This window comes from Mustela nigripes, chromosome 12, assembly GCF_022355385.1.
Source record: "Mustela nigripes isolate SB6536 chromosome 12, MUSNIG.SB6536, whole genome shotgun sequence".
NCBI classification, from domain to species: domain Eukaryota; kingdom Metazoa; phylum Chordata; class Mammalia; order Carnivora; family Mustelidae; genus Mustela; species Mustela nigripes.
This window is the reverse complement of record NC_081568.1, coordinates 34,505,428-34,649,606: the sequence shown is the minus strand read 5'-3', so window position 1 is coordinate 34,649,606 and position 144,179 is coordinate 34,505,428. Positions and strand designations below refer to the sequence as shown.

The 144,179-nt window shown below is 37.0% G+C and overlaps 1 protein-coding gene across 1 annotated transcript; it reads left to right on the top strand.

Annotated features, from left to right (window-relative positions):
• Positions 1-40,357: 40,357 nt before the first annotated feature.
• FGF10 (fibroblast growth factor 10) lies at positions 40,358-128,478 on the top strand. Its single transcript, XM_059417094.1, has 3 exons — positions 40,358-41,404; positions 123,279-123,382; positions 126,808-128,478. The coding sequence occupies exons 1-3, from the start codon at positions 41,053-41,055 to the stop codon at positions 127,003-127,005; spliced, it is 654 nt and encodes a 217-aa protein (XP_059273077.1). The 5' UTR covers positions 40,358-41,052; the 3' UTR covers positions 127,006-128,478.
• The last annotated feature ends 15,701 nt before the right edge of the window (positions 128,479-144,179 follow it).

Here is a 144,179-nt window from a genome sequence, read left to right as displayed (position 1 = left end):
GGACCATGGTTAGCACATAATAAATGTCATCTATCATCATCACCATCATCATTATCACTAGCTGCAGCAGCCTTATTTAAAGCTAGGCCTTTTTCTAATGAGAATTTCATTAGAAAGTTTATTGTCCCTATGGTTACTCCTCTGGTTAGAAGTCTGGTCTCTGGCTGGATGGACTCCTCTATGGCATTATAGAAGGAACATCACCCCTTCTGGAAGAACCTGGCCCAAAATGTTTCCTTGAAAAGCAATGTCTCCCTTCTATGTTTGTTCATCCTTCCTTACCAACTCTACTTAACAATCAGTCTTCTCGTGATTGTTGATTACCATAGTGACTGTATTGCCTGGCCCCTCCATTTTTCCTTTCATCCTAAAAGCCTATTGGAAAGGTCATTGTCTTAGCTGCTTTTAATCAGACTACATCAACTGAAAATAGAGAATGATTGTACAAACTGTCTTTTACAGTCCAGATCTGTTTGACACAGAATAGCATGTTTTACACTATGTTCATTATTTAACAGTTATATTAGAACTCCCTATTGTCTATTGCTTGAACAGACCCAAATTAATAGACCTAGATTAAATGTTTACTATATTTTATGGCTTAAAATATCTAGTATATTAAACTAGGTAATGTTCTTTCTGTACACACAATATCTCTCAAGTTCTCTTGTGCCAGTGTTGTATTGATAAGTATAATTAACATAAAACTCTTCTTAGCAACATTAATCTGTGGTTGTTTTATGAAGTTGCTAAAATCACCCTCCCCCACATTGTCAAAATTGCCCTCCTAAGTCACCTTGCATAATGGTTAAATATGTAAGACTTTTCTTTTGGGCTTTCTTGATGAGATCATGTTCCAAATGTGCCAGAAACTGATGTTTGATTCTCTCCTTGCTAGCTTCTGGAATCCAGGGATAGTGACACACCCTCAACTGGCCAACTACACTTAAATTTTACTTACCCTTTAATTTGTTTCACATAAAATTTTTTTTTGCAATGAATATTCAAATATATGTAAATAAATATTTTTTAATAGACTTTTTAAAAAAGATTTTATTTATTTCACAGAGAGAGACACAATGAGACAGGAACAGAAGCAGGGAGAGTTGGAGGGGGGGAAGCAGGTGCCCCACTGAGCAGGGAGCCTGATGTGGGGCTCGAGTCCAGGACCCTGGGATCATGACCTGAGCAGAGGGCAGAAGCGTAATGATGGAGCCACCCAGGCTCCCCATAAATAAATACTTTAATAAATCATATTTCAATGCTAATAAATTTATTTTAATAAAAATATGTAACTGCATCTCTTACCTCAGTGGCTCTCATCTGTGACTGGGCAGCTTTTGCTGAATCCTTCCTAGGAAGTGAATGGAAATTTTTGTGGTTGGAAATATATTTTTTATATAAGCTTTATAAAACATGCTGATGTTTAGCCATAAGATTCTTCCCATTTCATACTAATTAAAAAATAATTCAACAAACTAGTAATATTGTCTTATTACACATTGAAAATAATAATCAAGATAATAAAAGTAAATAATAAAACCAAAATCTAAATGATAAAAAGGCATATACCAGTTATATGATATCCTAGCATATCATCTTATAATTGGGAACACCTTGTTCTTGGAAAATCTTGGCTTTTGGTGAGAAATGGTGGAATGGTAATGGGAAACTGCCTGTGGTACTCTTCAAAATACCCTCTACATGAACAACATTAGCATTCTTTCCTCTTCAAATGCTATTTTCTTTCTTTTCTTTCTTTCTTTCTTTCTTTCTTTCTTTCTTTCTTTCTTTCTTTCTTTTTGTTGGTGTAAGTATCCTACTTGATGTTGATGAAAGGGGCAACCAATGTACAGTCACATTATGTAAATGAGATTCTCTGAGTTAATTATTAGTAATAATTTGTAATGTGATGAAAGGATGTATAAATTTGAATTTTAATACATTTTTATTTATATACTTTCAAAATAATTTGCAGCCTAAAGGAAAATAGAATATATAACTGCATTTTAGGATCTTTTTCTTAATCCCAAACATATTGCATACATTTTAAATAATGCTAGACAGAACATATCATATCATGATGCTTCAATTATCCATTTTAATCTTAATAAAAATTCAGAGAATTTGCAAATCAATATTCAACATGATTAAACAGATATATTCCCAAGTTGTTTTAGAGCCAAACTTTCAGAAATATCTTGGTAGGAGAAAATATCCTTTCTTGGAAAGGTTGTACTCCCAGTTTAAATAACTATGACTTTGAGTCACATAATGTACATTAATATCTATGTACCATAATAACTTAAAGTGGAATGTGTTCTGCTGATTCCTAATATCTATTCAAATATAAGTTATTAACTCAATTATTCAGGGGCCTATTTCCAGTTTATGAATTATTTATTTTCTTTGTTTTGAAAAGGCTATTATAGCTGTTAGGGCCAAGACAATATTAGAGCTCCAGAAATTGATGATAATGCTCATGAGATATTTAAGCATGCAAGGGAGGCACTGATTACAAAGGCAAATAACCTATAATTGAATGAAGAGCCTAAACAAAATGCTTCAGAATTTCAAAGACTCATTCTATATGGATTATTGAACAATAGCATAAAATGAACTCTTTAAGAATATCCATGTGGTTTTAGTTTGAAGTGAAATATAACATATAATTTTTATAAACATTAGATCTAGAAGGGTTTGATATCAAGAACTCTGATGTCATGTAAACCAAAACAAAGTACTGGCCATTGCATGGACTTAGCTGTCCTGCACCCATTAAATTCTAGGATGATTTAAGTTTTTCCAAAGAATATTGTTTGCCCCTTCCCATGGATTAAAATATGGCATAAGTTAATGAATATAATAGGATTTAACCCACTGTACAATAGACAATTTTGAACTTGATGCCAAAATATAAAAATTGAGAAATTCAGGAGAGTCTAAAATGGCAGAGGAATAGAAGACTTTAGTTTCATATGGTCCCAGGAATTCAGCTAGAGAGCTATCAAATCATTCTGAACACCTATGAACTCAAGCAGAGACCTAAGAAAAGAATTGCTGCAACTCTACCAATAGAAAAGTGATCATTTTCTGAGCAGTAGATGTGCAGAAGTGAATCTGAAGACAAACTACGCAGGGAGGGAGTCTCCAAAAACCGGATACCAGCAAGGGATACAGCAGTGGAATACAAAATCTTAACTTTTATTTTATTTTTATTTTTATTTTTATTTTTTTTTAAAGATTTTATTTATTTATTTGACAGAGAGAGATCACAAGTAGGCAGAGAGGCAGGCAGAGAGAGAGGAGGAAGCAGGCTCCCTGCTGAGCAGAGAGCCCGATGTGGGACTCGATCCCAGGACCTGGGATCATGACCTGAGCCGAAGGCAGCGGCTTAACCCACTGAGCCACCCAGGCGCCCCAAAATCTTAACTTTTAAAAGCCTGTTCTGGTGAGGGACATTCCTGCTCAGGGGCAGAATCCCAAGTGAGACAGTGGTCTCTATATCCTCAGGGTCACAGAAACACTGGGGGTGCCTGAGTGTGGCAGAGTTCCTAGGCATCAGAGTAGGGAAGCCAGCTGCAATCACCTAGCCCAGGAATGGTCTCTCAGCTCAGGGTTGCCATATACCATGAACGCTGGCATGGTTGGGCAATGGCTATCTGAGCAGCGGCCCAATAAGTGGAAGAACCAGGGCAAAAACCTCCCTTCCTCCCCTGGTAGGAGTGGCTCAGGTATGCACTCCAGGAATCTGCAGGGTCTGGAGACTCCAAATGGGATTGCATGCCTGAGACAGAAATGTACCATCAAAGGCTGGGTGAGCTCAGAGTATGGCTGGGCTGGAGATGAGAGAGACAGGAGTAACTTACTGCTTTACCCTGAGGGTGCACTGAGGAGTGGGGCCCTGAGCTTTTGGCTCTGGGGCTGGAGAGTGGAGGCCACTATTTTCATTCCTATCCTCTAAAGTGGCAAGGAAAGCCTTCAGGGAATAAAAACCACATAGAGCAATCCAGAGCAGATTACTTAGCCTGGTCCCCTGGCAACAGTGGTACAATTCTGCCCAGGGCAAACACAACTGAGAATCAGCATAACAGGCTCCTCCTAGAGAAGATCAGCAAGATCCCTGCATCTGGCCAAGACCATGTTTACTGATCACACAGAACTGCAAAACTCCAGAGCTAGGGGAAAATAGTATATAGAATCTATGGGGTTTTTTTCCCCCCCACAACTCTTTAGTCTTTCAAATTTTAATTTTTTCTCTTTATTTTCAACCAATTTCTTATTTTATTACCTCTTTTTTTAAAGTCTTTTTCAATTTTCATCTTTACAGTTACATTCTATCCTTTCAATGCATTTAATTTTATTTTTGCACATATATAAGGTTTTTTCTTTACAATTTTGGATATAGTTTTCTAACAAAGGGATCAAAATACATAAAGAATTCAGTGTATTGCTTTGTTCTGTTCACCTGTCTGATTATATTCTCTTCCTCTCTTCCTCTCTCTCTCTCTCCCCTCTTTTTTTCTTCTTCTTTTTTTTTTTTTTTTTTTTTGGTTCTGGAACTCTTCTGAATTGCTTAGTGTATTTCTCTTGGGTGGTTGTTGTCATTTCAGTATTTTGCTCTCTTGTTCATTTCTTCTTAGGGCAGAATGACAAGATGGAAAAAGTCACCTCAAAAAAGAAAACAAGAAGCAGTACTGACTGCCAGGGACCTCATCAGTATGGATCTAAGTAAGATGTTAGAACTAGAGTTCAGAATAATGATTATAGAGATACTATCCGGGCTTTAGGGGAAAAAAAAGTATAAAAGAGAATCCCTTTCTAGAGAAATTAAAGAACTTAAATCTAATCAAGTTAAAATAAAAAAGACTATTAATGAGAAGCAATCAAGAATGGAGGCTCTAGCTGCTAGGATAAATGAAGCAGACAAGAGAATTAGTGATATAGAAGATAAAATGATGGAGAATAAAGAAGCTGAGAAAGAGATAAACAAGTACTGGATCACAAGGGGAGAATTTGAGAGATAAGGGATACCATAAAGTGAAACAATTTTAGAATAATTAGGATCACAGAAGAAGGGGGGGCAGAAGGCATATTGGAGAAAATTAGAATGGAGAATTTCTCTAATCTGGGGAAGGAAACAGGCATTCAAGTCCAGGAATTCAAGTCCAGAGAAGGACTTGAATGGAAAAGAGAAGGAAACAGGAATTCAAGTCCACAGAACTCCCTCAATTCAATAAAAATAGTTCAACACGTCGACAGGCAACAGTGAAACTTGCAGATCTCGGAGATAAAGAGAAAATCCTGAAAGCAGCTAGGGAGAAGAGGTCTGTAACCTACAAGGGTAGAAACATTAGACTGGCAACAGACCTAAACACAGAAACCTGGCAGGCCAGAAGGATTGGCATGATATATTCAGGTTGCTAAAGGAGAGAAATACGTAGCTAAGAGTATTTATCCAGCAAGGATGTCATTCAAAATAGGAGAGAAAGAAAGCTTCTAGGACAAATAGAAACTAAAAGAATTTTTGATCCTAAACCAGCCCAGTAAGAAATATTACAGGGGATCCTTTAAGTGAAGAGACAGCCCAAAAGTAACATAGATCAGAAAAAAACAGGAGACAATATACAAAAACAGTGACTTTACAGGTAATATAATGGCACTAGATTCATATCTTTCAATAGTTTCTCTGAATGTAAATGAGCTAAATGCCTCAATCAAAAGTCATAAGGTATCTGATTGGAAAAAAAAAAAGCAAGACCTACCAATTTGCTGTCTGCCAGAGACTCATTTTAGACCCAAAGACTTAGACTTTAGACGCCAGATTAAAAGTGAGGAAGAGGAGAACCTTTACTATGCTAATGGACATCAAAAGAAAGGTGGCATCCTTATATCAGACAAATTAGATTTAAAACCAAAGACTGAAATAAGAGATGAGGAAGAATACTATATCATAATTAAAGGATCTATCCAAAAGAAGATCTAACAATTATAAATATACCCCTATTGGGAGTCGCCAATTATATAAACCAATTAATAACAAAATTAAAGAAACACATTGATTGTAATACAATAATAGTAGGGGATTTTAACACCCCACTCACTGCAATGGACAGATCATCTACGCAGAAGATCAACAAAGAAATAAGGGCTTTGAATGACACACTCGACCAGATGAACTTCACAGATATAATCAGAGCATAACATCCTAAAACAATAGAATACACATTCTTCTTGAGTGCACATGAAACATTCTCTAGAATAGATCATATACTGGGTCACAAATCATGTCTCAACCAGTACCAAAAGATTGAGATCATTCCATGCATATTTTCAGAACATAATGCTTTGAAACTTGAACTCAACCACAAGAGAAAATTTGGAAAGAACTCAAATACATGGAGGCTAAAGAGCACCCTACTAAAGAATGAATGGGTCAACCAGGAAATTGAAGAAGAGTTAAAAAATTCATGGAAACAAATGAAAATGAAAACACAATTGTTCAAAACCTTTGGGATGCAGCAAAGGCAGTGTTAAAAGGGAGGTACATAGCAATACAAGCCTTTCTCAAGAAACAAGAAAGGTCTCAAATACACAGCCTAACCTTACACCTAAAAGAGCTGGAGAAAGAACAGCAAAAAAAGCCTAAACCCAGTGGGAGAAGAGAAAGAATAAAGATCAGAGAAGAAGTCAATGAAATAGAAATGAAAAGAACAGTAGAACAGATCAATGAAAGCTGGTTCTTTGAAAGAATCAGTAAGATTGATAAATCCCTGGCCAGACTCATAGAAAAAAAAATGAGAAAGAGAGAGAGAGAAATTAATAAAATCATGAATGGAAGAGGAGCGATCACAACTGACACCAAAGAAATACAATTATAAGAACATATTATGAGCAACTGTATGTCAGCAAATTTGACAATCTGGAAGATAGGGATGTATTCCTAGAGATGTATAAACTACCAAAACTGAATCAGGAAGAAATAGAAAACTTGAACAGACCCATAACCAGTAAGGAGACTGAAGCGGTAATCAAAATTCTCCCAACAAACAAGAGCCCTAGGCCAGACAGCTTCCCAGGGGAATTCTACCAAACATTTAAAGAAGAATTAATACCTATTCTCCTGAAACTGTTCCAAAAAACAAAAATGGAAGGAAAACTTCCAAATTCATTTTATGAAGGCAGCATCACCTTGATCCCTAAATCAGACAAAGACCCCATCAAAAAGGAAGATTACACACCAATATCCCTGATGAACATGGATGCAAAAATTCTCACCAAAATACTAGTCAATAGGATCCAACAGTACATTAAAAGGATTTTCATCATGACCAAGTGAAATTTATTCCTGGGCTGCAAGGTTGGTTCAACATCTGCAAATCAATCAATGTGATACAATACATTAATACAAGAAAGAACAAGAACCGTATGATACTCTCAATAGATGCTGAAAAAGCATTTGACAAAGTACAGCATCCTTTCTTGTTCAAAACTCTTCACAGTGTAGGGATAGAGGGTACATACCTCCATATCATCAAAGCCATCTATGAAAAACCCACAGCAAATATCATTCTCAATTGGGAAAAACTGAGAACTTTTCCCCTTAGGTCAGGAGTATGGCAGGGATGTCCACTATCACCACTGCTATTCAACATAGTACTAGAAGTCCTAGCCTCAGCAATCAGACAACAAAAAGAAATAAAAGGTATCCAAATCGGCAAAGAAGAAGTCAAACTCTCACTCTTTGCAGAGGAAATGATACTCTATGTGGATATTAGAATCACTGCATGAGGGAAAACAAAACAAAACTATACATGTCCAGGTTCCTATTCCAGAATTTGGGTCAGTTGGTCTGGAGTGGGGCTCAGAATACAGTATCTTTTAATAAGTTCCCTAGGTGATACTAATGTCAACCAGAGTTGAGAACCTCAGATATAAATAACAGATTTTAGATATAATGTATTTTATTGTATTACATGAAAAAATTTTATTTTGCTGAGATGTTAATTTCTATAGCTCAGGAAGAGGCTGGTAGACACATTTACAATAAAGTCAATTCACTGTTTCTCAAGCGGTAGTGAAAGGATCCCCTACACCATCTTCTTTCATGTATTAATTGGTTAGACAACAGTCCCAGAACATAACTTTTGTAAGCTCTGTGTATTAGTCAAGGTTTTTCAGGGAAATAGAAATAAGATATATATGTGTATAAATTTGTATTTGTAAAATACATATATTCTACATAACATTTTTATATATTTTGGGGCTTTTTAAATTACTAACTACAGATTTAAAGCTCTGAAATGTGCATTTCTTGGCAAGTTACACAAGTGATTCTCTACTTATTCACATTTCCAATAAAAGCTTAAGGAGACAGACACAAATACAAAGGGCAAGAAAAATATGGCAACAGCCTCAAAACAAAAAGATTTAGTAACAGGAAAAAAGTCTTCACAGTCAGGGTCCATCAACATTTAAAATTATCCAAATAGTACAAATGCTCAATTCAAACTGATGTCATGCACTAAACTATTAAGGATTATCCCTTGAAGCTGAAAACTAGAAAAGTCACTGACATGGAGAAGGAAGAGGGAGAAGGAAGAAGAGAGAGAGAGAAGAAAAGATTTTAAGGAATGGTTGATGCGATTGTAGAGATTGACAAGTCTAAAAATCTGCAAGGTAGACCAGCAGGCTGGAGACCCAGGGGAAAGTTGCCCCTCTAGTTTGCAGACAGATTGGAAATAGTTTCCTCTTCATCAGGAACCTCTGCCTCATTTGTTTTTAAGCCTTCAGCTGATTGGATGAAGCCTACCCACATTTTGGAGGGTGATCCGCTTTACTCAAAGTCTACTCATTTAAATGTTAATCTCATCTTAAAAAAAAAACCTTCACAGCAACATTTAGAAGAGTAGTTCACCTGGGTACTATGACTAGGTAGGTTGACATATAAAATTAATTGTTCTACTTTACTAACTACAACACAAAAGAAGGATGGAACAACTTGCTTTTTATAAAACAGAATTGCATTCTCCTACAAGTTCAGCTTCTTGGTTACCTATGTGTTCTAAGCAGCCAAACTAAAGAACTGAAAAAAGAAACCATGGTTTCCTTTATTTCTAGACCTATGCTCCTTTCTTTATATTTTGCTTCCCTTAGGAGATGTCGTATTGAGAGAATCCTCTCAATCCAAGGTCTCTGGCATTAAAGAACTTATTTTTTTCCTTTTCCTCTTCATTTTTTCATTTACTGAATTAACATTCACCTGAAAATAATGGACTCACTTTTTTAAAGGCACTCAGAAGTTAAAAACAACTTAAAGAACTATGGAACTAGAAGGTGTAAGTCTCGGAAGTTTATTTATATTAATGTGGCAGTTTTCGAAAATGGTTAGTTTTTTGTTTTTTGGGTTTTTTTTTGTTTTTGTTTTTGTTTTGAAATTCCTCCTATCCAAAGGTATGTCCTCTTTCCTTAAATCTGGGAAGCCCTGTGTCTGCTTGAACAAATAGAATGACATTACATAACTTCAGGCAAGGTCATAAAAGGCCTTGCAACTTCTTTCAGGTTTTCTTGGGATGATCACTCTGGGAGAGGCCAGCTTTCATGTAAGAAATCTATTCTGCTTGTCTGAAATTGCCATGCTGGAGAGGCCACACAAAGGCATTAATGCAGACAGTCCCCACTGAAGCCAGCTGTCCTAGATATCACTACTGCAGTGTCAAACAAATGAATGAAGGCATCGTAGACTCTACAGACCAGCCTATTGACTGAACATCATTACATTACTTTATTTGATACCGTAAGGAGAAAAAGAACTGAGTTCTGCCTAAATTCCTCACTCACAGAACCCATGTGATATAATAAAACAGTGATTATTTTAAGCTTCTCATTTTTGTGATAGTTGATTACACAGAAATATACTGTTAACAACTAGTAATCAATATAAAGGACTATAATTAAGAGCTGAAACATTTATCTTTTATCTTGAGTCAAATGTAAGAGCCAACTTATACGGAGCTGTTTAATACAAACATTAGCTTTCCTAAAGCTGTATATTCTTTGGGTAAGCTAGCACAGGTGTGATGATAATGTCATTGTGTTCTGTGGTTACTTACATCTGCTTTATTAAAGATACTTCAGAGAATACATGTTAAGGCCATTTGATTTTCTGTCCTACACTTGACCCATCCCCAATCATTGCATATCCATCCAACTGCACAAGAAATTCAGAGTAACCCTAGACCGCCCCCCCTTCCCTTCTATCAGCATAGTAAAACCTGTTGTGTCCACCTCTAAAATATTCTTCTAACCTATTCTCTTTTCTGCATCTCTGCCATCGCCCCCCCAGGCCACCATCATTTTTTGTTTGGTTTATGGCTGTAGCCCCTTAACTTGTTACATCACTTCCTCTCAGTTCTTTTTCACTACCATACTTAAAATTCTCACTTTATTTTCATTATCTTTAGAATAAAACTCAATATCCTAAACTTACAATAAGTAAATAAGCCATAGATACTTAATGTACAGCATAATTAATATAGACAATATTATATTCATATAATCATCAAACTAGCTAAGAGACTAGAACTTAATTATTCCCTAAAACAAAAGGATAATTATGTAATATCATAGAGGCATTAATTATTACTTCAGTGGCAATCATTTTACAATATACAAATTTATCAATTTAAGATGTTGTATACCTTGAATTTACACAATGCTATATGTCAAATGTATTCAGTAACACACACACAACAAAAACAAAAAACTCAAAATCCTCACCATCACCCACAAGATGTTTGATCTGGCCCCTACCAAAACTGGCAGTCTTGTATCAAGCAACACCACTGTTTATACACCATGTTCTAACCACACCAGCTTTTTCTTTTTCTTTTTTTTTTTAAGATTTTATTTATTTATTTGACAGACAGAGATCACAAGTAGGCAGAGAAGCAGGCAGAGAGAGAGAGGAGGAAGCAGGCTCCCTGCTGAGCAGAGACCCCCCCATGTGGGGCTCAATCCCAGGACCCTGGGATCATGACCTGAGCCGAAGGCAGAGGCTTTAACCCACTGAGCCACCCAGGCACCCCCCAGCTTTTTCTAAGCTCTCTGAACTTCCCAAGCTTTTTCTTGCCACAGAGTTTTTAGGCTTGTTCTTCCCTTTGACTACAATACTCTTCTCATGTTTGACATGCACATCCCCTGATCTTCTCTATTAAAAGGCCCTTTTTATTTTCCTCATAATACTAATTTCAACATTTATGATCTCACTTACTAATTTTTATGCTATTTTCCCTATTGGCAAATAAGCCCCAAGGTCTCATTTCTGTTATCATACGTGTTATCACCCATGCCTAGCATTGTCCATAAGCAGAAGAAATGCTCAGTGAATGTTTCTGAATACCTAAGTGATTGAATGAGTACTTCGAGTACTTGACACTTTTACTCCACCTTTAAGTAATACAATAATCTGATTGCCTAGAATCACCTAGAGCATAGATTCTATTGCAGAGTACTGATCTACTTAACTAGAGCATTTTCAATAAACATTTTCAGTTATCAACACAGCTGTCATACATCTATTGAGTCACACATCTGTTGAATGTCTGCTTTGTGCCTGATTACAGGATAGCATAATACAATGCACATATGCCTCACCAACCTATGGAACATCTTAGATCACATTAATATTAGTACTCAAATATTGTTATTTCCAACTTCCCATCTGCTTATTCAGGAACTCAAATGCCTTGACCCTCTCCCCCATTTCAGCAGCAAGGGTCTTCTATGCACTCCAACATTAACTAAACCATAGCTCCCCTCCCTACTACTCCAAGCTCTGCCTTTAACACTCACCAATGCTCTGGTTATCTCATACAAGCTTCTGAACCCATTAAGGTGCCTATTCTTAGCTTTCATCTGCGACATTAACGCTTTCAGTCCTATCAGTACTGCAGTATGTTGGTAGCCTTTGCAGTGTTCCAGCTTACTATATTAGAAAAGGATAGGGTTCCATAGGTGGATGGGTTGGGCATCTGTACCAGAAAGGATAGACTTAACAATTACACCAAGTAGATTCAAAATTCTAAAAGGCTCAAAGCAATAAAAGTTCATTTCTTGATCATGTGATAGTACTAGGTAGGAGAACATGTTGGTGGGGCAGCCATCTCCCATATAGTCATTCAGGGACCTGGATGTATGAAGGTTCTGCCATCTTCTGCAAGTAGCTTCCAAAGTTCCCTGGGAGAGGTCTCCATTATAGGTATTAAAAACAAGAAAGGAGCACAGAGGAGCACCATGTGGGATTTTATAAGCCAGTCCAGGAAGTAGCACTATCACTTCACATCAGAATCCATGGGATAGAACTCAGTTCATGGTAATAACACATAATGACAAGAATAGTTTGGAAATGTGGTACCAAAACAGGAAATCACTTTCCAATAAAAATTCATAAACTTTTAAAGGACAATAGGCTAAGCCTGCTACAGCCTAGTGTTTCAGAATATAGCAGACAGCTTTTCAGTCCACACAAAGAGCACTTCATGTCCCTAGGATCTGCACATGCTTCTACAATAGATTGGATTCACTAGGATCTTTAGTCCATGTGGCTAAATGTAAGCACTTCTACAAAGGTTCAAGGTCCTCCTTGTACCTTGGCTTTTGGAGCTTTCTTATGAACCATAAATTATATCTGCAGGTTTAGTATTTAAGACAAAATGTAGTCTTCCACTTCCAAAAAACTCATCAACCCTCAAAAGAAAATCACTAGAAGCAAATATATGTTCTGACAGTCATGTTGTTTAAAATTACCCACCAGTCATATCTCATACCTCAAATCCAACCCTTCTGGGATCTTTGTTAGGAATTTGAGATGAGTCTAAACATTAGTATGAATTTATATTGGTAGGATTTGAGATGAGTATTTGAGATGAACCTAAGAATTTGAGATGAGCCTAAACATTGGTAGGAATATATATAGGAATAGGGACTAAAGAAAGAAATCTAGATGAGATGTAAAATTTGAGCAAAGACCAATGAGAATTTACTCATTCATTCACTCATTCATTCAGGGTCAAAGACACATGAAGAAGGTCCTGCCATCTTTCTCAAGTGGCTTCCAAAGTTCCAGTTTATAAAGCAGAAATAATATTCTTTACAGAAACTATAAACTACCTTATTATAGGTGCTATTTATTATTCTCTTGGTAATTTTCATAGAATTTACTATAAAACCTATTTCACTAAAAATTTACAAGTCTAGGGATTCCTGGGTGGCTCAGTCAGTTAAGTGTCTGCTTTTGCCTCGGGTCATGATCCCAGCATGGCTGGAACTGAGTCCTGCATCAGGCTCCTTGCTCAGTGGGGAGTCTGTTTCTCCCTCTGCCTGCCACTCCCCCTGCTTGTGCTCTCTGTCTCTGACAATTAAATAAAAATAAAATCTTCAAAAAAATTAAAAGTCTAGCTTAGAGTTCAGAAGTAATTCCTGGAAGCTTTACACTATGATTTCATTGATGATCTTCTCTTAAGATCAGAAAATTAGGACAAATTAAATAGATAATAGGCATTTTCAAGATAAATTTAGGAAATAACCAAAACTAAGGCTGAAAATAGGATAATATATTTTAGAACTGTAACCATAGGCAAGAATCCATGTTCATGAAACTCAGTCTTCAGAAAACTGGTTAAACAATGACATTTGGGAAAATCAGTAAGTGGCAACTCTCCAATCCCCCTCTCTGAAGGAAAGCCTGGACAGGCCTGGCCAAGCTGGCTGGAATTTGAGGGGCCTCCTCAGAAGGTAGCAAAGCTCTTGCCTACATTTGTGGTATAATGGCTCCAGAATCCAAATACCACTTGTGTTCCAAGAAGAGATGCCAAGGGTCAATTTGCAGAAATGTGTCCAAATGTGCTGTCAAACCAAAGAAGCCTTAGAGTCAAAGCCAAGAGAATCTAGGCAAGGCTACACTAAAAAACAATGGGTCAAAAATGGGAACTGGGAGGTAATGACCAGGATCTAATGATTTTGGCCATCCTTCTTTTAGGTGGTTTGTAAAGTAGAACACACCAGTATATTAAATAGGACAGAGCAGACAGTGAGCAAATTGGCTTTCAAACATTAGGATAAAAATTAATTCTACCGGAGAAGACTTCTAGGGATGTGAAATAAATCATAACAAATGTAACTTGATTTGAGAAAAGCCCATAGATCTTGGCTTTTCCTAAACATATTCATTATTGACTCAATTTTCAAAAAGACTTTTGAAATTTAACCACTAAAGTCATTGGTGGAAAATAATCAATTACTGAGAGTAGACTTACATAAAATCTGGGAACACCAGCAAAACACTAAGTCATGTATCCTCTTTTGAAACAGTTTAATTTGTTGTCACCTAACAAAGCAGAGGCCTAAAGAGTAAAGGTTTGATTATGACAGGGAGAGAATTTAATAGCAGTATTTTTTGAGTGTAACTTTCTTAGATTGGATTTCCCTGAAATAGACCCAGCTACAAGAATTCATGTGCAAGTGATTTATGAAGCAAGCGCTCCCAGGAAAAGTCAGTAAGGAGTGGGAGAAGAGGACCCAGGGAGGGGGGAAACCCAAACAAGAATGCAATTTCAGCAAAGCCCCCTGCCCCAGCAGCACAGTAGCAACCTGATTCCACCAGGGATCTCTGGAGTGTAGGCTGTACCTCAGAATTATCCTGTCCCAGAGAAGGAGTGCCTTTCACACCCCTGTGTTGTACCAGACAGCATTAGCTAGGAGTCACCCTGTGCAGACATCAACACCAGGTACTTCTAGCTCTCTTCACAGGCAAGCAAAAGTAGTTTTCTTTTGAACAGTCAAAGGTATAGGCTGCTGGAAGCCAAAGTGCAACACACCTAGGGTTGGTACTCCATGAAGGAATAAAAGACATTTGGCGGGGAGGGTAGGGTGTGGAATCTGGGCAGAAGACTGAAAATTGTGGTAGTGTCACAGATGATTTATTGATTAATTAGTTGATTTTTAAACACAGAGAGAGAGATCACAGGTCTGCAGAGAGGCAGGCAGAGAGAGGGGGGAAAGCATGTCACTGTAAATAATGCTAAACTAAAAACTTGTGTACCTATGTCCTTATATGCCAGTGTTTTATTACAATAGGGGAGATACTAAAAAGTGGAATATCTGGGTCAAAGAGTACGAAGGTTTCTAATTTTAAAAGGTCAAGAGAAATTCATTTGATGACCTTGTTTCCTCTATCCCTGAGAAAATAGAAGCAATCAGAGAAGAATTTTCACAAATTGCCTCAGATACATTTCCCACTGGCCAGGATCTGCATCATGTACCATGTATTTCCTCTGGTCACAAATGATCCATTCATTCTCCTCTCTAAATCCAATGTCTCTGTCCATATACTCTCTCATTCCCTCCTTTCCTGCCCAAGAACATTGTTACTCTAGCAATGCTCTGCACTTTCTCTCTCCCACACGAACTCAATTTTTCCATTTAGTTTTAATATATGTTAGAATATAACCACTTCTCACTATCTTTACTGTCATAACCTTTGGTCTAAGTTATCGTTCTTTCCTGGATCCTGGCCCAATCTGCTAAAATGATCTCTCTGTTTCTATCTGTGTTCCCTTATAATCTATTCTCAACACAGGGGTCAGAGTCATTCTTAAGATATATCAGGTCTCCAGAGTGAAGATTCTCTAACAATCCTGTTGGAATTTGTTAATCATCTCCAATGTCCCAGTCCCTATATGGCCCCTACTTTCTTTTGTAGTGTTTATCACATTTAAATAAAATCAATAATTTACATATCCTAGATTATGCTGGATACTTTATACTTTAATGCAAATCACATTCAGTTCTCATCATTGCATTTTTATCTTTATATTTTCCAAGATTATGAAAAATGTTTAAAAATTAGAAGGGATTCTTGCAACAGACATCTAATACGCATCACCTACATTGGACCAGTAACATTTTACTGTATTTGTGTTATCATGTTTCCTTCTCTATCCTCATTCCATACAGCCAACTTATTTTTTATGCACTTCACAGTAAATTGCAGAAATCAGGCTTAACTTTTATGTCACTGAGGCCTGATGATATTGGACATTTTTCATGTGATTATTGTCCTTTCATATATCTTATTTTATAAAATGTCTGTTCAAATATTTTCCCTACTTTTAATTAGGTTGTTATTTGTTCATCGAGTTACAGGGTTTCCTTCTATATCCTAGATACCACTTCTTTGTCAGATGTATGCTTTATGTGTATTTTCTTCCCATCTGTGGCTTGCGTATTCATTTTCTTAATTTTGTATTTTGACAAGCATAAGTTTTAACTTTTGATAAAGTATAATTTATCAATTTTAAAGTTGCTGCTTTCTGTAACCTTAGAAACTTTTGCTTATACACACAGGGAAAGAACATTTTCTGATGTTTTTCTTTTTTCCCCTGAAAGTTTGATGATTTAAGCTTTTGCATTTTAGTTAATAACTCATCTTGAATTAACTTTTGTGTATAGCAAAGTAGGAGTTAAGCTATTTATTTTTATTAATTAATATATTTTATTTTTAGAGCAATTTGAGTTTCATATCAAAACTGAGCAGAAAGCACAGAGAGCTCCTGTCAGTCAGGGTACTGTGCATTACCAGTTACCAGGCTCGGGGTGGAACTACAAATATTTCTGTCCACTGGATCTTAATAGGAAAACACAACACAGTCAAGCACTAGATGAACTAATACTTTGCTTACATAGAGAAAAGACAGCAAAATCAGCTTCCATATTGTGTGTGACACATGGCCAACAGGTCTCTCCCCACAGCCAATACAGGACAATTTGCTCACTTATATCCTTCTCTAGCCTTGGGACTCTCTTGGGGAGTCTGCAATACTTGAAGCTGGAGGAATGCCTGAGGGCCAATGACTTCCATGCCAAAGCAGAACAAAGGAACACTCATTGCTCCTGAAACAGGAAAAGATACTTGCAGACAAGGTGGTAAATCCCGCACAGGCTGTGAGGTTCTTCATCTGTTGGTGAGTTACTGTTGCAGACTCAAGGATCCTTGTTTTACAGCAGAGTGGGGATCGAAAGACTGAATGCATGAGACCGCATTCCTCAATAATTCCCACATACAGCCTGTCCCCACACACGCATAACCTACCCCCCACTATCAACATCCTGCACCAGAGTGGTATATTTGTTATAACTGACACATTGTTATCAGGCGGAGTTCATAGTTTATATTTGGATTTACGCTCAGTTTGACAAATGTATAATGACATGTTTCCACTATTTATAGTGCCGCATGGTAGTTTCGCTATCACAAAAAACCTCAGTGATCTGCCCATTCATTTCTTCCTCCCACTCAAGACTGGTGACCCCTAATTATTTTGAGTGTCTTCATAGTATTACCTTTTCTAGAATGTCATATAGTTGGAATCATATGGTACATATGAATCCATTTGGGATTGACTTCATTCTCTTAGTAATATGCATTTAAGTTTCCTCCATGTCTTTCGTGGCTTGATATAGCTCATTGCATTTTAGGGATGAGTAATATTCCATTTTTTGGATGTACTACAGTTTATTCACCCCTTACCAATGAGGTATGTCTTGATTGCTCCACAGTTTTGGCAGTTATGAATAAAGCTGCTATGAACATCTCTGTGTGGGTTTTTGTGTGAACGTAAGTTTTTAAATTCATTTGAGTAAATACCAAGAAATATGACTGCTGGATCACATGGTAAGCATAGGCTTAGTTTTTTAAGACACTGCATGTCTTCTAAAGTGGATATATCATTTTGCACTCCCATCAGCAATCAATCAGAATTCTCATTGTTCCACATTGTAGCCAGTATTTAGTGCTGTCAATATCCTCAATTTTGGCCATTCTAATAGGCATGTAGTAGTATTTTTGTTGTTGTTGTTTTAATTTGGAATTTTCTAGTAACATGATGTTGATCAACTTTTCATATACTTACTTGCCCTCTATATATCTTCTTCAGTGAGGTATCAAAGTCACTTGCCCATTTTTAAATTCAGTTGTTCATTTTCTTATTGTTGAGTTTTAAAAGTTTTTGTCTATTTGGCTAATGGTTCTTAACCAGATGTGTCTTGAAAATATTCTTTCACAGTTTATACTTGTCTACTTTTTCTCTTGAGACGATCTTTTATAGAGCTTAAGTGTGTAATTTTCATGAAGCCCAGCTTATCAATTCTTCCTTTCCTGGATCATGCCCTTGGTGTTGTTTCTAAAAAGTCATTGGCATATCCAAGGTCATCTGAGTTTTCTCCAATGTTGTCTTCTAGGAGTTTTATAGTTTTGTGTTTTGCATTTAGGTCTATGATCCATTTTGAGTAAATTTTTGTGGAGGTGGAAAGTATATGTCTGGATTAATATTTTTGCATGTACAAGTCCAGTTTCTCTAGCGCCTTTTGTTGAAAAGACTATCGTTGCTCTATGTCTTGTCTTTGCTCCTTTGTCAAGGATCAGTTGACAGTATTTTTCTGGGTCTACCTTTGGGCTCTCTATTCTATTTCATTGATCTTTTTGTGTATCCTTTCACCAATACCAGACGGTCTTGATTACTGGTAAATTTAGTAGTCTTGAAGTCAGATAGTGTCAGTCCTCCAACTGTTCTTCTCTTTCATTATTGTGAACTACATGAACTTTAAAACCAGCTTATACAAAATAACTTGCTGAGATTTTAATTGGGATTGTATGGAGTCTACAGATCAGGTTGGAGAAAACTGACATCTTAACAATATTTAGCCTTGTTATCCATGAACATGGAATATTTCTCCATTTATTAAGTTATTGATTTCATTCATTGGAGTTTTGTAGATTTCCTCATATAGATCTTGTGCATATTTTATTAGTTTTATAGCTAAATATTTCATTTGGGGGATGTTAATGTAAAGGGTTTTGGGGTTTTTTTCTTAAGATTTTATTTATTTGAGCATGAGTGGGGGGCGGCAGGTAGAGGGAGAAGGAGAAGCAGACTCCCTGCTGAGCAGAGAGCCTGATACAGTCTGGATCCCAGGACCCTGAGATCATGATCTGAGACAAAGGTAGATGCTTAACCCACTGAGCTACCCAAGCACCCTGTAAATGTGTTTTTAATTTCAAATTCTACTTCTATATTACTGGTATACAGAAAAGTTATTGACTTTTGTATATTAATCTTATATCCTGCAATCTTACTGTAAATGCTTCAGCTCTGTGAGATGTTTGTTTGTTTGTTGTTGTTGTTTGTAAAGTTTTTCTACATAGGGGCACCTGGGTGGCTCAGTTGGTTAAGTGTCTGCCTTCAGTTCAGGTCATGATCCTAGGATCCTGGGATCCAGCTCTGTATTAGGCTCCCAGCTAAGCCAGGAGCCTGCTTCTCCCTCTCCCTCTGCCTCTCCACCCAATTTGTGCTTTTTCTTGCTATCTCTATCTCAAAAAAACACTAAAAAAAAAAAAAAAAATCTACATAGATAATTATGTCATCTGCTAAGGTTTGTTTCTTTCTTCCTATTCTGTATACATCTTATTTTCTTGGGTTATTTTGTTAGCTACATTGATTGTACAATGATGAAAAGCAGTAGGTAAAAGACATCTTTGCCTTATTCCTGGATCGAGTGGGAAAGCTTTGAGTTTCTCACCAATAAGTATGATGTTAACTGAAGGTGTTTTGTAGATGTCCTTTGTCAAGTTTTAAAAGTTTTCCCTTCTCTTCCTAGTTTGATGAGAGTTTATACCCCTAAATAGATGTTGGGTTCTGTCAAGTGCTTTTTCTGCATCTACTTATATGACCATATGATTTTTCTTTTATAGTCTGCTAATGTGATGGATTATATTAATTATTTTTGAATGTTCAACTAGTCTTGCACACTGGGGTAAATCTCACTTGCTCACAGTATATCATTATTTTTGTACATTTTTGGATTTGATTTGCTAATATTTTGTTAAATATATTTGAATGAACATTCATGGCAAATATTCTTTTCTTGTAATATCTTTGTCTTGTTTGGTATTAGGGTATGCTGGCCCCCTAAAATGAGTTAGAGAATATTCTCTTTGTTTCTAGCCTACGAAAGAGGTTGTAGAGAATATGTATAATTTATTGCTTTAATGTTTGATGGAATTCACCAGTGAATCCATCTGGACCTGCTGCTTTCCATTTTGGAAGGTTATTAATTATTGACTCAGCCAATTTAATAGATAAAGTCAAGTTTAGATTCTTTATTCTTCTGTGGGTTCTGGCAGATTATGTCTTTCAGGAAATTGATCCATTTCATCTAGGATACCAAATTTGGGGGCAGAGAGTTATTCATAATATTCCTTGATTATCTTTTTATTATCCATTAGATCTGTAGTGATGACTCCTATTTATGATATCAATAATTTGTGCTTGTTCTCATTTTTTAAATTAATGTGGCTAGAGGCATATCAATTTCATTGATCTTTTCAAAGAACTAGCTCTGGTTTTGCTCATTCTCAATTTCATTGCTTTTTGCAGCATATTTATTATTTTTCTTCTTTAATCTGCTCATTTTTTTAGTTTCCTAAAGTGGGAAGTTAGATCTTAATTTTAGCTCTTTATTCTTTTCATTCTTCATTCTTTTATTCTTCATTCATGCTACAAATTTTCCCTTAAGCACTGCTTTTACTACATCCCCCAAATTTGGTAAGTTGTATTTTCAATTAATTCAAAATATTTTTAAATTTCTCTTAATATTTCTTTTTTGAACCATGTTTTATTTAGAAGTATGTGGTTTAATCTCCAAGTATTTAGGGATAATTTTTACAGTTATTTTAATTGTTACTGACTTCTAGTTTAATTTCATTTTAGCCTGAAAGCAAATGTTGCAGGATTTCTATTTTTAAATTTGTTGAGGTGTGTTTTATCACCCAGAATGTGACTTATTTTGGTTAATGTTCTATGTGAACTTGAGAGGAGTATTTAGTCTGCTGTTGTTGGATGAAGTAATCCATAAATATTAATTATATTTAGTTGAATGATGGTGCTGTTGAGATCAACTATGTCCTTAACTGCCATTTCTGATAGAATGTTTTTAAAATCTTCCAAATATGATAGTGAATCCATTTATTTCTCCTTGTAGTATGTCAGTTTTTGCCTCATGTAGTTTGATGTTCTATTGTTAGTGACACACACATTCAAAATTATTATAATTTCTTGGAGTACTGACCCTTCCATCATTATGAAATGTCCAACTTTATCCCTGATAACTTTCCTTGCTCTAAAGTCCAATATAGCTACTTCAGCTTTCTTTTGATTAGTGTTACCATGGTAGAACTTCCTCCATTAATTTACTTCTAATCTATGTGTATTTTAATATTTAAAGTGGGTGTCTTGTAGTTAACATATGGTTGGATATTGCTTTTTGATCCAATCTGACCATCTGTATTTTAGTTGGTACATTCAAACCATTGCCATGTAAGATCTTACTGATATTGCAGACTAATATGTATGATATTTATTATTGTTTTTATTTGTGGCTCTGTTCTTTGTTCCTATTTTTATCCTCCACATTTTTTCAGATATTTTATGGATTTGAGTATTTTATATTATTCCATTTTCTCTCATTAGCATATCAATCATATTTAGTATTGTCCTATAGTTCAAAATATACATTACCACTAATCTAAGTCCAATGTCAAATAACATATACCACTTCACAGGTAGTGCAAATATCTTCTAATAATAAAATATTCCTAATTCCTCCCTCCTATACTTTGTATCATTGTTATCTTTAATTTCTCTATAAATAGTATATATTAGCATACATATAATCAAATACAGAGGGGCCATTATTTTGGACTGTTATTTGTTATATCAATTATGAATAATAAAAATAAAAAAATTACCTTTATTTATTCATTCTCTGATGTTCTTCCTTTTTTAAATGTAGATCAGAATTTTTTACCTACATCAGTTTCCTTTTCTCTGAAGAGTTTCTTTGAACATTTCTTATAAGGCAGATGTACTGACAAACAACTCAGTTTTCATTTGTGTGAAAAAGTCTCTTTCTTCTTCACTTTTGAATGGTAATTTTTCAAGGTATATAATTTTATGTTGGCAGGTTTTTTTCTCTCAACATTTTAAAATATTTCACTCTATTCTCTTCTTGCTTACATAGTTTCTGAGATGTCAGATGTAATTTTTATTTTTGTTCCTCTATAGGTATTTTTTCCTCTGGTTTCTTCCAAAATGAATGTTCTTAATCTTCGATTTTCTAAAGTTTAAATATAATATGCCTTAGTACACTTTGAGGCTCCTGAATCTGTGATTTGGCTTCTGACGTTATTTGGGGGGAATTAATTACTACTTCTGTTCCTTTCTCTCTTTTTTCCCTTCTGGTATTCCCTATGTGCATACATTATATCTTCTCCAGTTATCCCACTGTTTTTAGATATTCTTCTGTTTTTTCATTCTTTTTTTTTCTTTGCTTTTTAGTTTTAGAAGTTTCTATTGTCATGTCCTCGAGCTTAGTGATGCTTTTCTCACCCATGTCCAGTCTATTGATGAGTCCATCAAAGGTATCCTTCATTTTGATAACAGTTTTATTGTTGTTGTTCTCTAGCATTTTTTATTTTGTTAGAATTTCCATCTCTCTACTTACATTACCTGTCTGTTCTTGCATATAATCTATCATGTCATAAAATTTCTTAGCATATTAATAGTTTTTTAAAAATTCCATCTCTGATAAACACAACATTCTTTCCTTATCTGACTCTGGTTTTGATACTTGTTTAGTCTCCTCAAACAATGTTTTTTGCCTTTTAACATACCTGGCAATTTTGTGCTGAAAGGCAGACATGATGTACTTGTTAAAAGGGACTGTGGTAAATAGGCCTTTAATAATGCAATGGTAAGCTGTGGGGAAGAAAAGCTTTTTGTGGACCTATGATTATGTCTGCCTTTTGATGAATCTACACCCCTGGACTATGAACTTCACCATGACTTCTCAGTACACCTTCCTATCCTTAGATGGAACAGGATGGCTACATGGGGACTAGATTTGGTATTTCCCTTCTTCTGTATAGAAAGCTAGGGCCTGCCAAAGTTGGACATTTCCTTTCCAATAGTTAAATTAGGTTCTAATAAAACTCAGAAGGTTACACTCCTATAAAATAATTTTTCCTGAATAGAAACCTCATTAAGAAGAATGTAATGCTCTGGAATATTTAAACATGGTTTCTGTTTCTTCCCCTTGTGGAAGCTGGAGACGATTTTTCTCCAATATTCACTGTGAGGACCTGGTAGCGTTCCTGAAAGTAAGATCTCTGTGGAGAATTTTAAGTCTGGGTCCCCACGGTTTTTAACTCTCAGAGTTGTCCTCCAGCAATTTGTCAATAACAGTTCATATTTTCCTGCCCTGGTGCTGGTTCCTATGGAGAGATCTGCTCATGCATTTCTGCTTTAGCAAGTTCTGTTTCCTTGTATCTGCCTGTCTCTCCAATATTTGGGTCAGTGGTTTGATCTATGATCTCATTTCTCTAAAAAGATCTAAGAGGGGTGCCTGGGTAGCTCATTTGGTTAAGTGTCCAACCCTTAATTTCAACTCAGGTCATGATCTCAGAGACGTGAGGGGCTCCATATTCAGTGGAGAATCTGCTTCTCTCCCTTTTGCTCTGCCACTCCCCTCATTTGCACTCTCTCTAAAAATAAATAAATAAAACTTTAAAAAAAGATCTAAGAAGAGTTGCTGATTTTTCAGTTTTTCCAGTTTTTGTTGTTAGGACAGTTGTAAGCTGCTTACATGCTGGCCTGGAAATCCTCAATCTCAATTAAGTCTTTTTTTTTTTTTTTTTAAATTTTTAATCTGGATACCCAGTTATTACAACATCATTTGTTGAAAATATTTTCCTTTACCACTGGATTGCTTAAGTAACTTTGGTGAAAATCAAATCACCATACAAGTATGGATCTGTTTCTCAAATTTCTCTTCTATTCCATTGTCACTTTTTTTTTTTTTTTTTGGCCTGTCCCATGCTGTCTTGATGATGCAGAATTACAGTAAGTCTTTAAATCTTCTATTCTTCTTGAAGAGTGCTTTAAATATTTTAGATTTTTAGATGGCTATTCACATTTCAGAATCATTTTAGATTTTTACAAATTAAATCTATTAAGACTATGATTAGGATTACATGGAATCTACAGATCAATTTTGAAACAATTAACATCTTAAAAATACTGAGTCTTTCAATTTATGAACAAGGTATATCGCTCCATTTATGTAGGTCTTTTTAATTCCTCTCAAGAATGTTTTGTTGTTTTTAGTGTCGCTATCTCGTATATCTACTGCTTAATTTACCCTTAAGTACTCTACATATTGTGACATGATTGCCAACAAAAATTTTTTATACTTTATTTTTCAATTTTTTACTGCTAGTTTGTAAAGGTACATAGGTTTTTTTCCATATTAACATAATATCCTATGTCATTGTCGAATTTAATTTCCAGTACTTTTTATAGATTCCTTAGGATTTTCTATATAAATAATCACATTACCTGTGAATTACAGACAATTTTCTTTCTTTCTGATCTTTATATCTTAAAATGATTATATCTTGTCTTATTCCAATGACTACCCAGGACTTCCAATCAATGTTAAATAAAAGTGGTGACAATAGGTATTTTTACCTTGTTTCCAATATCTAGGAAAAAATAATCATTATTCTATCAACCAGTATGATATTAGCTATCTATTTTTACATATGTCATTTAGCAGATTAAGGAAATCTCATTTTATTCTTTGCTGAGAATTTTTATCATAGATGGGTGAATTTTCTCAATTTTTTTCTCTGCATTTATTCAAATATTTTTCTTTGCTTTAATACAGTGATTTAATCATTATTTTAAATGTTAAAATAGGATATTTTAAAAGTAAACCCTGCCTAGTCAAGATTTAACATATTTTAGTTACATATTTATCTTATTAAGGGCACCTTGGCCCAGGTGGTTAAGCCTCTGCCTTCAGTTCAGGTCATGATCCGGAGACCCTGGGCTTGACTCCTGAGTCAGGATCCCTCTCCCAAGCCTCTTTGCTCACACTCTCTATCTCTAATAAATAAAATCTTTTTTTAAAAAGGCATTTAAAACACTGTGTAGTCAAGATTGAATGTTTTTTGTGCTACTATTTGTTATGCTAATATTTGGTAAGTTATTTGTCTATATTCCCAAGAAATATTGGTCTTTAGTTTGCTTTTTTTGCAATGTCTCAGACTATTAGTCTCATAAAATAATTTGGGAGCAATTTGTCCTCTTTTTCATGAAATGTTTAGTGTAACATTGGGATTATTTCTTCATTAGTGTTGCTTAAAATTCATTTGTGAAATCATCTGGGCCTGTAGTTTATTTTGTGGTAAAATTTTCTATAATAATTTGATTTACTTAAGAGATATACAGCTATTGCTCATGTGAGTTTGGGAGTCACTGAGCTTCTGTAAATCTATAAATCTATGTCTTTCAGAATTCTAGTCACTCTTTCTTCTCCTTTTCCCTTTCCTCCTTCTTTTTGCTATATTTTCTCTTTTCTCTCTTTTGGAGTACCAATTACATATATATTAGAACTTACAATATAATGCTATAAGTCCCAGAATCTCTTTTTTGTTTTTAAAATGTTTTTCTCGGGGTGCCTGGGTGGCTCAGTGGGTTAAGCCTCTGCCTTCGGCCTAGGTCATGATTTCAGGGTCTTGGATGGAGCCTCGGGCTCTCTGCTCAGCAGGGAGTCTGCTTCCGTCTCTCTCTCTCTGCCTGTTTCTCTGCCTACTGGTGATCTCTCTGTCAAATAAATAAATAAAATCTTTAAAAAAATAAAATAAAATGTTTTTCTCTATATACTTCAGATCATTACCATTGATCTAGTTCAGTTTCACTGATTCTTTCCTTTGGAATCTCCATTCTATTATGAAGTGACATTTTTAGTAAAGTTACGGTTTTCAGCTTCAGAATTTCTATTTGTTTCTTCTGTTGAATTTTTTTTTTTAATCTCTACTTTGATTTCCCACCTTTTTCATCATTGTGAGTATATTTTCCTTTATCTCAGTTTACCTCATTGAATACAAACTCTTTAGAGTCTTCCTATGCTAATTTCAACATTTGGGTCTCCCTAGCATTGGTATCTGATTAATGTCTGTTTTCCTAAGAAAGGGTCACATTTTCCTGATTCTTCTGGGTAATAATGAAAGCAACCATCTCTGTTTAAAGAAGTCTTGTATAGGAGGCATGACCGAAATAGTTAGGGATGAAGTCTAGTTGGTTCAATAGTAAGACTGATATTAAAAATGAAGTCATCTTTCCACACAGATGAAAGGGAAGGACAAGGAGTATTTCCTTGGGATAAATTCCTAGAAATCACCTGCTGAGTTAATTTGGGTTATATACTAGATATTATGAATGATAGGCTGAGGATTCTATTATATTCCTGACTGATTACTTTAATTGGATTCAAGTTGGATGCAAATTCTTTAGTAGCTCAAATCCCAGCTCAGTTATTTTATTTTTAGCTAGGGTCTATTCTACATATGTGTATTATAGGGTTTAGCCAGATAATTATATCAAACTTACACAGAGAATCTGGGGTTCCCATTCTCTGGCCCTCCACCTTCCAGAATTGCCCTTTCACTTTACATTGGTCAAGGTCATTATCCTGTATTTTGGTGTTTCAGACCAAAATGTTTCTGGCTTTCCATCAGAGTTTCAGTCATCCACATGGTTCTCACTATTGTCTGCTTCTCCCTTCAAGATACAAACTCTGCTGCAGTTCTAGAGACTGCATCTACCTATGACAATGGCTGGCTGAAGAAAAGAGGGATCTCCTTATTTATCGGTAAGATTGCCAGAAGCCTTCCCTTATGCCAGAACTATGTCATATGCCTATCCTAAATCCAATTACCAACAAAGATAATGGTATATTATGTTTGATTCAATGAGTTCCATGGCCTTGAGGAGAAGGGTGGGTTCACCAAATAAATTAGACCTGGTCATAACGGGAAAAGCTGGTGATCGTTCCTGGATAGCAGCCAATAGCGTCTGCTACATAAACCTCTGCTTGCAAAATACCAAGAGATATTTTTCACATAGACTAACAGAGGAATGATAGGCTCCAGAATTGTGCAATGTGGTGCTGCTAAAATTAATGACGAAGTAATTTTATGAAAATAGTATTGGGAAATTTATAAAGTCAAAATTGATTCATTTTCATCTAACTGCATAGCCACTTAAATGACAGAGATTAGTGTTGGTTAAGAATTCAAGGTATGAAAAAAAAAGGAATTCAAGGTATGAATACTCTAAGCATGGATATACAAGAAAAAAGGAGAAAACTATAGTTAGGGAAGTATATGGAGTGATAAATAATCATATTGAGAAAAAATATGGATAAAAGGATATCATTAGACTAAGATTTTTTTTTAAGATTTTATTTATTTATTGACACAGAGAGAGACACAGTGAGAGAGAGAGCACAAGCAGATGAAGTGGGAGAGGGAGAAGCAGACTCTCCACTGAGCAGGAAGCCCAATGTGGAGCTTGATCCCAGGACCCTAGGATCATGACCTGAGCCGAAGGCAGACACCCCATGAATGAGCCACCCAGGTGCCCCTAGACTAAGATTTTCTTAAGAAGTCTATGGTAGGGGCACCTGGGTGGCTCAGTGGGTTGAAGCCTCTGCCTTTGGCTCAGGTCATGATCTCAGGTTCCTGGGATCGAGCTCCGCATTGAGCCCCGCATCAGGCTTTCTGCTCAACAGGGAGCCTGCCTCCCCACCCCTCCACCCCCGCCTGCCTCTCTGCCTACTTGTGATCTCTGTCAAATAAATAAATAAAATCTTTTTTTTTTTAAAGTCTATGGTAAGTTTTCTCAAAAAAAGAAAAAAAAGTAAATAAAGTATATTAAAACAAGAAATGTCTGGTAATAATGAAAGCAATCTTTTCTGTTTAAAGAAGTACCCTAGAGAAGACATGACCAAAATAGTTAGGGATGAAGTCTAGTTAGTTGAAGAGTAAGACTGATATTAAAAATTAAGTCACCTTTCTACACAGACGAAAGGGAAGGCCAAGAATTATTTCCTTGGGATAAATTCCTAAGAATCACCTGATGAAAGATTTTATCATTGTTCTGCTCATTCATGCAATTTTTTGACAATTTCTTTTCAAAATATCCTACTGACTCAGAACTTTCAACTGCTGATCATTCCAGTATCTTTGGGAACTACAAAATATTAAAAATATAAATAATCAAACACAGTGAGCTCATCAGGGATGCCTACAGTTACTCTTGATTTCTTACCTTGAATCAAATATCAGGGACTTGACCTCTAAGCCCTTCCCATCCTAAATAACCTAGATTTTTGCCAGTCTTTTTACAGTTAAGTTACATGAGATTTTTAAAAAGCTATTAAGTCAGAGTACCCCTTAATTCACATTTGCATTTACTCACTATATTTCTTACTCTATTACTATCTTTCTAAAATAAACAGACAAACTAACCTGTTTTACACTGTTTTTGCTGCCATAGATGGATATAATGAGAGTAATGGGAAGTTGGGGTGCACACCTTCTAAAGGTTCTCTCACTAGTTTGGTGGATAATGTTGGGCAAGTAATTTTTCCTTCATGGACCACAGTTGCCTCATGTGCAACTATAGGAAAAAAATGAAGAGACCATTTGGTATTAGATGGGCATTTCTGTTCCATTATTCCATGATTCTAGAAAATAAGTTGAGTAACAAGATCCCACGTTCAGTGTTAAGTATCATCCATTTTTCTATTGCCATGGTGAAGTGCTGATAAAATACAACCTTCATTATTCTGGGTCTCATATTTTAGAGAATTTTTTAAAAAGATTTATTTATTTATTTGAGAGAGAGAGAGAGTACAGAGGGAGAGTGAGAGGGAGAAGCAGACACCCCGCTGATCGGAAAACCCAATGTGGGACTCGATCCTAGGACCCTGAGATCGTGACTTGGTCCCAAGGGAGACGCTTAACTGACTGAACCACCAGATGCCCTATGTTAGAGCATTTTAAAGCCAAAAGTTATTTATCCATTTTCCTAAATATTAGTCCTAGGCCTCACAACTGTTTGTGTCAGAATCAGAAATATAATCTAGATGTCCTAACTTCCAGGTCTCATATATTCCCTCTTTTTTCATCTGATTATGTAATAAATATGCACTGACAAATATTCTGAATTGTATTTCCTTCCCCATGTGAACACTGTAGTTGATACTATCAGTGGAGATAATTAAAATACAGGTTATCAAGCATTTGTCATTCCATATCTTATTTGTTTCTGGACGGACTCAGCATCCAACAGTATGAAAATCTTGAAAGTAAAGGCTGAAAAATTGTATATTTTCCTATAAGAAACAGCTCCAGGAAATTGTCAGAAAATAAACCCAGAATAACATTCAATAGCACACAGTATACACAGCTGCTAAGGCAAAAACTGATTTGAGTTTCAAAATATTGTTTGATTTAAAACACATTACCTTCCCTTTTTATAAATTCTAAGTCCTTTTGAAATGAAAAATCATTTAAAAATCTACTGGTTAAAGATTACCTCCCTCCCAAATAAAAACATGTTACTTTTTATTAGCTTTCAGTAGTGCTAAAAATAAAACATTATCAGGAAATAGGGATGATTTATCTAAAGGGTGTTAAGATGCTGTCTCTTTTGCAAACTGTGTATGCGGTGGGGGTGGGGGGGACAACTACTCCCCTCTGTCCCATTCCTGTCTAATCTTCCAGCCCCCTCCCCAGGAACCTCACACACTCTTAGACTTGAGCCTCACCCACTTCTTTCCACCAAAGAGGAAAGTTCCTGGACTCTGGCTCTCAGTCTTACACAGCTACTTTGGTGCAAGACAGGGTACTAGATGAAAGCCCCTCCATATTATGCCACGCTCCCTCCCTCCCTCCAGTGGGCGCCTGTAGGGAACAGCCTCTGTGATAAAATATCTCACCTTAACCTCCTCTTCTCAACTGTAATTTAATTCCAGCTCCTGCTCTTTCCTGGTGGGAAATGAGGGATACATAGCTTTCTCTTTATCCTCCACCAACATAAGGCCAACCACAAATTTCCAATTTTCCCTAATAGTCACTTAGTGGGGTGGATTTGAAAAATTCACTTGGTAGTAAAGACAAGTCAAATAGGAGGGGGGGGGGGACAAAAAACACATTCCCTCCAAATGACAGAAACAAATTTTTTAAGACAAAAAAATTATGTAAATGAAACTGGCTCCCAAAACTCTACACAATTAATTTCTTCCTAAAACATTTGCGGGCTGTCATGTGGATATAGTCTTGTGTATTTTTCAGTAGGCCTAAAAGGGTAATGTTTATCAATAAAATGTTCCTAAGTACCAAAACTAATTATACTTTATATTGCTAAATCTGGAAGTTGCTTTATTTAAAAAAAAAAAAAAATCTGAGGTTTCTATCTTTACCAAATATGTGGCTTCCTTGCTGTCTGTATTTCATTTCCCTTGCTTATTTACCAAAAGATAAACTAGTCACATTTTCCCCCTGGCTTTGCTTAGTTATAATTTTTTTAACCTCACAGACAATTTTATTTTGGACTTTGAGAATGGGTGATCCTCTCCTTAGGTTTACTGTGTTTGTTCCAATTTAAAATTTTATCCAATTTAAAAATGCATTAGCAGAAATTCAACTGACACATGCAAAACACAAAAACGGAGTTCAAAATGGCTGCAGAGTTTGTTCCCCATATTCTAACACTAAAGCAGTGAGTAAATAGGGATCTTTTTTTCTGTCAAAACCCCCTTTGTTCTCTAAAACTGACTTGGCATCATCCCCCAGGTCTTTAGTGCGCAGATTGGGATCTGGCGTTAAGAATCCTCACTGAAGGAGGCTCGGAATGCTCACTGGGAATATCCTCCAGTAGCTCAAAAAAGTTTTTTCTCCACCCGTTACGTTGAAACTATGTGCATCCATCCAGCCCTAGGTTTCTATGCTAAAAACCAAATCGCATTTTATCTTTGCACAAAGCTAGCTCAGGAGTCAGGGGAAGATTAACATGACACATAGAGCACAGCCTCCAAGTTAGGGAGAAAAGCTCTCTTTACTGGTACTGTGGTGGTACCAATAATCAAAGGAAAGAGGCTGTTGTGCAGAACAAGTGTCTGCATTTAGGAAGGGAATAAAGAAGCAGAGGGCATGCTTTTGACTATGTATTCAAAACCCAGAACTTTCTGGAGGAATAAAATCAGGCACCTGAAAGAGAAAGATACAAAAACATCAATGTAAAAAGGCCCACTGTCCTTACTCCTGAGATCCTTCCAATACAGAGAGCCCCAAATTTTGAAATCAACATTTCTGAAGTTCAAAGCACTCCATCTGGGTACCTACCCAGAACTTTTCTATTCACAGGATAGTGGCAGAAGATGAGTCCTAGCCCCCCAACTTGAGCAGGTTCTTGGACTTCAGCACCTATGTCTAACGTCAGTACTCATCTCTGCTTCCCTCTCTTATTTGTCAATGACGAAGAACTCACATGTCTACTCTCTTAATACCGAAGTTTCTCTGATAAATCAAGAATTCAAATTTGCCTTCCAATTACAATGGACTACCTTCTCTGTTGTACTAAGTAATACTTTTACTGGTGTTATTTCTGTCAATCTAGAAGCTGGCCTCTAGCACAGAGAGAAACCAGCACTAATTGATATAAATAACACTCATCTGTTATAAGTAAATATCAAACAAGTGCACAAGCTGTTTATATATTTGGAGGAAGGTAGTCAAAAGGTACAAATTTCCTGTTATACGTAGTTACCAAGGATGTAATGAACAACATGATGACTACAGTTCACACTGAGATATGATAATATAAGAAAGCTGTTACGAGAACAGGAGTTCTCTCACAAGGAGAAATCTATTTTTTCTTTTCTTCTTTTTGTATCAATACGAGAGGATAGATGTTAACTAAACCTATTACGGAGAACATCCACCATATATGGAGATCAGACCATCATACTGCATACCTTAAACATATACAGTGATGCATGTTAATTATTTCTCAATAAAACTGGGGGGCGAGGAATGAAAATGGGTCATTTTAGCTCTTGGCCCATTTTCCTAATTGATGCTTTGGAGTTAAAAAAATTATTTTTTCAGTCAATTCCAGATAAACTGACAGGCTTTGACTTTCAAAATTCAAAAAAGACTACATGTCTAATAAGAGGTACTTGAAGGGGTGTGCGTGTGCGTGTGTGTGTGTGTGTGTGTGTAAGAAATGGGTTAAGTAACTTCTCACAGTTATGTTTCTAATTGCAGAAAATACAAGATTAAATCACTTCTTATATACACTTCCCTATTTTTAACCACAGCAAATATAGATAAAACAGTAAAAACAACACTGGCAAGATAAATAAGTCCAAAAAACATTGCTCTCTAGTGCTATAAAGTAGGAAGAATATATCCGAATCCATCCACAAATGAGCATGTCTTTGGTTTAAGGCAAAACAATATTTCTTTCTCACAAGTTAGCCAAAAAGTTTCTAAGCCCTTTCTCCCTCTGCCTATAAAATTTAAATATATCAAACCCGAATATCCAAACCTCACTGACAACTGAAACAAATGTGGAAGCCAGAACGGTAGGGACAAGGAGCAGCCTCTGTACATACCTGAGCAAAAAATTCATTTCAAAATGACATTTTTTAAAACTCTTATCCTGAGGGCAGGCTCTTTATCCCTTAGCTAGGATTCAAGCGAGTTATTGAGATGCTCTCCTAATTTAGGGATAGTCTAGTATCTTCTCAACCACGAGGACATGCTCTTCTAAAGGCACAAGCTGGAATAAACTCTGAGAATTTTCCAAACATGCTAAACACCTTGGAGATTATGAAATGTTCTCCCTCCCTGTCCTACAGCTTCAGCAGAGGCCACTGCTGTTCCTGCAAGTGTATTACATCTTCTAAGTATGTGAAGCCTTCCTGCATCCTGCTAGTTCAGTGCAGGCGTGGTAGTTCAACATTCAGGCTGGGCAGCTGGCTCCACCTTCCCAGGCCACCGCCTCCTTCTCCTCCTGTCCACCGGCCTCACCCTACCCTCCCAGCCCCCCCCCCCCCCACCCCCCCCACCCCGCTCCAGTTTATCCTGCGTCTGCTCCACCTCCTCCTCTTTCTCCCCCACCCCCAACCTGTGAAGTAAGGGCAGCAGGATTGGGAAGTTCAAGTCTTTTCTCCCTATAAAGGTTCACAGTTTTATCATCATTCAGGCTGATAAGGAGAGAGAATAAAAGACAAAGGCTTGATCCAAGCTCCGTAAATCCTGAGTTATATTCATTTCTGTAAGAAGTTATTTGTCTGTGAAATGTATGGAATTATCTGGACAGTGATCAGTCCACAAAATTATCTATATATATAGTTTATCTTGGGAGTTTTTGTACTGTACTCAGCTTTTACGCATAAGGTAGGCTGCATCTTCAGTTTTAAAGAATAGTCTTTGGAGGAAAACTAAGTAGGCTAGAAAATAATATTATTTATCTCCCTCCTTCCTTTCTAACTAAACTATAAGTAAAGTTCAATGTAACAAATTTGCTCACAAAAAATTAACTTTAAAGATTAGGAAACATTTATATTGTTCATAATAAATTGAAAAGAAGAAAGGTAATTTTTTAAAGGTAATTTTTATATGGAGACTTTACTATAGCTTTCCACAGATACATGTTATTTATGAACATAATTTCTACTTAACTGGATTAATTTTTGTAGTTATTTGTGTGAGAGTATTTTATTGAACATTTAGCAACCTTTGATTTTGATCTTCAAAGACATTCACTAAATTAAAAAAAAATCTCTGCAATAATTAATCATAACTCAATACTAAATTATATATTTCTTAAGGACAAATGCCATGTGTCATTATCTTTTGTGTAGTTCAAAGAATAGAGCATAGCAAGCAAGCACAAGATGTTACACAATGCCCTTCGTATTAAATTACACTCTTCTGTTACCTTGTACCTATACAAAATGGATTACCACACACTGGTCACTCACTGCAAAAGATGTACATTCTTGTCACTGTCCTGACTATGACACAGAATTCATCCCAATTGATTCAGATGAAAAGACTTGAACAAAGTTACCAGTTATAGAGGTACAGGTCAGTGAAATAGACAAGCAAGGAAAAATGATGGTAGACCAGCAACAGAAAGGAAATTTTACCACTCCTTAAACTTATAGGGCAAGGCGAGGAAATAATATTACAGGGACTCCATTCAAAGTTGGAACCCTGCAGGAGGGTCATCCAGTAGGAAATGTGGATCTGGAAGAATGTGGCCATGGCCAGAAAAGTTATGGTCAATTGAAAAGGAGGAGGAGGAGAAGAAATACCCAGAGTTCTCTCTCTCCTGGGCCCTGATCTTCTGACGATTTCTTTCTCTCACAACAAAACCAACAGCAAGTCATTGTCCAAGGGACATTGGTGAGGCACAGGTGTCAGCCAAGAGCTGAGCAGAAGAGGGCTGGAAATGGATCTGGGGACAAATCCAAGAAAAATCCAGTGCCATGAATATCACATTCTCCCAACACAATAATATTTCTAATAGTAATTATTGGAGAATTAATCTTTGTTGAAGTCCATTTAACAGAGACAAAATTTGTCATGTAGGAAGAATGGGTTTCAGGTCAAATTATATTTGATAATACATAAGTTTTAATAGGAGGCACATAGAAGAGTATATAGGTAGGGGAACTCTTACTGGGAAGTAATTAAAATAAGCTGGAAAGCATAAAATAAGCATCCAAATGTCTGAGAGCAGAAGGTAAGGAGAGCAAGTTAGGTTGAGTTGGCAGAAAAGATGCAGCCCAAATGCCTAGTAGAAGAACCTGTAATATGTGAGGGATTATGTGAGGAACACATAGCAGGAAAAGATTGAGTCTTGATCCTGTGTGAAGCCAGAAAACAGCTCTTCTTATAGACAGTAGGACAACCAGAAAAAAATTTCAGAGGCTCTTTTTCCTCCTCTCAAATCTCTTCATTTGCTTTCTGAGTCCTAAAATAACTTTATTTTGTTCACCATTAATAATGAAGTACCTGAAGTCATTCTACTCATTCATTTAATCATTCATTCATTCATTCATTCATGCTTTTTACAAGAAATGCTGCTCTGTCTTATTTATTTGTAAAATCCCGTACCATACACAATACCCAACTGGCACATAATAGGTTTCCATAAAACGTCAGTTAAATAAAAACCAGTTAATGAATGGATGAAGAAAGAAACTTACTACAAATGTTTGTTGTAAGGTACTGCAACTTTGAAGAAAACATGACGACCTGCCAATTGAATCATAAACATAAATGACTTATCAGAGGGTTTAAAATTCTGATCAAGGATACAGGACTAGGTAACCTAGAGGGCTTGAAGTGGAAGAAGGCACTGCTCTACAAAGGGACAGCTGGAAACACAGAAAACAAACAGAACGCTTCATACTTCACAGCTTTGTCAAGGGAAGGTTCTGTTTACCCTCAGCTGGGAGGAGACAAATAGCAGCTTTGTGGAATTATGTTTGGTGTGTTTGGTGCCAATAGGCAGAGTTGAGGTTCCAAGAATGTTGGTGATTTATTGGATAACTTAAACATTCTTACATAATTTTTTTTTTTCCTTCAAAAAATCTTTGCCACTACCTTGGCCATTTTTCATTCTTAACAATAGATTGCTAAGCCTGTTTGAAAGCCTGGGAATACAAAATTTAATCTAGTGTCAAGCCCTGGGGGAAAAAAAATTATTTAAGCTAATACCTATGCTTTGAAACATCAAATTTTATGAAAATTTAATCCTGGAATAGAGAAAGCAGAATCAAATGATAAATCCACTTTTTTAGAAGATGCCATGAATTTCCTGGAGGAGCTCTTATAAATTCAGATTATATAGAAAAAAAATTCTTGATTATTCTGCAAGCATGTGGCATGCATTGCTTTCTAATTGTGTTCATTTTACAAGTTTTGATAACATAGCCCCCTTTGCCAAATATGTACATCAAAATTTATTCGGCTAGTCAACCGGTACCCGATTAATAATTCGACACCAACTTATTTTATTACTTTTCTCTGGCTAATCTATTACAGCAAAGATTTATTAGTTTTGCATAAGTAAAGCCTCCTAACCCCTTATCATTTCCACCCTGGCAACTCAGACATTAGAGTGATGAGTGGTCAGTGATAAGAAGAAGAGAAGCCAAGAGGCAGGAAAGAGAAAACAGACTAGGCAGGTGTTACCAAAAAATTTAGGACAGTAGCCTATGGTTGTTAAAATTCGGACTCAGCATCTGAGTTCTAAACTCTGTTCTACCACTGAGTGACTTCGGCATCAGTTCCTTCAGCTATAAAGTAAATGAGCTTGGATTCAACTACTGCTAAGTTTTCCCCTGGCTATCAAGTTCTATACCACTCTCTTGTGTTTTAAGATCTCTCTTCCTTTCAGTTGAAACCTCCTCTTAAAAAAACAAGATATCACTATTTGCTTTGGCCCAAATATCACTGACCACAAGCATCATCTCTAGCTACATCCTGGAAAGACCAGAAGTTCCAACGATGCCTTAAAACTGGCATCTTCCTGGGCTTCCTGGGCTTAGTTGGTTAAGCATCTGCCTTCAGCTCAGGTCATGATCCCAGAATCCTGGGATCGAGTCCTGCATCGGGGTCCCTGCTCTGTGGAGAACCTGCTTCTCCATCTCCCTCTGCTCCTCCCCCTTCACTCGTGCGCACGTGTACACACACTCTCTCTCTCTCCACTGAATACATAAAGCATAAAACAAAACAAAACAAAACAAAAACAAAACCCTGGCATCTCTCCCACATCCAAAAGGGAACATGGGCTGGAACACACAGTCACAAGGACTACCCTTGCAGACTTCAAAAATGAGGCCTGCACATGTCTACTTTGTCGAACAGCCTGGCTGACTTTTGACCTGACTTCTTATTATTTGAAGCGGCTTACTGACACTGCCAATTACATCACACATAATCGAACACACATCTTGTCACCGAACCACAGATAGTGCCAAGCAACATAAAGGATCCAGGAAATACATACTTAAAGCGTAAACCGCTCACACAGAAGAGCTACCGAAGGATCTGGAAGTACATACGCAAACGGCTCCTCTGAGGTTAAATAGTCACAGCTTAGGATTCTTCAGTGGCTGCTGCCACGGACTTGCTTTTAAAAGCTTCAGTAGCTTCTTAAGACATCACATTAAACAAAAGGCCACATCTATTTCTTCCAATAAAGAGCTAGCCCAATATTACTGGGTATGTTTAGGACATAGAAATAAAGCATGCCTTCCAGAGGTTGGAAAAAAAGAAAAACAGCCTTTTAGAATTAGTTTAGGCACCACTCCAATCTGAACCTTGTACTGTCCTTTTCAATCGCTGCAGAGAAACAATTAATAAAGGAACCCATTAAGACGTGATTATTGCTGCTAAAAAAGGAAGGTAGAATTTCAGTCCTTTGAAGTAACTGAGAATGATTCAGGCCTCATTACAGAGATATAATCTACATTCATACATTTATGTTAGTGATTCAAATCTATTGGGAGAGATTGAATTCCGTTAAATAGTGCATCTTTCCTGTGGAACTTTTCTCAGGCTTTCTCGGGCTAACCTCAGAGGTGACCTAACAATGCAAAGCAGAGGAGTATTTAGGGATTCAACTGTGCTATAAAAGAAAGGCTGTACAGAAAAGAAAAAGAAGAATGAGATATAATCTAAAAAGCTATGTCAGCTTTTCCTTTGGGCTGTTTTGTGAATGCCCTTCCTGTCATCACGCTGTACAGAAGAACGGCGGAAGGACTCTAGAAGTTTTAAACACTGCACCTGCTGCAACTAGATTTTAATATGGAAGTCTGACGATGTGTTTTTTTTCCCATTTCAAACAGAATTAAAATATGAAACTTCTCACAAAGATCCCAACAGCTTTCTCTGCTGGAGCAGAAAGTCAGTAGATGTGGGGGTGAGGGGAATAGAGGGGGGAACTACCTTCAGGGTAGGAGGGGGTGTCTTTTGTGAGTCTTAAAAAAAAAAAATTGAGAGGATCTCAAGCTTGCATCAATCGTGTTGATGTCCAGTGTAGAGAAACCTCAAAATTACAACTTCCTTTATTTTATAACTTTTTACAGCAGAATCTTTACTGTATGGTTTCATCAAACATTAAAAAAAACAAACAAACATGCAGTTTTAATTAGTTTTGTCAGTTCAAACATTTGGATTCTACTGAACAGTTGGACTGAAACTCAAATCCCTTGGAAACACTACGCTTTCTCTCAAGCATTCGTTAGGTCAGGTATAAAACTGTGAACTAGAAAATTAAAATTAGCACAGTGATTTCATTTTTAAACATCCAAACTTTAATGAAAGAACAAAACTTCGAGCATACGAATGACGTATGTTCTTTATTTAAGTTTCCAATTAATGGCTACAAAAATCAAAACTAATTGTATTAAATTAAAATAAACCTACTGTGCTATTCACCACATTGTCAAAATCTTTTCAGTAAGCATTGCAATTGGTTATAAACAAATGCAATTAAAATCCTGATTCTAGCATTACATGGTTCTATTTCAAAGGCTCTGAATGCATAGGAAAATATAAGCAGATGCAAGTAGTCATTTTTTTCAGGTCACTAAACAACGTAATTGGGCAATCATTGCTAATGCCCATCGCTAAAGTTAGATTTTTTATTTCTCTGTATTTTCTCCTCTTCACAATGAAGACTAAGGTCAAATGCACATTGTAGGGATTCTGGCTTGTTGTACATACAGACCCCAGCCCCTCTGATTAGCTCCCTTCCAATTACAGTTACAGAGGTCAAACTCCCAAGTTCACCTTAAAGCGATTCTCCATCTTAGAACAGCAATCTAACTATTAAGTTGAAGCATATGAAATTGGCGCTTTGGAAGGTCAAAAAAATAGAAAATACAGCAATTTCATATGCTTCATCATAACACTAATGTTTAACTGCCTTACAGAACACAAATATTTGACGCCATGACATCTTCAGTTCCTCCTCCCAGTCAACCCTTCCCTACCCAGTACACAGCAATTCTTGTAGGGATCCTCTAGGAACTATCTCTGACTGGGATCAGAACCGATTATCACAGCTATCTGCGTCTCGTGCCTCTTCATTCTTGGCAAGGCTTCCTAGCCAGGGATTTGGTTCTATCTATACCTGGACTGTGAGCATTGCTAGCGACCCGGTGAGGGCGAGGAGGAGGGAGAACTGGTAGTGCAGCTCTACCGTAAAATAGAGCCCTCTTAACATTAAATGTAAGCATAGAAAAAAGAAGGACGCCCCTATTATGGCCAAGTGCAAAGGAAATCGCATGGAAAACAGCAGAACTTTCGGCCAAATCCTATGGGTAAATCTTCGCAATCTCAGTAAAGTGCGTTCGCTTTGAAGTGCACGCGTGATTCAGTAAAGGACTCATGCTAGCAATTAGAAACTGGTCCTTTCGGTCCCCTAGTTCATTTGCGCCAAGGGAGAGGCGACTTTTAAGGGTGACGATAAATCTCCCTCAGCTTAAAAGGCAGAGAGGGCCAAAGTGTGAACTTTTTACTTCAGCAACGGAAGCGAGAAATCAGTGATTCATTAAAGCGGAGACCTCCTTGGAAGCTGGCAGAAGAGGAGGAAAAGAAGCTAATTATGTCTCCCTTTTCTGTGCTCACTCCGACCAGTTTATAATCTGCCGCTTCAGAGGGTTTATCCACAGCATCCTCCGCTTTCTCCCCCAGCCCGCCCCTCCTTCTGGGAGCCGGGGAGGGGGGACAACAGTCGGCCAGGCGGCAAGCTCCAGGTGGCTCACAAGTGCTTCCCCGCCAGAGGAAGGGGGGGAAAGCTCCTACGCCGGAGAACAAGTGAGAAGGGGGCTCCCCAGAGGGGACCGGTTCAGGCTGGAGGACGGCAAACTTCGGAGAGCCCGAGGACGCAGCTCGCGCCGGTGGCCCCGCAGCCCGCACGCCGCCGCTCCCAGCAGCGCGCCGGAGCTGGAGGCGCGGGGCGGAGGCTGCGGCCGCGGGGCCACGGGGAAGGGACCCGGCAGCCCCCAGCTCCGCGGAGGCATCGGGCTCTCCCCTCCTTGCTCCCCTACTCTCCCCCCCCCACCCCGCCTCGGCCCCCTCCCCCTCCTCTCCCTGGCGTTCCCAGCAGCCGAGGGTTTCAGATGTCCCACCGCCGTTTGACCCCCCTCCCCCCGCTTCTCCACCCCTGCAAATGAGGTTTGACCAGCAGAGGCAGAGCCCACCTCTGGCTTAGAATCACTGACATTTAGACTCCAGGCTTCAACCTGTTTACAAGCGGGCTTTCCAAAGGAAGGGGGTGGTGGGGTGGGGGGGAGGGAAACAGGGCCAAACAAAACACCAACCGCCATCTCCCCCAAACAAGAAGTGACTTTCTGGAGGCTTCAAGTCAACAGGCACCACCAAAAAGAGAAAGCAAGAGGGCGAAGCGAACAACGGCGACCGGCAGCTCGCTCGCCTCCAGTTCTGACAACTCCAAAGGGACGCGCTTTTAGAACAGGCTAAGCAGGCGGGGGCTCTGCCGAGAGGGGCGAGAAGGTGCCAACCCCCGAGAGGCGCAGATCTCTCCCCCAGCCTCCCACCCCGACCTCTGTGGGTTTTGTTGACCGTACTGTCATCTGTTTTTTAGACCTTTTTTTTTTTTTTTTTTTGCATCTACCATGGTGAAGAAAGGAGTGAAGAAGAGAACAAAGTAACTCCTAGGGGAGTGAAGATCGCTGAGGACCAACACTACCACCGCCACCACCAGCTCCTGCTACTGCGGCCACCCACGTCCACCATTCACCGGGAGACTCGAGAGACGCAAGGCAGCGGATCCGAGAAAGGAGCCAGGGGAGGCAGCCGGCCCTTCCGAGGAGTTATGGATGTTGGTGCATTCACTTCTGGCCAGATCCGCGCCCAGAGGGAGCTAAGCAGCGGCCGCCACCTCCAGCTGTCTCCCTGCCTCGCACCAGGTCTTACCCTTCCAGTATGTTCCTTCTGATGAGACAATTTCCAGTGCCGAGAGTTTCAGTACAATGTGGAAATGGATACTGACACATTGTGCCTCAGCCTTTCCCCACCTGCCTGGCTGCTGCTGCTGCTTCTTGTTGCTGTTCTTGGTGTCTTCCATCCCTGTCACCTGCCAAGCCCTTGGTCAGGACATGGTGTCACCAGAGGCCACCAACTCCTCTTCTTTTTCCTCTTCCTCCTCCTCCTCGTCCTCTTCCTCCTTCTCCTCCCCTGCCAGTGCGGGGAGGCATGTGCGGAGCTACAATCACCTCCAAGGAGACGTCCGCTGGAGAAAGCTATTCTCTTTTACCAAGTACTTTCTTAAGATTGAGAAGAACGGGAAGGTCAGCGGTACCAAGAAGGAGAACTGCCCGTACAGTAAGTAACAAACGCGCGCTCCCCTCCTTCCAATTATCCACCCCCCACCCCACAAGGGGGGGAAAATCTGTTCCAGATGTGGCCAGCTAAATATTTACGTCCCCAACCCCTGTAAAATGATTAAGTGAAATACTTTCACACTAAATCACTCCCCCCCCCCATACATTGTGCTGCCGCACCCCCTCTCCTTGGCGCAGCTCCCTCCACACCCCCCGACTCTTTGCCACCCTCTCTGCCCCGTCTCTCCGGCTTGTCATTCCCAGGACCACGCAGGGCGCTGGAGAGTTGTTGCTGTGCCTAAATGCCCCCTTTCCGTCTCCATAGCCCTTCCGCACCCCATCTCAAGGTCCCCTCTCCCTCCCTTCTGGAAATGGCTCGAGTAAACACATTTGGTTTCTTTTCGCTGGCAATCTTATTAAGAGTTTTGGGACAGTTTCCTCAAGCTGAAAATAATTATCCGCTGTCAATTATAGGGGCTTTATGGGACCTTTATTTAAGAAAGAAAAGTCAATTCTGCTGGCTCCCCACCCCGATGTCTTTACCCCACTGCCTATCTAAACAGGAGTGCAAACATTTTTCTGGTTCTGATTTTTTCCCCCCTCATGTTGGTTTGAGTGATCGCAGTCCACGAAGTTAGCTTTTCAGGCACCACCGCTGCTATTTGTCTTCTGCCTGCCTTCTCTCTTGGTAACATGACGCTCACTCACGTCTGCATTGTCAATGGCATATGCGCTGCTTTGTGGTGTCCTGTTGTATTCCTTTCTTCTGAAACCTCTCATATTGCAGAGCCATACTACTACAGCTCTGTAAACATCTGGGACTGGATTCACACAGACCTCACACAAATTTCATTGTCATTCTTTTATTTTCAAAGTAAAAGTCATAAGTCTGTTTCCATGGCTATAGTTTGTCCCCTTGGATGAGGTTTTCTGCTCAGGACGAATTACGCCCTCCGCCTCATCCCTGGATTTCTTTCCATTTTCTTCTCTCTCTTTCCTTCTTTAGCTCTTTCACTTCTTTCTTGCAGGGCTGTGGGCTGGGTAGAGGGAGGGAGAACTAGAAGAGGAGGGGTAGATATTGTGTCTCTTCTTGAATCAGTCCTGCAAAGCCAGATTATTCCATTGGCTTCCTTTCCTAGTTACTTTCAAGTGGTGAGACTTATTCACTCTCTATTGATTGCTGTTTGAAAGGATCCTGAGGCTATGTAATGGCACACTGAGGACAGTAGACAATGACATTTAAACATCTTTAATGACCATTTAGCATTATCTCAATGGTCCTTCCAAATTACGCTTTCTGTGTCAGTTGTTTGGGAATTTCTTGGCAACTGACTTAAATACACCTTGGCCCAGAAAAGTATCTGGTACTAAGGAGAAAGACAGTTAATCAGAATTTAGCATTTTCTTTTTAAATAAAGATTTATAGGAATTAAGACTTAAGATTTCTTATTTGGGAATCTACATATATTCAGCATTAATTTCTGTTCCTCTTCAGCAGCTGTTTCCGTTTACTAAAATTAGCAGTATGTTTAGAAGTAATAAAAGTATTGTGAAAGTATTTTAAAGTATTCCATCTTGTGTTTAATATAGAGATTTTAAATAGTCCATTACCTATTTTTTTTCCATTCTGATTCATAGAAAGGGGCTGAAATAATGTCATTTATGATTTTTTTGTTTGAAAGTCATTTGTTACCTGAATTCATTAGATACTGTGTTATAGTTATAGATGTTATAGTTGTTGATTAAAATTTAATACCTTTGTTCACTTCTAAAACAAAAGAGTTGTGTCATCCAGGTAGGATGATAGGGGAAGAAGTAAGCTAAACACTTGCTAAAGAGTGAGATGGGAGTTTAAAAAGAAAAAAAAAAAAATCCCCATTGACTGAAACCTTTCTTTGTATTTTTAGTTCATGGAGATAAATATATTTTCAAAGTGTTAACCTTGAGCAAAATTCCATTTGTTATTTGTTTCTTCTGAACTAATTTGATTTTGCTATTGGTATATTTTAACTGTCTCTATAATGTGATACAAGGACCAATCTATACTAGGTTGTTTACACAACTGAAATTAATATTTTCCAAAATAATAATTGTGTGTGCTTATTTAATAAAATGATTGTCCGGATACACATAGAAATATATTTTTACAACAAGACTTATCTGTGAAGAGAAGAGTATATAATTTTTATTGCATAAAAACTAGTGTGGAGAATTTCCACTTTATCCAAAATATAATAATATCTCTTCCATATGATAAAGTGTAGCAACAGCCCTTGTTAAAATATCATATCTTATATAGTAATACAATGTTAATCAATGGTTGAAAATGAAAGGGGGTAGGGCTTACTGCTAAATAATGTCAAACCATAATAATTTAGGCTTTCCAAGAACATCTGTATCAAAACATAGCAAGTGAAAAGTAGAGGTTGAAAAAGTCTTAATTTCACATGTGGCTGGGTAATCAGAACACTGCTACAGTTTCCAGCTGGACTGATTCAGCTGAACTACATGGTATCATTAAGATATTGTCTAAATGTTGCATAATTACATGTGAACAAACTTTTGCCATGCCTACAGGGTAACCAGCCAGCCAGCCCACCAAATGGTAGCCTGCTAAATATTAGGGTTTCTGAAGAGTGTCAGTTCCTTGTCCAAAAACCACTTTTCAGTAACATTTTCCTAAACAAGTTATTAATTATTCTCAATATACAAAGCTGTTCTTTTGAGGTTTGCTTATTTGAAGCTTAATTTTCTTTGTTACTTTTGACCCTAGTATTATTGCTGCTAAAATACAATAACAGCTTATCTAAGAGGTTACATGTTTGGGATGTCCTGGGTAATTAAACAACTGCTTTACTGGCTTTTTGCCAGCAAAATACTAACAAAAGGGAAGTAAGGAAATCACCCATAAGCATTGCAAAATCGTTTTTAACTTCTCCCTCCAAAGCTGGTTCCCAGAAATTGGATGGTTCTAAAAATATTATATACCTAAAGAAACTCTTCGCAATTTAGGTGATTATAATTTTTTTTTTTTTTTTTTTTTTTTGGTGGAAGAAGGGTGGTTTTTGGTTTGATTCTATGCCATTATATGAAAATAGAATAAAGGGAGCAAAGATGAATTATGTTTTTTCAGCTAGAAGTCTAAGAAAGCTTGAATAATTTAGAATAGCTGTAGTGTATCTGTCACTAGGTTTGCTTAGGCTCATTTAAGTTTGTTTTATCATTCTTTACATCTAGCTCTTTGCCCTTGAAACATTACCACTCAGCTCCAGTTCTGGCCTCCTAGAAAGGCTGGATACAGCTGTTAGATACCCTTGCAACTGGGACTGGGTGGACTTACTTCTGGATGTGAGTGGACTGTGGGCTTCTCCCACGGTTGTCACTGGTAGAAAAGGGGAGTCTAGTGAAAAGAAAATGTATCCCTAAACTTGAGATTGCCAAGAATGGCTATTCTCAAAACAGAAAGCCACAGTGCTTGGGAGTCTTTGCAGAAAAGGAGTTCCGGAAACAACAGAGAAATCAGTGTAGCATGTGCCTATTTCTTCAAATATATAGATCATTTAACACATCATGGTCCTATAATTAAGGTATAACTATCCATATCTTTTCAAAGATGAAGCTGAAAAAAGGAAATTATCCAAGGTCATTCAATTGGAAACCAAATCTATTTGGTTATTTCTTTTACCTCCACCACTGGCAGCATTGATGCCAATAATATTCTAATTAGATGCCTCAGAACTCTAAACAACAAATTCTAAAATCGTAATCACTTCTTGCTATGAACACCGACAGTTCTTCAGGTTCAAACTGGAACAGTAGTAAATTGGGAGAGGAACAGAAATGAAACATGTTCAAGGTGTCCTCACTGCAGGTGGCTACACGGTATCAGACAAAGTTAGTGCATTCTCTAAGTGAAATATCTCTTTCCATATTTTGTTTGGGAATATATCTGCTTATGGAAATACAAAATACATGTACACAGATCTCATCTCTTGAAAAGGGCATTAGAAATACATGACCATTTAAGAAAAACCCATGAATGTCATTGTGTATAGTAATTGTTTACAGCTGAGGGCAAAATGTTTAATTGTTCCCACGTGTAATAAAGTAAGTTTTTTTTGTAAATACCAGTGTGAAATTGGGCTGTTGCAGAAACTTCTGATATACGACTCTAAAAAGGGCAAAATCGTAGAGACCTCAAGCTATATATATATATATATAAAGAAGGCTTTAAAATGAGTCTACAAATCTAAAAGGTATTTTACCACATATAAATGACAAATTACTGTCTAGGATTAAAGGTCTGCCTTATTACTTCTAAATCAGGACTAAGACTTATTATAGGAAGTTAAGTAAGGGCGAGAAAGTAATAGGGATTTGAATATCATCTCCTAATAAATATACAATGGATTTTTGGAAAGAAAACCTATATACAACTGGTATCCTCTTTAAGTTGTGGTCATTTCTAGAGTTTGGTTGCATAATTTACAGCTGACAGCACTTAATCATGCGCACTGAGGATTTATGAAGGTGGAAGGCACTGTATTTAATGTTTACATGACACTGTCCCGTTGCCTTTACTGCATTCCTACCATATGGACCCTCCACTTTGATGGCTTTATCATAAATCCATTAAAAAATGCACAGTTACAGAGTTTCCTCTTCATAAACCTGATTTATAACCTACTAGAAGAAACCCAAGAAAAGAGTTGGCAGAAATCATATGCCAATATTAGAGTCTGAGAACTGAGAAATGCCAATTTCTAGGTAGGTCTTGGGTATTTTAGGATTCTATTAGGCAAAGGTATGGCCCATTCTTTAAGAACAGGTGTTTTCAAAATGATGATTAAGCACAGAATTTAAAAGAAAAATTGTGTCTCACAGAGCCAAGGAAACTCCATTGCATGCACATTTTCTTCTATACTTTTACTGTTTGGTTTAGAGCAAAAAGGCTTATCCCAGTTCATCTTTTTAGTGTTTAATGAACTTATAGTAGAATATGAATGAGCACTTTAAATTCCTGCAGAGTTACCTTCATGTGCAGAGGCAAACCCCATTTATTATCCAAATGTCTGACTTCCCACAAGCCAAAAATGCTGGAAAAAAAGTTGACAGCTCATTTGAAATGGAGCTAATGTTCCTCACATTTATGAGCTGCCTGTGAATATCTACATCTTTCCTAAGCTTTAAATGTCTGGACACTTATCCAAAATTGTAGTACAAATGATATTTCTTTATTATCCTTCAGAAAGAAGAGTAATACATGTGTATGAGTTCAAAGTGATTTTAATCTATCTTAACATTAATTCTGTGAACTCTGCAATGAAGAGTAATTCAGATGACATTTTTAGTATTACTGTTCCAACATTTGTTCGCATTAAGAGTTGATACTTGCTTAATATAAGTAAAACATTAGCATTTCCCTCCCAGAATTTAAGTTCTTTTTCAATTTTCCAGTATGATGAGACATAAGATTTATGTTTATGTAATTTTAATACAGCTTTATCACAATCTAGAAGATAATGAATCTCATTTTGTCTCAAGTCTTTTATGCAGAAATATCTTCATTTTTTATGGTGTATTGCAATGATTTTAGATTCATCTACATTTACCATGTGACCAGTGGTGTTGTTACTTGGTTTTGCCAATCAAAAATACTTAACTTTTCATCACTGGCCTTCTTCCCCCGCAACCCTCTCTCCCCCGCCCCAGCCCCCAGTGCCTGCTCCCTTTACCTGTGCCAGTTAGTCTGGATGTCAAGTGGCAGCCTAGAACTAGGCCTCTAAATTTAGTGAAAGAAAATGTACCTGCATCTTGGGAAGTCATCAGTGACACTCTGGCCAAGGATTAATGAATATAAAATGTCAATGTTTTATAGAATCAGTTTAAAACCAAACATATAATCAGTACAGAGTTGACACAAATAGAAAGTTTCAAGATACCTAAAAGGGAGTCAGGTCATCCACCAAATAATAGCCTGAAAGGCTCCCTGGCCTTAAAATCAGGTCAGTTGTGTTCTTTCTTTGAACACTGTGTTCTAATTGGAACAATAAATCAAAGAAGACACTCCGAGTAGATTCCCATGTAAGGTGGACAACTGGACAGTGACTTTTTACTGCTGCTAACACGTGCATCCAATTACCATCTGAAAGATTCATAGTGCTGGCAGTAAAGCATTGCCTCGTTTTATAGTTCACCTAATAATTCTTTAGCCTAAATCTGTCCACCTTTACCTATATCTAATCTGTCAGTATGTGTGTTATCATTAATGAGGAATTTTCAAATGTTTGGCATGTTTCCTACAGTGAAAGATGACATGGAACGATTAATGAACCATTTACTTAACCTTAATAGAAGAGGCAAAGTATTGATTAAGTCAATAGATCCCCAACTTCAGGTAACTGTCAACTAAATATAACCTAATAACTGCACCACAGCTATCACTTATTTATGAATAGTGTGGGTTAACTGCAACTTAATTCCAAATAGCAATGTTTAACTGCAAAGTTCAGAACTTTTTAAAAAGATCATTTTTCTATAATCATTATTTTCTTTCAAGCACCTGGTGTTAACATGCTTTACTGAAAAACGTATGTGTTGGTTTTCATCCTTAACCTTGTTTGATGCCTTTCCCCTGTTTGAGGATAACCCGACATATTCATAAAGTCTCTACAAGTCAAGGTTCATCAACCTCTAATAGTTCTCTCTCTCTCTTTTTTTTTTAAAGAATTTATTTATTTATTTGACAGAGAGAAAGAGTGAGAGAGGGAACACAAGTGGGGTTTGGGGGTGGGAGAGGGAGAAGCAGGTTCATTGCAGAGCAGGGAGCCCGATGTGGGGCTTGATCCCAGGACCCTGGGATCATGACCTGAGCTGAAGGCAGACGCTTAAAGACTGAGCCACCCAGGGGCTTCAATAGTTCTGTCTTGAGACATTTATACACCTGAAATATTAGCCACCTGTGGTAGCCCTGCCTCTGATACTTTTTCAGAAACCATGATGCCTTTTCAGTCCTTCATTATTTTCCTCCTCTTTTTCTTGTCCCCTCCTCCCACCTGACTTTTTCCTGGTTTCCAACCCCTTTCCATGCGTTGGTGGTACAGTGGTGAGCCTAGCTGCCTTCCAAACCCTTTCCATTCCACTTAGGCCAGGGAAAGTCATCCGTTATCATTGCTCAGCATGTCATATTTGGAGTCAGCAGCCTCAACCTCTTTGAATGTGCAACATCCAAGATAGATAGCTTATAGTCTATGCGATAAATTTCTTCAGCAATGTAGATTCCACGTACCCCATCAGGATTCTCTTCTCATGTTGAATCTCCAGTGAAGTCTTTCTTATCCCAGCACTCGGGTCAATTTCTTATAGCCTTGCCTTTAATGAAATAGGCAAACCACGGAAAAGTACCTTCTGTGAATGAATGCTGACTGGTTATTAAATCATCTTTCTGTAATTTGCCCCAGATTAAGTATTCTGTTTCCAATTACTCTCTTTTTACAGGTTCCTTTTACCTTTCTTTTAACTTGTTTTAGTACATGTAACACTTACTAGCTACTTTGTCAATTTCCCTACCTTTCTGTCTTTGGACTCTTGTGAGAGAAAGTAAAGACGATTTAGAGAATCAAATAACTATTTTTCTTCTATTTTAGTCAACATTTATTTCAAAGAAGATGAATGCTAACCATAAAGGTTTTTATTATTTCCAACTTCGTGATTTCCCTTAAATTACAAAGCTTCTCTCTACATCCCTGCCAAATGTAGCTTTAAAAAATAAAACTCGTTTTCTTATTAATAATGATTGTCAAAAAATGTAAAATACATATGCATATATATACTCCGACCTGACCAAATATAGAAATACATATATCTTTGTTGGAAAAATATTAAGACACTGACAGAAGTTAGAATTTGAGTTAATAGAAACAGGTGTGTTCGTATTTCTTTCAAGGAAGAGGCTTTTTGTACTGATGGCTGAATTAAATTTATTTTTATTATATACAGAATCTGACTATATATGTTAGATTGCTCTGTTACCATAGTAATTAAAAGTCAAGCTTCTTTTTCCAATTGACTTCAAATTAAAAAAACACAATTGGTTTCAAATTATATAAATATACAGATGTAGATATATTTCCAAAGCTTAAATTTATTTGATTTATTAATAGAATTATTAAGAGAAAAATTAATATTTTGTAACATGGGGAAAATGGTGACATATGATATTAATTTACAAACTATTTCTCATCTAAAGTGAGCTATATTTACAATGTTATTAATAACAGTAATTACCAATATAGTAAACCAGATTTTTAGGGCATTTTTTGGAACATTTCCATAGAGGGGTATGATTCTACAAATATGAAAAAAGAAGTGCTAAGCATGTTGATCGGATTATGGAATAAAAACTTAATAAACAAAACGACAGAAGTGCTTTAAAGCTGAAGCAAGAGAGACAGTAAAGGATATATAATTAGAATGTTCGAAGCCAGAGGAAAAGCAGAAGAAGCCAGAGAGCATTTAGACACAGACCGTGGAAGAAGGAGGACATGCTTTTTGTTAGAGTGATGGAGACAAGGGTTTTGAACTCCCAGGAAAGAGATCAAGCTAATGAGTAGCATTGCAAAAGGGCTGACATGACAAGAAAGGTGTGAAGGAAATATAACCCAAGCACAGGCATTTGATGGCATGCTAAATTAACTGAAATGAGAACCTGTGATCTAAAAAGAATCCTACAGAAGTAATTGTACCACGGTATCAAAGTCAGAAAGTCTAAGTCCAGAGTTCCTGCTAAAGAGGCAGTAGGAAAGAGGGACTGAAAGTGTGGGCTTTGATTAAAACTGATTACAAGTATGGTCCTGGATTGAAAATGCGCTTTGAAGACACAGAAGTGGGTGTAGTTAAGGTTTGGAACTGCCAGACAACAGTGTATGACTTGGGCAAGTTGTTATCAGTAAAACAATAACATTAACAATACCTTCCTCTTTCCTATATGGTCGCAATTAAGTGAGATTATTCATTCATTCAGCAGAAATTGGGTGCCTGCTTTGTGTCAGATACTGTGTGACACGTACATACAGAACTGCTCTCATAGTCTAAAGACATGACCGAAAGAAAGTAAGATCAAGTAAACAAAGATGTGATGAAAAATTGGGGTAAATGCTAGGAAGAAACAAGTAGTATACTCTAAAAGAAAACAACTGGGAGCTATTCTAAACCTCCTGGTTAAAAGACATCTGAAGGTTGGGGGTAGGAAGAGTATGGCGAGTGATGCCTCCTCCAAGAAGTACAGAATCAGTGCACTGAGCCTGGGGTGTGGTGAGAAGTTTGAAGTCAGACTTAATGAATGGACTAGATTAATGGTGCCTGGTGCCTAATAAGGCCTCATCAAATGGGTATTATATAAAGAAAATGCAAAGATGATGCTTCCCTTTGTTTTAAGGAAAAGGATCAGGAAAGCAACTAGCAGATTATTTGCTGAAGAAGGAAGTAAAAATACTGGAACTGAAGAAAGGCAGGAATGAGGAATACACCTAGCATTTTCTTTTTATTTTTTTTTAAAGATTTTATTTATTTATTTGACAAAGAGAGATCACGAGTAGGCAGAGAGGCAGGCAGAGAGAGAGAGAGAGGAGGAAGCAGGCTCCTGCTGAGCAGAGAGCCCAACGTGGGACTCGATCCCAGGACCCTGAGATCATGACCTGAGCCGAAGGCAGCGGCTTAACCCACTGAGCCACCTAGGCGCCCTACACCTAGCATTTTTATTAAAGGGAAATATTTGAACATCTGAAATTATTTAAGATTTGCAATTGTAGTATTTGTAATGCTCTACAGTTTGGGGGGAATGAGAAAAGATCTGGTTTATTAAGAAACTAGTAACAGATATTTGAAAATTGAAGATAATTTGAGGAGAGAGAGAAGAGTTGAAAATTAAGAAGATAACACATGAGTTCAAGGACATATTGTAAAAGAACAAAGGAAAACAAACAGGGACGAAATAGGTAACTATGGAGATTGGAGGAAAGGAGATTATTGCAGAAAAGGAAAAAAGAGAAAAGTGATTCTAGATGAGATATTTCAAGACAAATTATGCTCCAAGTTATGATATGATTTTGAGCCAGGATTATCAGAGAGGCTCAGCTCTCAGTAAATTCTGTAGAAGGTTCTTGATTCTCATCCCATGACTGTGGCCTTTTTGGTCCATAGCCTCAAAGGGTTTACAATCTAGACAGAGATCCTCACAAGGGGTTGGAAGATAATATAAGACATTTATACTAACCATCAAAGAAGCAGGGCAGAAATGAAATGGACAGCAACCCATGCAATGTATGAATGACAGGGGCAGTATCACACTGATGATAAGGACTCCAGCTAGACATCGACAGAAGGAGAGGAGCAAGAATGTCCTAAAAGAGAGCACAGAACCTTGTGTGAAGTTTCCAGCCAATAACAGGGAAGCAAAGGAGGTGGAGCAGAGTTTACAGGCTGGGGCTACCTTATGAGACACTAAGTAAAATACACTAGAAAGTGCTGTCCTGGGGGGTGGGGGCATGGTATATAAATACCCTTATATATGAGAACTTCAATTTTCTGCTAAAATGTTACATGAACATATTTTTCATTTAAAATTGACCTTTGTTATTTGTTTTACTTCTTGAAGTAAAGGAAGAACAAAGAGAAAGCAGAGCAATATTTTACAAGGCTGTATAAATTATAGTATAATAGACGTAACCTAAACATACTGAAATTCTAGCTTGATCAGCAAAACAAACCAAAACTCAAAACTGATTTTATATTAGGGACACAAAATAGTTCTTCTGATCCACCCCAAATGGCATTCATCGTTGCTTAAAAATTTAAAAATAGTCTCTACTGCAGAAGTTCTTAAAATATACATAGCGCTGGGAAGGGTTTTGTCATTTCTCAGCCGATTCCCAAAGGCTACTATTGAAGCCTCATCAGTATTTGTTCCCATTGTGTATTTCTTCTTGTTATTACTGTTCTAAATTAGCTCAGGCTTACCTGGTTTAGATGATTAGGAAAAGAAACAAAGTAGATACAGCTCCTTTTCTTGCAAAAGAATATACTTAAATTTTTTAAAACAAATGAGGCTTAAGACATGGACAGCAAGTATGAAACTTACACCCAAGATGAAGCCCATGAGCTCTGGAGACCAACTTCTTGATACAGAATCGGGGTTGTAAAGCTCGGCAGCTTTGTGGTCTCGGACAAATTACTACATCATGATCTTTGCAACAATTAAGTGAAGATAACATCACCTACCTCATCAGTGTTGGCAGGAGGAGTTTGTAAGCTTACAACTGAGACTATAAATGTGAAATTCTCAATACAGGGCTTGGCACACTTTAAGAGCTCAGTATGTTAGCTCTCATTACCATTTTATGCTAGGACTGCTGTGTTCTTTTAAAATTATCTCATTTTCTAAAATGATCCCTAAGTCATGGCCTAATATAAGATTAGACAGAAAGCTGATTATCATACTACTATACTTTATTTTATAGTTTATAAGGCATTTTTATGTGTTCATGAGTTGATTTGCAGAAAAATTCTATAAAATGAATAGTCATTGTTACTCCCATACTATATTTAGAGGAGAAAACCGAGTCTGAAAGTTATGATGCCAGGCTCAAGTGCGATAGTTAGCATAAGTGAGTCAGGATTCAAACCTAGTCCAGGATCAGCAAAGAGACCTTCTGCCTTGGTGCTGGGACAGTCTCACCATGTACCTCTTGCCCTGGCATATTTTTGGTAGCACCCTATTTACTCTTGAAGGCCAGTTTGTTCTGTGTAAGGCACAAACCTACACAAACTAGTTCCCTATTAAATACTTTAATTTCTTAAACACAATGTCCTTGAACAAGAACAAGTTCTACATTCCTTAACAGGTCCTGTGAGGCTCTCAGTATTTCTTCCCTACTGATTTCCCACCCCATTTCTTACTATACTCCCCATTATAGACATACTGAGTAGATGTTAGTTCCAGAACATTCCTTGTCCCCTCATGTCCAGACCTTGTATATACAACTGGGTCTAGCCGTAGTGACATTTCTTCCCTTGCCCCTAGCACTTCTTCCTTTCAAAATCCTCTTAGATGTCACCTCTAGGATACCTTCCTGAACACTCCCCAACCATTTGTCTCTAGTATTTTAACACACTTTCACATGTGATTAGATTACCCATCTAGTTTCCTGATCCACAGAAAACATGTTGAGGGTAAGGACTGTACATATTATACTTACCTTCACATGCAAGCCCTCAATACAGAGTCTGGCATATAATGGGTCCTTTCTATATATTTACTGGGTTAAAAATTGTTGTTTTTAACTGCTTATCCTCAGTACAAATCACTTAGACTCCTTGGTTCTGTCACTTTGTCTGGAAAGCATGATTAATATACCACTTACCCAAAAAAATGTGGTTTAAGTAAATTATCTTTTAAAATTACATTGGGTTCTAAGTTCTACAATTCTAAGAACTCAGAAAATGTTAGGGCCATCATTACTTAACTGAATGTCAAGTACTCAAATTCACACAAACTTCTGGATGGAAATATTATGTAATCCTTGAATTGGACCCATATTTCTCCAGTTTTTCTAAAGCTACTATTGACTACGGTCAGTGGACAGAAATGATGACTTTATTATCTTTTAAAAATTGATGTTGGCTGTGAGATACTTTTTGTTTCAGAGTTATAGTTGGATACTGGAATATTTGGTAACAATTAAGAAATGAGCAATTCTTGGTAATTCATTTAGAGAAGAAGAATGTACTGCAAAGAGTGGGAGTAAAAGTGTATGGTTCATAGTCTTAGTCGTGTCAAAAGTATGGTTCATAGTCTAAGTCGTGCAATCTTAGGCATGCCATTTACTTTAACCTGACCTCAGACACCTCATCTACAAAATTAGTGCAATGAACTAAATTATTATTAAAATATTTTTACTCGATACACTCATTGCCTAGATTCAGGACCAGATTCTGCAAGCATACCAATATTAGGATATAACAACTATGATATGCTGAATAATAGCCATCCAAAGATACGAAGTCCTAATCCCTGGAGCCTATGAATGCTACTTTTTATGATAAAATTTTTGCAGGTGTGATTGAGTTAAGGCTTTGTAGATGAAGAGATAATCCTACATTATCCAGATGGGCCTTACATGCTGTCACTTGTTCTTATTATAAAAGACAGACAAAGGGAGACAGATGCACACAGAAGGCAGTTCAGTGATGGAAACAGGGAAAAAGAGACTTAAAGATATGATGCTTTGGTTCTGAAGATGAATGAAGGAGATGTGAGCCAAGGAATGTTGCTGTAGAAGCTGGAAGAGGAAAGAGAGTCTCCCCCAGAGCCTATGGAAGGAGCGTGGCACTTTCATTTGAGCCCAGTCAACTGGATATTGGGATTTTGGCCTCCAGACTGTGAAAGAATCAATTACTATTGCCTTAAGACACCAACTTTGTTGCAATTTGTTACAGCAGCCAAAGGAAACTAATATAGATTTGATACCCCAGAGTGGGGTACTGCTATCACAAATACCTGAAAGTGTGGAAGTGAGTTCAGAATTAGATAATGGGAATAGGCAGGAAGAATTTTGAGACACATGATGGAAAAAGCCTTTTTTGTCTTAAACAGACTTCTGTAGAAATATAGGCATTTAAAAGCACTCTGGCAAGGGCTCAGAAGGATGTAAAGAGCAGAGTAGAGAAAGCCTATGTTATCTGAAAGAATACATATCTCTTCACAAATGGAATATTGGTAGAAATATGAATATTAAAAGTGATTCTGGGGGTGCCTGGGTGGCTCAGTGGGTTAAGCTGCTGCCTTCGGCTCAGGTCATGATCTCAGGGTCCTGGGAGTCCCGCATCGGGCTCTCTGCTCAGCAGGGAATCTGCTTCTCTCTCTCTCTCTCTCTCTTTCTCTCTGCCTGCCTCTCCGTCTACTTGTGATCTCTCTCTGTCAAATAAATAAATAAAATCTTTAAAAAAAAAAAGTGAGTCTGATGACAGCTAGAGGAAATAAGGATGTTACTGGAAATAAGGAAATAAGCATGTTACTGGAAACTGGAGGAAAGACAATCTTTGTCATATAGGGGCAGACACTTAGCTGAGCTGTGTATTACAGTCATGTGGGCAGTAGAATTTGCCTATGGTGAACTTGCAAATGTAACTGTGAGGAATTCCAAGAAAAGTGTTGAAGAAGCAGCCCGATTTCTTGTTGCTTTTAGTAAAATGTGAGAGAAAAGAGATAAAGTGAAGAAAGAACTATTGAGCAAAACAGAACCAGAACTTGGTGATTTGGGAAATCCTCAGCCTATCCAGTTAGGAGCTACACTGGTAAGGAAGTGTGCTCTACAGAAAAGGCCCGAGGTTGGGGGCAGGGCTGGCTGGAGAGCCTTTATCTAGTGCTGGAAAGATTAGCAACATGACTCATAGGCTCCCTCAGCCATTTCAACAGACGCTAGGAATAGAGATTATAAAAGGAGGATCTGAGGAAGACCCTCCGACTACCAACATGGATGCCTATGACATACATAGGAGACCCACAAGATAGTGAGAATGTTTTATCAGCAGAAACACTGCCAGCTTAAACTGAAAGAGACAGAGCTGTCAGATTCCCACAACTGTATAGGCAGGAAACAGACCAATAAAACTATTTGGCTACAAACACATGGTAGCTTTAAAAAAAAAAAAAAAAAAGGAAGGAAGGAAGGATCACCAGGATCACCACGAGGGCAGAGCCTTCGGCACAGAAGGCAGAACCACAGGTGTAGAGGCAGATACCCTAACCCTTGGCCCAGAGGTAAGACCCATAAGCTATGGATGACTATTCTAAGGCACTAAAATCTACAGGAATTTGCCCTACTAGATTTTGAAATTGGTTGGGACTGGTGACACTTTACTTCCTTCCACTTTCTTTTTTTTGTAATGGAAATGTCTGTAACTGCCATACTATGCCTGTCCCACCATTGTATTTTGGAAAGAGATACTTTTGTTTTCTGGTTTTACAGATTCAGAGATATAGAGGAATTTTGCCCCAGGATGGAGCAGTGTCTTTCCCACAACTGATTTAGATACTGTAGATGAGGAGACTTGGGATTTCTTAACTGATGATATTTAAATGAGATTTTGGAGTGGAGTTTATGTTGCGTATAAACTTTGAGGGATGTTGGGACAGGACGAATATAGTATACATGAGAGACGGATGTGAATTGTGTGGGTCCAGAAGGTGGTATAGTATGCTGAATAATGGTCATCAAAAGATATTGGGTCTTAACCCCTGGAACATCTGGACATTGTCACATATAGTGTTTTTGCAGCTGTGATTAAATCAATGATTTTGAGGCGAGGACATTATCCTAGATTATCCAAGCAGGCCCTAAACACCATCACAAATGTCTTTACAAAATAGAAGCAGAGGGAGATTACATACACACACAGAGGGTAGAGGATGATTGATGATGGAAGCAGAGAGATTGAAGATGCTGTACTACTGGCTCTGAGGACAAAGGAAGGGCCATGAGCCAAGGAATATGGCTCAAGAACCTGGAAGAGACGATGTATGGTTTCTCCCTTAGAGAGCCCTCAGAAGGAATGTCACCCTGCCAACATTTTTATTTCAGCCCAGTAAAACTGATATTGGACTCCTGAAGTTCTGGTCCCCAGAACTGTCAGAAAATAAATTTCTGTTGTTTTAAGCCACCAACTTTGTGGTCATTTGTTATAGCAGCCCTAAGAAACTAATACAGTCACCTGTGACCATTTTATGTGGCCCAAATTAAGGATAATTTGACAAAAATAGTGTCTTATCATGGACAGTACCAAGCATGAATTCAGATGTCAGTGCGAACACTTTATCCACCTCTTAATTGTCTAAATGTCTAGATTCTTCATCTGATCAATTAAGAGTAAAATAATTTCTGTAAAAGTATCTAGCCAATTATCAAGCTTATAACAGAACCTCAAATTTTAGTTGAATCTAAATTGACAATGAGTTTAAATGACCATATATCTTAAAACATTGTTTAACAAATACAGTTTATCTGCACATAGTAGCTTGATTGCTGGTCACTACCAGGGCCAAAGAAGGGCTTTGATTGTTTGATGCAGAACTGTGGCCTGACTTTTCCACTGGGTTATAAATTCAGTGTGGATTAAAGAGTATCTGTTCTCTTCCTCCTCAGTGGTCTAAGAGCCACACTCCTGAACCACAGGCTAAGCCCATGGAAACCTTTCCAACTTAAAGATGCCCTTTTAGAGTTAAGGTGAGAGAAGATCTACTTAATAAATGGATAATATAGGGGCACCTGGGTGGCTTAGTGGGGTAAGCCTCTGCCTTCAGCTCAGGTCATGATCCTGGGGTCCTGGGATCAAGCCTCACATTGGGCTCTCTGCTCCGCGGGGAGCCTGCTTTCTCCTCTCTCTCTGCCTGCCTCTCTGCCTACTTGTGATCTCTGTCTGTCAAATAAATAAATAAAATCTTAGAAAAAAAATAAATGGATAATATAATTAAAAGGTAAACAAGTGGTACTTTCCAAAGTATTTCAATGTCTCTCAATATGTTGAAACCACATTTGTTCTCTTTGAAACTATACCCTGCATCCTCTATCCTCTGTCACTGTGGATAAAATTCAATAACATCCTAGTTTAAGCTTTTCACATCACAAAAACGTTTCCATAATGGTGCAACTCTCCTAAAATTTATTATCATGACTGTTTATATCACTTAAAATTTTAAAGCTGGAAAAAAGCATGGTTCTAAAACTGGCATTTCCTCTTACAGAAAATTAGTTCCTCTCACAGCAGTATGGGGCTATGAAGTTGCAGACAGCAGATATGTGTTTTGTCATCATGTCTTAGGGTAATGGGGCTTTTTTTCCACGCTTAGGCTGATGATGACACCTCCTAAGTTGGAGTTTGATGGCACTCACTCCTTTTTCTCCTTCACACTCAGAGTTAACAGAGTGTTGGGGACACAGCAATTTGAGAAGAGAGGGAATGGTGGTGATATTGGGAAAGGAGGGTGCAATTAGGAATAGGGCTGTCCTACAAGGGACCTGGGTAAAAGATCTGATCCACAGTTATCTTCAGCACAATGAGCATGCTGGGCAGGAGGATCAATCTTCCCATCCCTGGTGGCATTTGAAGATTTTTACTTCTAGTTTCTGGGACTGCGCAAATAGCATAGGTCCCTCCAAATCTACAGGAAGCTTCCAAAACATGCTTAGCAATACAATAGCAGTTGTCAGCTCTGACTTGAGAGGCAGTCCCTACCGATTTCTCGTAATAAAAATAAGATTCCTTCTAATAAGTACATAGAAAAGACATTTGGAACAAAAAGAGCAAGAGAGGCCAGATTTGAAATAGCTAGTATTTTTTTTTTTTTAAGCAACATTAAATATTCTCAGAGTTGGGCCTCTGGACCACATGATCAGAATGAACTAGGGTGTGTTGGCTCAAAATGCAAATGGGAGGGGTCCTCTTCTGCAAGGACCGCACAGGGGCAGGTGAAACTGGTAAGAGGTACACACCCAGGAATCTGAACTTTAATAAACACCTCAAGTGATTCTTTTCTTTTTTTTTTTCAAGTGATTCTTAATACCAACAAACCTCTAAGAAAAAGTCAAATTAAGGATGACACTAAGTTAGGTGTGGAGGTGAGGAGATAAAAGGCCAAAGGTGTTTCGAGCTGGAATAATCTAAAAAACTTGGCAGAATGAGTTTCGGACGCATACTGCATGTTTGCCTATTTTCCATTTTTGCATATATTCGGGGAATGGGGAAAGTGCCAGTCTATTTTGTAAAGAGAAAGTCGTTTTAAAAGTGAGGGCTTAAGTGGGTAGGAGAAGAATAAATGAAACAAGATGGGATTGGGAGGGAGACAAACCATAAGTGACTCTTAATCTTACAAAACAAACTGAGGGTTGCTGGGGGGAGGGGGTTTGGGAGAAGGGGGTGGGATTATGGACATTGGGGAGGGTATGTGCTTTGGTGAGTGCTGTGAAGTGTGTAAACCTGGTGATTCACAGACCTGTACCCCTGGGGATAAAAATATATGTTTATAAAAAATTAAAAATTAAAAAAAAAAAAGTGAGTTAACACATATGCTGGAATGTAAACACTCTCTGGTTGAAGTTCCTGGTAAACCTGAGGTGAGGTCAGTTCTCAGCTCACTGTGTGAAGGTCCGAGGCACATAGGCCAAGTCTGGGGTGAGCAGAGAGATGATGTGACACCTGTGTGAAGCCGGCTGTCTTCTCCCCCTGTCGGGTGCCCTGCCACTGCTATTTATGAGCAAGAGCTGGGGATGCTACATCAAATGACAATGGTGTAAACAAACTTTCAGTGACTCAGGGCTCCTCCCCACTTGTTTTGTTATTATTATTATTTTGAAACCACAGGAATCTGTGTACAAGCACCCCTAATCTCAAGAGTGTTAGCTGGAATGGAAACCTCCAAGTAATCACTTGACTTTGCTGCACAGTTTCCAAAGCTAGAATCCTGAAGCTAGAATCCAGATGATAGTCTAGAGTTGCCCGAAAATGATCTTTCAAACCCCAGCAGCTCTTTAATGACTTAGGCATTATTGAGAGGAATTCCTCTCTGTGGTAAGGCTCTCTTTCCTTCAGTTGTGGAAATTACCTCAGCACCAGTTCGCATATATGACCCTTTTTTCAGGTGATTCCTACTGACAGGCACTACAGTGAAGGCTATGTGATATGCCCACCTTGGGGGTTCCATGAATATGCAAATTATGGCTTCCCTTCTGGTTCATGACATTTCTTTATTCCTACAAAAGACATCTTGGACCAGATTTACAGCTCAAATAACTTACAGAATGTCTCTTGCAAAGTCACATGGAATATGAATCTGGAAATATTAATTAAAAAATCAACAATTAGCACACCCTTTGATATATCTTTTTTCCCATGTTTATTTCTTTTTACATATTTTTTCTTTATACTGAAAGCTTCAAAGTCATTTAATAAGATGAGCCAGAATATGTCCATCTGAGTTGAGCTATATGTAATCATAATTTATTAATCTGAGATGGCTACTGTACTGACCAACCTCAAGTGGTGTGGTTGGGTTTTTCACAGTCTAAAAAGATTTCATGGGGTTTTAAATTATTTGTTATAGCCTGCTGTTCCCCCTGAGGTATCTGGCCAAAGATGTTTTTGCCCTAATGTCCTGTGTTCCAAAGAAGGCATCAAATTTTTTCAACTTTTAAAAAAAAAGCTCATATTGAACACTGCTGATTTTATTCACTAGAAATATGCCATACATAAACTGTTATATTATTTTCCTTTTTGATGACAAGGATTATAGAATAAAGCATCCTGTTCTGGGCCTTCCTACTACCCCATGGTCTTATTCAGTGACTGACACTTAAACTGAATTAAAGTTTTCAACTAGTAATAGTAACCCTTTGTCCTACAGTAAAACTAGAAAGAAACTAGAAAAAAAAAACTTAGAAAAAGTGTACTCTTAAATTCATTCTTATTTTACCTTAAACATAATAAACATTCAGTAATACTCTTACAATTTCTTAGATTAACTGCATGGAAAACCCTTGTTTTTCCATGTTGATCACTGAAAATGTTTGGAGGCAGTTCAGTATTAATCAACATATGGGTTCTTCATGTCCCACTGATTGTTTATCATTTTGGATATCAACAGAATCCACTGAAACACAGGTAAAGTTTTATTTAAAAAACAATATAACAGCGATTTTATTAGGCAACATTGAATGATTGGCGTAAAATGGGGGAACAGTCTTAACTACTGATACCTAGCTCCAGGGTTGTAGAGATTGTTTCAATTCTGTTTTTAGAGTGGGATAAAAGAGTAACAACTAGTGCCATTAGTTGTTTAGTTAGTCCTATCTTAGTTAGTCCTAAATACTTCACATGTGTACTCATTTAATTTTCGAACAATCCTATGTGTGGGTACCAGGAGTGTCACCCTAGCTTGCAGATGGGGAAATCTAAAGGTGCCAGGAGGCTGAGTAATTTCACTGCAGTCTTAACAGCTGATAAGAGGTAGAGCTGGGACTCGAACCCAGGTAGAGTGGCCCCAGGGAGCATGCGCTTAATCAGTATGCTACAGCACCCTTCCATAGGATACAACTTACAACCAGTCAGATTTGAAATCCTTTAGTCAAGCAGAGGCAAACTGTCAGTACGGGACATTAGGAAATTAAACCTGATAGCTGGAGTTTTATGCAGTGTTCTATGCTTTCTTGACCCAATTTTGCCTCTAAAGACCAAAGAAGATCTCTTCTTGCTATCTACCAATTTGTACCTGCAGCTTCAAAAGGCCAATAACGTCTGTCTTGATACTCACGATGACTAAAACAGAAACAGGGGGGGAAAATGTACTTTTCCAGCAATAAACTTTTTAAAGAATGATAAACTGGAAATGTTTTAAAAAACAAAGTTTTATAGTACAAAGTTATTTTTCTATCAGTTCTTTCAGCTCTTAATTCTTTATGTCATTTATGTACGATTAAAGATGATACTTTTGACCTAATCGCCTATGAGGAAAAAATACTGTGTTTTCAGGCAGCTTGGGAAGTACTTATCTTGAAGCCAAACTTCCCAAAGTTATAGTCTTTCAGTAAGAGGGCATAATGTTAAGAGTTTACTTTTCCCTTTTTATTTAATGTCCCCATAGTTTCCAAGTTCAAGATTCGAAGTATTCTCTTTATTAAAGAAAGTCATTCAAATTAAACCCCTATACCTATATGTAGCCATTTTTAAATCCAAGGAGAACTTTAAAATGATCCAAATATTGAATCAAATAAAAGATTTACTCCCCTGTCTTAGCAAATGTCTTTCTTAATGAATTTCAACCAAACTTACCTAGACTCAGCTTTTGGCATACCTCATGCAAATGGTCGACGTGCTTTCTGCTTTTGAAGGCAAATTGATATTCACAAATCATATGTCACAAGCCACTAAAAGTGTCAGAACCCCACAGCAGGCCCTTGGTGGCTTGTTAATCTCCCCTGTTTAAAGGAAACAGACTAATTCACTTAAATCTAATGAAAGCCATGCCTGCTCTAGCCCCGTCCCTCAGAGTGTCAGCCCATGCAAGTCCTGCCTTCTTTCTTCACCTCCTTCTTTCCTGGCTCCAACAATTAAACATGAAACTAAGAAGCAATGATCTCCTTAAAGTTGCCATGTCTGAGTTACTTCAGATGTCACATATGTACAAAATATTGAATTTTTTTCTCATTGAAAGTACATACAAGAAAGTTCCCCCCGCCCACCTTTCACCATTGTTCTCCACAAAGCTTAAAAGATAAACCAGGATGCTAAATGGAGGGTCCAGATGTATATATAACCTTTTGCCCTCATTATTCTAGTTGGCTTCCATTAGGAGAAGAAGGAAAAAATAAAATAATATGAAATAGGAAATAACTGATACAGAGTGGTGAGAATGAACTGTTATAGTGGATTGGCTAAAATCTGGAAATATGATCTGAATGATGGAAGAGTTGTTTACCAAAGTACCAAACCATAGGTGATTGGTATGTTGACAGAAGGGAAGGAAAGAATTTCTCTTAATTCTACGTACCCAGAAATTGTCCAACTGTGGTCAATCATGCCTAAGCTACATTATTTTTCAATATTTCCTTTTTATACATATTTTTTAATACTTTGTAAGAAGAGTCAAATATTCTCTGACTCTTTTTGCCCAAATCCACACAACCTTCATTCTTTTGACTAATAATTATGCCTGCTTTCCTCTTCCAATGTTGGGTATGTTTCTCTTTTAATAGCATTATCTATAGGTGGTTCTCCATGCTGAAACTAACTGAAACCCATGGTAAGGTGATATTTTTCTATTAAGTACCTTAGTGGCAAAGGAAGAGATCTGGGACAGGGATGAAAACAGATCTTTACTTTTAACATATGTCCTAATCAAGCTTAAAGTCATAAGAGTGAAAATCTGGAGTTAGGACATTTAAAGGGAAAAACAATTTTCATTGCAAGCATACTGTACATGTTAGTCATGGCTCAGTGGAGTAGAAATTTTATGGAGCAAGAAGGGGGAGGTGCAAGAAGAAGGTTTTGAGTTTCCTTCCAAATGTATTTTTAAAAAAGCATTACAGAATCAGGATTTATTGGGGAAAAAAAAAAAAAAGGAAGACAATAATGAAAAGGAAGCTTTTTCTTTGGCAAATTACCTGAGAACAGAATTGACCACCAGTAAAGGGGCATGAAGAGACCAAAAGAAGACAATTAACTGAAGGGCTCCCAATGTGGCAATGTCTGGAATCTCAAAAGACAACCTGCCAGAGACTGCTGACGCTAATCTTGGGGCATAAAGTCTGAGTGGAGACTGCAGGAAGGGAAGGAGCTTTCATAGGTCATTTAGGTCACCTCCCCCGTCTCTCCACAAACCACATTCTTTGTCATTTTAGATATCTTAAACCCACACTGATATTTAAACATCATCCTAATTGGAAAATCAGTAGTTCTCACTAATAACCAATTCTAGCTTTGAATATAATATCTGGAGAGAGAGATATATATATATATATATGTATACATATACACATATACATATGTATATACATATATACATATACATACACACCATTACATATGTGTGTATGTATATATATGTGTGTATATATGTATATATACATATATATGTATATATACATATGATACATATATATGTATATACACACACCTCAGAGAATCAGAGGGTTAAGTTAAAATTTTTCATATATATATAAAAAATTATATATATACAAAAATTTATATATATATACACACACACACACATATATGTAGGAAAAATTTTAACAACCCTCTGATTCTCTCATTTTAGTTCATTTTATCTTGGTTTCTCCTGAGAAGTAACTGAGTCTAAGTAAGCTAATTAAAATCCTTACATTTTCCATTTATTTCTGTCTCTTTCAATTCTTTTGTTAATGCCTTAGCAGTTTTCATTGTACAGGTCATTCATTTTCTTCATAAAATGTACTCCTAAGTATTTTATTTGTTTTGATCCTGTTATTAATGGGATTGTTCTCCTTATTTCTTTTTCAAATTACTGGCTGTTAGTGTGTAGAAACACAACTGATTATGTTGATTTTATATCCTGCAACTTTACTTTTTCCATATAAAAACCATCTATAGAAAACCATCCACAGAGTATATAGTGTCATAATTCTACCTTGACTTCTTTAAATCAAAAGGATTGACATAATGGTTGAATTCATTTGGATACTTTGGCATAGAGGACACTTTCACATAGATGATCTTATTTGATTTTCACAACAGCTCGTTTAATCAGGCAGAGTAGGTATAATATCTTCATTATATGTATGAAAAAACTAATCATATTGCACTTAAATTAGAATTCTCTTCCCGATTTCTAATTAATAATCTTTCTGCTGTACTATTCTATTTCTCCTAGATCAGGCTTTCTTAGCCACAGCACTGTTGACATTTTGGGTCAGATAATGCTTTGTGGGAAGCTGTCCTGTGCCTTGTAGGATGGTTAGCAATGCCCATGGTCTCTCCTCACTGGATGCCAGCAATAGTCCTGTCCCAGTAGTAACAATGAAAAATTGTATTGTCACAGGCCATGGGCTGAGAGATTGACAACCAGATTGTATCTGAATAATAAGAGTATTCAATTCCTATAAGGTATCCTGAAATTTCCTAAATGTAAGATGTGTATTTTCCTGCTACTATACATGGGATTGCTGAGTTGTCACCTCTTTGATCACCGAGGTGTCTATTCACTCACAGAGGACAGAGTCTACCATCTTCCCTTTATCCTTCTAAGGCCTTTAGTTTCCCATCATAAGGTCATTTTCCATCTTTACTTTAGAAAGAATCACAGTAAGAAATGCTCTTTTTCTTTTTTCCTCTTAAAAGTTTAAATTCCAAAAGAAGAAAACGTACCTTAGATAAATAATCTTAGAAATCTCTTAGCCATCTAATCCCTGGTCTATAGCCAAGATCTGAGCCTTGAAGTCTTCTCTATTATTTATCTATTTTGTCTCATTTTTGAATTCTTCTTTTTTTTTATAGTATTCTCTGAAGCCGAGAGCTTCTGAAATATATAGCGAATTTTACAATGAGATTCAAGAAATCGTGTTTATTACCAATCAAGTGTTTGCCTCACTACCATGTGATCCAGGGCTATCTTATCTGTGTAGTTGGGAGTACATGAAAGAGCTGGAGAGAAAAATTATGGAGGAGACATTTATCTGGGGAAACCAAGAAAATAACTGATGAGAACAAAAAGAATGACTAAGATTCCCCATAGACCGAAAGTGTATGCAAAATTATGAGTGATTACAAGTAGATTTGTAGACAGTGATATTCTATTTTCTAATTTAATAAATTTCTTAATGTCATAGAATATATACCAAGTGGCTAAATATTATTTTCTTCATGTGTTGAAGAGGCTTTCATTAATCAATGAAGAAAGATATTTTCAGTGACCTTACTGGAAAGTCACATTTAAAGTGGACAAATCCTTCACACTTCATTTTCACTTTTCAAAAAATATAACTTCTTTGGTGCTTCTTGGGTTTCTGAGATAATTTGTTTCAAACTTCATACTCTGAAAATTGCTTGGTTCAAATTCTTACGGAAAATTTATAGGAGTCAAGCTTTACTTGAAATGTCTTTAAACCTTACAGCCTATAGATTTTTTAATTGCTGTTGATTCCAAGAATACCTAATGGCTGAATCTCGCTGGTTCTCTCATAATTTTCTTTCCTTATGAAAGCTTAAATATTTAATTCATTACTGCTATTTAAGTTTCCTGGTAACATTCACAATTAGCTATTAAAAGAGAATTATGTTTAACTGAGATTCAATAGTTATTCCAATGCAAGTTTTTACTTAAAGAGCCATATTTTTTCTATTACAAGCTGAAGACTATAGTAAGAGTGAATTAAATGATGGGCATTTAGAGATTTGAAGCAAGTGAACAGATTTTTTAACTAACATGTCATTTTTAGGTAAATTATCTTTTTCTCTTGTTTCTCCTCCAGCTGAACTCCAGGAAAATTGATAGTTTTGTGGAATACTGGACAAGTTACAGAGCATACTTACTCAGGAGTATATTAATTAGTTAGCAATAATTAGTACTGAGTACCCACTACATTCTAGGCCCTGTGAAATATTTTGGGGACAACAAAATTAGTCATTGCGGTCTCCCAAATGGAGCTCACAGTCCAGAACCAGAGACAGACACAGACATAATTATACAGTACATTAAGAACAAAAGAACAGTGTAGTGAAGGCACAAATAGAGAGAAGAGTTAAGCCTGCGTTGGTCTGAATGTCTTGGGCAGGAACACTCAGAGATGCGTGATGGGAATTCGTGTTTCTCCAGGGAAGAATCTCTTCAGCAGAGAAGACAGGATATACAGAATATCTCCAAGAGGTTAGGGAAATTGTAAATAGAGGGAGAGTAGCATATACAAGGCAAAGAGGAGTATAATGCAGATTTGTTCTCTAGCATATAGCACATTTTTACTCTAGGATCTCTCTATATGGGAGAGAGATTATGACAAAATGGATATAGAAACAGCTGCTGTGAACGTTAATATTGTCAATATCAACTATTAATAGTTGCTATGCTATATGCTGGGTTATAGAAGCTTCAATTATGTGTTGGTTAACTCTATCAAAAATAGTATGGAACAGATTTTTTTTTTCATTTTTCATTTTTCAGAAGAATTAAAAGATAATTTATTGAAGTTGATAAGGACATGAATAGCAAAGCCCTGATGCCACATTAGTCTGCTGAGACCCACCCATTATGGAATCTGTCCCTTTGCTATGTGTGCTCTGTGGCTGAGTAAGATTTCTTAGAGAGTATAGTGTCCCCAGAAGACTTTCGGAAATGGCAGCAGAAAGTGTAAGAGCACAGAATTTGAACAAAATAAACACAGATCGCCTTGGGTAAAGGGAGCAACTGAGAGAGCAGTAGGAGGTAGTTTTGGGTGTATCTGAGAGGAAGACTTTTTGCAAATGCAGATATAAGTGAGTGAAAAATGACATCGAGGTGCTCGGGAGGTGGAAACTACAAAACTGCTGAGCAGACAGTCTGAAATCAGTGAGAATTCAAGTAAATTGAAGGAGAATATCAAATGCAGATTTATTAACTGCAACATAATAATGAGTTTGTAAGGCACAAAGAATCTGTAGAAGCCCAATATTTCTAAGTTTTGCCAGACTATGCAAGACAGACTTCTCTCTCTCCTCCCTGGCTCAGCTCCTAAACAGAGCTATTATCTGGAGAGATAATTCCAGATGCTCTGACCCCTTCCAAATTCTTATTTGATGATCAGTCATCTGGAGTGGAACTCTTACTCTCCAATGGGCTTTCCGAGTGATACACCAAGCTTTGCTCTCCTAATTAACACTATGGGTCATCTCCATGCACCCAGTAGTTCTTGGAGACTGTCAGAATTCTCAAATCTATGACACCGCCCCTGGGAAGGAGTGGATGGGTGGACCCCTTGAGTGGCCTTCAAATGCCTCGGCATTAAAATAGAAGTCTCTCATGAGTGTCTGAAAAGTCTCAGCTGTTATTCCTCCAACTTAAAAAATTTTTGAACTCAGAAGGCAATAAACTACAAACTAAGAAGGCCCAGAGAGCTTCTGTGGGACAGCAGAAGCTGTTTTTAGCTGAACTAGCAAACTCTGATTGTCATCATTCCAGTCAAGATTTCAACACTGAAGAATAATCTTGATACAGTTGCCTCTGCAAGGCGACTCTTTCCGTTTAAAACTTTGTATTATGTTTGTAAGTGCAATAACTTTTAGTATAGACATTTCAGGACACTTTGGTTTGTATTCTGTATTGGGTCAATGAGATAATGAGGAGGACATTTCATTCAGAAAAAGTGGCAGTGTGGAAAACTAGAAATTCACCCGTGTTTTCATCAGCATCCATCCTCCTTAGAAGACCCAAATCTTGAAATGTCATTAAGACAGAATGTTTTCTAGATAAGGTTATGCCCTTAATACTCTTTGACAGTCAGTCAACTGGGAGATAGAGTTGCTAGAGGTGTTTTGTTACTTTTAGTGGTAGTGACAATGATCGTCATCATGTGCTGAAAACATTAAGTAATTGCAGCAAAACACAAAGTGACACAAGAGTCCAGGCCCCAAGCTTAAGAGTCTTACAATCTAAAATAGGAGACAAGGTTGCTAGTATAGTTGTTAGAATGTATAAAATTTCCTACTTATAAATACAGATGGAATGGTATGTAAAGTCCATACAGAGGCAGGCATGAAGAAGCCACGGGGGCTTGAGAGATGCTCTTTAAAGGAAGAATGCAATCTAGAAAAGTGGCTGAGATGGCAAGGAATTCAAGATGGTGGTCATGGCTTAAAATAGATCTCTGACTAGTATACTGTGTTCAGATATCTAGGACCAGATGGATTCACAGAATGAATGGCTGCCCTAGGGAAAAGAATGTGAGATATTAGCAGGAAAAGCTATACTGATATATCAAAAGTCATCAGAATATTTTAAATGTCAGACCCAATAGGAAAGTCCAATTAATACATTAAATTTCTTACCCTACAAATCTGCTTCTCTTAATGAAGTATATTTTAAACAACAAAGTCTGTTTTAATTAAAGATGAGTCTTATGTGATTAAGATAATGTCATTTTATAGTGGAATAATGAATTGTAACACTTGGACTTCAAAATCCTCTGAACATGTCTTGGCAAATGTCATCCCATGAAATCATGATATGTCATTATGAGCCAAAGTGTTGAATGAACACTGGTCAACACAAAGCCTTTTTGTGGTTTCTAAGATTTGAGGATTTGGGATGATTTTAAGGCCAACTCTAAAGGTTCATAAAAGGATACAGATAATCCAAAAAGAAAATTTATTCCAGGGAAACAGTATTTTCTAAACAATCACAAGGCTAAATATAGATTTGGTATTTTTAAGCTGGAATGAGGTTTTCTAGTCCAGTCAGATTAGACCACAATTACCTAGCCAGCACAAACTACCTTAACTAAGGGACAAGGTAATCAACCATTAAAGAGTATCTGCCATATGCAAACAATTTACATGTGCTGCTGTATAGGTCCCTACTGAAATGTCCAATGAACAACACCCTCCCTCCGATGCAGTCTACACAATTGCCCCAAAGAAGGTACTTCCAACCTAGACTTCTCTTGCCAATAAAGTGGAAGGTTTTGTGAGTTCCCTGAAAAGCTGATTAATAGCAAATGCCAGATAGAATAATTAAGGATTACTTCCCCTAGGAGATCCAAAATGTCATGTCAGTGTCCGAATATGTATCTAATTTTTTTGCCATCCATCCATCCATCCATCCAGTTAGTGTGTCAATATAATTTTTCTTTACAAAATCCATGATGTAAAAATGTGCCAGTTCCAAGCACACCTAATAGCAGGAAGAAAACCCTGAAGACTTTACTAGCACAAAACTAAGTCTAAGCACTCTGCAATGTACTCTGTACAGTTCAAAAGAAGGACAAGATGGTACTCCCACCTTTCCAAAACTTTGAATCCTGCTAGCGGGCTCTCATTAGGGTATAATGAGCAGCTGAAAGACTTGAGCCTTTGTGCATACTGAGGCTTGGAGGCTTGGGCCTGTGTATATTGCATCATACAGAAAGAAAAAAATGTACCACCATGTCTTACTTGGTGAATATCATTCTGAAATTTTCTATTTTGGGAAACGAGTCCTATTAATTATATAATATCCATTTTTTTCTTGGCTTTTAAAATAGATATGTCAATTTAAGGTACAATGTACTGGCGTTATAGCATTCTCATGGGTAGAGCATGTACCATTAAAACTGATGTGTGGAGATAATATGCACCACATGGTTTCTTACTGTCTATATGTCTGGCTTTAATCACAGATCTTCATGAAATGTTGCAATCCTGGAGTGAGCTAGCTGTGAGATTCTTCAGGGGTACAGGCTGAGCTGTGGATTATAGGTGAAACTGCATTATGAGGCTACTGAGGTTAATTATGTCTGAAAGTTTCCTGTACAATCCACGTCAGTTGACAGTCCGTGCATGCTACATAAACAATCTGGAGGGAGTCCTTTATTAGCAGAGTAAGAAAGCAGCTAGCTGTCTGTGTTCTATAAAGTCCTTTTGGTTTTTAGAGATTTTGACTCAAATGGCCCTCTGTTTGCTTAATGTATGTTTATTCAAATCTCTACTTATTAAGCCAAATAATGAAAGCCAAGAGGATCAAAATATTGAATCTACATTCTCAGTCTCAAAGAAGACTTCTTAATTTAAGATCATGTGCCCCAAGATAGCAGTCCAGTGCACCACACGGAAAGCATCCCAGTGTTGACCCAGAACTCCACAGTCTGTGCTGGAGTCCGGCTGGGAGCCTTCCTAACCTGCAGAACTTTTGTAAAGAAGTTAGCCAACAAGCACAGGTTAAATGTCTCCTCCCCTGGGTATGCTGTATCTTATTTATTGGAACTTCTACCATGTGGAAGTCTCCTAATTCTCAATTATCTTGACCTTCTTATCTGTGACACTCTTTCAGTGTCCAACAACAACAACAACAATAAAAAGGACAGAAAAACGTGGGGGTTGGGGGGAGAGCACAAGAGTCTAGGCTGGCCTGGAAATGCTTTTGTCTTCCATCAAGTCTCCTGACTTTGCAGTCACTCAGCCTTTGGAATACATCAGGTCCATGTTTCCTCCAGCTCTGTTTCATCATCTTATCATCTGGTGGGTATGGCACATTCTGAAGGAAACAGAGGGAAATGTAGAATTCCTACAGGTCTTCTGAATGACCTCTGTAGGAGAAAAGGTCAGTAAGCTTGTGGGTCCTGAGGACCTTGAAAGTAAAAAGGTACTGGGCTCATAAAGAAAACCCTTTATTTACCAAAATGTGAAGAAAGGAGGAGAATTTTTCCCTCAATTGGCATCTTTTCATTACACTGCTTAAGCACCTTACAAAGAGAGGTCTAAGAGCACAATGCCTAAGATCAAGGATCCTGGATCCACTCTGAATCATGGCTTCACCACTTAGCATGTGACCTCAGACATGTTAACTAAACCTCAGGTGCTTCTTATCGCTCAAATAGGATACTAATAGAATCTCACTTATAGGATTATTCTGATGGTTAAATGACTTGATACGTTGTGTCCCTGGTAAGTGCTCAAATTTCAACTGGAAATGATCAATCCCATCCATGTCTCTGACATCAAGATCATTAGTATCCACTTGCATATACATTTTTAAATCTGGAAACTAATGGGAAAAGAAACACACATAGATTACAAGATATCTAATTTTGTATCCCAGTACTAGTGAACTGTGTGACTGTGCAATTGCTTTATCTTTTTGGATTCCAGTTTCCTCAGCTGTAACATGAGCAGGTTGAAGTAGATTACTTCCATGGCCCCTTTCAAGTCTAACATCTAATTATTCCAACCCTAGAGTTTTGTCGTTGCCAAGTCAAAATAACTCATCATGTTTCCAAATTGCTTTAGAGTGTTTGTTTTTCACCAAACCTTGGGAAATTACAGGTAGTGTTAGTGATCTAAATGGCTTCCCTCACCTACACATATACATATGTAGTTTTTCTTTGTAACGATCCTTCTAAAAGTTTTGGCAGTTGGAGCAGGAAGAAGTGAAACATTAGATTTTTGAAAGCAAAGTATATTGCAGGGAAAGGGTTATAAGGTCACCTGGTTAGTCTGAAGTGTGTAATTCTTTTCTCTCTCACCTCATTCTTGGTTCCTCAGAGTAGCAGTTGAGTAATATCGTATCAGTTTGATAAGGCTCCCTTGCCCTTCCTAACAACTAAAACCATCCTGGACACCTTTTCATGGACACTCCCTCCATTAAAGCATCAGAGAACTTTAGAGCTGCTTTTAAAAACAGCAGATAAATTAATGATTTTCTTGAGAAATATTCTTCATGAGAAGAGTCTGACTAAGAAAGAGTTGATAATGCTGTGTAAGATCCTTACACTGAGTAAAGACATGGGGCATTTTGGCCTCCAGAAACACATTTAGGAAATATCCCTAAGACGTTGATATTAGAAGAGGAACAGACGCAAACTCCACTACGTTTGGCTGCCAGTAAAGAGCTCGTTTTGTTTACATTATTACTCTCCAAAGAAGACAAGATGAGATTGTCATTATCCAAATGTTGTCCAGTGTTTTCCAACTCAGTTCCTGAGCTGAAGTAAAAGATTGCCAAAAATCATGTTTACAACATTGAATGCATTGTGTAATAAAGTGTTAGGTAGATCAGCTAATAAAATTAGTTATTTTAGACTTAAATCTAAGTTGAATTTGGGTCTAATTCTCTTCCCCAAAGGGAACAGAGAGAGTTGATTTTCTGATAAACTGAAACATATCCAACTTTTTGTTGATAATAAAGGGGTGAGATCCCTTATCTAGATATCGCCCATGGGAACCACTCTTTTTCAGTGGGAGAAGTTGGCCAATCTCAACTGAATTGCTAATGGTCATCTTTCTAATTGATTTTGATTCTCAAATTTGTTAAAATGAAGTTGGCAAAGAGCATTCTTTATTGTCCCTCTTGGCTGACCTATGGACTCTGAGCTGGAATGGAGTTGGTAAAAGTTTAGGAATGGAACTGAAATTACATCCTTAGATTCCCATCATTAATTCCTAGGGGAGACTGTAACAACTTCACCTCCCACCCCTTCCTGATGCTGAGAGTTGTATGATCAGCATTCCCTTATTAAGGCATTAGTGGATCAGGCCTCTTGGGGAAAGCACTGATGTGCTTTAAATATTTGACCCAAATTATCACTCAGGATAATTTATCTCAATTTATTCTACTTATAAAATGCAGATTAGGAAAACTGAATCATGATGCTTTAAAATAAATGCACCCTGTTCTTAAAATAGCCATGAGGAATCACACATAAGAAGTCTTCTACATTGTGCTGTACTTACTGTTACTTGAGTGTTGCTCAAGTATTCCAGAAAAACATGGGCCACTGGAATCTCCTTGTTTTTATGATAATTTTGTAAACTAACAATTAGTCATCCTTCACTTTGAATCTCAGAAACCTGAGGTGCTGATTCCTTCACTACTTTCTTAGTAAAGGATACCATTTTCATGTAGACTGTAAATACACAGCAGGATATGCTTACACTTTTGAGTCCTCAGCGAGCTTACCTCTGCTACTCAAGACTATTCATATCAGAGCCTTGTAAGCTGTTTTCTCTTTCTGTTCAGTGTTTTAACATGTCCACAACAAAGACATTATTCCATGTAGAAAGGGAATATACTTTGACTTTTCCATAAATACTCCATTTAGAAGATCATTTGTAATATTAGGTTGGGGCTGCATGCAGTAGAATGTTTTGGCAGATGCTGAAGAATCCAGAAGCCAAAGACTACACTTCCTAAACCAGTTGTCTTCTTCCCTACACCACTTTCCCCATGCTAAACACAAGTTCACTGAGTGTTCTTGTCAACCCTGTTTTCCTGTTCATGCTGCTTTGACCGTAGTTCTGCAGAGTATGGACGTATAGTTTAGAGACTGGGTAAGATGTAAAGAGAATAAAGTCACTGCCTTTTTAAGATCCAAGTTTACATCAACACTGCCTAGCTAGAGAGAAAGCCTAATGAAGAAAAAGGGAACTGGTATTACTATGTTAGTGAATCATAAAACCTAATAAAACCAAGATCCAACCAAAGCCGCCTCTGGGAGTGAGGTTTTAAGGAGCAGGCAGGAATGTGCACTAATTATCAGATTGTTAATATGTTACATGTGTTTGGAGAAGAGATAGTGTGACTCAGGGCAGGCAGTAGCCTACCCAGTAGCACTGGGTTTTAGCTATCACAGATTTAGTATTAAAACACCAGCTGCATGGAACAAATTCCCATATGTCCCCAGGTGCTACCACCAAACACCCTACCACTTTCAGAGATTTTAACACTTCTATGAGGACTAGGGACCATCTGGACACCTTCTCAACAGACTAGGAAGTTTAGATATGTATGTTAGATGATGTTTAAAAAGTTTTGCTATAACAATGAACAAAACTTTGATGGCTCTCAAGTTCTTCATGAGCAATTAGATGTAAGAGAAAAGTGGTTATTTGACTTAAAGCCAATGTAACTGCCCTTTAATATGAGGTGGCTGGAGAGTCAGGGAAGACATACTATTTTAAATACAATATAGTACATATTATATGTTTAATAAGCACTTCTAATTAAAAATGTACCTTCCTCTTAATATGAGAAATGTCACCAATTACAATTCTAAGGTAATATATATGCTAGACAAAAACATTTAGTAACAACCGAGAACATCAACATTGAACATGTCACCCACTCTCTAACTTCCATTTAAGAGTTTAACTTGAAGAGGAAATTTAAATGTCACAAGAGTGCAAATGAAGAAATGTATATATTCTTTGTTACACAGTATGTTTGTATTCTTCAAAAAAAAGGGGGGGGGGACTTTGTAACATTCAAAAGGTAAGGTAGATGCGAGTCAAGATGGCAGAGAAGTAGCAGGCTGAGACCACATCAGGTAGCAGGAGTTCAGCTTATCTAACCATTGCGAACACCTACAAATCCAACAGGAAATTGAAGAGAAGAAGAGAAACAATTCTAGAAACAGAAAATCGATCACTTTCTGAAAGGTAGGACCAGCGGAGAACTGAATCCAAAGTGACAGGAAGATAGACCGCAGGGGGAGGGGCCGGCTCCCGGCAAGCGGCAGAGCACCAGAACACAAAATCAGGACTCTTAAAAGTCTGCTTCACAGAGGGACATCGCTCCAGAGGCTAAACCGGGAGGAAGTCCACGCGGGGGCAGCGTAACCCCAGGTCCCGTGGGGTCACAGAGTGTCGCAGAGCTTGCAGGTATCAGAGTGGGGAAACTGGCAACAGTGACAAAGTCGAGGAGTGAGCTCTCAGCTCGGGCTTACCTTGAACCAGTCGCAGGATGGGGGAGCTCAGAGCTTGGCCGGAGGCCATGGAGATGGAATAGACTGGGCGCTTTTCTCCACGTGCAAGCGATTGAGGGCTTTCCCCCAAGCGCAGCCAGAGGCCAGGCAGATGGTAAGAGTTGGGCGCTTTTCTCTGAGGGCGAACTGAGGAGCAGGACCCCAAGCTCTTGGCTCCTCCGGGCCGGAGACTGGAAGGCCACCACATTCATTCCTATCCTCTGGAGCTTTACGAAAAGCGCTCAGGGAACAAAAGCTCCAGAAAGCAAACCAGAGTAGATTACTTAGCCCAGACCCCGGTAAGGGCGGTACAATTCTGCCTGGGGCAAAGACACTTGAGAATCACTACAACAGGCCCCTCCCCCAGAAGATCAACAAAAACCCAGCCAAGACCAACTTCACTCACCAAGGAAAACAGCGGAATTCCAGAGGAGGAGAAAGCAAATCTTATCTGGACAAAATGACATGGTGGAAAAACTCACCACAAAAAAAAAAAAAAGCAAGAGGCAGTACAGAAGGCTGGGGACCTAATCAATACAGACATTGGTAATATGTCAGATCTAGAGTTCAGAATGACGATTTTCAAGGTTTTAGCCGGGCTCGAAAAAGGCACAGAAGACATTAGAGAAATGCTCTCCAGAGAGATAAAAGCCCTTTCTGGAGAAATAAAAGAACTAAAATCCAACCAAGTTGAAATCAAAAAAGCTATTAATGAGGTGCAATAAAAAATGGAAGTGCTTACTGCTAGGATAAATGAGGCAGAAGAAAGAACTAGTGACATAGAAGACCAAATGACAGAGAATAAAGAAGCTGAGCAAAAGTGGGACAAACGGCTACTTGACCACGAGGGGAGAATTTGAGAGATAAGTGACACCATAAGACAAAACAACATTAGAATAATTGGGATTCCAGAAAAAGAAGAAAGAGAGAGGGGAGAAGAAGGTATATTGGAAAGAATTATTGGAGATAATTTCCATAATATGGCAAAGGGAACAAACATCAAAATCCAGGAGATGCTAAGAACACCCCTCAAAATCAATAAAAATAGGTCCACACACCTGATAGTAAAATTTACGAGTCTTAGCAACAAAGAGAATATCCTGAAAGCAGCCCGGGAAAAGAAGTCTGTAACATACAAGGGTAAAAACATTAGTTTGGCAGCGGACCTAACCACAAAGACCTGGTGGGCCAGAAAGAACTGGCATGATATATTCAGAGCACTAAACAAGAAAAACATGCAGCCAAGAATACTATATCCAGCTAGGCTATCATTGAAAATAGGAGAGATTAAAAGTTTCCAGGACAAACAAAAACTGAAAGAATTTGCAAACACCAAACCAGCTCTACAGGAAATATTGAAAGGGGTCCTCTAAGCAAAGAGAGAGCCTACAAGTGGTAGATCAGAAAGGAACAGAGACAATATACAGTAACAGTCACCTTACAGGCAATATAATGGCACTAAATTCATTATCTCTCAATAGTTACCCTGAATGTTAATGGGCTAAATGCCCCAATCAAAAGACACAGGGTATCAGAATGGATAAAAAAAACAAAATCCATCTATATGTTGCCTACAAGAAACTCACTTTAAGGCCAAAGACACCTCCAGATTTAAAGTGAGGGGGTGGAAAAGAATTTACCATGCTAATGGACATCAGAAGAAAGCAGGAGTGGCTATCCTTATATCAGATCAATTAGATTTTAAGCCAAAGACTATAATAAGAGATGAGGAAGGACAGTATATCATACTCAAAGGGTCTGTCCAACAAGAAGATCTAACAATTTTAAATATCTATGCCCCCAATATGGGAGCAGCCAACTATATAAAGCAATTAATAACAAAATCAAAGAAACACATCAATAATAATACAATAATAGTAGGGGACTTTAACACTCCCCTCACTGAAATGGACAGATCATCCAAGCAAAAGATCAACAAGGAAATAAAGGCCTTAAATGACACACTGGACCAGATGGACATCACAGATATATTCAGAACATTCCATCCCAAAGCAACAGAATATACATTCTTCTCTAGTGCACATGGAACATTCTCCAGAATAGACCACATATTGGGTCATAAATCAGGTCTCAACTGGTATCAAAAGATTGGGATCATTCCCTGCATATTTTCAGACCACAGTGCTCTGAAGCTAGAACTCAATCACAAGAGGAAATTTGGAAAGAACCCAAACACATGGAGATTAAACAGCATCCTTCTAAAAAAAATGAATGGGTCAACCAGGAAATTAAGAATTGCAAAAATTCATGGAAACAAATGATAATGAAAACACAATGGTTCAAAATCTGTGGGACACAACAAAGGCCATCCGGAGAGGAAAATATATAGCGGTACAAGCCTTTTTCAAGAAACAAGAAAGATCTCAAATACAAAACCTAACCCTACACCTAAAGGAGCTGGAGAAAGAACAACAAAGAAAGCCTAAACCCAGCAGGAGAAGAGAAATCATAAAGATCAGAGCAGAAATCAATGAAATAGAAACCAATAAAACAATAGAACAAATCAACGAAACTAGGAGCTGGTTCTTTGAAACAATTAATAAGATTGATAAACCCCTGGCCAGGCTTATCAAAAAGAAAAGAGAAAGGACCCAAATAAATAAAATCGTGAATGTTAGGGGAGAGATCACAACCAACACCAAAGAAATACAAACTATTATAAGAACATAGTATAAGCAACTCTACGCCAACAAATTTGACAATCTGGAAGAAATGGATGCAATCCTAGAGACAAATAAACTACCACAACTGAACCAGGAAGAAATAGAAAGCCTGAACAGACCCATAACCAATAAGGAGATTGAAACAGTCATCAAAAATCTCCAAACAAACAAAAGTCCAGGGCCAGACGGCTTCCCAGGGGAATTCTACCAAACATTTAAAGAAGAATTAATTCCTATTCTCCTGAAACTGTTCCAAAAAATAGAAATGGGAGGAAAACTTCCAAACTCATTTTATGAGGCCAGCATCACCTTGGTCCCAAAACCAGACAAGGATCCTATCAAAAAAGAACTACAGACCATTATCCTTGATGAACACAGATGCGAAAATTCTCACCAAAATACGCCAATAGGATTCAACAGTACATTAAAAGGATTATTCACCACCAAGTGGGATTTATTCCAGGGCTGCAAGGTTGGTTCAACATCCGCAAATCAATCAATCAAATTAATCAGTACAATACATTAATAAAAGAAAGAACAAGAACCATATGATCCTCTCAATAGATGCTGAAAAAGCATTTGGCAAAGTGCAGCATCCCTTCCTGATTAAAACTCTTCAAAGTGCAGGGATAGAGGGCACATACCTCAATATTATCAAAGCCATCTATGAAAAACCCACCACAAATATCATTCTCAATGGAGAAAAACTGAAAGCTTTTTCGGTAAGGTCAGGAATACAGCAAGGATGTCCGTTATCACCACTGCTGTTCAACATAGTACTAGAAGTCCTAGCCTCAGCAATAAGACAGCAAAAGAGATTAAAGTCATCCAAATTGGCAAAGAAGAAGTCAAACTATCACTCTTTGCAGATGATATGATACTATATGTGGAAAACCCAAAAGACTCCACTCCAAAACTGCTAGAACTTGTACAGGGATTCAGTAAAGTGTCAGGATATAAAGTGAACGCACAGAAATCCATTGCATTTCTTTACACTAACAACAAGACAGAAGAAAGAGAGATTAAGGAGTCAGTCCCATTTACAACTGCACCCCAAACCATAAGATACCTAGGAATAAACCTAACCAAAGAGGCAAAGAATCTATACTCAGAAAACTATAAAGTACTCATGAAAGAAATTGAGGAAGACATGAAGAAATGGAAAAATGTTCCATGCTCATGGACTGGAAGAACAAATATTGTGAAAAGGTCTATGCTACCTAAAGAATCTACACATTTAATGCAATCACTATCAAAATCCCATCCATTTTTTTCAAAGAAATAGAACAAAGAATTCTAAAATTTATACGGAACCAGAAAAGACCTTGAATAGCCAAAGGAATATTGAAAAAGAAAGCCAAAGTTGGTGGCATCATAATTCCAGACTTCAAGCTCTATTACAAAGCTGTCATCATCAAGACAGTATGGTGCTGGCACAAAAACAGACACATAGATCAACGGAACAGAATAGAGAGCCCAGAAATAGACCCTCAACTCTATGGTCAACTAATCTTCGACAAAGCAGGAAGGAATGTCCTATCGAAAAAAGACAGCCTCTTCAACAAATGGTGTTGGGAAAATTGGACAGCCACATGCAGAAAAATGAAATTGGACTATTTCCTTACAGCACACACGAAAATAGACTCAAAATGGATGAAGGACCTCAATGTGCGAAAGGAATCCATCAAAATCCTTGAGGAGAACACAGGCAGCAACCTCTTTGACCTCAACCACAGCAACTTCTTCCTAGGAACATCACCAAAGACAACAGAAGCAAGGGCAAAAATGAACTACTGGGACTTCATCAAGATCAAAAGCTTTTGCACAGCAAAGGAAACAGTCAACAAAACCAAAAGACAACTGACAGAATGGGAGAAGGTACTTGCAAACGACTTATCAGATAAAGGGCAAGTATCCAAAATCTTTAAAGAGCTTAGCAAACTCAACACCCAAAGAACAACTAATCCAATCAAGAAGTGGGCAGAGGACATGAACAGACATTTCTGCAAAGAAAACATCCAGATGGCCAACAGACACATGAAAAAATGCATCTCATCACTTGGCATCAGAGAAATACAAATCAAAACCACAATGAGATATCACCTCACACCAGTCAGAATGGCTAAAATTAACAAGTCAGGAAATGACAGATGCTGGCGAGGATGCAGAGAGAGGGCAACCCTCCTACACTGTTGGTGGGAATGCAAGCTGGTGCAACTACTCTGGAAAACAGTGTGGAGGTTCCTCAAAAAACTGAAAATAGAGCTACCCTATGAGCCAGCGATTGCACTATTGGGTATATATCCTAAAGATACAAATGTGGTGCTCCAAAGGGGCACATGCACCCGAATGTTTATAGCAGCAATGTCCACAATAGCCAAACTATCAAAGAACCTAGATGTCCATCAGCAGATGAAAGGATCAAGAAGATGTGGTATATATACACAAAGGAATACTATGCAGCCATCAAAAGAAATGAAATCTTTCCATTTGCGATGACGTGGATGGAACTAGAGGGTATCATCATGCTTAGCGAAATAAGTCAATCGGAGAAAGACAACTATCATATGATCTCCCTGATATGAGGAAGTAGAGATGCAATGTTGGGGGGCTGGGGGGTAGGAAAAGCAAAAATGAAAGAAGATGGGATTAGGAGGGAGACAAACCATAAAAAACTCAATTTCAAAAAACAGATTGAGGGTTGCTGGGGGGAGGGAGGACGGGAGAGGGTGGTGGGGATATGGACATTGGGGAGGGTATGTGCTTTGGTGAGTGCTGTGAAATGTGTAAACCTGCCGATTCACAGACCTGTACCCCTGGGGATAAAAATATGTTCTATGTTTATTTAAAAAATAAATAAATAAAGTTTAAAAAAAGGTAAGGTAGATCTAACATACTCTAATTCACCTAAACTAAGAAGAATCCCCCTACAGCTTCTTATTCACTACATTACTGTGCTTTGCTTTATATTTAGTTGTGTTACTACCAGTGCAAGAGACAAAAATAAAGGGGAACATCTTCAAATTACTTATGAAATAGGTGCATTTGTTACAGATTCATTTCTGTTCAGACATGGAAATATATGAGCTAGCTGGGTAAACTAGAAATACTCTTTCAAACATAGCTGCTTTCTAGCAAGGAAAATAAGAGCTGTTTTTTATGATAAATAGCTCAGTTTTCTCTCCCTAATGATGACTTAGTAGACAGTTGGCTTAAAGACAGTTGAGACAGTTGGCTCTTAAAGCTAATAGGAAGAGACTGTAATGGCCCAACAAATTTCCTTACCTCCCAGCTTCTTTTGCTGAAGAACAATTTTCCAGATACATCCAATTTTACTAACAGAATCTTCTATTTAGACGGTATCTGAGAAGCTCTTGTGACATTTGCAAAGTACCCTCAGGATTTCTTTCCTTTATTATTTCTACCCAATTACCAAAGGATTTGAGGCAATTAAAAAAATACAAATGCAAACCACCACCACTAAAAAAGGAAATAAGAATAGGAATTATATAATAAGGGTTTTGTGGCAATAGTTTTATTAAAAGCTACGCTAGAGGTTGCTATTAAGCATAACATTTAGCTCTAAGCTTATTGAATGTAAAGAGAAAAATAGAACAATGAAATAGTTCTCAAGAACAACAAAATAGTAAAACAAACAACAACAGTGAGACTGTCTGGACAGTCAAAAATATATCTTTGGCACTGGATTCTTTGGTGGATATAAAAGAGAGAATGACTTATAGAAATGGAAACCAAATAAATAAGAAGAGTGTATTGACCAGACATTGTTTTAGGTACCTACATGATTTAATTCATAAATATTACAAGATCCCTGTGAAATGAACAGTATTTAACTCTATAGGAAAGATGAGCACACTGAACCTATGTGATTTAATTCTACCTACACATGGTACTATGTCATATTAAAAGAACTTTTTTTAAAAATTCCAAAACATGTTTTCTAAGTATTGCATCCATTCTTGTTACATACCTAAGATATAATAATAAGAAGCCTTAAAGTTTATTTTTAATAGTAACAAAACAACTTCTGTTAGCATTTATTGACACACACTATACATCAACTCATTTAAATCTCAGAAAATCACTCGCTAGGTACCTTAATATCTGTATTTTACTGATGAAGAAAAAGAGCCATAGAGAGATCAACTTCCTCAGTCCCCATAATTACAGAACCTAGAATTTTCCCAGGGTAATATATAAATCATATACTCATGGTGATCTAAATTAATGCTGGTGTGCATCTTAGAACACTTTAATGTTCTTGGGCTTTCGACTGCCAGTCTCAGGAATCGGTTATCTCAAAGTTCGGACAGGAGTTGGGAAGGAGTCAGGCAAAGCTTCTTAAATGCACAGTTGAAATTCTGTTCCCAAAATGTAAGAGCCTGGCTTGCAACCTGGCCCAGAGAAGTGTCATGCTCTGACACTTCTGAGAAGCTCTGTTGCCTTTTGTGTGTTGTCTTTTGTAGAAATGGAAGGTCAGGTATGAGTTCCCTGTGGCAGCTTTTGTATTGTGTACAAACAGCTTTTTTGCTGAACCCTTGAGTTCTGACAATGGATTTCAATACACCCTGTATTTGTGCATCAGAAACTTCAGAAAACTCCCTAGAGTTTTATCAAAGCCTTTTATCAAAGCCTTCACCCCATTAACTAGGTCAGTGTTGTGGTGCTGTGTTTGTTCAATCAGCCCCAATGCTGTGACCAGTGCTGAACGACAGTCACCCACTCACCTGTCAGTGTATCTCCAAATGGGCTCCTCTTTCATGGAATATGATTCTGATTATTTTTGGCCCTTCTCAGCCTGAGATGGAATCACTAATAATAGAATGATTGATTGAGTCTACAAATATCCACTAGCTTCTAAGTTTTACCACTGAAGTCACAGTTCTCAGTTGTCAGAAAATTCACAACTTAGAGTTCAAAATAGTAAGTAGGGCATAAATCAATAAATATTTAACTCTAGATTGTGTATCTGTGTATGTGTGTGTGTATTTAATTTGATGAAAGGCACAAATTATTAGATTGAATCAAGTAACTATATTCCTCTAAATCCTATCTATAAAAATTGAAATTCATATTGTTCAGTCCAGTAGCTCCAAACAACAAACTATTAGTAATAGCAAAGTAGCACTGGAAATGTTAGCATAGAAATTAGTCAGTGGTGACCTGGATGTCTTCTTTCCTTAAGGAGGTGATTCCCGGAGCCCCTGGGTAGCACAGTGGGTTAAGAGACTGAGCCACACATCAGGCTCCATGCTCAGTGTGGAATCTGTTTGAGATTTTCTCTCCCTCACCCCCTCTCCCTCTGTCCCTCCGTCCCTCCAATTCACAGGTGTATGCACTCTGTCTCTCAAGGAAGGAAAGAAAGAAAGAGAGAGAGAGAGAGAGAAAGAAAGAGAGAGAAAGAAAGAAAGACCAACAATGAGCCCTGAAAAAAACACCTACTCATGGTTTTCAGAGGGAAAACACCCATTGTAGCATGTTTCTCTTTAATTAAGCAAACACAGCATTTATGATCATCTGACTCAAGTTTTACTTGTAATTCCCAAATCCTCAGAGACTTTTCTGTTGTTAAATATTTGGAAAACCACGTAACTTTAAAAACAAAGTAGATTATGTTAAATAAGATAAATCAGAGAACATGACCTGTCTTTTATCAAGCACAGCCTCAAAGCACAAATAGTACGAGAATGAATCACTGACTTATTTTATCTAGTATCTATCTGTTCACTTATCTATTGTTGAGTGATATAGCACTTTTTTATGTAAGAAAATTGGAAGACATGGTCATGTCTTACAGCATGCCTCATGCAGCTGATTAGTGTATTTTGAGAATGATAAATAAAAAACTCATATCATAGATTGTTATCTTCTCTCAAAAGAGAGAAAATAATATTTAAAATCCAAGAGAATTTAAATTTTAACATGGGCTAAACTGAATTAGCTTTTGTTTATCAGTTTAACAATGCCAGAGAAAGCAATCTGACCTGACCTGACATAACCAATGGATATTCGCCTATTTTAAGTGTTTTCTAAGTTCTTAGCTATAGGGTTACCTGGGTGGCTCAGTGGGTTAAGCCTCTGCCTTTGGCTCAGGTCATCATCTCAGGGTCCTGGGATCAAGCCCCACATCGGGTTCTCTGCTCAGCAGGGAGCCTGCTTCCCCCTCTCTCTGCCTGCCTCTCTGCAAATAAATAAATAAAATCTTTTAAAAAAATAAATAAATTCTTAGCTGCAATATAATACATATAAGTTTTCTTTGGGCATTACTTTCTAAGCTACCTAATGATGCAAATATACATAATTTTCTCAACATGGAAGTTACCAAAAATCAATATTCCTCTGAAAAAATAACTGCACTGCCATCTAAAGCATGAATCAAAACCAAGAATGACCACAGTGGTTTTATAAGCTCTCTGCTAAAGCCAGATACTCATTTTTCCCTTATAATGCAACATGAATAAAAGTATTCTTCACTTAAAAACACTCTTACTGAAAATTTTAAACTGGATATATTTCTTGAATTATATGATATATAATTTAAGAGCATATATAACAAATACTTATTATGCATTTCATATGTGTATGTTTTTTTTTAAGATTTTATTTATTTATTTGACAGAGAGATACAGTACAAGCAAGCAGAGAGAGAGGAGGGGAAGCAGGCTCCCCGATGAGCAGAGAGCCCGATGCGGGGCTCGATCCCAGGATCCTGGGATCATGACCTGAGCCGAAGGCAGAGGCTTTAACCCACTGAGCCACCCAGGTGCCCCTTCATATGTGTATGTTATCCATATGTTTATGCAAACATAACTTTCTCATTGCTAATAGTATTACATATTTATTGTTAGAAATATGAAGATAATGAGGTAATAAAATAACAATTATTCAAAATTTCAGTACCTAGAGGTGACTGCTGTCCTATGGTCAATTTTCTTTTATTCTTTTCTCTGTATCTATGATATTCTGTATTATGTGGATATTCCTAGTGGATATCATGTTGGGCATAGTACATTTTATCTTGGTATAGCTTCATTTTTCCTCATAAACACTTTTTCATATTGCTAAATATAAATTTATATTTATAAATAGTAGCTTAAGACTCATGTAAGATTCTGACTTGTAGCTATATCATAATTTACTTAACCACTTACATCATATATTTGTTATACATAGTCAGGAAATACATATATATCATTACTTAAATACTCAAAATAATCCTACTATTTTAATATCCTACTAATTCTAATCTCTCAGATAAACAAATGAGAGTTAGTTTTCCACAGCTGACAGATGGCAAAACTAGGATTGCTTGTACAATTATAAATGCTGTGCTCTCAAGCAACTCAACTTCACCGTCTTCAAATGATCGTCTAGAAGTCCACCTTTGAGGTCAAAGAGTACTCAAATTTTTAAGGTTACTGACACATATTCCCAAAGAGCTTTCTAATGCTTTCAAAAGATATTTATCCAGAGCAAAATTAGAGTACCAAACTATTTTCAAAACAAAGTATGAGTCAAAATGATACGACATATCCACCTAGACAAAGTCTAACTTGACTCAAAAATAGGGGCTACATTCCAGCAAGGGAAATAACAGGATCTTACTAAAGGTGGTGGGATACAGATACATATGAGCACACATACACATACAGGTATTTTTTCTTAGGGAAGAATTGCCATTTTAAAAAATTAAGGCCTGTAAAACAATGTTAAAAAAGATGAGGTAGCTAAATGGCTTTGCATGTGAACTTAATAGAAATCTGGCTGCTGGGGTAAGTAGAAAGAGAAGTGAGAAGCTTGCAGAAATGAAGAGGAGGTGAAACAAAATACAAAGGAGGCAAAAGATTACTGAGATAAGTGGATAGTGAGAAATGTGCTCATAGTGGAAAGTAGGAGGAGGGCAGACTGGGATTGAAGTAGCCTGGAAAACAGGCACATCTTTTTTTAATCTTAAATTATTTACACTACTATGACCTGTATCCCCTCCCTAGTTGCAAACGTTAAAGGAAGCCCACTACATACACGATGACTTGCATGAGTTCACAGAAAAGGAACCCAGTTTCACAATGCAGTCAGTGTACGGCGTCCGGAAGAGAAGATCCATGGAAAGTGAGATTGAAATTGACAAATAAGATCGAGCGTTTAGTACAAGCAAGAATTTAGAGACAGAGGTGAGGAAGAGAAGCAAAACTCATCACTTCCCAGCATCTTCCCCAAGCAGGGTTGCCAGAAAAACTACAGGACTTCCAGTTAAACATGAATTTTCTTTATATCTCAGAAGACAGGGCAAACCCTAATATGCATAGTATCAGAAAGACTGTAAAATGCAAATCCCATGGCAAGTACCTGCTATGGTCTGAATGTGTCCTGTCAAGATTCGTCTGTTGAAATCTTAAATTCCAAAGTCGATGGTATTAGCAGGTGGGACCTTCGGGGAGGTGATTAGGTCATGAAGGTGGAGCCCTCAGGAATGGAAGTAGCGCTCTTGTAAAAGAGATTCACAGAGCTCCCTTCCACCCTGTGAAAACAACGGAAGTCTGTATCCCAGAAAAGGATCCTCACTCCCATTCCAGCACCCTAATCTCGGACTTCCAACCTCCAGATCCAAAAGCAACAAATTTCTGTTTATAAGCCACCTAGTCTGGTATTTGGTTACAGCAGCTGAGCAGGTCAAGACAGGACCCTGTTTCTGTCCCTAGTTCTGCTTCTATTAGGATAGGGACTATTTCACCAGCAAGTTTTATTAATATTAGCTTTAATATCTAGATTTCATCCTACTATTGGTTTCATAAAAGAAAATTACACTTTTAATAACTCACTGCTTGCCCACCTCTAAAGGCTCAACTCTTTAGCTAAGACATTTCCTTAAGGAAATTCTGCAAGCCTAGCAGTGCCTTGGTAACTATTTCACCTGTGGTTCAGCCAGAAGACAGGTAGAATCTTTGGGATCTATTAACTATCCTCATATTTGTGAAATATTTTCACTCAGATGGGTTCTATTTACATTTTACACCACATTATGACACCCCTAAGAAAAACGACACACTGCAGAATGGTTGTACAGAAGTCTCCCTGTATTTAACATTCTAAATTTAATAAAAACATGGTCCCAACAAAAATAAAATCATATTACCAGACACTAAAAGTAATTGTTCTATAGAAAAAAAAATGGAAAAAAGAAATTGTTCCTCCATAGGAACAATAAAAGTCTTGAACTAGAGACATTGGGTTCCATCCATCATTATAATGGAATCCTGCTCTAAAGGCATAAGTTTAATTAATAATTAATTAACAATTACTGGTGGAGCACTAACTATGTGCTACAGCTAGAACTTATGCTCTGTGTAAGGTTACAAAGTAAGTCACAGTCCCTGAAACCAAGAGCCATATACTCATATAGGAATCAAAGTACGGCTAAGCTATAAAAGGTATATCAAAAAAGGAGTGATTTTCAGCAAAAGAAGGAAGATTTGCCAAGGGTGAAGCACCATACAGAGCATACCTTCACGTTTTTGAAGGATACATTAAGGGTCTAACAAAGATGAAAGGGAAGTGTTTAAACTAGCCTGAGATATGTGAACACTCCAAGTACTTCAGTATTGCTCGAGGGTAAAACAGGAGGTAAGGAAGGCCAGCGAGGCAAAAGTCATGCTATCAGTAAGGGATTCTCATGCCATACACCAACATGTTTTAAGCAGTAGTGTGTAACTTACACGATCTCCTAGATGATGACATGAAGGAGAGATAGAAGTGAGGCAGACATAGTCCAAGGAGGATAAACCAGACATCCCATGACACAGGCCTGACTTCAGCAAGAAGCAGAGGGGATGGATTCATCCATTTATCCATTGTTTTCTTCAAACATTTATTGTACCTGGGTCTGACTCGACACAAAACCTCTTTATTGAGTAGATCAAAAGGAAAAATTACAAGAATGGCTGTCTTACAAAGAGTGCCCAAAAGAACAGGAGAAAAATCCAGAGAGTGTGATATCCCAGAAGATACAGGAGAAAACTGTTTACAAAACTATGGAAGAATAGCTAAGCTACTCCAAATGCCACTGACAAAAGACTTAGATGAGAAGAGACCATTGGAACTTGGCAACATGGAAATCGTTGGCACCTAATGCAAAGGTGCCAAGTGGAAGTCCAGTCCTGTTGATCTGAGGAAGAGAATAAAAAGTGGGACATATAGACAACTTATGTTCTGCTGAGACACGTAGGAAAAAAATGGAGAGAAACTTGGGAAAACCCCGAGGTCAAATGTAGGTTGTTTTTCTCACACCTCTCAGAGTGACTAAAATAAAAAAGATAAGAAACAAAAAGTGTTGGCAAGGATGTGGAGAAAAAAGGAACCCTCATGCACTGTTGGTGGGAATGCAAACGGGTGCAGCCACTGTGGAAAACAGCATGGAGCTTCCTCAAAAAGTTAAAATAGAACTACCCTATGATCCAGGAATTGCACTTGTGGGTATTTACCCAAAGAATACAAAAATATTAATTTGAAATGATATATGCACCCTTACGTTTATTGCAGCATTATTTACAAAAGACAAATTATGCAAGTAGCCCAAGTGTCCATCGATAGAAGAATGGGTAAAGGAGTGGTATGTATATATACAATGGAATATTATTTAGCCACAAAAAAGAATGAAATCTTGCCATTTGCAACAATATAGAGTTAGACAGTATAATGCTAGGAGAAACAAGTCAGAGAAAGACAAATACCATATGATTTCATTCATATGTGGGATTTAAGAAACAAAACAAACAAACAAACGAAAACTCTCTTAACTACAGAGGGCAAACTGATGGTTACCAGAGGGGTGGTGGGTAGGGGAATGGGGTACAAAGAGGTGATGGGGATAAGAGAATACACTTATCATGAAGAGCACTGAGCAACCTATAGAACTGTTGAATCAGTATGTTGTACAGCTGAAACTAACATAAGATTGTATGCTAACTATACTGAAATTAAAATTAAAAACAATAAAATTTATAAAAATACTTGAAATCTAGGTGGAAAAAAGGTAGGTTTTTTTTAAGATGAGAGATACCCAAACATATTACAGAGAATAATCCTGGGTTGAAATTGATGATGGTAATGCTCGAGCTAATATGAACAGAATTTCAATAATAATGGTAATTTTAATGTATTAATATTCTAACAAACAGAAGAATAAAAAATATGGTTGAAATTCTATATCTTGGGAAATACAATGTTGGTTCAGTTTTATTTTACTTGTTTTTCCCCAATGTATCTTCAAATTGAATCTTCTTGTTTCCTCATTCAATCATTAATTATTTTTTCAATAAAGCAAATAATATACTGTCAGTAATTCCCTATCCTTTGGCACTTGAAGACCACCATTTTAAAGGTCAAGATATTTTGCAGACTCCTACGTGGAATCACTATAATTACATTATAGTGATAAAAAGCCAGTATGAATGCTTTAAAATAAATTTTATCACTACAACATATTCACATGCTTGGGAAATGAGGCATATTTAGGTTATAGGCCGTGTGTAATGTGACCACTGATCACAATAACTGAAATCCCTAAGGTACCCATGGCCACAGATTGAAGGTGCCCATACAATATGAAAAGAAGAGAGCCAGCAAGTAACTGTAATTACTACTGTAGCCTGAATCAGGGAAGTTGCTAGGAGTTTACAAGTGCTTTTATCCAAATTCAAAAAAGTTATTTTTCAGATGAGATCCTTTCAAAGTCCGAACACTTCCTTCCCTTTACTGACCCCTAGAAACCACTGACCCTGTACATACCAAAATCAGAACAATGCTGAAACTGTTATTATTAGCAAATGTTTCACAGAATATCATCTTGAAGGAAAACTCAGATTCTCTAATACTAAGTGTTGGAAATACAAAATATTTTTATTCCTGGAAGCAGAAGTGGGCCAGGGAGTTTAAAAAAAAAAGAAAGAAAGAAAACTCTATTTTGGTAAAACGAAAAATTATTGCCCAATTATAACTCCACTTTAATCTGGCATTTTTACTGTGTTTGATTTACATTTAGGGAGCAAAAACATTCATTGAACCTTTTTAAAAATTTCAAATGGTTTTGTAGCAACTTAATGAAAAGTACAATTGCTCCAAATGCTGTTTTGCTAACAAGTTTGTCTTGAATGGAGCATGGTACCTGAATGTATCCCATGCAGGGATACAGTTTCCGCAACTCCCTAAACTGGACTGTGAGGATGGACCACATTCAAGGACTTGGGCTGGGAAAGAAGCAGACACCTTCCTGTGTTGTCATGCACATGCCCTTCTCATTGTTCTCTACAGACATCCCTTTGTTCACTTGCTGCCCAGATTTCCAACGGAAATCCTGTTCTCTTGGCTTGTCCTCTTGGTCCCAATGTCTGGATTCACATCTGTCCAACTCTCCTGTTCCTTAATCTATAGCTTTCCCCTGAACTGTCTGCACACAAGATTTTTTACTCATCCAGAAGAAATAGTGACACCCTTAAGTTTGCAGACAATACTAAACTCTAAGGAGAAACACTCTTCAGCCTAAATTACTGAAATATCTGAAAGTGTGTTAACTGATTGTTTTAAAATGTAGACAAACTTTAATATGGGCAATGTTACATAGAATTTTTATTTCCTTTATTCTAAGGGTCCCTTAGCTCCCTCCTCCTACTTATGTTTTGCTAGACAGCTTGACCTAGAGTTGGCAGTCACTAAATATTTTGAATAATGGATTCTGCTTTCTCCATAAAATCTTTTGTTGCTTTCCAAATCCAAAATCCTCATTCCCTTGAACTTCTGTTGAAGTTATTGTTTGTACTATGACCTGTATACTTACAGATGTATTCGTGACCACTGTATTTGCCCCTTGACAGGATGTGCCCAATACAGTATTCAATGAATTTTCATGACTGAACTAAGAGCAAGGTCTAGATGCAAGAGTGTGACTGCTACTTCCTACAGTAAATGATACATGGTACTTGACAAGCAGTCATCGATTTGTCTGTGATGTTTATGAAATCAAATTTAAAACAAAAAAAATATAATTTTAGAGAGGAGACAACTAAGGAATAAATAGCAGTATGTGGTACAGACTGAAAATATGCATCTACCAGCTTCCAAATAGGATTAACTTCACACACATCAAAGGAACAATGGCGTTAAGGGATACATACCTAGTTCTTAAAGCTTATGTTAGAAAAGACAGGGCTGCTTTTCCAGCTCTGCCTCTATAGTCACCAAAGGGCATTTCTGCAAAGCCTACTGGACTAGAATATAGAAATAAAAATAGCCATTATTTGTTAAACAAATAATGTATTAAATAATTAAATATTTTATTTAATTATTAAATAATTTATTAAATAAATATATTAAATATTTTATTCCTTATATATATTAAATAATTTATTCCTTATATGAAACTTATGAAGTAGGGTTGTTTAGTATCACCTAAAATAATAAAAGGTAGAACTGGGTTCAGGTCTTTCTGATTTTAAATTCTATGGTCAATCCACTATCCTGTAACTTCTTCCCCATCACTTCTGATCAAAGGCAGTCATGTTTCTGTTCTTACAACTGGGTCCTACCATAGCAGTGCTCAGCTACAATGATAGTTCTCTGATTGATTAAGGTCTCCAAGTGACGGTGTGAAATATCTTCTAAGACAATCCCCTTATCATGGGGGTGTTCTGTAATGTGGACATTATAAAGCTTTTATTGTTTTGACCAACGTCCTGTCATTTTATGTCTTCCCCCCCTACCTTCCGTTTCTCTTTTTCTTACCCTCCTCTCCACCCCTGTCTCTTTCTGTATCATTGATCTACCTGAATATGTAAAATAGTGAACCATATTATGTTGGCCTTTCAATGGAATCAATAAATCAGATCCATGACCTAATAGGTAGAACTGAGTGATAGAGTTTTACTTTAAATTCCTGTTCCTAAGAATTCCTTAAAAGCTAAATCTAAGCAATTTTTATTTTGCCCAGTATTTATTATATACATCAAATTCCAAGAAAACATGTTCAATGATTCTGCATAATATAAAAAGGAAAGAAGCAAATTCCATTATAAAACCTGATACTATCGGGCACCTGGTTGGCTCAGTTGGTTAAGCGTCCGCCTTGGGCTCAGGTCATGCTCCCAAGACCCTGGGATCTGACGAGTTGGGGGTCCCTGCTCCTGCTCCATGGGAAGCCAGCTTCTCCCCTTCCCTCTCCTGCGGCTGCTCCCCCTGCTTGGGCTCTCTCACTCATCCTCTCCCTTACTCTCTCAATTAATAATTTTTTAAAATTAAAAAAAAAAAAACTTTACTCCATCATATTTATTAGATTAATACATATATTTATTGCCATTTATTTCACCAAAAATTCAAGTGCAAACTTTCACTCTGGAACCCAGACATCAGACAGACTCCAGAGATGGTAAAAAATAGAAACAAAGAATTGATTAGAGTAAAATTTTCCCTTATTAGATAGTGATATAAATCAGATCATCACATAAATCCATCCTAATTTAGAGAGCTTCTCATGTTAATCTAGGGTATTTATAGGGAAGTAGATTGTTTTTTTCCTGGGATGATTTTACTTTTGACTTCACCTTTTTCTTTTTCTTTTGAATAGAGGAAAATACATAAAATCCTAATTCTTTTTTATCCTTTTTTAAAAAATTTATCCAATGTGGTAGATTCTAGTTCTTAGAAAGAAGACTAACTATGTATCGAAAACAGCTATCCCATTGGAGCCTAAATTCTCAAAAGGCATTCTCTTTCAGAATTTAATGTTTGCTAACACTTTTCAGTCATAAAGTAAAAGAGATGGGCTAGCAATTATGTATGTTAATATACTTAGAATAATGAAGAGTAAAACTATCACACTGGCAAAAGATAACATCTAATGCCATCATTACACAGAAATAATTAACTGTGTCCTGGGATTAGCTGTGTCTTAAAGCCTGCATATGCCATGTTCTTTAACTTTCTAACTTTTATTATGTCTCATAATATTTTGTTATTAAGTCAGTGCTGGGTGTGTTTTTAAAGAATTAAAGGAAAGTATCGAGAAGTTGAAAAGAGAGGCACTTTATGAGTACAAGGGTAGATTTCAAAGGTTTATGACTCTCACTCAAGTTTATAGTTCTTAAGCAATCCTTGAAAGGACTGGGAAAGAGGCAAGCCCAAGGAATGATATTTCTGTTCTTTGGGCCACTCTCATGTCACCTTCCAAATTCTATGTTGATGCATACTCTTGCTTTTCCCCCCACACCCATTACTTCAGCTTCATCTGCTACTATTATTTTTTTTATATATTCCTCTTTTCTTTATTGCCACTCCTTAACTAGCTAAAGCAGTTAATGCATGTAAAGTGGAAAAGTTCATGGTCACTTCGGCAGTAGTGGCAATTTAAGTGGGAAAAGATCATGTCTATATTCTAAAATCCTTCCTTCTTAGTCTTCCATAAATTCTAATTTCTTACCATTTTATGTCCTATTAGCCTAATAGGGAAGAAAACAAATGTAAATTTAAGGGAAATGAACAAGGTTGCATTTACTTTAAAGAGGAATGTAAGAATGGAGACCTAAGCCTTTAGAAGCAAGAGCTGGGTGTTGATAGGAGCATTAAAAAAATGGGGGCAGATGGCCTGAACTGGCTGGTAGTCCTTTGTTCAAGATAATAAAAAGCCTGAAAAAGGGGGAGAATTCAGTCAAAAGTGAGAAGGTGAGAAGCTTAAGAGCAAAGGGCAGAAAGCAAGATGTTAAAGATAGGGGTCAAATGGCAAGAGGAAAACTTTAAGAGGACACCGTTCAAAGAATTTCAAAATGGGAAAAGAATAAATAAGTGGAAATTTCTCAGCATGGGCCTAACAGGTCTCTGTTTCACATGTAGTGTATTGATAGGAGGTTATCACTGCCTTTCAGAGAATTAGCAAATAATACAACATGAAAAATTCTCTTGGTAGGACAGAACATAGCCCATTCATATAAAGAAGGATAATTTCTCTTACAAAGTGCTGTATACTAAAGTTTTATTTTTATTTTGTGTTTTTCCTATTTTCCTCAACCCCACATTTCTTTAATATATTGTAAGAACAGAAATGTCATTTCTACATTTAAAATTTAAACCCCAGTTACATTATAGTATGTGTAACATTTCTGCGGGCTGGGTTAATTTATACTTGCTATACTACCAAATTCTAAAATACAAATTCTAAAAACAAAATTTTTAAAAGTTCTTTGTGCTTGGATTTTAATCTCTGTTTTGAGACAGATTCAATATTTTAGAAGTTTTCAAAAAATACCTTCTTTAAACCATATTGTTTGCTTATGAAAGGAAAATGGTAAAAGGAAATGAAATTTTTAAAATTAAATATATTTTGTGTTAAATGAACAGAAAATTAGGTTCATTGATTTGGCTTTATGTGAACACTCTATCCACATATTAGTGATATGCCCTTTCAAGTCATTAGTAGGTAGCTAGTTAGATAATCTTAATCTAAATACAGTTTGCTATTCTAAATTAATTTTCTACCTTATAACATTCCTCATTGGAAATAACAATAAAATTTCTCTATTATTTGTCTTTGATACTTGAAATCACAAATAGCTAATGAAATAGAGAAACTCAGCTATTGGGGCATTTCTGATAAATAAAGTTACAGATAAACTTTACATTGTAATTCCAAGTGAAGGGAGGCTTTTGTTACACTTTAGCCTCTTCATAATAAACGTTTCTTTGAACTTGTGCTGCAATGAGAGAAGGCAAGGGGAAAGCTCAGCTGATCTTTTAAACACATCAAAGCTTGGGAAGCCAAACACGCTGGACAGGTGCTTTTGTCAATCTGAATGGTATCTGTCCCCCATCTTCCTATACAGATAGGGCATCTATCTCCTTTCAATGGCAAATAGGAGCTCCCATCACTTCAGGAACTCTAGGAGGTCTACGCAGAGCTTCATAATTTCTATGTCTTTTAGTATCTCTCCACTTCGATGATCAAGACATCTTTTCTGACTACATGGCACTCAAAAAAAAAAAAAATGTTTAAAGTACTGGCTGTGGAAAATTCAGATGATTGAAAAGGGAAAGGAAAATCGCCAATAAGGCTATCACTCAGAAATGATCAGTTATTTCAGATTATCTTCCTCCTTTCTGATAATTGTAAGTAATATATAAGATAGGTACCGAATAGTAGCTTTTAGAGAAATGCGATCATACAGTATCATACTTAGAGTTTACATTACCAGCAAATCCTATCACTAAATGATGCTATTTCTAACATTTTTCGAACATATTTTCTGATTGCCAGTGGAAATATAACAATAATGTCATACAATAATAGTTTAACACTTATGTTTAGTTGGGCATTTGGATTGTTTTCCATTGTATTACTACATATAATGATTTCAGTGTACTTTTTAATACACCAATCTGTTTTTGTCATTCCTAATTTTTTTGTACAGATTTCTAGAAGTGAAATTATTTGGTTAAAGGGTTTAACCGTTTTTTAAGGCTATTCCAGTAAATTGCTTAATTGCTTTAAAATGTTCCAATTTAGGGGCTCCTAGGTGGTTCAGTGGGTTGGGCCATGGTCTTTGGCTCAGGTGGTGGTCCCAGAGTCCTGGGGTTGAGTCCTGTATTGGACTTCTCCTGCTCTGCAAGGAACCTGCTTCTCCCTCTCCCTCTGCCTCTCCCCCTGCTTGGGCTCTCTCTCCCTTTCTGCCAAATAAATAAATAAAATCTTAAAAAAAAAAAAAACCAAAAATAAAACAAAACAAAAAAGCCAAATAAAAAAATTCTTAAAAAATAAGAATGTTCCAATTTACACACCTATCACCAGTTTACCAAACCCATATCAACACTGGCTCTCATTGGTTCTTTTTATCTTAGCTAATGTGATAAGCAAAAATTTTCTTGTTTTAATTTGAATTTCTTTTATTAACTAAGAGAATTTTGTATGCCTAAAACCTGTATTTTTCTTTTGAGTTGAATTTTGATGTCATTTGCCTAATTTTCTGTTGAATTTTAGTCCTTTTTCATTGATTTATGTAACTCTTAGTCAACTGGGGTTAGTTTCCTTGTCAAATTTATAGTAGAAATGTTCTCTTTCTAAATCTCTTTGTTTATTATGCATAGAATAATTTATGGAATCATTATTTTTTTATATTCAAATCTTTCATTTTCAATTCGAGAGTATGTCCTTGTGTTTTATCTTTTCTCATGCCCCAGGACAGGTTATTTCCCTATATTTTTATATCTGATTACATGATAGTATTGTTCTTCAAAGTTAATGCTTTCACTAACTCAGGGTATAACATCAGTTTGAGGACAGGATTCAATCACTCCCCATTATGTAAATATTTAGGTAATTGCCCAGCATCCCATAATGAATCTTCTGTTTTTCTTGCTATCTGAATCATAAACTCTATTTGACACACTAATTATTTATTATTTTCTTACACTATGTTTATTTCCAATTGATTTTAAAAGCATGTAAAGATAAAGGATAAAATAAAGGTAAAATAAAGCAAAGAAAAAGTAACAGTTGAAATTATAGATGGAGTTAAGAATCAGTTAACATGAATTTTTTACCTTCAAACATAATTATACAAGGAATGGACGGTAAATAGTGTCCCTTGGGTTTTCAAGCAGCTAGTGAGAAGAGACAAGTTTAGTATGCTGTAGGACTGAGGACTCACAAGTATAAAAAAACTTAAAGCCCTTAAAAATTACAGATTATCTGCTTGATGAAACCATAAGGAAGGACACTGTTATATGGTAAAATGTATTCTTTACTATATTTTTGCAACAAATGGAGCAACACTAAAAAAGAAATCTATTTTACACTAACATACTATTTTCAAGCCCATAGTTTTAGCCTTCTGGTAAGTTTAAGTATAGTTTTAAAAATCATTCTTATAAGAATGAATCCTATATTCCTCAAAATTTTTGATACTGCTGTGATTTTTTAAAGATATTGGGTAGGCATAAATTTAAAAATATTTGACCTGAGACGTCCTCCCAATGCCTCTAATGTATGCAAACAGTTGAGGGCAGAACAAGGATTAACAACTTGAAGAGTCGGGATGGAAATGACATTTTCATGAGTAAACTGAGAAGTGATAAAAGGTCATGTCATATTTCCAAAAGAAGTCCACACTCCCTCTGCTTGATGGAAATGTTTATATGTAGGATAACTAAGGCCCCAGCTGTCATCCCATCCATTACCCTTTGTGCCACTGTCACATTGTTGAAGTCATTATATCTGTATGATGTATTTTACTACCTGATAGAAAATGTTTTCCTCAAAATTACATATTTTTAAGGTTAGATTTTTGTTATTCTTAACTATTTCTTCTAATGTGACATAAGACTGCTTTACTAAGTTAAAACATCAAAGTTGTATCAAGTACATAATAAATGAGAGAGTGAAATGTTTACAATATTCGTAACTCTTTATAGTCATCCTTTTGTATCTCTCAATATTTTATTTCTTCTTATAAAGTCCTGCATATTTTGCTCATGATTGCTTCTTATTTTTTTACTTCTTATGATTTATAAAGGGATTATTTTTTAATATTGGTAGTCATACAGAAAAATTATTAATTTTAAATATCTTGTATTGAACCAACTTAAAGAACCATTAAGATTATTTGGGTGTTGTAGTTAGGTAATCCTATAACCCAAAGGTAATGATAGTATGGCATCTTCTTTTCAATATTTATCCTTCTAATTTCTATTCAATTTTGTATTTCACCAACCTGAACTTCTTGGTTAATATTTTTTTTTAATTTTTATTTTTAAGTAATCTCCACACCCAACATGAGGCTTGAATCCACAACACTGAGTCCAAGAGTTTCATGATCCACTGACTGAGCCAGCCAAGCACACCCTTTGTTAATATTAAATACCAGTTGTATCAGAGGGTGTAGTTACCCAATATTAAACTATGTTTGAATTTCTGGATAAATCTAATTTAACCACAATGGCATCTTTATAGTGTATTATTGAATCTGATTAATATTTAAGATGTAATGGTAGCTTTCTCTTTGTGTTATCTTCATCATATCTCAGGGTCAGTGGTATGCTTTTTCTTTTCCAAAATAAAATAGGATCATTAATAAAGCATGGGCTTATGTGGTTTAGAAAATTAAATAACATTCACAATTACAACCAGTAGATCCTAGATCCATTTTTAGCACTAGAGAAATTGCTGACAACTGCAGTGGTAGTAAAGGTAGTATTCTATCTTATCTAAAATCAATTCTTTTCTCACTTTGAGTCAGGTAATAAAGAACATAGGTTCTAAGGATATTTGAAGGTCACCTCTAGTATTGAGGTCATTATCATTATTAACATTCACTAATTATATTCCGATATTTTAATATTAAAGAATATAAATTATGAGTTATTAAAGTGGGTCTGCATATGTAATAAAGCATATTCTATACTGTGTTGACAGAATTATTTTTTTCCATTTTCACAACACGTATAGTCAACAGGGAGGAAAACAGTAAACTAAAGCTTGATATAGAGACAACATCTAAGCATATATCTTCACTACTATGTAAATTTTTTCAAGTATTTTTATTAACATATAATGTATTATTTGCCTCAGGGGTACAGGTCTATGAATCATCAGGCTTACACATTTCACAGCGCTCACCATAGCATATACCCTCCCCCATGTCCATAATCCAACTACCCTAGCCCTAGCCCCCCACCCCCAGCAACCCTCAGTTTGTTTTGTGAAATTGAGAGTCTCTTATGGCTTGTGTCCCTCCTGATCCCATCTTGTTTCATTTTTCCCTTCCATACCCTCCAACTCTCCCTCCCTGCCTCTCAAATTCCTCATATCATATGATAATTGTCTTTCTCTGATTGCCTTACTTCGGTCAGCATAATACCCTCTAGTTCCATCCACGTTGTTGCAAGAGGCAAGATTGCATCTTTTTGATGGCTGCATAGTAGTCCATTGTATACATATACCACATCTTCTCTATCCATTCATTTGTTGATGGACATCTAGGTTCTTTCCATAGTTTGACTATTGTGGACATTGCTGCTATAAACATTTGGGTGCACGTGCCCCTTTGGATCACTACATTTGTGTCTTCAGGGTAAATACCCACTACAATGTAAATTTGTAATGATTTGTTTTCCATGATCAGTTTCCATGTACTAAACAATAAATTAATACAAAACAAATAGAACTACACTGATTTCTATTAATGATGCTCAAGTTGTAAATCAACAAATAAATTTAGCATGTCAAAAGTTATATTTTGCATGTAGCCTTGGGATCGTAAAATCTGAATGTTTCGTCCCAGGAGAATTCCCAAGAAGGCTGTTTACATTTTCTTTTGATAAGGTATACTGAATATGAAAGACTTCTTTTATTATATACCAAAATATATACTAAGTAGGATACTAGCTGTGAACAGGACTAAGGATACAGTCAAAACTCAAGATTTTAAATGATCAAAATTATCAAAACTTCTTGATTAAAAAAAAAGAGATCTGGAGACCTTTCCAATCTAATAGTGCTTGCTTGAGGGAAAATGGAGTAGGTCATTTTTTTCTCATGAGGATGCACAAGAGTCTCTTGGCGAACGACTACTGATCATTGTTTTGTTGTGACTCACATATTCCCACCTGTATGCATCTGTCCTTATAACTTTGTGGTTAGAAAAAGACAAAGTATTCTGATCTTTATGATTTGCTTGCTGTTATTTACCCTTCCTTATGTTTAAGTTAAAATTCTGACTCTGGCACTAGTGAAAGAGAAAAGTTCTGTGCTATAGAGATTTTCTAACACTCAGTTATTTCCTCTCAGTGGTTATAATTATTTCCACTCAGCCCTTCTGAGGTTGGTTTATAACCAGAATATTTATTTGCAAGCTGATTAAACAATATGAGGCATCAGTTTTCTTGTTCTCCTCGCATTACCATCTTGGTAGAAGCTACTTTGCGTAGCATCGTTTTTCTAGAGCTAGTAGAAAAAACATTAGGCTAGGGTTAGAAACACCTGGCTAACCACTGCTGTATAAAGCAAGGTAATTCATTTAACTATTTTATACATCCAGTCTGTCCAATCCAAATTACTGACATTCTTCAATATAACCTCTAAAGACACTTCTGTTGATAAGTGTCTAAGGTATTTCTGAGTGTAGTTTTTGTGTGAAGTGATTATATTCCCCTTCATAGTTGGGATGATAATGCGGCAAGCATTTCTTTTCAGTGAATCAGGAGAAAACTTAGGTTGGTATTGGGTTTCAAGAAATCTTTGCAGATGATTCCTAAGAATATTCAAAACACCCTTGAGAAAAGGCTAGAAGCAGCAGTATTTTTCAGAGAAATTCTCATTCTAGACTACAGGGATAATACGGCAAAATGGGAGAAGATGGAGGCCCCAAAGTTACAGACAAAACAAGACAGCCCTTGAATCCTCATTTAGAAACATGATCAGGGGCATCACAAAGTTTCAAGACAATGAGATTTACTGGAAGCAGAATGTGAGGAAGATAAATATGTAATAACAGCATTAATGTAAGGAAGTGGTGCCTTTCCTAACTGTAGGTACCAAAGAAATGATAATCACCTTTTTGTACCTGTGACCATTTGCTTCTGAAAAGAAAGCGAGGCCCAGAAGAGTTGGAGAATGAAAGCTCAGATGGAGGAATAGGAAGTCAGACCTAAAAACAGATGAGAGGGTCAGGCTCTGCCTTCTCTCCTGCTGCCAGCTCCTCCCTCTTCCTACAGTCAACTCCCCACACATAAAATACAAACGTAGAGATAGTGGGATCCAGGCACACATCATTTATCATTCAAACTGGCAGTCTTAGCATCATCTCCTCCCAATGCACTAGAGAGGCAGCTGCTGAGGATACGGAAATCTAATCACAAAAAGGTAAGGACTCACTTCATCTGTTAGTCAACTGGAGTTAACATTTTGAAAACCAACGAAATGCAACATCATCTAGCAGTTAAGAGCCTACACATTTGATGCCTCTTTAGAGTTTGGACCTTGACTCTGATCTTTCTCAATTTCAGCTTATATATATATAAGCTAGGGCCATCAAGGTAAGGACCACAGTGTGCTTGGCACAGAGACAAGTACAAGTGCTTTGGACATAGATATAATTTTTTGCTGCTAAACTTAGATTATTCTTCTGTCTAGAAAGTAATCCCACTCTGCAAGAGCTCAGTGCATCTGGACACATGTACTCATTGTTCCATCAACTCAGCTTCCTTCTGCAATAAATTACACAAATATGGGGAATATTTTCTGTCTAGACTGATTCTAATGTGTTTTTACATAACTATAGAATTGTCTTCCAAATTCGGTTCAATTAGTCCTAAGTTTTTGTAGGCCTATCTTTTAATTAAAATATAATCAATTATTGGTGGTATCCTAAGTCCTAATATAATAGTCATAGTAAGCCTAGACTTAGAAACTTTCCCGAGATGGCTAGTGATCAAGAGCAATGTGGTTTTGCCAAATGAGCCCTTTCAATCCGGTGGTCTTGTTTTCCTCTCCTCCTCCTCCTTCTTACTCTCCAATCCTTCCCCCTCCCCCGTTCTTCTTCTTCCTTTTCATCTTCTACTAACTACAAACTTACTTCTCAGCTCACACCGAATGGGTTTCCTTCCTTCCTTGAACAAATTATGTGCCAAAGAACACTCATCATTTAAACTCTTCCCAGTCAAAGTGCGGTCCTCGGACCAGCAGCAATGAAATCACTCAGAAATTTGTAATGCAGACGCTGAGCACCCCTTCCCCCCACCTCATGTGATTAGTTTGAGATGCCTTCTCTTAACCTAGTCTGTGGGTGAGCTAGGGAAGATATGGTTTCACCCACTAGAGGGCAGTAGGGCATGTGCACCATTAGGCACTACATTTACTTCCCAAGTATGATGAAAAGTTCTTTTAAGAATCACCTGCAGTTGCCAAAGGGATAGTATACTTAGTTCCTTTAAAGGAAAAAACCACAAAGTCAAACCAGGTTACACAGAGAAATTCAACATGTGAGATTAATGAAAGAAGCTGTTCATGGTACCAGCGTAGTAGAAAATCAGGTGCCAAATCCTAAATTGTATTTTTGGCTTTTGTTCGTAGATCAGAGATTTCTAAAGTTGGAAAAGACTTTGATAATCACCTCTGGGGCAACCTCCTTATTTTCCAGACGAGGAAGGAGATTCTGAGGGGTTAGCCGGCTCTTCCAAATTTATTTAGCTCACGACGTGCCAAGCCAAAGCTGGAACTACTATCAACAGACTCCCTACCAAGAGTAAAACATTTTTAACAAAACACTAAGCATAACTCTGTAGTATTCAGTGGTAAAATGGAGTTATACTTGTGATTTACACATATGTTGGATTTAACACTATTATCTCAAGAGGGAAGACAGAAAGGGAAGCATTTGTACTGTTTTTCCTTCAGTTATTTATATTCAACAGCACTACCATCAGAAACAAAACCTAGATGTCTCCAGCTCTAGCCCCAAGTGTCCACATGTAACTATCAACCAATCATTAAGTATTGAGTAATCGTAATAGTTATGGCACTGTTTCGCATTCCTTTTAGCATGATGCTAGCATGATTTCTGCTCTTGGTGGTCTTTGGTTATGTGTGTTATAATAGCTTGGCTGGTAACTGTTTTTAATTTTCAGTCCCATGTGGTTTTTTGCATGCAAAATGGGATCAACAACATTGTGTCAGACCCAGCGATACAGAAGGTGATGAAAACTGAGCTGGTAGATCCTCATTCATCTAAGACACTGGCAAGGCTTTACAGAGAAAGGAACCCTAATTGCACATACAACACCCTCAGTACAACTTGCTCACATGTCTTCAAAATGACCTTTTAAAGAATGTTTTAAATGTCAGCGCTTTTTTAGAAAACATTAAACCAAACATGGAAATTGTATGAGAACAATTTCTGAGTCTCTAATTAAAGGCACAAAGCTACATTTTCAATTTCCTCTTCCTTTTTCTCTTATCAATGCCATTATTTAATAAAAACTAAAATCACGTAAAGTTAGTAGACCTAAGCGTTGGGATGTGGATGGATATTTATGCAAGCAGTTCCTTAGAGTCTCAGTTACTGGGCAAAGCTCCAAGATTTAAAAAAAAAAAAAAAATGTTGTGAAACAAAGTCTTAGTGGGGAGACCCCAGAAAGAAAGAAGCTCTAAAATAAGTGCATACACTTTTAAGGAAATAAAAAAACTTGCTTAATTTCTACATTGACCAAAAAAAAAAAAAAAAAAAAAATGTAAATCTAGTTCCCAAATAAATTTTTCAGGGTCCCTTCCCATTCACCCATGTCTCTTTTGACCTTTAGCTATCCTGTATAAATGATGTCATAACCAACAGTAATCATTTTACCAGTCATAACTATTTAAAGTGTTACTCACAAGATTATTTTTAATGATCAGAATATGAATGCAAAATATAATTGCTAGGATCAAATCAGTTTGAATAAAAGATCCAAGTAGGATTTTTCCTATTTTAAACTAAACAGACTGTAATCTTGCAAAAAATAGCAATGTCTAATCAACTGAGCTAATAATCCCTACCCTATAAGCAATTTAAATTGTTTTGTTATTTTCCTGAAAGATCAGGTTATATACTATTTCTATAGGGTCTGTGTTTTCCTACCATAACAACAGTATAATAACCATAAAGAAAAACAGTAGCATTTAATAAACTTTATTTTAGCATTCACATAAAAATGCATATGCAGTTATTTTAAAAGAATATTACCATTTGGACTTGTGCTATCTATTTCATCTGAGAATATTCTTCCCCCCCGCCCATTATATAAAAGAACAGCTCTCAGTTATTGCTAGTAATAGTAGTGGCATACTCATGTTTATATCTCAAATATGTCTTTAATTTTCTGAAGCAGAGGCAAATTGCCGGTGATATCTTAACGTTTAGAGGTAGTTAATGCCAAAAGGCTTGGACCCGGTCTTAAACTGAATATTTCCCAGGTGTGTGGTATATTGAAAAGTGGAACAACTAACAAAAACCAACTTCCTATTCATGTTAGACCTACTTAGGAGAATTTTAAGTAAGGATTAATTAGACAATGAGACTTTATACATAGTCAACCTCACAGCTCCCAGAGATAAAAGCTAGGACCTGCTCAGTTGTAACATAAGCCATACGTTGAGAAAGAGAAGTATCAACTACCACTGTCTCCTTGCACCTTGTTGATAATGTCTTTTTAGTCAACTTTCTTTTGAAAATCCAATACTTTGGGAAATGCTGGAAAGCTATTGACTAAAGGATTAAAGAACCTGCCGTTTTTGAGTAAGTGTCAGCTATTGAAGTAGTAAAAATATATGCAAAACATTTAACTCCTGCGAATGAGCTCATAAATATAAAAGGACAGCTTAAGAATGACAAGAGGAAACTGCTATTAATGTGGCTTATCCGAAGCCAGCTTTGTACTAGCAGATACCCTGGGGATACTAAGGCTCTAAAAACTCTATGTCTCCGTGGGAAGCCAGGCTGACTATTACAGGAGGAGGAATCTGGCACAAATTCACAATTGTTTGTCCAGATTCAGTAGAGACGAAAGATGAACTGGAACAAGACCTTGCCAGTTATCCATTTGGAAGGGCTGGGCTCTTTCGCTCGACAAGACTTTGCCACCTAAAACAGCTGTTTTGTGTTGTAGACTAGATGGTGATTTTGCCAGGACTGCTTAGAAGGCCTGAGCCATAGATGTCAAAACAAATGTTTCTGATATTGAATGTATGCTCATTCTGTGATATTTTTCACTTACCATGTGAATATGGCTGCTAGTTGAGGATGGAGATGTTGATGAAGAAGACAGTGATGTCTGGTTAAAAGCCCATCATCAAAATACACCAACCAAATAGGAAGACATCTGCTTCAAGAAACATAATAAAAACTAGACTTGGTGAAGTCAAAAGAATTCCATGACATATACTTATTTGCTAAAAGTAAGAGCAAAATCTTCATCTGTAATATCAATTCTTCACATATAGCAACAAATTATTCTGGATAGGAATCTAGTTGAAATAATTTTCCTTATATGGGTTTCTTCTCCTTAAACTTCTTTTCTTTTTAAAGATTTTATTTATTTATTTGACAGACAGAGATCACAAGTGGGCAGAGAGGCAGGCAGAGAGAGAGAAGGAAGCAGGCTCCTTGCTATACAGAGAGCCCAATGTAGGGCTCGATTCCAGGACCTGGAGACCATGATGTGAGCCAAAGGCAGAGGCTTTAACCCACTAAGCCACCCAGGCACCCTCTCCTTAAACTGCTTAAAAGTATTTATTAATGTAGGTGAGATTGTCAGTCTATGGTCAGAATTAGGGGGAAAGTACAGAATCTGTCTGAGAATATATCTTCCAAAGAAAGTTAACTACATATTTTTTCTGCTTCTAATAAATTTGTCAAAACATTTGTCTATTTGTCTAAAAAAAGACCTAGTGTGTCAATACTTCGCTTCAATTTAAAAGTCAAAAATACCTCTGACCTTCCAAGGTGATTACCGTTCAGCATAGCCAGTTAGCAAGGGCAATTGAAGAAAGGAAACTATCAGGTTCCAATAAGTCGTACACTCCTCACTCTACAAGGATGCCAGTATTTTTGGAAGAGTTGAATGAAGGTGAAAGAAGATAAAACATGAACACAATGGTGAGGCACAGGCGTTTACCAGGATCGTGTGTGCAGCCCTGGAAGCCTGGGAGTGGGAAGACAGCTAAGCAAATGTCTCTGAAGCGCTCTTTTCGGAAATCAAGTTTGTGTAACTGGACAAGACATGTGGCACAAGTCTGTGCAATTAGATCACAAGAGCCTCGTACCACAAACATAATTATTAGCAGCTGTTTTTGTTGAATGGCAGGTTAGAGACACAATAAAAAGAGGAGTTGATGATGATGAAAGAGGAAGGACGTGAAATGATGGGACTCTTCTAGGAGCTTTTAAGTCTCCACATAAAGAGAAGACTCTGTCATCCTCTCTGAACTTAAAGTGTTGACTAAGAAAGCAAAGAGAGATAAGAAGACTGTTTGTAGGCTAGAGGAATGAAGATAGGATCTCCCACCATGTCAGAAAGCTGTTAAGCACTCAAGGTGAAAACATCCCTCAGGGTTTTAGAGTCAACAAGGACCTGTTTATATTTGGACATTTGCAGCAGACTTCATTGCCTTAACATCCTTGACCACGTTTCTGAAGCAAAGTACATCCAGGGTGTGGACGGAGATACTAGGCTCTATGGTTAGGGGACTTTTTTTTTTTTTTTTTTTTAAAGCTTTTCAAACACACGTTCTTAGGACTGCACACTTATGTAAGGAGAGAGAATAAAGTGGCCCTTTTGTTGTGGTTGAAGCAAGCGGAAATTAGTAGGAAACGACTGGGCAGAATAATTCTGCACTCAGTTGCGATTTCATTTTTTTCTTTCTCTTCGGATACCACGCAAGTCACAGTGGCTCTTTTTATGCTTGGTAGGTGGTTTTATACAGTGAACATGACATTTTTTTTTAATTTTTATTTATTTATTTGACAAGGAGAGATGCAGAGAGAGAGGGAAGATAAGCAGGGGGAGTGGGAGAGGAAGAAGCAGGCTTCCAGCTGAGCAGGGAGCCCGATGCAGGGCTCCATCCCAGGACCCTGGGATCATGACTTGAGCCAAAAGAAGATGCTTAATGACTGAGCCACCCGGGCGCCCCAACATGTAATATTTTTAAAATATTTTCATAGGGTAATATTTGGTAATCAGTCTCTTGAGGTAACAACTCATCACTTTTGAGTTGAATATATATATACACACAATTAGAATGTGAGGGACCCGTCTCTGGGTGCACTGGAGACCGTGCTGAGAATGGGCAGACAAACTGGGGCGGTGAAGGGGGGACCCTCTGCATTCCTGTCTGCCCGGGAAGGTGAACATGAACTGGCTTTGGATTTTACCTGAGTACTCAGAGTTGCACTGGCACCCTCAAAATAAGAAGGAATCCCTGCCAATAGCTTTCCCTCCTTTCCTCTTTCCAGAGGAAAGTTAAGTTTGCCAAAGTTGCAACAGGTGCTTTGCACATGAATTTATGGAGATAAATAAACTAATTTGTTCCATGATTATCTACTGGGCATCTGCTGGGCAAGGTGCTGATAGTACAGATGTGGCCCACAGGGAGAAACAGAAGAGTCATGCTTTCAATAAATAAACTCAGGACAAATGGAGAATCTTCCTACCTCTGGCCAACTTCACTCTCCTCATTCTTCACCATAGTTCTCACTTCTGCCAAATGACCCCAGATCAGAGTTTTGAAAGAATCTGAAATCTGCATACTGAACATTTCTCCTTGATAAGAAAATTAGTCCAGTTCTTTTATCAATGCATCAAGAATTAAGTTCAGCGACAGAGTAGCGGTAACCTATCCATAAATAAAAACTGCTTAATAGAGTTCCATTCCTGAGCCCCATTTCCATGCTACCATAGTTTAGTCAAGCTTTGTGAGCTTTCATGTCTATTTTTATTTATTTGATTAATTTTCTTAGTTACAATTGTATTTAAACTGGTCTGTTTGTATAAGACAGATGTGCATATTTCTATTCATCTATCTATTTAATAACACGGACCAAGAAATGTATACTGTATTATGGGTTCTGAATTTCTGGGTCTGTTTTGGTAAAATGTGGAGATTTTAAATATATCTCCTTCTAAAATTAAATTATGACACTAGATTTGAAATCTCTTTGGACATCATTTGTAAAGCTTCTTATATGAAAACAAACAGTTTACTTTGAATCTTACCCAAGAATAATCTACACTGAAATATTTCAGTCTGTAGTAAATTAAATTATATTACAGTCAGAGTTTTCTTTTGGTCATCTAGAATTAGTAGGAGAGGTGGAAATATTTACACTAGGAATTGAATAGTGTGAAACTACTTAATGTTACTTTTTCTTCATAGATGTTTCAGTTAATTTACTAACCTCACTTGCTAAAAAGCCAACCGCTTTACCTAGAATTGTATTTTGCCATTTCCATGGCAATCTGACAAATTATTTTCAAATTTCTAGCTTCCATTTTTCCCTATACTGTATCTATGCACCAAAATTTTAATCACCATGAATTATTAAAAATTATCTTATTTCAGTTGAGTTTAATAATTGACAATACTGTATAAACTAGTCTGAACTGAGCAAGTCAATTCAAATTCTTTCTTAACCGACTGAGCCACCCAGCCGCCCCTCAAATTCTTTCTTAAAATTGATTTTTTAATCGAATAATATTAATTGAGTCTTCTGGGGAAATGTTTTCAGATTTTGATAAATTAACATAAACAGAAACATTTCTTCAAAACATAATATTGTGGCATTTTTTCTGGCATAACTGAGGTATGCTACAAAGAAGTTTAAGATCACTTTTCTTTGAATACTATTTTCCCCCCAATTTTTAAAGGTTTTAACAATTACTTTACTTGAAAGAGCAAAGTAAAACATTTGCAGTTTGCATGGTTTGGATCAAGTCAGTTCAATCATTTTATTTCTCTCAGTGTTTCTCCTCTGTCAACTTTTAGGTTTTGGTTTTCTGTTTATTTCTTTCTATAATCTGGATCCTAGAAATAATATATATTTAAGAACTCAAGTAGATAGTAGTTGTAACCTATCTTCTAGTCTTAAATATTAAATTTTCAGCATGTTTTGATGAGAAAAGTTTACTAAGACTTACACAAAGAAGAGTATAAAATAACACCTGTCTAAAATATGCATATATGTTTCTCTACTTAGTTGCCTCTCAGCATTGTTTTTTAAGTTCTCCAAAGTGTTCCTTTTGATCATCTGGGACCACCACCTACATAGAATCTTCCTTTATAAACCATCAGTTTTTATTCTCAAACTTGGATCACATAGCTCATGTTTTCTCTTAAAAGATATTTGCACTTTCTCAAGAGCATACTATTTTATTTTTCTCAAAAGATTTATTTATTTATTTGAGAGAGAGGGAGAGAGAGAGCATGAGTGGGAGGGCAGATGGAGAGGGAGAGAGAGTTCTAAGCAGACTCTGTGCTGACTGTGGAGCTCGATGCAGAACTCAATCTCCTGACCCTGAGATCCCAACCCAGATGGAAAACAAGAGTTGGTTGCTCAACCCACTGCACCACCTAGATGCCCCAAGAGCATATTATTTTAAACCAAACTAAGCATTAGTTTTTAAATAAGATGTGCTATTGAGATAACTCTTGGTCATCATTCATCATGGGAAAAAAGATACAATGTGCCAAAAATAATTCTTCTTGTCTAATATTTTCTTTGTAGATAGCTATTAACTCAACATATAATGAAAACAACAAAAATATTCAGTAAGGGTTTAAAAATCATACATAGCATTCCATTTCTCATGTATAATGACAAAGAACAATAAAGGATATGCACTGGGTTCTAATATCAATCGTTAGTTGCATCTCACTAGAGAAGGAATAATATACCCCCCATCCTCTGCGACCCCACATGTAGCCAAGGTAACAGTATCTATTCTTAGAACATCTCCTCTTCTCCCATGTTGCTTTTCTGATGTTGTCTATGCTAGAATGTCAGACTCTTAACATGGAGTTTTAATCTTTCTTTTTATGCTTTCTCCAAATACCAATTTCAAGTACCAAGAAAACACTTTACATTCATTTCTATGCAAGCATTCCTTCCAATATGCTCTGCAAAATACTGGCGATGTCCTTTTTTTTTTTTTTTTTTAAAGATTTTATTTATTTATTTGACAGAGAGAAATCACAAGTAGATGGAGAGGCAGGCAGAGAGAGAGAGAGGGAAGCAGGCTCCCCGCTGAACAGAGAGCCCGATGCGGGACTCGATCCCAGGACCCTGAGATCATGACCTGAGCCGAAGGCAGTGGCTTAACCCACTGAGCCACCCAGGTGCCCCTGGCGATGTCCTTTAATTCATGATCCGAAATGAATGTGTGATGCTGTCTTGTATTTCCAGCCTAAGAGACCTGTATTCTTTGCCAGCTGTGTGTTGTAGCAACGGCAGGGCAGGGCAGTTCTATGGACTCTGGGGATACAGAATCACTTTAACCTTGGTGTATGGCCATAAAGGGGAAATCTTCAGTCCAGAAGGCCATGAGCTTCCCATCTTGATTAAGCCCCCTTTTCAGCAGAAGCCAGAATTCCTCATCGCCAAAATCACAAGTCACAGAAATACATAATTTCATATGTGGTAAATTTTTGGTTTGGGCAGTATATAAAAAGCAGGCAAACTGTCTTTCCACACAGTTAGATAAAAATATATATACTAGTAGTAGTATTTATATTTCTTAGCAATATAATTACCCACTATTTAAGTATCGATGGAAAAAATCTTTGAAAGAGTTAGATGATAATTATAAATTATTTCATGCCACATTGAAAGCTTAGAAAATTTACATGTGTTCAAAGTGAGCCTGAGTTTGAATCCTAAAACTTGTTGTACATTATTTTAAACTACTTAGGGGTGTTCGTGCTTAGCGAATTTGTGAACTCTTCAATGCATCAAGTAAGACTTTTTCTTGCCAGAAACCCAACACCAAGATGTGTTCTACTGAACCACTTTATTGTTTTCATTAAATTGAGGAGAAAAGATAGTCTATATTATATGTAATTATATTAAGGAAATTCATAAAAACTTTAGTAAATGTGGTAGACATTTTATAGGAATGTCTTTAGGCTAAGTATCTGTACTGATATGGTGCTCATTTGGTGAAATATGCCATGAAGTAATTTCTTCAACCCTTTCTGTTGGCTTTTAAGTTTTTCTTCCTTTATAAATAAAACACAGTGGTCAAGCCCAACTAGAATGAATTATTTCTGGGTGATGAACAAGATAAATTAGTCTATAAAACATTAAGTGGATATAAAATTTTTGCCTGGCTGCCAACAATTTGTAAATGTTTGTAGGAGCCTCATGGTGTAGTAGAAAGAACATGGACTATTTCAGTCCTAAGTAATCTTCTAGAGGTGCTTGGTAAGCTCCTCAATGGCCCTGGATCTCCTAGTATCATCTACTACAGAAGAGAACCAGAGATGAACCAGACAACTATTAGATTTTGCCAAGCTCTTCTCAGACTCTACAGTTTACTAAAACCTAAATTTTTCTTTTTCTCTCTCTTCTTTTTTAAGATTTTGTTTATTTATTTGACAGGCAGAGATCACAAGTAGGCAGAGAGGCAGGCAGAGAGATGGGAGAAGCAGGCTCCCCTCGGAGCAGAGAGCCTGATGTGGGGCTGGATCCCAGGACCCTGGATCATGACTTGAGTCGAAGGCAGAGGCTTTAACCCATTGAGCCACTGAGGTGCCCCCAAACCTAAATTTTTCTTAACCCTTATATGATCTAAACTTTTATCATTAAAAAAATGAGACCAGGTTTTCTTATTTAGTAATTTTAGTTGATTTTTGAGGCTTTAAAGTCTGTGCTTTAAATTAGACTGATCAGAAATTTAGATTGAATATAGAACACTTCTCAAAATAATCTATAATAACTTGAGGGATTTTTTGGGGGGGGTGGGAGGTGAGGAAGTATTACAGCTAACTTTCCTGCCCACACCTCCTTATCACGGTAGATCTAATTTAGAAACTCAGTGGACTTTTACTAGAGCTAATACATTTCCAGTGCTGTTTTGTATTCTCCATAGATTTTTTTCCAACAGCAAAAACATGGCAGTAACTGTCCCTTACTCTTGCACATTTAGTATTTAACGGCCTCCCTATACGTAATGGCAGACTTTCCTTCTCTCCATGGCTCAAGTGAAGAGACACATGACTCAAGGCCACATGAGGATTCCGTCAGGTTTGTTTCCCCAAATGTGAAAGGCAGGAGGCATAATGAGATAGGGCCAAAGTTGGGTGTGGCTAGGATGCCCTGGATAAGAAACGAGGATTTCTAATTCTCTAAAGGTAACCCTGAAGAACTGATTTTACTTAAAAAATGGGGGAAGGAGGGAAAGGCAAAACTCTAAATAGCTTTATGACTTTATATAGAATATATTTTCTGGTCCAGAAATAAGTTGACTTTTTGGGAAGAAATATTTTCAGTATCTACTCTCAGCCTTACCCACACCCTTCTTACCATTCAAATGAATTGTACTGGGCTTTTCTGACGTTATCTTCAGCCTCCTTTTCTAAACTCTTCTGTTTTATGCTATTTCCTACCATCTGTCCCCTTGTAAACTGGGATCCAAAGTCAGTTATCCTGGGTCGCAACAATTGACTCAAACAGGTAAGCATTTTGTTGTTGTAAGCAGCTTGTTTGTTTTCCAGTTGCTGGTGGTTGAGAATAACGGGTATGATTCCCATTTCTAGGGGCACACCAGCTTTTCTAAGTCTTTACTTCATGCAAAGTTAGCCATACAATCTTTTCTCACTTTACAAGTTAGTTAAATTTATATCAACACTTACTGTGGACAATTCTCAAAGATTCCAAATAAATTCTCATCCTTACAAACATTTAAACTATGTCTTGTCTTTGGGCATGCAACCCTGAACACACCCGATCTCATCTAATCTATGTCACACTGTGAATATATCCTAAAAACACAGAAAGTAACGTTTGAAAACATGGCACTATGAAAATGTTGATAACTGGGGCGTCTGGGTGGCTTAGTGGGTTAAGCCTCTGCCTTCGGCTTAAGTCATGATCCCAGGGTCCAGGGATCGAGCCCCCACATCGGGCTCTCTGCTCTGCAGGGAACCTGCTTCCTCCTCTCTCTCTGCCTGCCTCTCTGCCTATTTGTGATCTCTCTCTGTCAAATAAATAAATAAAATATTTTTTAAAGTTGATAACTAATTATTTCTTGAAATAATTCAATGAAGCAGACAAAAGACAATCTCTGGAGAGGGAAAAAAATAGAAATTGTCACATTTATGAAATCTATTTAGTAGAGAGACACATTAAATGACCATATGCAAACATTTGTTGATCAACATGGAAGACTCCAGGGCGCCTGGGTGGCTCAGTGGGTTAAGCCGCTGCCTTGGGCTCAGGTCATGATCTCAGGGTCCTGCAATCGAGTCCCGCATAGGGCTCTCTGCTCAGCAGGGAGCCTGCTTCTCTCTCTCTCTCTCTCTACCTGCCTCTCCATCTACTTGTGATCTCTCTATGTCAAATAAATAAATAAAATCTTTAAAAAAAAACAAAAAAGGGGGTTTGGGAGAAGGGGGTGGGATTATGGACATTGGGGAGGGTATGTGCTTTGGTGAGTGCTGTGAAGTGTGTAAACCTGGTGATTCACAGACCTGTACCCCTGGGGATAAAAATATATGTTTATAAAAAATAAAAAATTAAAAAAAAATTAAAAAACAAAAAACAAAAAACAAACAAAAAAAAACATGGAAGACTCCAGCATCACATCTCATTTGCAATTAAAATGCAGTATGATATTAATCTTTAACACACTTTGACAATTAATTTACAACTGGGACTATTTACAACTGGGACTATCAGAAGTAGTTTCTGAGGGGCGCCTGGGTGGCTCAGTGGGTTAAGCCGCTGCCTTCGGCTCAGGTCATGATCTCAGGGTCCTGGGATCGAGTCCCGCATCGGGCTCTCTGCTCAGCAGGGAGACTGCTTCCTCCTCTCTCTCTCTGCCTGCCTCTCTGCCTACTTGTAACCTCTCTCTGCCAAATAAATAAATTAAAAAAAAAAAAAGAAGAAGTAGTTTCTGATACTTTTCATGGTATGTCACTGACAATGGTTAAATTACAATACTGGTCAATTAAATATAGTCTTAAATTGAGGAATGTTTTAGAATCTACCACTATATTCCTCAATAAGACCAAGCTAATGACTGCATTTATCTTTGAAGCACCAGTTGAAAATGTAAAAAAAAGGTCACTGATCTTTAGCAAACTGAGAAAAATGCCTATCTTCTTATTAAAGATGGTAAGAATTTTCTGCTAACATACGTCCTGTTTCTGTCTGCAATTCTAAATGAATGTCAAGGGTATCCGAAAGAATTATGGATGATGGAGAAACTAAATGTCTCTGTTGCATTATGCTGAAAGGGCATTTGAAATCTAAAACAGTTCAAGGTGGGCCAAGATTAATGATTAGCCCACTGCGGTGTCCTCTTTTTAAAAGTGGTGAGATCATCCTAGAAGAAGTATATGCATTGAACTCTGGGTGGAAAATATGGGATCAAGTGAATCCCTACTGATTTGTAGCAATTTCATGGCCATCAGTGTGACTTCAAAGGGGCCACATGGTCCCTCAATTTTTTAGAGTTGTTGACACCATTAGCCCCCTGAAAAACGCATGTGAAATACTTAAGGGAGTGAATGAAGGCACTTAAGTTTCAACCAACATTTGCATAACCTTAGTGAGGAGAAGAAAGCAAAGATAATGGTAATCCTATTGCAAATCTTTAAAAAAAAAAAAAAGGTCTCTAGACAAAAATGAAGTGTATTTGTACACAAATTCCAAATCCACATAATTATAGTTAGGCAGATGCTGAGTCCCACACCTATCAAAAATACACAAAAGAAAAACCTAGCACTTCCTTTCCACGTTCTTTAAAATTTTTTCACTGATGTTAAGCTGCTGTCATTTTTTGTATCTATTCCTGTTTGTGGATCTGCTTCACTGCACATGTTTCTGTCAATGCTTTTTCATATCAAAGGCTTTCTCTGTCTCTGAATCATAGTGTATAGAACACTGTGTGGTCCTTGGACCAGCAGAATCAGCATTTCCTGGGAAATGGTAGAAATTCAAATTCTTTAGCCCCACCCCAGATCTACTAAATCAAAAATCTCAACAATCTGTATTTAAACAAACTTTCCAGATGATTGTAATGCAGGCTCAAGTTTGAGAACCACTGGTATGAAAAACTGGCTGACACCCCACCATCTCGATTCAGCAGACAGTAAATACCTATTGAATACCTACCCACTACTCCACTGTCACCTTTAGGGACACAGCCTAGTGCAGGTGGAAGACAAGCATAAGTTTGATCAAGACTTTTAGCATAGTATTCAGGAAGATCCTTTGTGATGTGTGCGAGTTCAGCAGTTCAGCAGTTCACATGCAATCCTGTGAGCTGTAGTCAATTAGCCCCAATTTGCAAATAAGGAAACCAAGATTCAGGAATTATAAATGACCTATTCAAGGTCATACAGTTGATTAAGTAACAAAGCTGACATGTTCAGCTAAGTTCTTTTGCTCTTTCAGAGATATTTCCTTCCTGTTTACACCTAAACCTTTCCATTAATTTTGTCACATAAAATATGACTTTGATGTTCTCTTTAAAAATTGGTGTGTGCATATGTGTCTGTGAAGTTATTAGCTACCCTGTGTGTGTTTGTGCACACGTGCATGCACAACTGTGAGTGAGAGACAGACAGTGGAGGGCAGTGTGGAGAAAAATGGGAAAATAAGTAGATAATACAAAAAATAAAACTAGTGTAACAAATGTTCCTGTCCAGTCACTCCCAATATAGAGCAATTAGATACATTTTGACATTCTTTCAAGACAGTTAACTTAGAATCTAGGTGCACTTTTTGAAATTGTTGAAAATCAAGCAAATACGTAATCCCGAACAGGTGTGCTTAAACTAAGAGATATTAACATATTTGTTACCCCTGAGCTATGTGCTCTTCTTTCCCAGTCAGTCTTCAAAAATCCATTCTCCTCTTCCGTTTTGCATTCACCACTCATGGACTATTTTGCTGGGCACATGCTAACTATCAATTTGGGGAGAGTTTTCTACTCCATAATCTCTGTGAAGTTATTTGAGCTCATGCAACTACCCAGCAAACGAATAGCACCAGATGTTGGTTAAAGGTGACAAGACAAACTACTGTAGGGAGGGAGAGAAACTACGATATTAATTGAAATCAACTCAAACTAAGACAAAGGTGATAGAGGTTTTTAAGGGAGAACAGAGAGGGATTACAGGAAAGTGGAGAAGGTGATTAAAAGAGAGAGAGAGAGATGAGAAACTTTGGAAGTGAAATTTACAGAAGGGAGTAGGTAGGGAATTATTGAAAATGGTTTGGGAAGGTGGGTTGGGACAATGTATGATTTGTAAATGGACAGCATTGCATTTTCTTAAGACTCAGCATGGGACCTGAGGTCACCTTTAGGGACACAGCCTAGTGCAGGTGGAAGACAAGCATAAGTTTGATCAAGACTTTTAGCATAGTATTCAGGAAGATCCTTTGTGATGTGTGCGAGTTCAGCAGTTCACATCATGTGTTGAGACCTTAATTTAACTGTTTCACATTAAAGAAAAATGAAAGCATTATTTGAAATATTCTTAATTATCATGATAAAAATTATTTAGAAAACTGCTATGTATTTTTTCTGAACGTGACCTTATAAACCTAGAATCTGTTGGACTTTCTAGATGTAAAGTAGCATTTCACTGTCAAAAATTATGAGTGGAATCAGGTTTTCAACCAATTCAAGGGTTATCAGTGAAGTACCAGCTGAAATAATAATTGCTGTGTAGTTTTTTCCACATCAGTATTTATGAAGCAAAAGTATACCCCATTAGATCATTTGCAAATTATCATAATTTTTACAACATAAGAAAATTATTACATGTTTTATCATAGATATGAAAGATAAAACTAATATAGCTTGTTCTAGACATAAACCTAAATATTTTTGTTTCCCCAGAATTCTGCACCATATTTGTGTAGAATGTCACTCTCTGGAATGTAATGGGAGAATCTCACAAAAAGAGATCCTAGGATTTCTACACAAAACCCCATATTCTGTACTCAGAAAAAAACACTGCCAAGTTTTGCCCATAATTTTGACTCAATTCTAACCAGATTTCATATTAAATCATCAGTTTATTTTAATGGAGGTGCTCAGAAGCTCTTTAGAGCATTCTCCTTTCATACCAGAGAAAGTCATTAGAGATAATCTTGAAGTCCATTAGTCATCAAGAAAAGCATTACATTATCAGTAATCTCTATAAATGGACAAAGAAGTGAATGAACTTGGAGATGAAGGTGTCAAATTATTATTTAAATAAATAATGTCTAAGGAGCTGTAAAATTTTAGCCACCTAGAAAATTAATCTATATGGAAATTAATCGCTTTGTGTTAACTATATCAGTATGCTTCTCTAAAATACTTTTGAAATCTACAAATCAAATGTTTGCTAAAATATGGAGAAGTATTCAAAATAGATAAAATGTTCCTTATCATTGCCTTTTTTATTTTGCCATCCTCAGCTTTATTCAGCAAAGCCTGATTTAGTGGAAAGAGAATGGGCCTAGATCCAAATACCAAATCTACCATACCCTAGGTGAATATATGTTCATCAATTTATTAATTTCTCCAAGGTCCAATTTCAATATGTGTAGAACATAATGCTTACCGGATATATTTTCTGAGACTCAGGTATGAATATTAAAGTATATGACACATGATAGTCACTCCCTTATCATCCTTGATTTTTGTGCTATTACTGTCTTTAAATTCAACTTACCCCAAATAGTGCTTTCCTTAACCAAGAATGTTGTCTTAAGACCTCACACTCTAGATAGCCTTTCAGATCCTGTTAGAGAACTCTTTCTCACAATTTTAATAATAGTTGAAGAGACATACATGTATTATTTAGAAAATTTAAAGTAGTTTCAGATTTGTAATAACTGCTTATAAACAACAAATATTTATTTTTTGTAATTCAATGATTTTTCCTTTAAAGTATGCTCATTTGGGCATTTCCTTTTACTTTTATTTTCATTTTATTTGGATGTAGACTTATTATCTCAAAGTTTTACAAATTTGACAACACTATCAAAAGAAAAAAAAACTCTGGAGGTGCTTGGTTGGCTCAGTTGGTTAAGCTTCTGCCTTCAGCTCAAGTTGTGATCCTGGCGTCCTAGCATCGAGCCCCACATCAGGCTCCCTGCTCAGCTGGGAGTCTGCTTCTCCCTGTCCCTCTGCCCCTCTGCCTGATTGTGCTATCTCTGTCTTTCTCTCTCTCTCAGATAAATAAAATAAAAATCTTTAAAAAAAACTTTTTTTAAAGAAGAAAAATTCTGTATTTAATGAATACTGAATGTTTTTACTCAGCCAGTTGCTAGAATAATCACTCATTGATTCATTCAATAAAAATATATTGCACACATATTATGAACTATGTATATATACCCTGCTCTAATAAACAGAAGAAGATGACCACTGCAATTGCTATGGATCTTTGAGAGAGATACACACTTACAAAGGTATGATCTATGATGATTCTCAAGACCACACTCCAGAGTATGGATACAAAATCTCTGAGGTGTATAGCATAAATGTGATAACACCTCTGGGGAGTTCCATAGGCTTTTTTATATCAGGATATAATATAATCTATGTGGGACACTTGACAACAATTCATGAGAAAGAGATTTAGTTCGGTGAAGTTAGGATTTGTGTATTACATTATATTAATTATAATATATTTCATCACATTAACTAAAACTATCAAGCTACATAGGATTATAATTCTGAGTAAAATATTTAGAACAAAATAATAGGACTGATTCTGAATTCATGAGGCTCTGACATTTCTTGAGCTGCTTCAATGTTTCACAACAGGTTCTGAAAAGTACATTCCTCACCCAGGACAGCACTACCACTCCTCAATGAAGTAGAATCTACACTTTTACTGAGTGGTCCCCTTGAAGAACAATTGGTATGGAGAGCCAACCATAGCTCAAATAAACACTGAATTCTTTTCCCTCCCCCATACCTATCTTTCTTTACTCCTTCATTTTTCTTTGTATAGACTATTCCTCCCAACTTTTCAAATTCTCACCTACTAAAATCCTACCCCTGAAAGGTTCACCTCCAACATCAACCATCTTCTTCACGACAACAACTTTATTATTAAAAACCAAGACAATGTATTTTCCCTTTCATGTACCTCTCAGAATATTTTCTTTGTATTGTAATTACTTTAATTATACATGTCCTTATTCTACCCAGTTTTAAAACTTCTTGAAGGTAAGGACTGTGTCTTGTCTGTATCCTCCACAGTAAGAGTTAACACAAATCCTACATGTTGGTGCTTAATACATTATTTAACTTACTCGAAGAATCTTTTGGATTTCTTTAAATATTCATATTTTATTCATTTAGGAGAGAATGATGGGATTTTGCATTGTTTTTTACATCTAGCTTTCTCCTATCTATAACCATTTTATTAAAGTTTTCCTTGCCATTCACTTTCTCCATGAAAAAAATGTTTCAGGAGAAAGTTAACCACATTGGCCAATAATCTGTTTATTCTAATAGCCCAAAGAGAGAAGTAGTCTTGGATTGCCAGGAAGAAAATGGGTCAGATACTTCCCTTCTGGAGAATGACGAGAAGCATAAACTGGGAAAGAAACTTGTGAATGGCCCTCCTCAGATTAACTACTCAATGATTCATCAAAACATAACTCATGCTTTGGCAAGCTAAAAGAAAAAATGATTTATGTGAAAATTGTGACTTCTAGGTTATTTCCATTTGCATTTCATCAGTTTGCAAAATCCTCCCCATTACTATGGTGATGATGCATTCTTAACGTAGAATGTGCCATTAACAGGAGCTGATTTATGCCACATCACTTGTAATGTTGATAGTCAAACTTTGTTATTAAGGATTTCAAATATAATTGAAAATAAACTTTCTAGTTTGCTATTATTTACTTAAATAAATTTGCCAAATATTGGATCTTTCTAGTATGTTTTTTAAAGTTATATATTTTTAGATAAAATACTTCCTATATGCCAAAATTCTTAGCATCCGTACAAGATGGTTGCTACCTCGAGTCTTACGTAACTCCCTAACCTCACTTCTTGTGACTTCCTGCCTTTTTCCCTGTTCTCTAGTTGGTAAGTCAAACATGGTTTTTCTGAAAATACCGCACTGTTGCACCTTAATGTCCTCCCCTTAATGTGTTCCCACCTTTCTCACCTGGATGCTTCTTATTCAACCTTCAAAACCCAATTCAAGTCTCATCTCCACATAGTAAGTCTGCCTTGGATCCCCAGCCAATATGATGAACTACATTTATTTTTGCCCCTTATGTCTTCTATCTTAGCTCTTACTATCACTTAATATGTTCTATCATAATTCTCTACCTATTTGTCTTTTACTCCCAATACAGCATAGATTTTGCTCAAGGAAAGCCATAACTTGCTTGGCTTTATGTTCCCATTTCCTAAAAGAGTGCCATTCTTCACATAGGTCTTCCTATGTTTTTTAATTGTGCAAAGGCTCTCAAACAGATTTAGATTACCACCTGGTGTATTCATCTTTCAAGAGACATCAAAACTGATGTGGTTAAAACTTTAAGTAATAGAATTTCACTACAAGAATATGTCTTCAAATTTAGAAAATATCTGACTTATATGAATGAGAAATACAATTTTTGTTCCCTTCTATTAATAATATAATTTTCAGGTATAAGTTTCTTCAAGTAATAAAACAGTAATTTATAACTTTTAAGATAATTATAGATTCACAAAAATGGTAAGAAATACAAAGAAATCTGTGTTTCTTTCACTTATTTTCCCCTAGGAGGTCTTCCTTCAATTGGCATTTAATTTTGCATCAAAATATACAAATATAGAATGCTAAGTCATTAGCCCAAAAACCATCAAGTAAAATTCTGGTTCTCTTTTTCAAAAATACTTTCATAAGCAAACTTGATCCTCCTAACCAAAGAGCAGAGAACACTGGAGAGATTTTTTATTAAAAAAAAATTTGACAAGCCCTCTACCCTTGAGCCCCTCAGAAAGTTACTTTCACATTAACAGATGTTTATCATAGAGACAGTCCTTGTTCATCACCACAAAATTATCAGATTATACTTTACTGACATACCCAAAAAATTCTTTTCAGAATTTGAAAAAACCTTAAATCATTTAGGTCTTCCCACTTTCTATTTTGAAGCATAGTGAACTTTTTCACACTAGTCTTAAGTGGTTGCAGAATTGGTTAACTGATGGATGAATTCTTTGAATACTGAGTTCCCAATCTGTGCAAAGCAGAAAAACCCAGGGGTTTCCAAACTAAATATGATAAATCGTGTACGGTGCACTCTCAAAAATGATTGGTCAAGGACTGAGGAACATTTGTAACACATTCTTCCTTTTGTCACCTTCAAAAATCCTGCTTTAATCTTTGCTAAAACCATTCTTCAAACTTTTCATCCTAACAATTTTTGGTCACAAAAGCATACATAGGGAACAGCTAGCAATTTCCTGACAATGCTTTTTTCTTAGGCAAAATAAATACTGGCCTAAATATTTTGCCCAAGATTTCAACCTCTTGCCTTGCTCTGTGTCTTCTCTCTGTGACATAAAGTACATTAGATTCCCTTCCCTGATACTTAGACATTTTCCTCTGTGGCATGCCTATTAAAGACTGTTATCTCTATGCATCATTTTGTCAGATGGTTTTCCAACAGGATTCCCTTGGGAAAGTGGGAAGGAGTGGGGAGATGTGATAGAGAGGCAAACAGACATAGAGGGCAAAATAGTCTGAAAGCCAAAAGCTCAGGTGTTGGATCCATCATTATTGGCCTCTGTCACTTTATTTTTTATTTTTTAAAAGGATTTTATTTATTTATTTGACAAAGATCACAAGTAGGCAGAGAGAGTGGGGGGGTGGGGGAGCAGGCTCGTTGCTGAGCAGAGAGCCCAATATGGGGCTCAATCCCATGACCCTGGGATTATGACCTGAGCCAAAGGAAGATGCTTTAATCCACTGAGCCACCCAGGCACCCCTGGCCTCTGTCACTTTAACATCTTATGTGTGAATTAGACAATCTCATGTCTTGTTTTTCATCTGTAATTAAGAAGAGCAATGCCTTCTTAGAGGACTGTTGTGAAAATTAAATAGTTTATTTAATTTTATAATAGTTTATATAATATAATAGTTTATTTTCACAACAAGAAAGTTTTTTTTTTTTAATATTTTATTTATTTATTTGGCAGGCAGAGATCACAAGTAGGCAGAGGGCAGGCAGAGAGAGACAGGGTGGGCGGGGGGTGGGGGAAAGCAGGCTCCCTGCTGAGCAGAGAGCCCAATGTGGGGCTTGATCCCAGGACCCTGGGACCATGACCCGAGCTGAAGGCAGAGGCTTTAACCTGCTGAGCCACCCAGGCGGCCCCAAGAAAGTGTTTTTAAAAATACAATAAACAGATGTATTTGTTTGTACCTTAAAGGTAAAATATCAAATCCTTTCCCTATAGTTACCTATAGACCTTTCAGAGAAAATTGCCTTTAGATGCACCAACCAAACATGTGTATTAGGGGAAAAGGTTCTCTTATCTATCAGTGACAAATTCCCTCAGTTTTCAATTCTTTCTAGGGGGGGAAAAAAAAGCCTTTGTAAATGCTGATGGATACTGGATATTCTCCCAACCCAGAGTAATGATTTTGTTATTTTAAAGACAATGTGGATGTTGGGATTAGTCTTTCTGTATCACAGAATGTCAACACATTTTCCAAAACTGAATTTATCAGTTAAATGTAGCCAAGGGATTTAGTTTATCTAAGTGTCCTACAAAGCAGAAATAGTTTACCACTGTTTTTACAGATTGAGGCAAATCTGACATATTATTGACATATGCTATGGATTTAATTTAATACCATAGTACAGATGTGTGCTCTGATAAGTTTTTGTGAAATCTAGGCTAAGATAGAGTTGTTTCAATATTTATGGGGTTGAAAATGCAGAGTTAGCAAAGGAAGCATTTTAATTAAAACAATATTTTCCCTTATATGTTCAGAGTAAAATATAAGGGAATTCTTTTAAAGACTAATTACCTGTTTCAATATAGTTGTTATGTTTTCAGGCACACCAAAAGAGATTTGGATTTTTTCTAATTTTTAATTTTTAAAAATTTATTTAAAGATTAATTTATTTGAGAGAGAGAAAAAAATCGCATGGGGGGAGGAAAGCGGCAGAGGGAGAAGAGAAAGAGAATCTCAAGCAGACTCCCTACTGAGTACAGAGCCTGAAACAGGGCTCGATCTCACCATCCTGAGATTATGACCTGAGTGGAAATCAAGAACTGTTTGCTTAACCGACTGAGCCATCCAGGTGCCCCAGTTTTTTAAATCTACTAATTTTAAAACTATCATAAATTAAAACTCAATAGTTCTGATTTTTTCTTTCACCTAAATGTATGTGACCCCTTAAGTTTATCTTTTTTTTTTTTTTTTAATCTTATGTTTTAGGTATCCTAGAGATAACGTCAGTGGAAATCGGAGTTGTTGCCGTCAAAGCCATTAACAGCAACTATTATTTAGCCATGAACAAGAAGGGGAAACTCTATGGCTCAGTAAGTATTCTGCCTTAGTTTTCCAAGTCCACTGCAGTAAATCATTACCACAGTTTTGGAATGTTTCCCTCAGACATTGAAGAGCTTTGTTATCATTCTATCGCTAGTGAATAGAGCCACGACAGGCTGGTCACCAGAGTTTCGAGGGCTGGCAAAGCAGCTCTTACAATTCTGTAATTTCCTCTGTTGTTCACCCATCAGCCTACCACACAGGCTGTTGCTGGCATTCGTCAGTCAATGCTCTGAACTATTAATGGGTCAGACTCTCACGGAAGCATCTGGTCAGATTGGCACGGGTGCTACAGACAACTTGGAGAAGAATCATTGAAAACAAAGATCTTAAGTTGAGTAGGAAACCATACACTGTGTGTGTTTTAAAGCTGAAGATAAAACAGGGGCTTGGTATTTTGTATTCTGCTAAAACATGAGATGGGGAGACAGATTAGGAAATTCACTATTTGCGTGCCTTCAATCAACTCCATAATTTTATTTACCTAGACAGTAGTCATTAATTCCCTGATGTAGCTGGTATCCAGCCCATGATTAGGGTACATACACCTCTGTGTTTCATAGCAAGTATTAAGGAATATCACTTCAAAATGTGTAAGTAACCTTATTTTGTTGATTAGCGTAAGAACAATTGCACTGCCTACCCGGAGCCAGTGGCTCCCAAACTAGATCACAATCATTGGGAAGATTAAAACACACTTCTAGATTTTTTGATATATTAAAGCTGTCCCAAGATCTATGAATTTGCATTTCTAACAAGGTTCCAGGTGTTCCCAATGCAACACTTTGATAACCCAACTTAAGGACCACTGGTCTGATTATAGATAGTCTTGTATTTCATTTGGTCCACTCATAACTGGGGAGTTAGGCACACACACTGTGGGCCAGTCCTTTTCTCTAGGGGAACTGCCTTTTGCATGGCAGGGCGAGAGAGGTGGTTAAAGGAATTTAAGATTTTTCCATTATGTGCAGTTCTACTCCTAAGCTTAGAAGAGTAGTGGGCCATTTTAAAAAGTGGTACCATTTAGGGGTTCATAGCATAATCACTTTTGAGGCATTTATTTTTATTTTCTTGAATGAACATGACTGAGTCCCTCCTTAATCTAACTATTATAGGAATCACTGGGGGAAGGACCAGGTTTATGCTCTTTGCAGAGATACTAAAACACTAAGTCAAAACTTAAGCTTTACAGTAAAGCCAGATCACATGAATTTAGATTGAGAGAAATAAAAGGTAAACAATTTTAACTGCGATAAAAGATTGAAATAACTTTCAGTTGATAAAGTATACCTCTTTAAAAAGGTAACATCAGAGAGAAATGGAACATTCTTAAATGAAAAGTGTCATAAAAATACTTAATAACCTTTTTCTTCTGTCCCAACACAATTCACATACTGTGCCTACGCTTCCTACTGAACTCTAAGATGTATGAATTGTTTCATCCCATTTCTGTATCTAAAGTAGAGACCCATTGCTTTCTATCATAGCACCCCCATGCAGTTATCTGCAATGGGATTTACAGAAATTCTCTCATGAATGTGCTTATTGTTGACAGTCTTCCCCCAATATATTGTTAACTTAAATTGGACAGGGGCTGCCTTGTCCCACACTATACCCTCAGCAGTCAGATCCATCCAGAGCAGACCCCCAAGACCTTTTCTTTTCTTTTGACTTTCATGCTGATGATTTGCCTACATGCTATAAACACGTAGATCCCTAGGTCCCTCCTCCAGAGATTCTGATAAATTTGAGCTAAGGTGTAAATATTTAAAAAACAACTGAGATTAGGAGTCTGCTAGAGGTGTATCTCACTTTGAGACATTGTTCTAGGGGCACCTGGGTGGTTCAGTCAACTGAGCAAATGACTTCTGGCTTCAAGTCAGGTCACAGTCTCAGGGTACTGAGTTCGAGCCTGGCATCAGGCTCCACACTCAGTGGGAATCTTTTTGAGTCTCCCGCACACACGCTCTTGCTTTCTCTTTCAAATAAACAAATCTTAATTGCTCTATAAATTTATTTGGGGGAGGGAAAAATAAGTACTGCTGATTTTTTATACATAGCTCTGTTGCAAATATAAAATCATTTCAAATAACCCCAATTCTCCCAGTCTCTAAACTGCATCCCTTTTATTAGAATGAATGTAATTATTCACGTAAAAAATCATCTCTGTTTCGAAGCCATATAGTTTTAGACAAACTATGTTTGTGATGGTTCTGATAATGTTCAAAATGATGATCTAGTTCACAGAAACCCAGACACTTAAAAACACAGATATTTAGGAATTGAGAATTGAGTTAAAAAAAACAAAATTAAATCCCAAGGTGAGAAAAACTATTTGAACTGCCCAGGAGAGGCCAACTTAAAGATCCCTACAATACCTTGGGTTTGGATTGGGAAACGTAGAACCAGAAGAGCAAAAGCCCCTATTCCTTAGCTTCTTATCTGCTTTAGTGTGGATCTAAGAGAAGAATGACATTTCTAAAGGCAGAGTTTTGAGATGAGTGGTTACTCTTCATCAGTAATTCAGAGTGAGATACTGGATTTATGGAATGAAGGAAACATGAATTCTTGTCCCAAGATCCCCTTAAAAACACATGGCCACTTGAAACAAAGCCAAAGGACTATGGCTATAGAGTGGAATTTCCCAGGATCAAAGTCTCAGGTTTATACAATGAAGGTAGTGATAGTCACCATGTTTGTAATTTCTTTGATATGGTAATTCACAAAGTGAGGAATTCCATGTCCTAGTTTTCAATTACTTCTAGACCTAAGAGTAAATCTATTAAAATTCCAAGTTATGGAAAATTATATATTACCTACAAAATAGAGAAATCTAGTATTTGTAAAATAGGAAGACATACCTCCACCCCTCCCTGGCCTCTTGGTTATCTCGAATGATTATGATTTTGCTATAAGGTCTGTTTTCTTGTCTATATGGGTGTATTTATTATGGATTTATAGGTAAAGTTTGCAAAGCTGATAAGCTCAAGTTTTTTCTTAAATTCTGTTTTTCCCACGAGACCCCTGGTCATTACTCAGGGAAAAAAAAACGGATTATAAGACTATTCTTTGTCGTTGACTCATCACAAATACTGTTAGAGAAACGTTTGCTTCTTAATAATCATTCTAGGCACTTAAGCCATGTCAGAGTCAAAACACATCAGCTTTTTAAAAGGGCCCTAACATGTGGTTATGATGATCAATTAAAATGAATCATGAGCCTTCAAACACGGATTCTGTTCTGTGGTTGTGAGCTTTACTCTTCTATTGTTGACACGGTGCATTAAATACATAACCAATGTACAAATGGCAACAGCAAACAAAACTCTCGAATTGGAGTTCTCTGGATGGTGTGTGTCAAATGGAAGTAAGTACCGTCATCAGAGAAATAAAAGATTTTATTTTTCTCTTGCAGAAAGAATTTAACAATGACTGTAAGCTCAAGGAGAGGATAGAGGAAAATGGATACAATACATATGCATCCTTTAACTGGCAGCACAATGGGAGGCAAATGTACGTGGCATTGAATGGAAAAGGAGCTCCTAGGAGAGGACAGAAAACGCGAAGGAAAAACACCTCAGCTCATTTTCTTCCAATGGTGGTACATTCATAGAGGAAGGCAATGTTTGTGGATGCAGCAGAACCAAAGGTTCTTTTGCCAGGACTAGTTGGTATTCTTCACGAAGACAGTAGCTCAAAAGGCAGAGACACATTGCAGATGTCTGCTCTCTTGAAAGAAAGGAAGTCTTTGAAGGTTTTGTACTCACTGCTGACATATGATGTTCTTTTAATTAGTTCTGTGTCATGCCTTATAACCGAGATAATAGGCAGATTAAATGGGATGGAAGCTACTCCTAAGCGAACAACATTGTATGTTGGCTGGGTTTTTGGTGAAGTTTTTGTTTCTGTTGTTGTTTTTTAACCTCTGAGATAGGACTGAAAGGACATGGAACAATCTGTTGAATGATCTTCGGGAAAGTTATTTATGGAATACGAACTCATATCAAAGACTTTCATTGCTCATGCAAGCCTAACGATTCAATGAGCAGTCAGACACGCAAGCATTTACTGGAAAGCACTTGGGTCACGTCATATGCACAACCAAAGGCGCTTTGGGCATGGCATCATGGAAGAGTTGGATAAAATTTTAAAAATGTAAACATGTTAGTGTAAAACTGTTCTAACAAAACAAATAGTATGGTATGCTTGTGCATTCTGCCTTCATCCCTTTCTATTTCGTTCTAAGTTATTTATTTAATAGGATGTTAAATATCTTTTGGGGTTTTAAAGAGTATCCTCAGCAGTTGCCCTCTGATTTACCTTTTCTTTTTCTTCAGCACACCACATGCATGTTCATGACAAAGTGTTTTTAAAACTTGGCAAACACTTCAAGAATAGGAGAGGAGATAGGAAAGCAGGGTGAGAGCCCCATGTGCTATGAGTTAACTTAATATCACTTCTGCAATAAGAACCATCAACAATAAATATGACAGTGTCATGGCACGGCTTGATGAGAGATATCTGCCATCGTTTAAAAACATCTATCACTCCTAAGGCTTCCTTTCATAAGAACTAGACCAGAAGGCCAAAGTCTTCTCTTTCAATACACCAATGGGGCTCCAAGAATATACTAAAAGAAGGAAAATTGTTATAAATAAATTTTATTGGCCCAGCCTCATTATTTCCCAACGATTTTTTGCCACGTGTCATGGTGGTTAGAGATGAAGAGGCTGTCTGCATATATAAGATCCCTTTATAAGTCCCACATAGTGCATCTCCCCCAAAGGAAATTATCAAGGAATTTGAAGTGTAACTCTCCCAGGGGCTTAAACTGAGCAACTATATCCTGGTATATGTGTAACCATATACTGAAGCCTGTTCGAGCTGTATGATCTGTTCGAGCTGTATGATCTAGTCTTTACAAAACCAAATAAAACTTACTTCTTGTCAATGTAAAGAGCTTTGGAAGACTCCATCATGTAATCATATCAAAATTCATTTTGTTAGAGCAGGTAGAGAAAACAATACATAGGAGTATACCAGTCATCATCACATTGTATTCCAGTAAATAAATACATAAGCCTTATTTGCAGTGTCTGTAGTGATTTTTTTTAAAAAGTGTAGAAAAATACTATTTGTTTTAAATACTTTAAGTGATAACTATAAGATTATATTGATGCTGCAGTTTTATCTTCATATTTCTTGTTTTGAAAAGGTCTGTTTATTTTTATTGTTTGGACACAGTATTTTGGTACAAGGGAAAGACTCAGTGCATGTGTCTTTTTACTAAAGTTTAACCTCTAGAAAGGCTGGTGTTTTGTGATCCTCTCTTATAACTTAATTGCGTCAATGCTTAACCAGCACTTCCAGTTAATCTGTCATTTAAGAAATAGTTTTATTAAGAAACTTACCATAAAGTCATCCTGTAAAAGGTCTTATTTTTTTCATTCCTTAAAAAAGTCGGGATTTCAAAAGGTATGCATTTGAGGCAGAGAGTTTTGGGCTTATGGCTAAAGTTGCATTTCATAGCACTTGGCTTCCAACTTGCTTCTTAACAAATCAGATTCTAAAAATGTTTAATTTTTGTGGTTGGAATCTGTATGTGAAAACATAATTGGTAACTGAGTCTGAGACCTATAATGTAATGTATTGCTATCAGAACTAGATTATCTTTGCTCTTTTATTCTAAAATAATAATTGCACCTGACACATGAACACAGACCACCCAAAACCAAAATTAAACATTTGGTGAGATAAATACAGGAATAGATGACTGCACAAACAGCAAACAGGGAACAAACTGGATTCATATTTCACACAGTCACTTAGATTACCAAGGAGACTATGTGTAAACAGACATCATTATCGGACTCCAAACACTAAAACAGCTTCTAGCAAAATATATCAAAGCTTACAGAGGCCAAAAATAGAAAACATCTCCCTTACTCCAATACCCCCCCCCCCCCCACACACACACACGGACGAACAGTTTGGTAAGGAGAAAGGAGATTCTCCTGCATTTAAAAATGGCATCTTTGCTTGATATTGAGGTAGAATTCTGATCCCCTTTTGCAGCTGGTTTGTGCTAGTGAAGAAAAAGCACTTCCAGCCCTGAATATTGTATGTTTAAAAAAAAAAAAAATCATCATGATTTTGGGAGCTCAACCTCTGTGGGAATTGTGGTCCCTGGCCACGATGTCAATGTGTCAGCCACCAATGTGTGCCCATGTGAGTGTTGGTTCTGAGGAGACGCCTCATAAAGATATAGAACCCCTCCCTCCTCCTACCTCCCAAAAGGCTGAACAGTGTATAGTATGTTACATTTAAATAAATCAATAAAAATGCTGAGAAAAGAAAATAAAAATATTGTCCTGGTTTGTTTTATTAGCCTATACTGAACTCTACCTGCTAACAAAAAGAGAAATTCAAGTGTTCTGTGCATGGCAGGATGTGGTGAAATGCCCCACAGTCCCAAACAACAACAAAAGAAAAAAAAAATCATTCAAACATTTGTGAGTTTTCTTTAATGTTTTACATGTGTGAGTCAGCTATCCTTACTCTAATAACAACCAAATGCTTTAGATTTTTCCTAAGTATTCAGGTCCACCTCGTTTACACAGTGGATGAAGAAGGATGAATTGAAAACAAGGATGGCTTGTGAAACAATGGAAGGCGTTTGGAGGAAAGCCAGGAGGCTGCAAACTCTGATTTCAAGGGGAGAGAGCAGGCCAATGAATTTGATTTAAAAAGTAGAAAGAAAAAACTATATAATTATGCATGCTGGGTCCAGAGCACAAGCAAGGTTATGGACACTATCTAAATTGATAAGCATTAATGCTGCACAATTCCAATAATTTGGATGTTGTTAATTCAGGATTTATGATTATGCAGCCAAAAAAAAAATTACCTTATCCTTATCAGTGAAGGCTCTAGCTAGTCCAAACTTTGTTTAAATAAAAATATCTGTAGGAAACTATGAAATAACTTACAATACCTATTGCTTTAGAAGTAACCCATGTAATACAAACAAATACCGTGTTGATTAAGAATTCTTGTCTGTTTCACTTGACAGGACTTTTGCAACTTAAACAAAGCAGTAAAGAAAAAAAGAGGAGCATTTTGGAAGGATACTGGAAAGAAATGGGCAGGTCTGAGTTCCATCAGAACCAGGACATGAAGCAACTAAACTCTGCACTCATTTCCTCTTACCTCTGACTGGCTTTATTTGCTAGGCTACTGGTTGCCACTAATTTACATTTTTCCAACTCTTAAAACCCAAAACCTCTTTCTCTCAAGATCCCCAAATGGAAACATCTTAGGTATGACTATTATTGGCCAGGACTGGATAGCACCCCAACCTCCAGAGCAAATAGTCTGACAAGGCATAGGGACATTGGGATTGGCCAGGTTTGGGTCACGTGATCAGAGCGCTGCAAGGTGCAGGTTTTGGCAGCCCACACAATTGGAAGAAATGAAGAACGGGTTACCAAGGGAAGGGCAGTGCTGGACAGAGGCAAAAACAAAAAAGGCTCTTAGTTACACCTGTTTAAATAAGACCAATGACACAAACATATACCATTTTCCAGAACATGTATCGTTTAATCTTATATTTTTCATGAATTCTAATTGGCCTTCATATAATTTGTTCAAATTGGAGACATTTCAAGATGTTCTTCTTTTATGTGTTTTTTTTTATGAGAGAAAGATTACATTTGTTTTGTTTTGTTTTCTTTTGTCTTGAAGCCAAGAGAAGGGCCCTGAATATAGTCAGAATCACTATAATTCTGCAAACTTTGAAGAATAATAATTGAGATGAATGCAATTTTTCACTAAATCAAAAGGTAATCCTACTATATATCAACCTCTACCATAATGACATCAAAAGTATTTACCTCAAAAGTATGTACCAGTATTTTCAAGTTAATCAACATGTAGGAAAAAATCTGCAACTCAAATGCCATTTTTTTAAATGTAGAATAAAAAAGAAAAGAGAAAAAAACCTGTTTTATGTCTTCTACTATGCCTTGTATGCATTCACTATGTGACAAAAGAAAGCTTCATAGCATGCATTTCTGTCTTTTGCTGATTAGAATAAAACACAAAATACTCCTGCAAGTGAATAACCTAGTGAAAACACCTTTACAAACACCACATCTTAGTTAAAGTGGAATAATCATGATCAAACTAATGAGATCAAAGGAATTGGTTTCATTCCTAAGTGGCTCATAATGAATATTTCCATGTGGCTGCTCCATGATATCAGCTAAGGGCAACAATTCTACACTCAAAGAGAAAAGCCATATGTCAACCATATATGCATGTGGCATGTATTATCTTACACATTTTTATTATCCTCTACAAAAGAGCCTATGTTCATTTTTTAATATAGGCAATTGCATCCTCTAGAGATGAGCACAGCAAATGAAGAATCAAAACATCCTATGTTCCTCATTACAACTGTAAATTGAACATATGCCTTCATACAACTTAGGCAGTGACCCCAGCTGTATAATAACCAACTACAGTGAGGTCTTAACCTCCTAAAGTTTGTTTTTAATTACCTTATACACATCGTAAATGACTAAATAATCTTATAATTTTCTAAATTAGTTATCATTTCTGTGCTCAATTTAAGCTGCTGACAATGCAAATATTCCCAGGTCTTTCAAGGAGCAGTAAATTAAAATCAGTGTTTCATAGGTATTATAAATCAAAAAAAACCTGCCTTTTATGGTTACGGGAGGCATTTGGGTTAGAGGTCTCTTATCAATTCAATTCAACAATAAAAATATTTTAACATCTGGTATTTAACTGCCAGAATTTTCCATACCCGTTGTTTTCAGTGATATGATGAATATTTTCAGACATTAACAATATTTAAGCCAATATCTGTGAAACTGATATAAGAAAAAAACCCGTTTTTTAGGGAGCTTTCCAACTAACAAAAGAAAAACACTGAAAAATGACATTGCAAATAAGTTACAAACAATATCTTATTTATTTCCCTGATAAATTGATAGTAAGTATAAAATGCATTTTATAATGCAAGCTCAACCTCATGCAGGAAACAGAGAAATTTAATAGGATTTTTAAAGTCAGACTGGAGAATTTTTCTCTTCATCCTACCCTAGGAGAAAGTTCTGCACTCCATTCTCTAAAATCTCCTGAGAAATAGTCAAATCACACATTATCAACCACGTTTTCTCTTTTTCCTCATTCTTAATTCTAGGTGATATTAAATAGCTATGTGAAATCTATTTCCTTATTAAACTCAGAAGAAGATAGATTTTATTTAGACCCATACCTGCCTTCAGTTGCTTCCAATGAGTAAAAGACTCCATAGTAATGTTAGTAGAGATTGTTGGAGGCATCTAATATTGAGTACCTCGAACTGTTATTTTCGCTTTTCTGATTTTATTTATTGTTTCATTTCTATTTCTCTCTATGGTTAGAAATATTCCCTAGTGATAAAATTTGTGCTTCCTAATCATGAAATCATTCACTCTCACTTTCGAGAAAAAAGAAAACCAAAACTGAAACATAGGACCTGTTAGGGGTTGTAGTCCAAAAGCCCCCACATCTTAGAATGTAGACTTATTAGGAAATAAGGCCTTGGGGTGTCTGGGTGGCTCAGTCGTTAAGCATCTACCTTCCATTCAGGTCATGATCTCAGGATCCTGGAATCAAGTCCTGGATCAGGCTCCCTGCTCAGCGGAAAGTCTGCTTCTCCTTCTGCCTTTCCCCACTGCTTATGTTCCCTCACTCACTGTGTCTCTGTCAAATAAATAAACAAAATCTTCTTTAAAAATTAAAAAAAAATTGTTTTTAAAAAGGAAATACAGCCTTTGCAGATGTAATTAGTTAAGATCCAGTTAAACCAGAATGGACCCCTAATCTAGCATGACTTGTGTCCTGATAAAAATAGGAAACTCGGACACAGACATGCACAAAGGGAGAATACCATATGAACACAAAGACCGAGACTGGGGTGAGGAATTTGCAAGCCAAGCAACAACAATGATCACCAGCAAACCACCAAAAGCTCTTCACTCACAGCCCTCAGAAGGAACCAACTCTGCTAATACCTTCATTTCAGACTTCTAGCCTTCTGTACAATGAGATCATGAAATTCTGTTGTTTAATGCAGCCAGTTTGTGGTACTTTGTTATGGGAGCCCTGGGAAACTAAGAGAGAGTCTGTAACATAAGACCCACAGAACTCCCAGGAGGATGTCTGACACACCTGGAATCATAATGCTTTCATTTGATACACAGAACTGTTTGGCACCAAGCATCATATCAAACCACCTTAACCAACTCCTAAGCCATGGCAGCACTGCAAAGTCTAATGTATGGTTTTGCTCAATAAATCTTTACTTAACCCATAGATGAAATATCCCCACAATGTCACACTTTTCCCCCAAATTTTGTAGTTTGCTCAATGCCCCAAATATGATAGATTCAAAAAACAACACTTGACCAAAGTCTCAAAATGCTAGTTAGATGAAACTGATGGAAGCCAGAAAACTTAGTGAGTTCACTCTCTAAGTAAACTTAGTGAGGAACAGACATACTTTCGGGAGTTCTGATATTTTTAAATCTTGACCTTCCTTGTTTACTAGAAGAACAACAAAATACCATCAATTTCGGACATACAAATATAAATCTACATATGGTAGCCCCCATTAATTCCTGAGGATTTATGACAATTTTAGGAATTAACATCTCATATGTGAAATATTTATAATTAGACTATAAAAAAGACAGGACTTAAAATAATGGAATTGGCTAATATATTGAAATTTATGCATCTAACGAATATTGCCCACTTCAGAGAACATTAGGAGACCATATTTATATTAATGATATTCTTCATCTTAAAATCAAATGTTCTCAATTCCTACCTCCTTTCAGGGGCATGAGCTGATGCAAGTGACTTTCTGTTCCGTCTCATCCACAGCGGTTTACACCAGAGATAGGTACCTGTGCTCACACTCATTTACAATCCTAGCTTCCATCTTTGTAGATCTAATTTTCCCAGTAGAATTACACAATTAGCTTTTGACTCCAAATATATTACTGAATCAGTTCCTATGATCCCACAGTAGTTCAACCACCCCCCTTCTCCAAAAACCTTAGTAAATCCATCCGGAACCAACAATGTATAAACAAGGAAATGTTTGTGTTAAGTACCCAAAACTACAAGGATCTTTTGTAAATATAGTCGCATTTGCCAAACCGTTTCTCCTAATTTGTTTATTCCTCTTCCTTTGATCATTTACCATCTGAACTTCCATCTTCTTATGTACAACTAGTAATCAAATAAGCAAGAAGTCAGCATCAAAATAGACATCTGCTATGGAAACAAAATGACTCCCAGATAACCCAGTGCTGTCAGTGCTTCATACAACCACAGGAGCATTCAATGTTCAAAGTATCACAGTTTGGTTCCAGGATACAATGTAGCCCCATCACAGGAAAACTTGTTCAAAATCTGTCTCCTCTATCAAATGCAGTAAATCAGCTGACAGGTTGGGCTATCTCATTCTGCTTTTATGCCCTTATTTTAGAAATGACAAGACCGAGGTTCAGTTTCTTTACTAGAGCTCAGTGCGAGGTAACGAATACAGGTCTCCTAACTCCAAAATCACTGTTCCCTCCATTACATGGACACTTGGCCAAGAAAGAAAGAAAGAAATGAAGACCACACCATTTATAGCCCAAAGTTTATATTTTTGTTTCAGTGTACTTCTAAGGATAATGAAGGTGTTTCCTTTACTGACGCATCTCTCTTAATGGAAGTTGTTTGAGAGGAATAGCATACACTTTTGAATCAGAAAGAGATCATTTTTAATTCTAGCTCTTCCACTCTCTGGCAGCGTAAACTTACAAAAGTTATCCCATTTAAGATATAAATGAGTGAAAAAATGTGAATAATAATTCCTAATATTTGGGACAGTGGTAAAGATTGAATATTTGTATCTGCTAACTGTTTTCTGCAACGACTGGCAAGCAATAAGTGCTCAATACAAGTTGACTTTCTGCCCTCTCATTGGTCAATTGTTAATATTTTAGAACTTTTCCTAATGTGCTAAAATAATGACTGGGTCACTTTCAAAATCTCCACATTTCTCAAGAAGATTACTTCGTTACACAGATTTCAGGTTTAATTCATGTATTATTTCTTTCTTCTCCAGAAAACCTTTTTCTGACCACTGACTAGATCATCAATGTATATTAAAATCATGCTTCTCTCGGCACTGTTGATTACTGGGCTGTGGGCCAGCTCATGAGGAGGAACTTTGGTTCTAAAGTATAATTTTCTCCCCTGGGAGCGGGGGGAAATGGGCTTTCTGAGGCATCAGAATGAAGGAGGCACAGAAAATGTAAAAAGAACATATGCATGGACATAGCTTCCTTACTTCAGATATGGCGATGCATCGTCTATGGAAAGCCTGGTTTGATAACGAAGAGGGATTGATGTTCACTTGGAAGAATAAATACCTTGAGCACAAGGGTTTCTAGTCAAATTCTAGATGCTTTAGTATTGCAATGTTTTAGCAGCTTTTCAGCTTTTTGTCGACAGAAAGAAAGCCTCACTTTCCTAGAAAGTAAAAGTGATAACTATCCAACCCACAGTGAATAGTGAGTACAAACAACCCCCCCCACACACACAAAAATTTTTTTCATATCTCCACTGTGTAGCCACCTGCTTTCTGTTATATGTTTCATCCTTTTGCAAGTAAATTGGGAAAAGAGGGAAACTATGCCTATCTATCCTCTGTTTCCAAGCAAACTGGTTAGCTTTTAGAATCCTGCATACTTAATGGGTGGTACACTGCCCAGGTCCCCTTTTCAGGACCTAGGCACTCATTCTCTAGATGCCAAAGGCAAGTTGCATGCTTCCCCTGGTCCCTGCTGTGGCAGCCACATCCAAAGACCACTCAGCGTTAAGTATAAAAGCCTTGGCCCCTTGCTCAGTTGGGAATAAGGGTCATGCCTTATTTGATGGGTCATCCCTGTGGGATCAGCTGAGACATCTGTTGTGATTTCATCTCAGATCAACATTTTCCCCCTCTGCCTAGAGCTATTTACTTCACCTCTCACAGGTGTTCATTCTGAGAGCACACCCCCATAAACTTCCTACATGCAAATCTCCCATCACAGAGTCTATTTCCCTTGGAACTAGTTCTAAGACTTCCTGTTAAGCATAGTTTGTTTTTAAGGTAGGGACTATTTGATAAAACTGTAGCAAAACAACTAGCCCTTCTTCTGAATAATGGTTGTCTCTGTTTTTAACTCAAATAACAAATAAATAGTAAGTCCACTGGAGAAACCTAAGGATACACACAGAATACTTCCTAGGAACAAACTGATGAGGAAAGCAGACATTTTTAGGACTTGCTTGGACAGAGTTAACAGCATAAGTGATTAAGAATGGGTTTGCAGATCTAGTTCCAGGATATGAACTACAGGTCCATGGGCACTACGCTAAGTGCCAACATCATGCAGAGGCAAAATGGCAGTTGTCTAAATATCCTTCCTTTTTTATTTTATGAAAGAACCAGCTGAGAGAACCTATGATAGATGCAGTTCTGCTGTGGACAACCTAAAGGTTAGAAAAGTATACTCAGACATTTTTAAAGGCATATTCCTAAATGTTTCCTTACGGGAACGGGGTGGGGGGGAGAGGATTCAGTATAAAATGAGAGATGTGTAAGTAGATGAATTTTACAGTAAGAGAGTTCATTTCAATTTACCATGAGTCCAGAAAGCAAAGAATACTAGTTTCAAAACTAAGAAGAGTTCCAGAGCAGCCCCTCCAAAAACAGTTTCTAAGTATTTGTATTTTTGTGAAGAAAATCACTGATAACAATTCACTATTATTTTTCCCCCATGTGCTATGTTGAAATTCCATTACGGAGAGCCTCAAACATCATTATCCAGGACAATTCCCTATTATTATGTTGGAAATGGAACTTAATTTTAGGTTTTCAATTCCAAGTCCTAAGTGGGAACTAAATGTCACAGAACAAAATGTCACGCAATGAGATCGGATACTCAAATATGTGACAGTAACCAGATGTTTCCTTAACAATTACCACATAGCAAAACCAGTCAAAGAAATGAGGTACAGTGCTTCTCACAAGTCAGAGGGCTTCCACATTGTTTTGCAGCATGCTGGTATTTGCCAGTTTATATTCTGATGAGCCCACCCTGGATTGCCTCTGAAGAAATACAGAATATAAAATATGGTTATTTATGTGAAAGACTTTTTTAAAGAAATTTTTCAAAGAAGTCTCAAACAGGGCAACCCATAGTATTGACAACAAAATCCAGGTTCTCATTAAAAAAGGAAGTAGACAGAAATAGGTTAATAATCATTCAACTAAAATCCTTATCACCATCATCCCTGCCCTAACACGCTCCCATTAACTGCTTTGCCATTTGTAAGGCATGAAAAGAGGCTAAAAGAAACGGGATTTAGGAGACAGATGTTCAGCTCAAGGATGAAGAAGCACAACTAGAGCAGACCAAAGAACGTGCTGCCCTCCACTCTGGATACTAGTTACGTCCTGATCCCAAGTCTCAGTCCTTGGACTGGCCTCAACATTAACATGAAATTGCAAGTTTCAGGGAGTGAGTGATTGGTTTTAGGACAGATAGCCCTTTAGCCTCTTGATATACAGTTTTAACACTGTGGGAAAGTAGTGGCCAGTAGTGAAAATAAAGATGAAACGCGGAAACATTCTTCAAGCCCAATGGAGATAGATACCTAAATGTCCATGAGACAACAGTAAATATTAGTTTACTGGATTTATTAGTTTAATCGATTTGAGAAAATATTTTAATAACCCAAGTCAGAAATTGGGTAGAGAGAATACACAGCCTTTTTTTTTTTTATTGATCTTATTTATTTATTTGACAGAGATCACAAGCAGGCAGAGAGAAACAGGCAGAGAGAGAGAGAGAGAGAGAGAGAGAGAGAGGAGGAAGCAGGCTCCCCGCTGAGCAGAGAGCCCGATGTGGGGCTCGATCCCAGGACCCTGAGATCATGACCTGAGCCAAAGGCAGCGGCTTAACCCACTGAGCCACCCAGGCGCCCCAATACACAGCCTTTTGATGTAAAAACAAACTTAGATTAAAATAAATCTTAGAGATAGTCATATTGTATAACAATTTTAACCCAAGAAAACATAAAAGCCATTTAATTCACCTTATATATGCAATGTTTCTTTTCTGGAGGCTGTCAAGGATTACATAAACTAGTATATTTGTATTAATATGTATCAGTTCAACACAGGACAAGATGACAGTTTTGGAAGTATTTAAGTTCTAAAACATATCCTTAAACAACTTTTTCAAAAATCTCACTCTTCATTATATCTAAGATATCCCTGGGCAGCTAAAACACAATATAGTATATGTTGGGTGTTGTTTCTGTTTACTTTTTTATTCTGATCCTGTTAGTAAATCTTAAAATATTAAAGAATACAGTGTCCCTCATTGTCTACTTCCACAAAAATCATCTTTGATGAAATTTGCATTTGTCTTCAGCAGCCTTGCTATGCAAAATGCAAGAAGCAGGTGACTCCATCAATTTGGAAAGAAAAAGGCCAAGATCTTTCCATGATTTCTTGGAAATTTTAACACGGTACACTTGTTTTAACTGCTGAATGGCATTCCATTTTATGAAAATAGCATTATTTATTTATTCGTCTATCCTCAAACTGATGCACATATAAGGTTGTTTCTAAATTTTTATAACCACTGATACAGTGAAACATCTCATCCAAGTCCCTTGGTGTCCAAGGTCAAAAGGCCTTTTCAGTGTGTAATTAGAGATGGACTCTAGGGTTTTATCACCTTTGAACTTTCCCACATATTGTCCAGTTGCTCTCCAAAAAAAAAAAACTTTTCATTTTAACATGGTTTATGTTTTCATGTCATTTTTAAAGAGATTCTTCCTCCAACTTAATGTTATAAAGCTTTTCTTACAATTTTTCTAAAAGTTTTGAAGATTTTGCTCATATTTAGATTTTCAATTCATGTGAAATTTGTTTTTTTTTTTTTTACAGTGTAGGATACAGATAAAATTTTATATGGACAGTAATTGGTATCCCTATTTGTTTTTAGGTCCATCCTTGTCATATATATATATATATATATATATATATATATATATGATGACCATATACATTTTTTCATCCAAACCAAAAAGTTCTCAAAATTAAAGGGGGAATTGTTACTAATAATGCTTAGTCAAGCATAAGAAAAACTGTCCAGGCAAGCTGGGACATAAAATCATTCGACTCATAATCCAAATTCAAATGTGTGTGTGGGTCCATTTTTTGACTACGTGGTTTCTCTGCTAAAGTTTATCTATTATTACAGCTGCAACCCACAATTTTAGTGATGATCTTATAATGCCAGATAGTTTCAGGCCAGTTTTAACAAAATGTTAACACATGTCTTACAGTATAAAACAGTACAAAATTCAGATTGAGTGGTGAGCACCCCAGTGGCTCAGTTAGTTAACCATCTGTCTTCAGCTCAGGTCATGATCCCGGGGTCCTGGGATTGAGCCCCACACTGGGCTCCCTGATCAGCGGGGAGTCTGCTTCTCCCTCTCTGCCACTCTGCCCTGCTTATGTGCGCGCTCTCTCTCTCTTGCTCTATCTCAAATAAATAAATAAAATCTTAAAAAAAAAAAAAAGTTCAGATTGGGAACAGTTATTTTCAGCACATAACACTGAGAAAGATTAATATGCAGAATGTATCAAGAACTCCTATAAATTTCTGTGAAAATAAAGAAACGACTTCACATCCATCAAATTAGGAAAAACTGAAAATTCTGGTAACACTAAGTGTTGGAGAAGATTTGGTGAAATGGATAATCTTAGGTACTGCTAGTGTCTTGTCAAACAAAGAGGAAAAAAGGGAGAACAATTTATTTACCTTCTTCACCAGAAATGTCCCCAAATGTTTCATACCCCTTTTTAGTTTACAGGAGTTTTCAAATCAACTCATCTTTTTCCTCTAAAAACTGGTTTCATCTGAGTTAGTTTTTCTGCTCTCAACTGTTTGCTTGCAGAGGAGAGTATCAGTGAATTTAAAGATTGACAGTGTTGTTTTAAGAAATAAATGTGCTTTACTACACCAAGGGATACAAATGGGTAGAATATATGGTACTATGACAGCCATGGTGGAAAACATGCGTGGGGAACATGCGTGAATGACGGAGTTCAGATGCCTCGAACTGTCCTCTGGGATCACAGTGATCATTATTTTTTAAGCTCTTACAACTTATATTTTGTGATACTTACAGATTTCACAGGCAGTTGTAAAAAACAACAGAGCAAAAGCCTGTGAATCCTTGGGCTAATCTTGCAAAACTGTAATAGATTATCACAACCAAGATACTGGGAAGAAGAGAGTCAACACATAGGATGTTCTTATGACCACAAGCATCCTTTATATTGCTGTTTATAGCCACACCCATTTCCTTCTCACCCCCTGCCCTTAACATCTGGCAACCATTAATCTGTTTTCTATTTCTATGGTTTTGTCATTTTAAGAATGTGATATAATGAAATCATATAGCATATAGCCTTTTGGAAGCAAGGAAAAGCAAGAGAGAGGGTAGGGGAGGAGAAGAGAAATAGGAAGCATCATTTTGGGATTTTGACTGAACTATTAAAAATGTATAGCCTATTTGGGGCAATTTGTTTTTTCTCCAGTCATCTCCTTCTCTTGTTTCAAACAGTTTCTACTTCTTCTCAAGCTTTTAGGTTTCCCCCTTTGTAAGTGCATCCCTGCCAGCTGTTCTGATAAATTTGGTGAAAGGAATAGTCTGATATTCTAAACTCATGTAGCAGAGTCCTTCCAGGTATACTCCTAAATCATGGTGGACTGGCCAATATTTCAGTGAATGTGGTGGTTACTATTTCTTTCACTCACCAGCTTATAATCTAGACTCCAACTGAGAACTTCTTTCTTGCTAAAACTCTGAACATGACTTTTACTGTTTCTTCCACGCTCATTCATCTCCACCGTATTGTTCTCACTGCTTCTCAAATACACAGGCATAAGGGCACCTCAGGACCTTTGTGCTTGCTGTCTCCTTTGTGGGACTCTTTCCCCAGGGCACCTATATGGCTAATTCGCTCATTTCAATCAGGTCTCTGCTTAAAGGTCACTTTTCAGAAAGGCCATTCCTAACCATTCTCTATAAAATATTTTTGTATATGAATTCATTTTTATGCCTGACCGTTTATATAATTTAACATATTGAGTATTTGTGTGTTTATTCTCCACTGGCATTTAAGGTCCATAAGAACAGATTCCTTCTGTTCACAGTTATATCCCAAAACTTAGACTACCTCCTGGCACATATGTGGCAAGCAAACATTTGTTGGGGCAAATGAACAAATAAATGATAAAAGGAATTTCCACCCCTTCAAATGCTTGTCTATCCCTAGTGATGTGACACAGGGAGATCTTAATGCTGCTCATTTTAAAGGCAGGAATTCAAAGAAAAAGTATGGGGGGGAAATCACAGAAATAATAGCAAAACAAAGAAGGGAACACAATCTTTTCAGGATCCAAAGCTTAAACCCAAGCTCTCCCATGAATTCTGACCATTCTCTACTTTAACATTATTATCTAAATGTTATTATCTGAAATTCTTGCCTCTGTTCAGCCCACTAGAAATTTCATAGACAGAACTTTTTTTTAAACATAAAATTTATAGCAGGGGTTGGTTTCCTCAAATCACGTCTTAATTACCCCAAGAACAAGCCTTTCCCCATAGTATTTTGGCATTTCCCCTCCTGGCTCCAGTCAGATCCCAGAAGCCAAAAGGTGTTCCAAAGTGAAAAGCAACAGGAAGGAAAAATTAACCAAACTCTTGAAGCTCCAAAACTATTGGTTTCAAATTGCATTTGCATTTTCGTATGGATCAATCACGAGAGGTGAAGGGGAAGGGTTATTATTCAGCCTGAGCATTCATGTTTGAGATAATTTCTTTTGTTAAGTTTTACTTGGAATTTCTTTGTTTAAATCTCCCCTGTTTCTTGCTGACAATTCATTTTTAACAAGGTTCTCCTTCATGTATATTTAGGTAATTTTCTTAACGGGAGCCAGAACACATTTAACATAATCAGGATGGACCTAATTAAATAGAGGACAGATGTCGATCTTTCCATAATACATAGAAAAGTTGTAAGATTTCTTTTTAATTGAGCATGAAATTTGCACCAGATTTGTTGCCCTGTATGTAGAGTTACAGATTCAGTAAGTGCATGTGATAGTGTCTACATACATATACAACAGTTTTCAAAGATACGAGAAAATAAAAAATAACCATTTGTAGAAAATATTTTACATGTAGTTATGCAGGTCAGGCTAAAACCAAAGTTAGGAAGTTTGAGAAAGAAGTACCTTTCATTCTTTCCAGTGGTATAAAAGTACATTCACTGTCCAGTGATGAAAATCATTATCATTTCTTGTCTCTTCCCATTCCTGACCCCCTCCATGCCCAAGGTAAAGTAACAACACACTTTCTCATACACTATTTAACTGGTTTACTAAAGAACAGGCCTGAAAAATCAGTGTAGTCGAGATAATATGGGTACTGGCGTCTGACATATCTGTATTCAAATTTTGGCTTAGTCATTTAGCTGACTTTAAAGGAAGTTTGCTTATGGTAAAATAGGGATTATAATTCTCTCCTCGAAGGTTATTATAAAGATCTGGAACAATGCATAAAAAGCTCCTAGCACAGCTTCTGGTTTACAGAAAATGCTCAATAAATGCAAAACCAACTGAATTCTTAAAGGTCCTTACTGATACTTGTTTCAAATAAAAAACTGACTTGACCCCTAAATTTTTCTTTTTTTTTTTTTTAAAGATTTTATTTATTTATTTGACAGATAGAGATCACAAGTAGGCAGAGAGGCAGAAAGAGAGAGAGGAAAGGGGAAGCAGGCTCCCTGCCGAGCAGAGAGCCCGATGCAGGGCTCAATCCCAGAACCCTGAGATCATGACCTGAGCCGAAGGCAGAGGCTTTAACCCACTGAGCCACTCAGGCGCCCCTGACCCTTAAATTTTCCAAGCTTGGCTTCAGAGTAATGACAAAAATTCATGTAAAAAATAAAATTCACAATTCCATGACTGATCACTTTCATTTTTCTGAGGTTTTTCCTCTCACCTCTTTTCATATGGATATTTCTTAGAAGTCCTGTGTTGGAATTACAACTTAAATGTAATTTTATAGTTTTTTTTTTTTTAAAGCCCAAGATTTAAGAAGTAGGAGAAGAAGAAATGAAGAAACCCAGGAAAAGAGTATTCCTTTTGGGGAATTACTATTGTTTGAGGGTCTCAAAGTCTGGTTGGCCAAGTATCTTCACATTTATATTCACACTCGATTGGAATTTTCTTTTTTTTTTCCTAAGTAAATGACTCCTGTAATCGTAAAACCATGGTCTTCAACCCAAGATAGTAGAGAGGAAAATCGTATGTGTGCATTGACTGTGAAAAAGTTTCTTTATGAATTCTTCATCTCCTCATCATACTGCCTTATCAATCAGTAGATTAATTTATAGGATCTCAAAAGTGGAACGTAAAAATTATCTGTGTGATGCATGAAAAACTGTTAGATATTTAAAATGAAAAAGTAAACAGAAGCTAAACATTCATAAAATCCAACAAACGTTCGGACACTGTAGACCTCTGTAGCCCTTTTGTCTGATGGCCATACTCACTCAAGGTGAGATGCCTTAAGGAA

Coding starts and splice junctions, on each gene's coding strand:
- FGF10 (XM_059417094.1), top strand. CDS start 41,053: ATGTGGAAATGGATACTGACACATTGTGCCTCAGCCTTTCCCCACCTG. Junction 41,405..123,278: donor GAAGGAGAACTGCCCGTACA/GTAAGTAACAAA, acceptor CTTATGTTTTAG/GTATCCTAGAGATAACGTCA. Junction 123,383..126,807: donor AGGGGAAACTCTATGGCTCA/GTAAGTATTCTG, acceptor TTTCTCTTGCAG/AAAGAATTTAACAATGACTG.